The 105,894-nt window shown below is 37.6% G+C and overlaps 1 protein-coding gene across 7 annotated transcripts; it reads left to right on the top strand.

Moving 5' to 3' along the window:
* Positions 1–228: 228 nt before the first annotated feature.
* On the top strand, positions 229–78,002 carry dysf (dysferlin, limb girdle muscular dystrophy 2B (autosomal recessive)). 7 transcript variants are annotated; one of them, XM_084403631.1, is made up of 56 exons: positions 229–460; positions 10,326–10,381; positions 10,521–10,612; positions 12,177–12,282; positions 15,143–15,257; positions 15,428–15,645; positions 16,643–16,771; positions 16,859–16,921; positions 17,010–17,060; positions 17,291–17,321; positions 17,494–17,609; positions 17,720–17,846; positions 17,925–18,028; positions 18,864–18,932; positions 19,019–19,062; positions 19,397–19,479; positions 20,932–21,047; positions 22,421–22,534; positions 22,645–22,822; positions 23,780–23,904; positions 23,991–24,097; positions 24,183–24,378; positions 27,306–27,452; positions 27,561–27,692; positions 28,755–28,921; positions 29,035–29,149; positions 29,296–29,401; positions 29,506–29,648; positions 31,535–31,708; positions 33,492–33,579; positions 33,669–33,746; positions 38,872–39,053; positions 40,594–40,734; positions 41,227–41,256; positions 41,761–41,796; positions 41,919–41,960; positions 44,780–44,881; positions 45,043–45,204; positions 45,896–46,061; positions 46,440–46,513; positions 53,898–53,954; positions 63,056–63,154; positions 65,207–65,335; positions 66,930–67,085; positions 67,689–67,780; positions 68,110–68,280; positions 69,202–69,344; positions 70,855–70,994; positions 71,196–71,284; positions 71,373–71,468; positions 71,753–71,894; positions 73,326–73,425; positions 74,258–74,430; positions 75,332–75,441; positions 75,593–75,740; positions 76,417–78,002. In XM_084403631.1, the coding sequence occupies exons 1-56, from the start codon at positions 373–375 to the stop codon at positions 76,468–76,470; spliced, it is 6,312 nt and encodes a 2,103-aa protein (XP_084259757.1). In that variant the 5' UTR covers positions 229–372; the 3' UTR covers positions 76,471–78,002. The 7 variants fall into 7 exon arrangements, with proteins under 7 accessions (XP_084259757.1, XP_084259762.1, XP_084259756.1 ...); XM_084403630.1 differs by lacking the exon at positions 229–460 and adding an exon at positions 2,636–3,066; XM_084403636.1 differs by lacking the exon at positions 53,898–53,954 and having other exon boundaries at positions 230–460; positions 76,417–77,927.
* Positions 78,003–105,894: the final 27,892 nt, after the last annotated feature.

The raw sequence follows: 105,894 nt of genomic DNA, 5'->3' as shown, positions 1-105,894 counted from the left end.
AAAAGCATCCTGTGCCTTTAAGAGGAGCTGCAGTCTGTGATTGAAAGGACAGAGTGTGTATGAGTCAGACTCGGGGGCATTAGAGCCAGTGTGTGTGAGTGTGTGCAAGCTGCCAGGAAGAGGGGCAGCAACTACAGTCCCATCAGACTGCTGTCCTATGCGCAGTTTGTAGCAGAGCTTTTCTTTCTTTCCTCTCTCTACTCTCTTCTTCTATTTTCATTTTCTAGTCGTGGAGTGAAATTGATTCTTTGGGGACTTATTTAGGATCCTGACACACCCCCAGTGGTCCATCTCTGTGCGGGACCACAGTAAACTGTACTGTGATTCACAAGTGTTACTAGTAGTGGAACCTGCAGTAACTACTGTCCACCCATGCTGCGTGTGTTTATCCTGTGCGCAGAGAATGTGCTGACGCATGATGAGGACATCAGCGATGCCTACTGCACCGTCACTTATGAAGGTAGGAGCCAGACCAGGGTAAATGAGGAAGGATTTTATATCAAATATGTTTGCTTAGACTGGCACTTTCTTTTCTGCACAATCACAATCATTCTCTTTCACTGCCTTGTTGTCAGTCTTCCTACTTTCGACATTCCATCAAGCAGGCTATTATTGGAAAAGCAGTTGCAGTCTCTCTCTCTCTCTCTCTCTCTCTCTCTCTCGTGTATGTTTATGGGTGTCCTGTTGCACTTGGAATATGTGTGTCTGAATGAGTGCTGCAGAGCTGCTCTGTGTTTCTAAGAGATGCTATGTCATCACAGTTTGGTTCAATGTGGGGCTCCTGTTTGTTTTATGTTCAAAGCTTTTAGGGGCCCATAATTCATAAGATGGGCCAGAGAGGCTCCTCTTGTGTCAGCCAGGTGTTCTGTTGGTTGGTTTCTTTGATTTCTTTCTCTTTTTTTGTAACTATATTGAGATGATAGCATTTAATATTAAGACACACACACACACACACACACACGCACGCACGCACGCACACACACACACACACACACACACACACACACACACACACACACACACACACACACACACACACACACACATATATATATATATATATATATATATACAGTATATATATATACACTACCCTATACACTATACTACTACTATATACACTACCATTTTTTTTTAAATAGAAATCAATACTTTTATTCAGCAAGCATGCATTAAAAGTGACAGTAAAGATGATAATAATAAAGATGATGTAATATGGTTTCCTTAAAAATATTTACCAGCGCAGTTGTTTTCAACATTGATAATTATAAGAAAGTTTCTTGAGCACCAAATGTTGTTTATCTACCCCCTCACAGACACGAGTAGGAGTTCATTTCCCTAAGGGGTTATACCCTCTGTGTTTCTTGGGGAATGCAGCTTGTTTGCTCAATAGAAGGCTTGTCGTTGTTGTAGTCATGAGGCAATCATATACCAGCAGGCACAATCAGAGATGGCTATGTTAAAGTGCTACTGTGAACCACCATATCAGATCAATACAATAGAGTATTAACTTTCATTACATCCATTCAGTGGCGTGTTTTAGAATAACTATAATGAGAGTGTGTTCGTTATACTGATTTGATCCGTGCTGTTTTGTTACTGCATCTTTTATGTGGTTTTGGAAGATCTGTCAATTCAAATACAGAAATCTAGATAATTATGACCCATGTAATTCATTCATATATCTATACACAGCCTAGTTAAGGCTGGTCTATGCCTGCTCAAAATTCAGTGTAAAGTTGCAATGTCAGACTAAATTATGCTTTCTCTGACCCATCTCAACATCTATTATGAAAGTAAACAGTTTTTGCTGTGTAAATGCATTTATGCCACCTCTGAGCAGCATTAAAAAGTCTGTGGAAAGATGCAAATGCCACTTCAGAATAAATGTAAATTTAGCATAACATCTCAATCCATTTTTTGTGGATGGTTTATAAGCTAAATGGTAAAGTGTGTAGGCTAGCATAACCAAAATGTTTTGCAAAAATAAGACCTCACTTTCGTGAACATTCCCTCCATCTGCGATTGGTCGGTCAAATGCAGAGTCACTCCAGACTCAAGCAATTGGCCGAGCCACTTTTGCTGTGTCTGGCTGGTTAAGAGGCTCTATATTTAGTGCCAAAGTGTTCTTCTTTTTCAGCTAAATCAACTTCTAGCTGTTTCTACATATTAAGGATAGTTGAAAGTATTTTAACATAAAAACAAAACGAGCAGTCATGGCAGTTCAGCCTGACTGAGTCATGGCAGTAGGTGGTGCTCCTCGACTGGAAATGTCAGCTAACCATTATCAAGCCTACACAGAGACCATAGAAACTCTTGAACTATAACAGACTGACATAATATAAGAACTCTCTATGATAAACTGATGTGCGCAAGTGCCTAAATGAGTGGATTTTAGTATATCGATGTAGGCTCTCAGGTAACATTAAATCAGCAAATACCTTTGCTTACACTAATTGTTACAAGATGTTGTTCACTGCATTTTATAAAGATTTTATATTCTTTAAGGTTTCTATATACAAGTAAAAGTAATATAGTAAGAGAGAAAATGTAGATATAGGAGAGAGAAGAACAAGCTGCAGGAAATGTTTAAATTTCCTCTCGAGTTATGGGCAGGGTCACTGCAGAGGAAAGTGTGGTCCAGAGTATGCTACGTTCCTACATGACAGTCTCTGTGTACACACTTAAGAAGTGCTTGTAAGGGAAGATTGTGAAACTCATTTATCAATTCAGACGCCTTATCAAAGACGCAGGCAGAAATAGATTTTCTCAGGATAGTGGTGGGCTTTTACAACCTCTGATACATTCCATTCTGGACATCACGCTCATCTTCAACTTTGGACCTAAAGATCACAGGACGCTTTTATCTTCAGAGAAACCTTTGCGGGGGTCCTGCCGGGATCTGTACCTCTTCTGTGGTCTGATGCTAGTTTGGCCTGTTTCTTGTTGGAGAGTTTGGGCATCAAGGCAGCATGTTGAGGTGTTTGCTACAGAGGGCGACCAACCTGAGAAATGTAGAAAAGGGGGAGAGGCATAGCGACCCACTTGCTAGTATCACATTCAGAGGTAAGAATTGACACCAAAAATATGATTGACAGGCTTTTTGAGTGCATGAAAAAGTAAGATCTTCAGATTTCGGTCTTTGAGACTCTTTTGGGTTGATGGATGCTAATTGTGGATGCTTATGTACAATTATCAGGAATTGTAACTTCAAACTGGAAAAGAAACATGAGAGCAGAACTTTGTTCCCCCTTTACTAAAAATATTACACAAAGAATGATTCAATAATTTCATGTTAGAGTTAGAAGGACCATTTTGACAGGTCATTCTGACATTTGTTGAGAGGTAGAGATAGCAGATCTCTGACAAATATATGACAAATGATAACTTTACTCTAGATAGATCAATAGATCATTACAGTCAATAGCAGAGTGATGCTATTATATCACTGGAAAATGCTAGATATTCTTAAAGATTTCTGGATAGATCTGAGCTCTGTTAATGATTTTATAAGTTATTTTGTTGAATGAATGAATGAATGTGACAGGCACTGGTTTTAGACTACCTTGCAAACTGAGTGGCAGTTCCTCTCATTGTTCCATGCTTCCTGTTCCAGCACAGGGATGTACAGAAACATGCGTTTGTGAGTGTGTGGGATTGATGAGCTTGAAGTGTTTTTGTAGTCCGAGTTGCCATAGCAACAAAATCATTTCTTCACTTTCTTTCTTATATTGTTATCCCATTTGATTCTCAATTATTACAAAAAACAAAATCGTATGAGTATAATTAAGTTAATAAATATTAAGTTAATAAAGTTTTGGTTTTGTTTTGAGTATGACTTCATTTATTTATTTTCTGATATGCTTTTGCAGGATGCTCAGAGAAACAATGCAGTTCCTGCCTGTGTTATTTAGCAGATCATTGGTGATCATTATCTTCGGAAACAGTTTTCGTCAATATCAAGGAAAACAGATTTTCTGACTTTCATTTGGATATACTTGTGAGAGATATATCCTTTTGGTTTTTACAAAGAGAGCTGTATAGTTGCAGCACTAATTTGGTTATATCTGGCTATATATTCATTCGTTACAGTGTTATTTTAGCATTATTTATATATTATTATAGTGTTCATTCATATTTTAAGTTATTTTTTATTACATATTTTATATTTTTTTTATATTCGTTTAAAAAATATATATATTTCTGTTTAGCCTTATATTTATTTCAGTGTTGGAAATTTCTAAAACTTACTATTATTTCAGTTAATTTGTTTGTCATTTAAGTTTTTCATCTAATATTTATATTTTTTTATTTTATGTAAACCTTATTTCAATTACCAAAAACTATTTTAATACTTTTGAACAAGTAAAAAAAAAAAAATTGTCATTAATTACTCAGCCTCAGTTTTCGATGAAATCTGAGAGCTTTCTGTTCCTCCATTGACAGCCTATGCAGTTACGCATGTGTCATGGTGCTCTCGTGAACACGTTGCAGATAAATATTTTGTGAATAAAGTAGTAAATTGTTGAAAAATTGCGCAAACAAAGCATTCACGTCGCTTCATATAACTGAGGTTAAACTACTGCAGTCACATCGATTTCTTTAATGATGTCTTTACTACCTTTCTGGGGCTTGAAAGTGGTAGTTGCTGTCAACTGAGGGACAGAAAACTCTCAGATTTCATTAAAAAGATCTTCATTTTTAACCTTTCACTTGACTTAAATGAAATTCCACTTATATGGAAATCAGCTTTTGTTCTTCCCCTGTTTAAAGGCGGAGATCCCACACACCCAAATAATTACCGGCCCATTTCCAAGCTGTCAGTCTTGGCCAAAGTCCTCGAAACATTTGTCAGCAATCAATTAAAAGAATTTCTATCTGTTAATAATACCCTGTCTGATTTTCAATCTGGTTTTAGAAAACAACATAGCTACGGCAGCCTTAAAGGTACTAAATGATTTTATTGAATCTGTTGAAAACAAGAAACACTGTGCAGCCTTATTCATCGATCTATCAAAAGCATTTGATACGGTTAGTCATATTTTACTGATACAACGATTATCTAGTATTGGATTATCTAAACATACGATTGGTTGGTTTAATAACTATCTTTCAAACAGAACTCAATGTGTACAGGCAGAAGGTTTTATCTCTGGTTCACTCAATGTCACTAAAGGTGTGCCACAGGGGTCAGTCCTAGGACCACTCCTATTTACTCTATATATAAATAATATTGATCATAATGTTCATAATGTAAAGTTTCATTATTACGCTGATGATACAGTTATATATAGTTCAGCATCCACACCCAATCTGGCTCTCTCTCAGTTACAGCTTGCATTTGATATTGTTCAGCGTAACTTAATTGAATTAAAACCAGTTTTAAATGTGGATAAAACAAAATTAATGTTGTTCTCTAAATCCAAATCAATCCCTCTGCCTATTACTACGTCCCAAGGATCAAAAATTGAGTTTGTGTCTCAGTATAGGTATCTGGGGATTTTAATTGATGACGCTCTCTCCTTTGGCCCTCATGTCCAGCAACTGGTGAAAAGATTGAAAGTGAAATTGTGTTTCTACTTTAGAATTAAATCCTGTCTTTCCTTTGAGGCAAAAAAGAGGCTTGTTGCAGCGACTTTTATGTCTGTACTGGACTATGGTGATGTTATATATATGCATGCATCTTCACAGTGTTTACATGCTTTAGACACTGTTTATCATGGTGCACTGAGGTTTATAACAAATCTTAAAACTCTCACTCATCATTGTGTGTTGTATGCTCGGGTTGGCTGGTCTGCGCTGTCCATCCGAAGACAAAAACCCTGGCATGTTTTAATTTATAAATCTATCCTGGGTTTACTTCCTTCATATCTTTGTACATACATCTGTAAAAAGTATCCTTCTAGCTATAGCCTCCGGTCACAGGAATTATTTTTACTGTCTGTTCCAGTGGTACGAACTGAATTTGGGAAAAAGGCATTTAAATTTGCTGCTCCCTCTGCCTGGAATTGTTTGCAAAGTACATTGAAACTGAGGAAACTGGTCCCGTTGGACACTTTTAAAATAGTTTTAAATGATTTGGAGAATGAAACATCGGGCTGTAGATGTTTTAGCTAGTTATGTGTTTGATATTGAAATTTTATTGGATTTGCTTGTGTGTGTATGCGTGTATGTATTGTTGGATGTTATTTGTTAAACTTAAACGTGCTGTGTCTGTCAGTCTTGGCCAGGACGCTCTTGTAAAAGAGATTCTTAATCTCAATGTGCTTCTTTCCTGGTAAAATAAAGGTTATAATAATTTGTGTTCGGAAGATAAAAATGTCTTATGGATTTGGAATGACATGACATGGGGGTAAGCAATTATTGGCAGAATTAAAAAGATGTTTTGTGAACTAACCCTTTAACACTGATTTGTTTGCTCATTCATTCTCTTGTTACTTTATTAATTTTTTGTTCATTACATTTAAACTGTGTTAGAAAGATTCATTAAACCCCCTTTTCCGTGCACTTTATGCCATAGCTTGAGAACTTCCTCTCTGTATCATTACTGAGGGTCATCTCTTTTTCCACCTCTTTTTCATGCGATGCAAAGGCTTCCCCTCATTCTGTCAGAAACAGATACTGAGTCACTCTATCCACTCTATAAACAATGACACCAAACAATTGCAGGAAAATAAGGTGTTCTGGCCTTTATTCTGAGTTGAACAATTAGTAGGTCACTACTTTAGTGCTTGTGGTTGTAACACATTTCGCGGCCACACCTTTTTATTATTTGTTTTTCCATTTACTTTGTTCTAATAATTGTATAGATATGCATCTTTAGGTTTTAGTTTCAGACTGCTGCCAATTTACTAACTGGTCTGATTGCATTGTAATCAGAACAATCTTGTGTTTTCTTAATTATTTGTTTGTGTATACAGTGTGTCTTCCGGTCTATGTGAATGTTAGGGAGAGGGGATGAAAGACATAAAAGTAGCTGCAGTAAGTGTTTTTATCCTCAGGCACGGTATCAAATACCATCACCATTTATAGACATCACAGAAGCAAATCATCCTCTCGGTCCAACTGCCAGAGTCCTTAGTTTGAGCTCTGAGTAAGCAACAATATATGCAGACTGCGCAAGAGAGAGAGAGAGAGAGAGAGAGATACAGAATGAGACTTTGTACAGAGAAATGTAGACTATTGGCAGTGCTGAAAAGGTATCAGTATCTTCTGCATCTAGAGATGAGATCTAGATTGTGTTTAATAAAAACTAGTGTTGTCACAATACCAACAATTCAGTCAGTACCAATACCACTAAAATTTTACTGTTCTCTGTACCAATTTGGGTACCGTAACGCTATTGTAACTATTTTATTTCTTACTATTTGAAAATTTAAAATATTAAATAAATGAAAATGTTTGATTATAAATGCTATTCATAAGTAAATAATAAATTAAAACATTAGCATGTAGCCTTTAAATATCGTTTAAATAAGTAAAAATTGCTTTAAAAAGATCAAATAAAAAAAGAAGTAATAAAAAGAAAAACAAAAGAAAAACAAATTCCATGTAACAGAGCAAGTGGCAGGTCTTGATCTATTCTGACTTTTTTTTGGGCACACTATGTAACTTTTTTGTTCAAAATTAACCAAATTTAAATGTGAATACATCATCAATCCTTCTTCCAAAATGTGTTTTTGTCTTACCATGATAAGTGTTTATATTTTAGACCTAACGGGATGGTTTCTCATATCCGTATATAGAGAAAAGTTGCTCTGGCTACTTCGATGCTTGGTGTAGGAGTGGTGTTGGTTAGCACACTAAATCTCGAACCTCTAGGGAATCACCCATTAAAAAAAAAAAAAAACGTGAATAATAAAACAAGAATCAACATTAGCTTGGCTTTTTGGAGATGGTGAGAACAGGGATTTGAAATGTTGTAAAAGTGACATGGAGATGGCGATTTTGTAACTCAGCAGTTGAATAAGGTATTTTATTGAACAGATAAATTGCCATATGTTGCTCTCTAACAGAGTTAATTGTAAAGTATTACTGTGAAGGGTCATTTCATTATGGATTGTTGTAGCGCTGTGCTAGGAATTACCGTGTCTGTTAATGTGTATCAGTAACATCTTCAGCTAGTCAGCTTGAGATCCTTTCCATCTAAGCTGGTTATATCTCTTAAACCTAGTGAATGCTTTATGAGCAGTAGGATAATCGTATTCATCTGCACAGTCACGCAGACCCGAAGCAAAACCAAAATAATGTTCTTCCGCAAAATACACGCAGTTTTGTTTTTTAACCGCTACATAGTGTTCCTTAAAAAACACCTATGATTGGCCATTGCGTTCATACGCTCAACAAACATGTCTGTAATTGGCAACAATGCAGCGTTGTAAATAGAAACCTTTTTCACGCTGGCCACAGAGTGCTCACACTCTAGCAGGCGGAATTTGCATATAAAATTATAGTCTATACATAAAAATATTTTAAATATTGTATTTTGATGAGTCATAATTATAATTTGACAAGTCAGAATAATTATTAGAGATATCTACAAGTTACTCTAGTAAGAAATTCAATGTGAGAAATCTCTAAATACGTTTTGACTAGGTATTTTAAATTGACGCATCATACATTTTGAAAAGAGAAGAGAAAAAAGCAATGGAATTATAGACCAAAACTTGAAATATAGTACTGTAGTGGCAATTTTTCATTAAACAATCATCAACTGCGTAAGAGACACTCTGAAATTCAAAATGATCATTAAAAAAGTATTTTATTCTTGCAAGAAGGCCCAGTTGCCACACAGAAGTCATTAGTACAGTCTGTGAAACAAGTGCGACGAAGGGAGGGAGGGCAGAGGAGCCTTTATAGTACTTTCAAGGTCTTCTGCTCACAGGCCCTTATCTAAACAAGGGAAGGTTTATCTGCTAGTGACCTAATCCTGCTGAGTTTATTCCTACAAACTCAGAAGTCCCAAATGGGACTACCTCTGATCCCAAGGGGTCAGAGGTTCCCTTTTCAGCTGTCTCCCCCTTTGTCTCACAGTGTTCACATTAATCATAAAATTGAAAAATCAGGAGCACACCTAGAGTGTGAAAATTAAAATTCCCATTACAGTACAAATAAACGCGTGACTGACAAGTATGCATCATAATCAAGGCAGACCCAGTCAAAAAAGTGACGGCTGGATTGTACAAGTTAGTAAAAGTTTAACTGGTATTAACACTGATGACACTGATTAGTGCATTACTTTGTATATGGATTAGGCCTTCTGTGTCGATTCAGGTTTACTCCTACCTTGTTAAGGTAGGTCACAATAGGCGGGTACCAGATTGACTCAGTATTAACAGTACTGCAATTTTTTTAAGTGAAGTATTGACTTGGTACCGAAGAACCAATTCTTTTGACAACATGAACACTAACTGAATAAATGGATTTAGACTGGGCCTGAAACTCCAGCATCTCAGTCTTGTTATTTTTAACTCATACTTCTCAAAGGTATGGTTTCCTGGCTATTTCTCAGATTGTATCCACCCATTGACTAGTATCGGATGTGTTTTTGAAATACACACCAAATAAAGCCCAAGACTTTGAGGGTCAGATGGTTAAGAACATTCCAACCAGTTTCCATCACATTCTGGTCGAGGATGTCATAGCATGCCAGTGTTTGCTTTTTTCCTGAATCTTTTGTTGTCCTCTTCTGGCTCTTGGTCTATTTCAGGAAGGCAAAGAGGGTTTTCCCACAATGCAACAGAGTGTATATCTACCAAAGAACCTTGTTTTTATTTGATTCACATCTCTTGACATCTACCATCAAAACAGGAAGATAAACAGAGCTCTTTCCTAAAACACTTTATAGCGTGACTGACCAGTGGTGATTTGAATGGATACAATGGATATGCCATACTATTGGTAGCCTACTTGTTTGTGCATGTGACTTCTGTAGCTCTAATGTAGCAAGAGGTCTCAAAACACACGGGCAATGTGTGTCTGCTCATTAGATCAACTATTAATTGTCCTTCACCGATTCAGGCTCAATGTCAAGCCTAATCTGTGTTCCTCTGGAAATCTTTCATCTGTATTTGTCAGGTGGAAGTTAGTACCCATTGTCCATCTTCCTCTCACTGAAACATTGTCATCACGGATTTATTGGAGGCCGGCCACTGCAAAAAAATAACGTCAGATAGACTGTCCTCATATGCCCTATCTGAAAAGATGTTTCCCTAATCAAATAGTTTTTCAAATCTTTATTTTGAAACTTTTAAACGGTAGTGTATATCTCATGAAAAACTCACAGACACACCAACTGTACTTTTCCTTTTTTCATGTTCTTGTAGGAACAAAAAAGAAGACCAAAATCATCAAAAATAATGTCAGTCCTGTCTGGAACGAGGTTGGTTAATTGATTCTTACATCTAATTGACTCTTACATCTAATTGACTAATATCAATGAACCACTAATACTTGTTACCATAATGCTTTCCAAGTCGTCATTCTGTTCCTTTTTCATCATTCCCTTTTCTTTCTTCCAGGGCTTTGAGTGGGACTTGAAGGGAGTTCCTTTAGATTCTGCAGCAGAGCTTCATGTTGTTGTCAAGGACCATGAGAAAATGGGCAGGAATAGGTAAGGTCTTTCTTTCTCTCTCTCTCTTGTTCTATCTTTTTACTCCCTGTTCATGAGAATGTAAGAGTGTCTCAGAATAATCTGCAAAAGCCACTTCTCTGCCAACATAAAACAATTGCTTAACAATTCAGTTGGGAGAGCTGTAGAATTTATGGAATGCGCCATTGTTTAAAGGACTAGTGGTATAAGTGTGGAATGTGGTAAACAGCCACGCAATATGCTGTGCGTTCCCATTTCATCATCGTGACCAGAAGTGGTTCACAACTGGGTTTTTTCTGCATCTAATACCCATGACATTAGGCTGATATAGGACTTACTAAATCTGATTTTAGGCCACTTTGTACAGCTATAAAGTACAGCTTAAAGTGGCTAAGGTTTTTAAAATCATAGGCATTATCTACAGTATATTAACACATTAGTATCTATATTACATTATACAGTCTTTGATCTACTACAGAATCCCACTCTGACACTTAAATGAAGTTTCTAAGCAATATAACTTATTCTGACCAAGGCTGCAAAAATACAGCAATAACAGTCATTTTGTGAAATATTATTACAATTTAAAATAACGGTTTTCTATTTTAATTTTTTTATTTCATATGCCTGATGAAGGTCATGGAACTGAAATATTGTTAATAAAGCTATTTTGATACATGTGCAAGTACTAAAAATGTGCAGGACATTTTGATTTTTGATTTATTTTAAAATGTAGTTTCATCCTGTGAATGCAACGCAAAATTGGTCACACATTTCAGAAATCTTTTTAATGTACTGATTATGTGCTCAAGAAATATTTTCAGTGTTGAAAACAGTTGTGCTGCTTAATATTTTTTTGTGGAAACCGTGCAACATTTTTCTTCAGGATCCTTGGATGAATAGAAAGTTAAAAAGAACTACATTTATTTGAAATGGATTTTTTTTATAACATTACTGTCACTTTTGATTAATTTAAAGCATATTTTTACATCATTAGACCTGAAATTCAGTTTAGTCTTTTAAGTCTCAATGTTAACAAATGTTAGACCTAGGAAAATGTATTAACTGTTCATAGGCTTTGTCTCAAAATGTCATGTGAATATGATATACTACACACTCAGTAAATGCTTACTCACAAATACATAATAGAGATAAAAATGGGGTCAGTGAATACTATATTAGCATAACAGAATTTTGGGTGAAATATTGTCACTTTAATGATGGAATAAAGTAATAGGAGAGGAGGAAAAGAAAAGGAAGGAAAAGCCAATTGGATTGAAAGGAATGCCCACAGGAAGTGAGTCAGGGCGGTTTGTCATGTCTTCTCTTTCCTTTTAAACCTTATCTGAGCCTCAGAAAGCCACAGAAGAACAGCAATTTTTAGAAAAGTTGTCCAGACAATGAAAAAACTGTCATTCAGGGACAGATGACTTGTCATGTGTCACAATTGTTTTAGCTTTAGTAACTGTGCATGTGTGTGTGTGTGTGTGTTTTTTTTTTTTCTTGGCATCAGATAGTTAATCCTCATCTTTAAATGTCATTTAGCATGTCATTTGTTAAAATAACCCTTTGTGTATCTTCACAGGTTTCTGGGGGAGTGTCGAGTAGCTCTTCGAGATGTGCTCAACGCTCCAAACCTAGCTGCTACTTTCACTGTGTCCCTGGTAGACACCAAAAGGAACAGCACTGGGGTGCGTTTCTCTGTTTGTCTTCACATTTCATTTTATATTGTCTATTACATTTACATTTACACTGAATGATGGAACTACATGAAGCCTGGACCTTCATTGTTGGTAGCAACATCCCATCTTCATGTCTACCACAGTCTGTACCTCACTTGTATCTCAAATTCATGCCAACCCTGTCCCACAAATAATTTAAGAAAGACATTTTGAAGAAATACTACAAGGGTATTTCTTACACAACAGAGTGCCACTTCCTGGAATTGTGTGGTTATTTATGCATGTAGTTTGACGTTGGGTGATAGAGAACGAAGGAGAGGGAAAGGTGGAGTTGGTTTTCTTAGCTGCTTTGCATCCGTGTGCTCTTGAAATAGCTGAAACCGGAAATAATTACAGGAAAGTACATTATAAGGTATCACCCTGACGCCAGCCTTATCTTAAAAACAACTCCATCATGTAGCTTTTCTTTCCCACCCCTCCCAAAACATCTACATCTTCATTTAGAACTTTGATAAGTAATTTTTCAACTTGACATTTAGCAATGATACACAAATACAAAATGCTACAAAATAATGAACAATGCCCATGCCCATCTCGGTACTTCAGCCGTGCTGAAGCGGTCTCAACAATCCGAGTGGCATTACAGTGGCTGCGGATGCCATATGCCCCAGGAGTCTTTGAAACCGTTTCAGTGGAAAAGCTGTTCTGCCCCTGAATGAGTTCAGGCAGCTCAGCACTGTCTGGGCGCACTCCTTTGTGAGATGGCTGTCATGTTAACCGAATCCAACTCCATGCCGAGAAAAGAGATACTCTGCATAGGGGACCCGAAGTTGACCCGAAGCCCCAAACTGCTGAGGTGCTTGAGCACCAGATTCCTGTTCTCGCACAACAGATCTTGAGAGTGTGCTAGAATGTGCCAGTTGTTGAGATAGTTGAGAATACGGATGCCCACTTCCCTTAATGGGGCAAGGGCACCCTCCACCGAAGGGGAGGACCTTGTACTGGTATGCCCGACCCTTGAAAGCAAACCGTAGGAACGGTCTGTGTCAAGGCAAAATCAAAGCATTGAAGTACTTTTAGGTCAGTCGCAGCAAACCAATATTGGGGGTGAACGGGAGCTTATGAAAGGCCCAGTTCAAGACTCACAGATCCAAGATTGGCCGTAACCCACAACTTTCTTGGGTACGATGAAGTACGGGCTGTAAAAACTCGGACTTCATCTCGGCTGGAGGCACCTGCTCTATTGCATCCTTTGCCAGCAGGACCGCAATCTCCGCACGCGGGACAGGGGGGTCTTTGTTTGCCAATGAGGTAAACAGGATGCTGCTGAACCTGGGGGGCGCCAGGCGAACTGAATTGCATAGCCAAGTCTGATCATCTGAATATGCAAATGAGATGGGCTGGGCAGCGCTAGCCAGGCCCCCAAACTCCGTGCCAGTGGCATCAGTGGAACTACAGACGCACAGGCGGAGGGGCAGCGAGGTTGAGCGTAGAGGCCCAACCCGGGGCCAAACCAATCGTCCAACCGCAACATTCAGGGCAGGGTGGAGGGTTCCACTCAAGCCCGACGCTCGCAGCGGCCCGGGAAAGCATGGCAACTCTGGGTCCGACTCAACCTGCACCATTCTCCTAGAAAGGGGTAGCACTGCTGACTCTTCATCCCAGGAGGACTTAAGTTCACCCTCTGATGCAGCGATTGACATCTCATCCTCCGCAGGAGCTCCAAATGAGAAGCCATGAGATGGACCCATAGACTTATCGGGAAGCTCGACGGTTGCGATGTGTGTGGCCTGTGGGGACTGGCCCAGCTGGAGAGTTTCCACTACAATTCTCAGATCAAGTGGCTGTCTGTGGTGCCGAGAAACCAGAAAAAGGAATAATGGAGGGGACTTTTTCAAGGTACAAAAGGGTATCGATCTTAACATGAACCATCAATAAACGCTGGCTCAGCGTGTTGACGGCCCAGGCTTGTGAGGCAGCGATCGTGACTGTCAGGCGGGGCCAGAAAAGCCGCATCCAGAAACACACGGGTGGAATACCATCTTGAAAAAGATGCAATGTCACCCGTGTTTTGCTCTTTTTATTTTGTTTTTATTTTATATGTTTTTCGCTGAATCTATCTGTGCATTTTGTGGGGTGAAACACTTGGTTCTCCAACAGAAGAACGTCTCTCTTTAGTGATGGCGAATGGCAGAGCCCGTCGAAACAACCGCTCGACTCCGAAGCAAAAAGCTAAATGAATGAGTTGATGGCCAGCTTATATACCCGTATGTCCGGGGAAGTGGCTTGGCTTGCAAATCTCACTTGCCAATCTTCATTGGATCGTTTTCTTACTACCCGAACGTGATTGGGTGCCCAAGTGAGACCCTATACGTCAGAATCAACATAACTTTGAACGTAACTGACTGAAAGGGAACACCATTTAATAACCAATAAAAATGTCTTAAAGACACTGAAAAAAAAAGAAATCTTACTGATCCCAAACTTTTGTATGGTAGTGCAGATTAGAGCCTGTAGTATTACATCTATCATCTATTAGTATACTCAGGTTATTGTATATTGCAGATGTAGTTTGTGTGTTTGTTTTCTGTAGGTTTATGAATAATAAATATAATTCTGGACCAATACACCTCAAAATTATTACGATTCTTGATTACAGATAAATGTATTAAGGAATAACTGACGGCAGCCTGTGATATAATGAGAAAATATCAGAGTTCTAACTATGAGTTTTATTACAGCAAATATTTATTTTTGGAAACAGATGTTTGTTGCACATTTGTTATTGCATCATTGCAGATCTTGCACTCTTTTCTTCAGTCTTTCTGAGAAGTGTCAAAACATCTTCAATCTGTGTTCCCTCTGCCAGGCCACAGTAACCCTGCAGGTTTCCTACATCCCTCCTCCAGGAATGGTGCCCGTCTTCCAGCCTCCTCCACACCCAGAGGCCCAGCACACTCCAGTGGAGCTGGACACAGTTACAGGTCAGTCTACTAACATACAGTAGGTCCCATTCATACACACATGCACTGTTAGAGGATGCAAAAGTTCCATTGCCTAGATTTGATTTCACTAATATTTGTTTGTAAGGGCTGCATCATTATGACATATTTGTGCACTGTGATTCTTTTGACTTGTGTATATGACTGTGTAGTTTTCTCATTGGACACTCTGGGCGAGGATGACACTGAGAGCATGTTGATGATGGAGGTGGTGGAGGAGCCTGAACCTACACCAGGGCCACAGGGGCAGGACATCGGGGCCCCTACAGCACCACCCAAGAAGGCACCACCGAACTTTAACCACGGCCTTAAGAAAAAGAAACGCCAGGGAAACAAATCCTCTCTCTCTGACAAACCCCAGGACCTCCAGGTGTGTATATAAGTATGAATCTTTGTTTGGGTGTGCATCTCTGTATGCCTCTATGAATCCATAATTTGTTTTGTCATGTGTGGCTAGTCTCTACAGGCGTCTGAAAATATGCCACCTTCATAATCTTCAAATATATTTCTTTGGTATATATTTTTTTGCATATGCTAACAACAAAAATGACTTTTTGTCTATAAATTGTAAAAATCCGATTAATAGTGTTTTCTTATTGCTCAGTGCAGAATGGACTCCCTAATTAAAGTATGTATCTGTATCACATGACAATCACTGTCTACTCTTGCAATTGTCATTTTCTCATCGTGCTTCTGCTTTGAAAATAGGGCCACCTTGTGGTAATATAAAGTACTGTGCAATAAGTCAAAAAATTATTTTGGCTGTGAACTTGTTTATTTGCTCAAGGCAAGACAATCTATTCATAAACGTTGGAAAACGACGTTAAAGAGTTTAATTTAGATTTAGAAAATTTTGACTGGACAATTAAAAAAAAAAGTTAAAATATTCAAGTACATCCAAGTCAGTAGTTCTCAACTAAAATGAAAGATTTGTGGAGAAAATGCTAAATAAAAACAATAAAATCCAACTAACAAAACAATTTATAGTAAAATTAATTTGCCATTGGTTGAGGCCTGCTGAATTAGGCATATTCCAACATGGACATTTTATTATTAATACTAAGTATAATTATAAGCAGTAACAACAATAGTAACTATAATATGGATGATTATTATTAAATTATAATAAAATTCTCATTTTAAGGATGTTTTGTTTACTTTTGTATCATGAACAGACATATAAATTTTGATACTGTATTGTCACCATTTGATGTAAACTTACAAAACCAGTCGAGAACCACCAATTTAAGCATTTAGCAAAGGTTTGATCCAAAGATATGTTTAAAAGTGCTTTAATTTCCATATATATTTGAGTTGTTTTGATTTCAAAAGTCCAGAAACATTTATTTATTGAATGTTAATTTTAGGTACGGGTGCGCATTATTGAGGGAAGGCAGCTCCCTGGTGTCAACATTAAACCAGTTGTCAAGGTCTCAGTTGGAGGACAGACGAAGAGAACACGCATCAAGAAGGGCAATAATCCATTTTTTGACGAGGTAACTATTTTTTCCTGGGAATATTTTTTTTTTTATAATTCAGTAAATGCTCAGATGTAATGATATGCATATATTGTTTCCTTTCAGACTTTCTTTCTAAACTTCTATGAGAAACCTTCAGATCTTTTTGATGAACCTATATTTTTATCTGTAAGTTATATTATTATCATTATTAATGTTGTTGTTGTTGTTTCATTGAACAAAAACCAGCAGTTATCTTGTCTATGTCCGTTCAAAGGTATTTGACTCCAAGTCACTACGGAAAGACTATGTTATTGGAGAATTCAAGGTAGATTTGCTCTTATTTCTTATTTTTCTTCCCTCTGTCCTTCTCTTGTTAATCACTGTCTTCATTTGGTGGTTTCTTCTCATTTCCAGTGAGTTCCAGGATATCTTTATTTAGATTTTCTTTACTGGTCACAGGCATGTTTTTTCTTAGATCTATCATTTCCAGCACACATGTGTCTGTTATTTCAGGCTTTGCTAATAATAGTGCTGGTTTTGTGTTTTCTCTTTCAGCTGGATGTTGGCATGGTGTATAATGAACACCGTAAGTACCACATAGTCATAATGTGATGTTAATTGCTCCTGTCCAAAGCACCGTTTTGATTGTGTCTAAGAACAAACAAACCTCTGGACATGTTAGTTTTTTTAGACTCAATTAAGGCAAAATGCCCCCCGATGTTTTATATTTAACCGTTTTTTTCTATTCCACTGAACAGGACATGCTATTCTCAGGAAATGGTTGTTGCTGTCAGACCCTGATGATCTTTCTGCAGGGGCCAGAGGTTATTTGAAGGTCAGCATGTGTGTGCTGGCTGCAGGTGATGAACCTCCGGTAAGTGAGAGAGAGAGATCGAGCATGATTCAGCAGTAGCATGTTAACAAATTGAACCTTATTGTAAAGTTTTCACTCATTCTTTTGAAAACATCAATTCTGTGTGTTAGATGGATAAGAAAGAGGGTCTGGAAGAAAAAGAGGATATAGAGGGGAACCTGTTGAGACCAGCTGGTCTTACCCTGAGGGGAGCCTCGTTTACTGTCAGAGTTTACAGGGCAGATGATCTGCCTCAGAGTGAGTATCAAACACGGCTGTGTGTAGGTGTGTGCCTTTTCTGTTTGCTTCTGTTAATCTGCTCTCCTCCTTTGGCAGTGGATGATGCTCTTATAGACGATGTCAAACACTTCCTTGGTTTTGAAACCAATCGTAAAAACCTGGTGGACCCATTGGTGGAGGTCAACTTTGCAGGAAAAACGGTACTTCTGTCTTTGTAACTAGTTGAATCATGGGGTATTAAGCCTATAAAACCCACCGTATCATATTTGATATTCAAATTTCTAAATTATCAACATGATCAAATGTTGAAATACCTGTTGTTCAGAATCTACTACGTGCCTTCTGTCATCTTACTTTTAAGCAAGTAAAAGGCCTTTTAGTATAATTCAAAAAATGTCCCCATTCAGGTTGAGATACACAAGTCTTTGTGCTTCTTTTTATGAAGTAAACGTAGGAATCATTTTTTTATTGTTAGTAATATTTCAAGATCAACAGTGGTTTACTTGATGATGCATAGATCTTTTTTTTTATTTAGAAAAATGTGAGTATCAAATATGATAGATCAGGCTTTTGAGGAATGTTTATTTGTACATCTTTCATTGTCATTGTATTACATTGCACTGCATTATATGTTTGGCTCCCCACAAAACAAAACATGAGCTTTGATCATAAAACTAAGCATTTAAATATCATCTTACTATGATATATTATTGGCAGATATAGAGTGAGACCTATATTTAAGTGCATTTAATGTAAAAAGTCTGCTATACTGTAATAAAGATCTCATTGATTTAAATTATTGGATAAATATTGCATATTTTTGCTCAGTTTGGGCCTCTGAATAAAACGTATGTTTTTTTTCCCTCTTCCTCTTCGAGTATGAGCTCCATATTCTCCTATATCATACTATATGAGCCATAAAAGCCTAATGTATCAGATATGATATTATTTTTTGGACTATTATTTTATATGTCATGCTTTATAGGATTAATAATTTGCTCAAGAGGTACCGATATTATATTTTTCTATTTCTAGATGAGTAGTAAGATTCTGGAGAAAAACGCCAACCCTCAGTGGAACCAGAGCCTCACTTTGCCCATCAGGGTAAATGACATACCGGTACACTCACCTGACAGAACAACCTAACAAGTCATTCAATAGATGTATTAACAGTCTGTTTTTCACTCCAGTTTCCATCCATGTGTGAAAAGATGAGGATACGCATTTTAGATTGGTGAGTTAAATTTTTCTTTCATGTGTTTAAAACTTACTTGTAGGGTAATCGCTACAGAATCTGTTTAAAGCAAAACTCAAAACTGACCTTTTAGAGAAGGCTTATACTATGAGTCTATTTGAGCTTGTTTTTTCTGTATGTAAATGTCTTTGTATGTTATTTTATTGTTTCAAATGGTGTTGTCTTTAAAAAAAAATTACAGCACAATGGTCAGCGACAGTTGATTTATTGTGCTATATAAATAAATAAACTAACCACCATATGTTAATATGGATTGCTTTATTTATGATGAAAATGTGTTATCTTACATACCTTCCCATTCTCATTCTCTCAGGGATCGCGCTAGCCACAATGACGTTATTGGCACTACACACTTATGTATGTCCAGAATCTCAGCCCCTGGAGGAGATATTGAGGGTAGGCAGTGTTTTGTTGTCTACAAATTGCTTCTCAAAATACAGTTTGATTGAAGGCTTTTGTTAAGTGCAATGGCAAATCTAGAGGGTCATTGTCTTGCTTTGCAACTTTTGTACTCTCTATGTCAGTGGTTGTCAACCTTTTTGACTCCAAAGGCCCCTGTTGTCCTCAATAAGATTCAAAGACACCCCAGTCCCCTCCCTGGTTGAGAACCACTACTATATACTAACCGTTTATATAGTGTATTGGTGTGTATTAAGTGTATTAATTCTGCACAACTAACAACGTCAAATATACCTACTGCAAAATGGTACATCTTGTCAATTGTCAATTACCATTGCAAGAGCTTAACAGTCAGTCCTTCCCAAAACTCACATTGGTTGAGCCAGAACTTGACATGTTGAGTTACTTAACATGTTTGCCACACTCTTTGGGAAGTCAAACAGCATCAAGAAATGTATTTGTAGTGTCTGTCTACTCTATTTATCTAGTAGTTGTAAGTAACGTATCATCTAAAGAAAATATTCTTCACCTTAAGTGCATTTGTCAATGTTGAGAGACATTTTGAGTAATGTGTTGGTTCCAGTGTTGAAGTGAGGAAAAACACTACTTGTTGTTTGCTAGCTGATTTGTTGTCTTGATTTTGTATCACTTCGTATTGTCATCATGTAAGTAATGAATTGGCATTGATTTGAAACTCGTGAATGAAATTAACACTGCATTTTGGGGAGTGTTGTGCAAAATTAGCTTGTATGTTTTACTCTGAATTAGAGACAAGGAAGACTAAAACTACTATATATTTTTTTAGCTACTTTTTTAAACTTTGGCATCTATGCTATTGCCAAGGAGGTATGACAGATCAAAATTGTATTATTGTTGCATTTGAGGGAAAAAAACAAGTGATTGTAGTATATTTTAGTGTAACTGAAATTGGTTTCAGTATGTTAGCAGTTAGCAGTTAGTTGTGATATATTGTGTGTTGCATAGAGTGAGTTTGGTGTGCAAATTTAACTCTACGTCTGGTGCAGACATGATTAATAAAGGCCCGTTTGCATGGCATCGGCTGCACTGCCTGCAATATTCACTTCATCAATCCTTATTTTGTCTCAACTTTTATTTCTCTCTGCACTCAGATGAGTTCCTTCTCAGGACCTTCCACAGCACCAGTATGTGTGTCTCTCTGATCTCAAAAATCTGTGCTACCCTTCCTATAGATCACACCAATGGCTATGTCAGATTTTGCCTTTTGTTGGGCTATAGTGCTTATAGTTTATAAATTGCCTATAGCTTTATTCAGCTAGTCTTTAGATAAGGTGTTTTCTATGACTAAATGGCAAATGTATTTGCCATTGAATGCGTCAACACGTTTGCAATTTGCTATTTATTTTTTACTGCTCCTAAAGCTAGAGGTAACTGCTGTGTGTCTAATTCTTGCTCTTTTATATCAACAAGTTGATGACAATATAGGCTTTCTTCCGACCTTTGGCCCCTGCTTTGTCAACATGTATGGGAGCCCTAGAGAGTTCACAGCCTTCTCGGACCCACATGAGGCACTAAACCTGGGAAAGGTGAGATTTACTATATATATATATATATATAAATTATACTTTTACAGAGTTTCTTAAACTTGTTTGTAAAATATTGTCTTTATATTTTTAAAAATCAAAATTGTTTCACTACATTGATTTTGATTTTTACACTGGCAGTTTAGTTTGGAACGGGGCACGGTTCTAATGAAAAATTGGTAATGCGAAAGCTGTCATGTGGACTCAGGTTTTACCGAACCCGAGACTACCTGAAGGAAGTGCTCAGGTGTGCCCTTATTCAGGAAGTAAAGTAAACTGCGCATGTGTTTTAGCCGATAACGATGTATTTAGTTAAATAAACCACATGTAAGGGATGATAGTGTTGATGATTTACCTTGGATATGAGCGCGAGTGAGTCTGCAGTGTATTGGCGCATAGCGAGTGCAGTCAGGGAGGCAAATGAACGGCAATCCACTGTCTCCTCAAAAGAATCTGTTTGCAAGCAGCAGAAAGCCTCCTTATGTGATGCACATATAGTAAACACAAGTTTGTACTCAGCTGTGCATAATAGCACCAAATTAATAAAAAACAAAACAATATATTGACCTGTGTAGTGTTTTATATCATGCGCTGTGCATGTTTGTGATTAGCCTACGTTAGATGCACGCAAATACATCAGGGTGTGACAAATAAACTCACAGCAAAGTTCTTTTTCGTTTTTTGCTTAGAACTAAAAATATAGGAAATACCCTTTGTAGCGATATACTTTTAAAGAACATCGAGACGTCATCCACACTGCTGAGAGCGACATTTAGATTAATATGTAAATATGTGCACGCTTAATTCCCCTCAATAACAAAATAAACACGCAACAAAAATGACAGCGGTGAGAAAACAGCAGTTAAGAAAGCATCTGATCATAGCGATGTGGATATGTTTGCACAAGCTCTGCAATTCACAGGCATCATATCGACAGATGAGGTAATTAAAATTACAGTTATGATAGTTTGATTATAAAGTACTTTTGAGACAATAGATGATATAGATCTGACCATGTGAGACTATAGTTTGAATGAATCACTTTTCTTTGCATGACACATTGAGATTACAGTACAGAATGGCTCATTCTGCATTATCCTAAACATTGTATAAGCATGCATTTCATGTGCCATTAAACAGAAGAGAGGCTTTTGGGACCATGCATGAACATCAGATACTTTAGATTTTCCCGGCAAAACGTCCCGAGTCTTTCATAAAAAACCTAGGAAGTCGGGGAAGGTGTTCTTTTGTGTTTTGTTACAAGCTATTCACACCAAAAAAAGTGATTAATACATGTGAATTCTTACATATACCCCCTTTAATATTACTAACTTTAATAATACGTTAAGATCCTATGTGTGTGTTTTTTGACATAGGGAGAGGGTGTGGCCTATCGGGGACGTGTGTTGCTAGAACTCATTACGAAGCTGTCTGATCAGGTGGAGCAAAAGATTGAAGACATACACCCTGATGACCTGCTGGTGGTAGAGGTGAGAACACAGTTATTCCTCCTGGGTTTAGCATCAGACATGAGATCATTTGACACAGGAATGCATCATTTAATATCAGTGAAAGACCACAGTTGTGTTGTGTCACACAGAAATTTATGCGGAAGAGGAAGTTCTCCCTCTTTGCTGCATTCTACTCAGCCACTCTTCTTCAGGATGTGGATGACGCGATTCAGTTCGAAGTCAGTATTGGTAACTACGGCAACAAGTTCGACAACACCTGTCTGCCTCTGCCCTCCACCACTCAGTTCAGCAGGGCTGTGTTTGATGGTGAGAAACCACCTAATGATTTAGACTTGAACTGTTTAGATCAACCATACATTTTGGAACGCCCCAGCACATAAAATGTCCATACTGCTATTTCACTTTGAAGTGGATTCTTGTGGCATTTGTTATTCCTTTAACAGAAACACCAGAAAAAAATGTCTGTGTTAAATTTAAATATTATGTGTGTGTGTGTGTGTGTGTGTGTGTACAGTATATGTGCCATTTCTTCGAAAGAAATTAAGTTTTATTCAGCAAGGGTGCATTATCAATTTAATGAACCCTTGCTGAATAAAATTCATAGTCAATTCAAATTTCAAAACCAATTCAAATTTCTTTTGAAGAGAAAGTGACAGTAAAGACATTTACTACATTTGTAACATTACAAAAGATTTTCTTTTGAACTTTCTAATCATCAAAGAAACCTGTAAAAAAATGTATCACGGTGTGCACAAAAATATTAAGCAGCACAACTGTTTTTTGATAATAATAAGAAATTATTCCTGAGCACCAAATCAGTATTTTAGAATGATTTCTGAAGGATCATGTGATGCTGAAAATTCAGCTTTGCCATCACAGAAATAAAATACATTATAAAATATATTCAAATAGAAACCAGTTATTTTAAGTTTCTGTATTTTTACAAATAAAAGCAGCCTTGATGAGCAAAAGAGACTTCTTTGTAAAACATTAAAACATTTTACTGAGTCTAAACCTTTGAAAGATAGTGCATATCTATACTAGTAAAAGGAAAAATGCAGAGCCCTGTGTGATTTTGTGGGGGAAAAAAAGAGTTTTAAGTATTTTAAAAAACAAAGTAGTAGGATTGAAGCTTTATGTTACATGAACTGCCCAATAACATTTCATTTTATATTAATATTTGGAAGGATCTTATTACCTATAAGCCAATGAGTGATGCTCAAGTATCTAACATCGCTTCCACTGTTTTACATTGTTATTTAGGCTGCCATTACTACTACCTGCCATGGGGAAATGTGAAACCTGTGGTGGTCTTGTCTTCAGAGTGGGAAGATATCGGCCCTCGCATAGAGGCCCTGAACATGCTGCTCAGCATAGTTGACCGACTGGTGAGTAGCGTTTCTACGGTCAACACAATCATAAGCCAATATATCAAAGCACAATCAGTCATTTCCTAATACGTTTATCCTAATAGGAATCAAACCTAGAGCAGGTACAGCTGGAGCTCAAAGCAAGAAGGGATGAACAGGAAGTGGAAGAGAGGGTTGTCCAGCTGCTTGATGATGTCATAGCCGACTGCAGGTGCAGATGTGTTCAAGTGTTTTGTAAAGCTGTACCGCGCTCACTATGACCAACTAAAGTGTTCTTGTGTGTGTATGTGCTGTAGTGAGGAGCTCCCCGAGGTGGACAAATGGCCCTGTGTGACTCCGCTGGATAAAGCTCTGAGGAATCTGCGCAAGATTAACATGCAGCAGATCGTGCAGACGGCACTGGCGCTCAAACACGGACCAGAGACCGAGCTGAGTGCGGTGCTGGAGCAGGCTGAGGACTGGACCATGAGACTACGTCACCTCGCTGAGGAGGTGAAACAGCTGTAGCTTGCATGTCAAACTGATATATTTTGGTGGTTTTATGCTACCTGCACCTGATTCAAATAGTGATATCAGCCTAATATTCCTGCTGCAGTCTGTGACATTAACGTTAATCAAAGAACAAAAGAAAAAGAGATTCATTCACTGCTCTTGACTGATTAACTTTTGTAGCTTTAATAGGGATTAATCAATATTTAATTTATTTATATAGTGAAGACTGTGCAGTGTTATGTTACATTTGATTGTATTATTTAATTTCTGTAGTATTTGTAACCTGAATACTTACTGTTAGACCTACCTGGAATTTTTTTTTTTCATTTGCTTAATCTGTGCTGTTGTATTTATTTGTGTTGTCGCTTGTAATTTGTTTATTTGTTCTTATTTTATTACTGACTGTTTACTTGTCTTTAAACATGTTTTAACTTTATATTAGTTAGGCTAAAGCCAATTGTAATCGAGATAATCGAGATTGTAATCGAGAATTCATTGTGAAATTTTACTGATATGTAAAAGATTGGTGCAGTGCCAGACTTCTGGGGGCCCTAAGCAAAACTTTGTAGGGGTTGCCCCTGTCAGTGCATTCATAAAACCACAAAATGACCCCCAACCTCTTAAGGCCGAAATTACGTCCACGTAACATTAAGTCCACGTTATGTCAATCACGCTTGCACACTGCCTCCGAAACTTTAGTCCGTCATAAAAAAATTCGGATCAGGTTCGGTTTCTGTGTTTTCCGCATCCACGGCAAGCATTTTGAATGGTGTTTTCACAATTCAGAGCCACCGAATCACGAATATTCACAAATACGAAAAAACGCATGCGAAACTTTCGGACTCAGTGTGCAAGGACCTTTAATCTTTTCTTTCAGAGCAGTTTCACTGTCAACCAACAACAGTGAGTTGAAACAGTCATTAATAGCATAAAAAATTACATTAAATTAAAAATAATAGGACAAATACAATAGAAAAAAAAAGATACAAATGAAATAAACAATTTAGCCTATAGTCTACAGAAATTGAATGAAGTTATACAATTTCAATATTAAACTCTTAATAGTCTTCACCATATGAATTAAATATGACACATTGAATGTAGTACATTAAATGACACAGACAGCAGCAGGTTTATTAGGCTGCTGTCACTTTAAGACCAAATGCCAGACATCCCAACCTGCAAAAAGTCCCCCCCCCCCCCCCCCCAAAAAAAAGGAAGGAAGGAGGACAAGCATATGACATATATTTTATATATATATATATATATATATATATATATATATAATTTCTATAGGCCCATGAAATTACTTGTTAATTATGTTAAAATATGTAGATTACTTTTAATATTTATATAAGCTGCTTGTACTATTTATGTAAACTGTTTTTATTTATATTCCATTTCAGCTTTAAACAGGTCTAAGGAGTTTGTTGTTTTCATATAGCCTTGGCAAATAGCCGGCCTGAATAATATGCACATGAAATGAAACTTGTTGAACTCACCTCAACATGTCTTTTACAATCATTTAACCCGCCATGGGCAATGCTGAAGTCACTGTACAGCGTGCAAGACTATCATTATGTTTTACTCTTATAAGACAGGGCTACACTTTCGTGTAGTCTAGCGTAAAATGTATCTTATACTTTCGTTTTTTGTGGCACTCTCCCTCTACCATGGCGCTCCTGTTTCTAGATACACTGAACTGATTAATTCGGTTCGGGAGAAGAGATAAAAGCCCGCCCACACTGACAATTGATTGGTTTATTTACCGAAACAGGCCAATCAGGATGCTCTCTAGCTTACATGCGCTTCATGAGGCACACACGCACACTAGCACACACACGCAAGGTCTCTCGCTCCCTCTCCCTCTCTGCCGTGCGCGTGCTGGAACACAGTCTCTGTCTCGCATGCGCGCTCTTGCTCACTCGCTCTAGATTCCGGGAGATTTTAACTAATTTGCGGGCATCAGGGAGCCGCTATCAATATGCGGGAGACTCCCGGAACTTCCGGGAGACTTGGGATGTCTGAAATGCACAGATATAATATACTGACAAGCATTCAGTTACTTTCCCAACTGTCTATGTTCACTTATAGGCTACATACACATAACCGACTGTGTTTAAGTGAAAACTCTCCAAGACGGGCATTTTGACATTTTATATGTATATTTGTCCTTTTAATTGCAAAGTAGCCTATGCTTGTCCGTGTTTTGCTCCATCTCGGAGCGCACGCACAGAAAGCCGCCTGGGGAACAGTGTTTCTTTTGCAGCTCAATACGCTTTTAACTCCTTTTTTCTTTAGTATCGAGCACATCCGGCAGGAGACTGTGTATTATGACAGTCATGTTACATGATTTGACTGATTTGGATGCTACGTGGGAAGGGTGACAGCGCACCACTTTAAAGCAAAGGAACGGGATGCGGCATCATGTTTTCATAATCGCTGGAAGCCAAAATCAAAACCGAAACTAAAATGCTAGTCATTAAATCATCTGTGAGAGCAAGGGGGACCCCTGGTGGTTCGGGGGCTCTGCACAACTTACACACTTTGTGTATAGGAAGGAACGGCACTGGGTTGGTGTTTTAACAACTTAATTTATTAAAATACATGGTTACATGGGTCAAAAATAAGGAAAACTATAACTTTTATGTGGTGGGGTGTTGAGCCCTGCTATATTAAAAGGACAGCTAAATGTGCCATTTATTTTAATGGGTTTATGTGAAGATTGTTTTAGGATAAATTAAAAGTTGTTATATTTTTTAAAGCCTATTAAATGTCTTCTTTTAATTATATTGTAACTTTGAATGGCTATAATTACTCATTTCACCCCTAGAAATTAAGAAAAAAACTTGATTAATTAATACAAATGTGCGATTAATTAGATTTTTTTTTTTAATCAATTGACAGCAGTACTTTCTTTCTTTCAGCCCCAGAACAGTTTTCCAGATATAATAATCTGGATGCTTCAGGGAGACAGACGAGTGGCCTACCACAGAATCCCCACCCATCAAGTTCTCTTTTCCCAGGGTTACTGTGGCAAGCATTGTGGACAACTTCAGACGGTTTTCATGAAGGTAAACACACTATTTGGAAGCACATACTAATGCTACAGTGTAAATGATGAATGGAACCGTAGGGGTAGTGATAAATCTCTGATTCTCTGTGTGTAATGTTGTGCTCAGTGTCCGCAGGAAGACGTGGGATGTAGTAAGATCCCAGCTCAGCTCAGGGTCAAGCTGTGGTTTGGACTCGCTGCTGATGTCAAGTCCTTTAACCAGTTTGCAGAGGGCAAACTATCTGTGTTTGCAGAAACGGTGAGTGGGCAGTTACCCAACATGCATTTTTTGGGTGTTTCTTCACCAATGGGCCTTTGGTGTTAACTTTTAGTTAACACTTTTCACTCGATCACTAATTTATTAATTTCTCTATTAACAATCTCCAGCAGTGTATATACAACTTATTGATTAGGAAATCAATTTCACTCAATAAACATTACAATAGTTTATTTCACTCTTTGTTTAGATTATTATAGTTTTAAACATGTCGCAATTCATATTTTATGAAATATTTTAATACGTTTTTCCAAGTGAGAAAAAAGTTTAAATCTATTGAATCTCCTGTGACAAAAAAGTAAATAAAGAAACACTGGACAGTAACACTACATTTCAAAAGTCAGTAAGATATTTTTTAGGGTAAATTAGTACTTATATTCAGCAAAGATTAATTAAATTAATCAAAAATATATATAAAAAATATACTGTTCTTAATAAATGCTGTTCTTTTGAACTTTCTATTCATCAAATTATCCTGAAAAAATGCATCATGGTTTCCACAAAAAAAATTATTACACAGTGCAACTGTTCTCAAATTTGATAACAAATGAGAAATGTTTCTTGAGCAGCAAATCAGCATATTAGAATGATTTCTCAATGATCATGTGACACTGAAGACTGGAGTAATGATGCTGAAAACTCATCATTGGAATAAATTACATTTTAAAATATATTAAATGTTAATAATATTTCACAATATTTAGCATTGATAAGCATAAGAGACAACTTTCAAAAACAAAATTACATATTAAAATAGAAAAGTTCTTTTAAATATTAATAATATTTCACAATATTTAGCCTTGATAAGCATAAGGGACTTCTATTAAAAACAAAAAATCTTACCAACTCCAAACTTTTGAATGGTAGTAAAATAAAACAAAGAATCACAGAAGCTCATCCTTTGTTTTTATTACAGTATATTAGTTACATTTGTTATAGCTTATTTGGTTGAATTTCTTAAATAGCTTCTTTTTGAGTTGATTGTGTCTTTAGCATTGTGTGTTTGAGCTTCTGAGCTACTAATGGAGTTATTTTGATCCACAGTATGAGAACCAGACTAAATTGGCCCTGGTGGGGAACTGGGGTACGACGGGTCTGACATACCCCAAGTTCAGCGACGTGACTGGCAGAATCAAACTGCCAAAGGAGAGCTTCAAACCCTCTCCAGGATGGAGCTGGGCAGGAGAATGGTATGTCAGCCCAGATAAAACGTGAGTACCATCTTATCATAAATTTACTCAGACATTTTTTTAAGTATTAGTGATATCAACATCATTGAACACCCATGTGAAATGGCATTACATGGATGTGTCTTGATCCCCAGAATGCTGTACGACGCTGATGCAGGTCATATAAGCTTTTTGGAGGAGGTGTTTGAAAATCAGATGCGTTTGCCAGGAGGACAGTGGATCGGCATGCCAGAGGGGTACACAGACGTGGTCAGTGTGTAGTTGTATTGTGATAAAACTGATGAAACTTAAGTTCTTTTTAAGTACAGTGAAGTAATTAGTTTTATTCATGAGGCATTAAAATCAGTTGGCCAGGAACTGACCTTTTTGTTCTTTATGTGTCCACTGGGGGGCAGAATGGAGAAAAGGCTGTGCCTAAAGATGAGATCGAGTGTCCCCCGGGCTGGGTGTGGGGGGATAGTGAGTGGAGCGAGGATCTGAAGCGTGCAGTGGATGATCAAGGTATGGCAATCTTATGCCACTGACTTCTGCTCTTCATTATTTTGTATATTGAGATGATTTTCAAAAGCAATGCATCTCTACAATAAATGTGCTTTTACCTGTAGGGTGGGAATATGGAATAACCCTCCCCCCGGACCGCCGGCCAAAGTCCTGGGTTCCATCCGAGAAGATGTACCACACCAACCGCCGGAGACGTTGGATCCGACTCCGCCGTAGAGATATGCAGAAAACGGAGGCGCTTAGAAAAGTACATCATCAGTCATTAGCAAAGTGTTCCCACTCGGTTTGTTTTCAGTCAAAGAAATAACGAAGTTTCACATTGAGAGCAGCTTGTAAACAAAAGTGGAATCTTGGCCCCAAGCTTCATTTTATTCCCTTTGAATTCTGGGGGGATTCTGGTAAAGCTCAGGATGGCGTGACATAAAGAGCTCTGTGTAGTCTCAGGAGGTCTTCCCCTGTCCCTGAACGCATCTGGTGAGAGGCAGATGGAGCTCGAGAGGACACCTAATTAATCATGCCATCTGAGAATAATCTGAAATCAATCCCACACCTCGAATCCACTTGGCAGGAAAACCCAGGTCCAACTTTAAAGTCCCGCCGCAAATACGTTTAATGTTCATCATCTGTGTGAGGGTGTGTGTGCGACATGAGAGAGAGCGATAAAGCGTTTTTGTTTCAATCTGTGAAAGTCCTTATCCACACAGGCAAACAAGTTTGGGTAAAACACACTTTGCTAATAAAGATCTAAAATTAAATTCTGGAGATCACTGTTTCTGATAACAATAAATGATGTTGTTAGACTGAAGAACTTCAACATGTTTGCTTTTTCGAGTTACAGAGAATGGCAATGGGCCTCATTCATGAAACACGAACAGAACGAATTTGTCTATAAATCATCTGCAAATCCATTATGTAAATTGTCACATTCAATTCAATTGGACAGTTTACATAAGAATGGATTTATGAACGATTTACACACAAATTTGTTCTGCTTGTGTTCCCTGAATGAGGCTCATTGTGTTTCCGTTTGGTTCTGCGCAAGAAACAAATAGGTCTACTAAAACTTGGTAAAGAACTTCAAGGAAAATGTGTTTGAGAGAGAGGTTTGGGTTCAAAAGGTGGTTTTTACTGTTTTAAAAAAATATATATTATATATATGAACTAAATAACAGATACAAATCTTTTAATTCACTACTGTTAAAAAGTTAGGGATCAGTAAGATTTTTTTTTAAATAATTATGAAAGTCTCTGCTCTTATGCTAAGGCTACATTTATTTTATATACAAAAATACAGTAAAACAGTTATTGTAATAATATTTCACAATATTGCAGAAATCTTAAGAAATTATTCTAATATGCTGATTTGGTGCTCAAGAAGCATTTCCGATTGCTGTACTGATTGTTAACTGTGATGATACTTTTTTTCATTATTCTTTGAGTAGAAAGTTTAAAAGAACATCATTTATTTAAAATGGAAATCTTTTGTAACATTACAGATGTCTTTACTGTCACTTTTGATCAATATAATACGTACTTGCTTAGAAGTATTAATTTCTTTAAAAGAAAATCGCACTTACCCCAAACTTCTGAATGATAGTGTATTATTTATGCAATTACATTTTTATGAAACCAAATGCCATCTGCAAACAAATAAATAATTTTTTTTTAAACTTAGCAAATTTGCAATTTTATACTTATAAAATGTTACATTCTAGTTTTGCTTGAAAAGTGTGCTTTTTAGATAGATAGATTATTAGTATTATATATTATTATATATTTATATAATATATAGCATTATATATTTTTGAAGTGTCCAAATACTTTTTTGGGTTACTATGAGTAAAATCAGTTGTCCTCATGGTGGCACTCTTTAAGCACAGAATTAGAAACATTTCTCTTGTGGTACCTCCTGTCTTTCTACTCTATTAGATAACTTTAATTCCTCACTAATCCTTTCCTCACTAATCTGAAAAAAAAACTCATGTCTGCTATTTGTCTTTTTTAATGTTTATTGCACTGTGCACCACTGGATAGGATCATACAGAACATGCGTGATATGAGAAAAATGCTTTAATTCTATCAAGTTAAATGATGTAAATGAGTCTTTTTCTGTGTGTGCTCACTCTTCTACAGCAACGTCCGGACGAGTCGGAGCGTGAGGGCTGGGAGTATGCTTCTTTATTTGGCTGGAAGTTTCACCTCAAGCAGAGGAAGACGGACGCCTTCCGGCGCCGGCGCTGGAGATATCGTATGGAACCATTAGAAAAGACAGGGCCGGCGGCCATCTTTGCCTTGGAGTGTTCGCTGGTAATGAGGGTTGACTATTTGAGTGATGTGGAGTTGGAATTGGGGGTGAGATTTAGAAAGAGAGACCGTAATGGAAGGAAAGGAAAGTGGTCGGACTGAATCAAACGAAGGCGAGATGCAATTTAGACAAGGCAAAGGCGAGAATGGGTGTGGAGGGCTTTGAGTTTGGACGAACCGGAGGTGCTGAGAGAGACTGGGCAAGCAAAGTGGAATCAGTCTGGTAAAATAAGGGCATCATGGGATATAATTTACAGGGAGACAGAGATGGAGCAGTGAGTGTGAAGGACGGTGTATGCATAAAGCCTAGTTAGTATGCTTATTCTTTTACTCATAGTCTGGTCCACTGGGTCCATTGTTACGGGTCTATTCCAGGCAGCTTTGGAACAAGAAGTCATGTGGGCTTGGCTGAGTTGAGAATTGAGAGTTGATGAGGGTCTGGAACGGGTCCATTGTGCAAGTAGTGCCTTACAGAGGTGAACTGGATGATTCCCTTGCTCTGCCTTCTGGGGCACCTGAAAATTCAGATCCATAGACATCAAATGCTTAATTTAGTCATTTTCAATTATTTCCATATGATATAGAGTGTTTAACCTCGTTTTTAAATCCTGCTCTTACTGTATCTCCACTGCTAGAGCATACGCTGTTAATTTACATGGATTGTCCGAATGAACCGATTCATTGGAATAACTTGCCAAAGCTTCATATGAGACAAAGTCTTTTAGAATGAATCTGACTTTTTACCTCTACATATGAGAGATATTACTATTTACAGTGAACCAATTAACTAAAATCAATCATACCACAATATAAATGAGATGAGAGCAGTTTAAGACTAACCAATTCATTACAATTAATCCACTGCTAAATATGAGAAAGAGTCAATTAAAATGAACTGATTCATTAGAATGAATCAAACTTACATTTGAGAGAGAGAGAGAGAGAGAGAGAGAGAGAGATGTTTAGGATGAACTGATTCACTAGAATTACTCTGACTGTCCACCACTACAGATAAGAGAGATATTTGTTTAGAATGAACTGATTCAATTTTCTCTGCTACGTATGAGAGATAGAGAGTTATTTAAGATTAACCTATTGTCCAATTCACTAGAATGAATTACCCTTTTTGCCACCTCTACATATGCAAGAGAGTTAGGATGATTTGATTAACTACAACGAATCAAACTTTTCACCGCCGCATATGAGAGACCGAAAATCAGGTTTGATTATCAGCTTGCTTGGCACTAAAAGCTGCATGTGCAAACAATGCGACATTAAAAATAGCGTTTCAGTGTTTGGGTTTGCGCTACACCGCTACTCGTTGGGATTGGATTCCAAATTCTGGTCTTCTTTTAGAGGGCACTTTGGAGGGTGTGTTTCTTTTTCTTTTTTACTCCAAAACCATACAAGTGTATTGGGTTATGTAAATATTGTGAGCCACAAATGACATAGCATTTTCATTTTGGTTAAGAGACATCATCAGGCATTTTATTCAGAGAAGATCAGGATTTTTGTATGTGTCAAAATGATATTCGAGTGTCTTTGGGTGGTGATGTAATCTTTTCATGCCAGTGGTTTGTGGTGCATATACAGTTGCCCTTTCCACAACTGACAGCAGTTATCATTAACACATACTCTGTTTACCCTTTTTGGTTGGAATATTATGATATTTGATCCAACATGAATGCCTTGTCTTGTCTGAACGCCAAAATGTGTGAGTCTACTGTTTAGGTTGAAGGAACATAATCTTTCTCACAGTGTGTGTGTGTGTGTGTGTTTTCAACAGAGCAGTGTTACTGATGAAAAGAATGACGATAAGTCAGTTACAACAACCTTTGGTGTCAACCGCCCAACCATCTCTTGCTTCTTTGATAGTAAGTTGAACATGCCAGTTTTCTCACTTCATTTAAAATAATGACAGATGACTGAAACTACACTGCCATGCTGCGTCTTGATTCTTCAGATGGGACCCTGTATCATTTGCGATGTTACTTGTATCAGGCCAGAGATCTGCTGGCAATGGATAAAGACAGTTTCTCAGGTGAGCATATAACTATTACAAACGTATCAAGGTTTGTGTAAATCAGGATTGTGCACAATTCAAAATAGATTTTTTTAATGTTATTTAAAATAACTTTTTTCTTTTTTAATATATTTTAAAATGTTATTTATCCCTGTGATGGCAAAGCTGAATTTTCAGCATCATTACTCCAGTCTTCAGTGTCACATGATCCTTCAAAAATCATTCTAATATGCTGATAATGCAGTTCCAAGGTCAAAACCTAAGAAATCAACAAAAGCTTTGTAGATTACTCAATCTTGTTGGGTAAAAAAAAGAAAAAAAAAAGGCCATATTCTGACAGTAACATACTGTTTTTCATTAAAACAGTGATGTACTGTAGACAACAATGCATTCTGGGCAATAAAAGTACCAAGAAATATATGCAGTCATTCATTTTGTAAAGCAGCTTTGTCAGAATCTACATGCATTGCACTGTGACCTTTCAGATCCCGAACTTGTGGTTATTTGTATGGATTCTGAGTAATATATTCTTCTGAATCCACTAATAGTATGACATTCAGACACACAGCAGGCATCGGCGAAATCAGCCTTTTAAGACATTTACTACTATGCCGCATGGCATGAAGAGCGCTTTGCCAGCTCCAATGACATTTTGTTAACATACAATAAGATACATATTTCCAGGTCATGTGGTGAGACAAATTGAGGTCAATGGGTAGTCCTAATGTGAAGCATATTGAGAGCAATAGCTTACCATGGCAGAATTCTGATTTTATGATTTTCTGTTAAAAAAGGGCCAGTATTGCCTATAATAATAGGAGCACTTTATAAATAAGAAATTCATAAAAGTGAAGTCTTTTGAGAGTAAATGGTAGAGGAACCGTAACTGAGTTTACGTCAGAGGGGGTGAAATATTATGCCTGGCACAGGCTGGGCCGAGGAAGTTTGGGTCAAGTATAGCCCAGAGAGAAGCGAAATGAAGTAGATTTACAATGGTGTCCATGAGAGAAGACGCTGGCAGCGAAGATGTAAAAAATGTCATTTGTATAGAAAAGAGGTGGTACTACATAAAGTAAAACAAATCAAGTCGGAGCCATGGTCTGCTGCTTAGTGCATGAGCTCTAATGCTGTTGCTCTTATGGATGAAGCAAGTTTGAATCTGGCTTGAAACATATCCCATTACCCCCTTCTTTCTCTCCCAATCATATCCTGTCTTCTCTAAACTTTAAAAAGTGAAAAGCCCTGAAAACAATGAGACATTATATGCTGAATTTGTTGCTCTGCTCTGCCGTTTTTCTTTTTGATTTACTAGCGCTGGTTCCTTATTTGCCAAGCTATTTTTTTCATAAGAAATAATCTTCCATTATTTGTGTCCTTGGAAATGATCAAAACAAGTGGACACAAAGCATGTGCACTGAATGCATTTTTTTTATTGAAGATGCACATGTGACGTTTTGCCGGGTCAAAGGGACTTAGAACTTCTGCTGGTCTAACCACATTTCAAAAGTTATGTAAACTGTCTAAACGCACACATCAGGTGAAACATTCTCTGGTTTTGCAGTTGTAGAAGTGCTTCCGTCTCCTTTATAATCATATCTGTACGCTGTATTTATTAGCTATTGGTTATAGATTTTTTTTGTAGTGGTTTTCCCTAACTCTTTAGAAGAAGAAGTTACTCAAAAAATCCACAAAGTTTTTTTCAGCAATGTTTTATTGTTATAGTTGTGTAGTGAATATTGTGGAATTGTTTGTCATTCCGAAAGCTCTACGCCTGTGTGTTTGCTCATTGGTTATTATTTTAATAAGTGTAATTTGAAAGAGTTATGTAAATGTATTTTAGCCACCAATATGTGTAGTGTTCTCTGCTCTGTCTAAGCCATTCCACAGAATTCCCCTCATAAATGAGCAGATTCCGTGTGGGCCTTGTTATTACCTTATATTAATATTACCTATTAATAAACATGAAGTGAGTTTTCATTCAGAATGTGACACTGATTGTTGATGTTGCCAAAAAAAAAAAAAACAGTCCCTGAAAAAGTCAAATATAAAAGAGCTTTCTTGGCAACACCGGAGCAGTATTTCACCCCCTTTAAACCATAGCGAGTGCTGCCATGGTCTAAAGCTCTAAGTTGTGGTAGTGAAATTTCTAACCCAGAGTGCTCCACATCATTAAAATGCAGGCAAAATACGTCTGCTGGTTATCACCCATTAGAGATGTCTGGTATAAATATCCTATGCATGGAAAAACCATAGTCTAAAAATGCGAACAAAGCCGACAAGGATGAAAAGAAAAGAGACTTTAAGGTGGAGAAAGATCTGAAGTATATTGTTTTTTTGTTTTATCGAAATCCTGGAAATGTAGCTACCCAGGCTATGCCTTTAAGGTTCATTCTGAACCCGCAAGCACAGATGAAAAAACATTGAGGATCCTTTTAAAAATACAGGCCTGGTATAAATCAGGCCAGTCTGGCGCTCTGATTACAAATCTACAAATAGTTTTGAGTCAGTCTCCTGATGCACAAAACCCAGCCTAGATCTTTTACAGAGTTCTGAGGTATGAGTAAAATGAATAAATCAAGCTCGAGGCAGAAATCACTTGTCCTTGGTGCGCTTGAGAAGGAGTTTGGAAAAGGGAAATGATCGATGGACCACAATATTTATAAAGGAGGGGAAAATGTAGAGCTGCATCAGTGCTATGGCTACTGGAGGGGGATTAGACGAAATCACAGGTTTTTTCCAGACGCTATATGGTTGTAGGCCCCTCTTTGCTAAAGATGTCTGTCTATCTATCGAACTATCGATCTATCGAACTATCTGTCTATCTGTCTATCTGTCTATGTCTGTCTATGTCTGTCTGGTTATCTGTCTGTCTGTCTGTCTCCTGATCTTTCAAACTATTGTTTACTGTACATTTTTTGACTTTTTATTTGATTTTATTTATAACAGTTTTATACATACACAAAACATATAAAATTAAAGGCTCACATAATATATACAAAGAGTATTTTAAACACTGTATAGTATTGATATATGGGAAATAAGTCATTGCCAAAATCCTTTCCCTATTTTCTTTGAGCATGTCATTGTTCCCAAGGGTCATGCATCATGTTTGAGTCCTACACGTGGGCAGCCGTCGACATGTCCAGTCCCACAATGCCCTTGGGGGAGACAGTTTATTTACATTTCACTGTAAGCAGGCAGATTAGACACTGCCTGTGTTTATTTCCCATTGGCTCCTGGGTAACAGTGCACGCTCCCCAAAGCTCGTTTATCCCTTTGTTTATTTGAGCCACTGTGTTTGTGGGAAGTGGGAAGTTGTGTGTGCATGTGTGTAACTGGGCTAGTTTATTAAGAGCTGGGAAAAGTGTCTATTTCTCCCTCCCTAGTGAAACTATCCCACTGAGGCTGCTTTACGTCGACTGAAATAATAAACTTTGACTGTCCTTCCAATTTCTGGCATTCCTAAGTAGTTGATGTCACTTGCATTATTTTTCTCCACACACACACACACACACACACACACACACACACACACACACACACACACACACACACACACACACACACACACACACACACACACACACACACACACACACACACACACACACACAAATGTTTGGAGTAATAGTTTACTAAAATAAAATAAAAATATGCCAATATTTTCTCACCCTCATGTCATTAAAATCTCATATGCTGTTATTTAAAGGTTGTATCAGTGATTTCAGGCCCCCCCCCCAAAAAGATCACATTCATCTAATCTTTCCTAACGATCCGCTAGCTGCCCGCCCCATAAGCATGCCGTCAAAAAAACTCGTCTCTGTAGGCAGCCTAGGCTCTGAGATCTGCACACAAAAACAATTGGTTTCACCAACCACTCAAAACCAAAACAAATAGTGTTCCAACCAATCACAGACAGGGGGAAGGTGTTGTGAGGTTTTGAGCCAGCTTCTTCTTCAGCTCCGACTTCGCGTGCAGCCGTGCTTGAGCACAAAACCTCACAACACCCTCCCCCTGTCGGTGATTGGTTGGAACACTATTTGTTTTGGTTCTGAGTGGTTGGTGAAACCAATTGTTTTTGTGTGCAGATCTCAGAGCCTAGGCTGCCTACAGAGACGCGTTTTTTTGACGGCCTGCTTATGGGGTGGGCAGCTAGCGGATCATTAGGAAAGATTAGATGAATGTGATGAAAAAAATTTGGGCCTGAAATCACTGATACAACCTTTAATGCAGAGAAATCTGGAAGAATGTACACCGTTTTCAGTGGCCGTTCATAGTGACCACAGTACTGTTGTCATGCTCCAGAAAGGACAAAAAAGTAATCAACACTACTCGTGTGCTTAGTTACTAGTGTTCTTTAAATCACATTCAAATTCCTGTTTTGACAAAGCTCACAAATTTGAAATTTGTCACTACTATGACTACATGTCAAACATGCCTATTTGACAAGAAAATTGTAATTTGAAACCTAACTTCATGGAGATTTGGAATGACAATGACATAATTCTTTATTTTTGGGTGAACTATCTGTTTAAAACACTCACTTAAATAAATAAACACTAACACATGCACATGCTTATGCTAAATCACTCACTTTTTTCCCCCCTTTCTCTGTCTCACAACCACACATCATCTTTCAGACATTACATAGACCAAAAATGGTCTCACCCTCCCTGCACCAACTCAGGGTATCTCTGGTTCTTTTCACGTCCATAATTGATGTTATATTCTTGGCAACGTCACCCTCATTACAGAACCAAATAAAAACAGAAATACTTGTGTTTATTATGTTTACTGATGCATTGAAAGTCTTGTTCTGAGGAGAACGTACCGAATCACTGCCTCAGTCTTGATGGCAAACAGACTTCAATGAGTTGATGGCTGCACATCTTTCCCAACTCTTGATGCAGTTCTTTCCATTGCGTTTATTCATCTACGTGGCAATAACCTCCATCTGACCCGCCGAAGCCTTTCTGGCTTCAGTTGACAGTTTAGATCTCGTTTTTGACAGTATACAAGTGCACATTACCCATGCTATTCCCACTCGATGTGAACTTGCAACTCATGCCATACTTCATCACTCATCCTGACATGAAAATTCGATGCAATTCAGTGACCTTTGATCTTTTGACTCTTTGATTAGATCCCTATGCCATTGTGTCCTTCCTGCATCAGAGCCAGAAGACTGTGACTGTTCGGAACACACTCAATCCCACCTGGGACCAGACCCTCATCTTCTACGAAGTGGAAATATTTGGAGACCATCAAGTGACTGAGAAGAGCCCTCCGCACATTGTGGTGGAGCTGTACGATCAAGACACTTATGTGAGTTTTCGTTGTGCTGGTATGTGTTATTTTATAAGCAGGTGTGTTTCATGTTAAATTTACAACTTATTCAGGTTGAGAACCGCCAATTTTGTCAGGTAGAGATTATCTGACCAAAGGTTTTTTTTTTTATATATAGCAAGTCATTTCACTCAAAGTCATATTCATAACGCCAAGCAAGTACAGCTCTTATCGACTTGAATATGGAAAGACGGAATCCATTTAACCATTTAAGCATTAGTAAACAGTTAATTCATCATTTATAAAGCATTAATAGACATTAATAAGAAGTTTATAAATACAGCTATAATGCTTTATTCTTGTTTTAAAAGCATATCTATAATGTGTTTAATAAACTAAATAACTGGTTTATAAATGATACATTGATCATTAATAAAGTATGAAAATACAATTATTAAACACATTATAGATATGCTTCTAAATCAAGAATAAATAATTTATAGCTATATTTTTAAACTGCTTATTAATGTCTATTAATGCTTTACAAATTATGAATTAACTGTTTACTAATGATTAACTAATGATTAATAGCGTGCATTTATCGTAAAGTGTTACCAAAATGGGTTTTTGTTAATTGAAATACAGCTCAAATCAAATAAAAAATCAAATATCAAATCTTGGCAACTTGGTCTTGGCAACTAACACACTGTAAAAAAATTCTAACCCTCCCAAATCAAAAATTTCAAGTGACCGATAACATCTAAATTTTTCAATTGGCCCAAGTGAAATTCTGTAAATTATAAAATTAAATTGACAGATTTTCACTTGGGCCAATTGAAATTTACAGAATTTCACTTGGGCCAATTAAAAAATTTAGATGTTATCGGTCACTTGAAATTTTTGATTTGGGAGGGTTAGAAATTTTTTACAGTGCAGAAATAAAAGAATTAATGAAATTAAAATACATTAGAGCTAAATATAAATACTAAACTTATATTAAATATAAGTTTAAATTAAATAATATTAAAATTAAAATGACACCTACCAAAAAAAAAGAATATCTTAAAATAATAATAAATACTATAATTGTATATAAATATTACTAAAATAACAGTCAACTTAAGCTGAAAGGCTGGTTTTTGAATTTGAGTTTTTCCTATTTTGAATTTTGTATTCTTATTTAAACATACATGTCTTAACTGTAGGCAAGACAACAGAATTTATATTTGAGCAATTTCTCCAATATGTACACGTAGACCACAGTATCTCTGTGTAAAGCAACCAACCACAGTTCCTTTTGTTTTATATGCTGTTTAGGAACAGGTTAATGAAACCACAGTAATAGACTAACACTGAAAACATTCATTCAAATTATGTAATGTTACAGGATTATATCACAGATAGGTAGACAGTTATGGATATCAAGTTTGCTTGCTACCAGATGTTTCAAACCTAGCTGAAACCTGGCAAACTTTGACAAAACCAGTGTTTAGCTTTTCCTCAGGAACAGTCCATTTTTTCCTCCTGTTAACCTGGTCTTGAAACAGAAAGTGCTTGACAAGTTATTTGACCTCTGCAGGGTGCTGATGAGTTTATGGGCCGATGTGTTTGCCAACCTTCAATGGTATCTTCCCCTCGCCTCGCCTGGTATCCCATCCAGAAAGCTGGGAAGGCTGCTGGAGAACTGCTTGCTGCTTTCGAACTGATCCGTAGAGATAAAGTAAGATTATTATCCATTCATAGTCATTACCATCAATTGTGATACTGTAATTGGCATCATTGGCCTTCATTTTACAATTTTCAGTGCTCCTTGTGAAGGATACAGTCATGATACCATGATATGAGGCCATGAAGGTCAAATATATAAGGCCATAAAGAGCCATCATAATTAAGATGACCTCAATGATGATTCTGTGGGATTCTTTGCGTCCTCTAGACACATCTAGCACAGCTGTTGTCTGCAGCATCTCTGTTGAAAGAGATGCTTTTGTTATGAGTTTAACCCACAAGTGTTTACATGGCACATATCACAGCTTCTCCAGCACCACAGAGGAAGTTCAGTGGCTCCTTCACCCACGCAGTTGCATTTGTATGCATAGCGTCTGACAACATGTGATTTAAAATTCAAAACCGCTCTCAGTTTTTATAGTGCATCTGTGTACACATAGATGTGTGTTGAAATAATGTATTCATTTATTTTCTTCCTCCACAGCCTGCAGTCCATCACATCCCAGGTCAAGAGGTTAGTCATATTTCTTTATCCCTTAAATCCCTTATTTTTGTCATCGTCTCTAAAAAAAAAACATGCACAGACACACAAACACATACTTTCTGTTCTCCTTTAAGCCACCGCTACTCCCTGTTCTCTCAGTCAGGCCCGACTGAGTAATTGGATAGAGCTGCTGTAAATGACATAAACATCACTGTATCTGAACCGGTTTCACTAGCCCTGTCTGTTTGGAGACTGGCACCGCTCTGCAGCTCTCAGTTCAGGCGAACGGCCCTGTCTGGGCAATGCAGACAGCCAGGAGACTGATTGGAGATGCCAGTGGAGTTTAAGAGTGCCAGAGGCCCCACCCCGTCCAGACCGGACCAGCTGGCATCTGTTAGAGTGGGATAATCACAGGGAAATTGAATTAAAGTGAACTTTTAGAGAACAGTCAAGCCACCCACCTACGCACACACACAAACAAATGCCCACACAGTTACACTTTATTTATTTGATTTTTCTTTTCTTTTTCCCTAGGGTGATATTTTACCACCCTCACATATCATGGATGAGGTAAGTGTTGGTAAAGGATTCAGTGAATAGACAATGAATCTTGTTTGCAGTTGTCCCAGAGCATCTCTCTCCTGTTCTCTTGTTCATTTTTCCCCTCTCTGTTTATTTTGGGCATCTTCAAGCTTGTGCTTCCAGGGTTCCTCTCTGACAGTCAACAGCAATGGGTACAATTCAGCATGCACACACATACGCAAACACATTTTACTGTATTAAGCAGGAACTTTTGACTCAAAAACTCAACAAAAAACACAGGGCATGTGGTTCCACCATATTAAACCAAAAGGATTATAAAAGTCCTTCAGATCTCTATAGCAGCCAAGCGTCTCTTCAAATGTTAAAACATAACTCAGTATGGAAGATAGCTGGAACCAGTAGTTAGCTCCAAATTGGCATTCCCACTGGTTTTCATTAGGCTAGATATGGGGTGTTGAGATCTACATTGTTTGGTTTTTTTATTCCTGGTGGGTAGATTCCTCCAGAACTCTATGTACTATGTATGCACCTCCTTGATTTTTATGAGGCCTGCCAAGGACAAGATCTTGTGGGAGGTGACTTGGAAATTTAGAACCCTTTCTGATCTGTCTATATTCCCAGCTCTCCTAACTACTGGATTCTACTTCATCTGCACAAAGATTTGTATTGTTCTCCAGTGGCATTTCAAAAAGAAACAAAGTGATGGGCTAATGGTGGAACTAACGTGCTGCTATTAGACTGCATAATAGCTGCTCTTCATTAGATACAAACACACTAGGGACTTAAACACACTGGACCAGTACACGTGCTTTGTGTCGCCAATAGTAAATGAAAACATTGGCAATGCATGGGAAATATGGTGCTGAAAACAAGGGTTCATGGTCTTGCACTTTTCCCTTTCCTTTACCTCTGTACTCCACTTTACTGTCCTTTTTTTGCTGGAAATAACTGCATGATATTATTCAGATATAGGAATGCAATTATCTTAAATGACTGATATTAAAATTCTATAATATTTTGTCTAAACAAATTAAAAATCAAACACTAAAAACTAAAATCAATTGTTTTAAATGCTATGAGTGAATTTAGGCATCACAGCTTTATAATGTACAGTATGAAAAATGGATATTCATTATGTAAGTAAATATTACATATAACATTGTTAATAAATTATTAGTGTTTTTAAATATTAACTTTAAGTGAGTTAGTAAGTGTTAGATGACAGAAATATATGAATAAAAATAGGATAAATAAGCATGCAAAATTAACCTTCCAATACCAGTAAATAAATAAAAAGTGATATTGGCCAGTAAGCAATGTGTAATGCAACATTAAAAAAAAATCTGCATTCCTGTATCTCAAACAGTAAAGCATGGCACTAGCAGCTCCCAGGGAATGCGTGGACTAATAAATTGTACCTTGAATGCAATGAAAGTCAAAAAAAAAAAAAAAAAAAAAAAGAGTCTGCCAAATGAATAAATGAATAAATGTAAGTGCAATATATACAGTGCTGGTCAGAATTATTTGCCCCCTTGGTAAATATGATCAAAGATGGCTGTAAAAAATAAATCTGCATTGTTTATCCTTTTGATATTTTACTTTTTTATCATATTTATCATATTTACCAAGGGGGCAAATAATTCTGACCAGCACTGTATATATGCATTCCTATTAAGATCTTATAAGTTCTGTTTAAACTTTGAATACAGTGGCCTTTCCAAAACGTTATGTTTGTATCTAGAGGCTTGAGCATGTTGAGCGCTGAGTTTGTATAAATGTCAGGAAAGGTTCTCATTTATCAAGTAGATTAACAATGCTTTCTTAAAGGTGTTCCTATTTAAAGTCTCAATGAAATTAAAATTAATAATTCTCTTTTTTTTTATGGAATATTGCAGCATTTATTATAAATGATTTATCCGTGCACATCATTGTTTTTGTTTTTTGTCCTCATAATCTTTAATCAAATTAACTTTATCTCCCGCTTGCAACAACGTCACTTCTCTCATGACATGTTTACTGGTGTGTGGGCGGGACAACCTGTCACTCACATGAGATCACAGCAATAGCAAACCACATTGATCCAACGATCCAAACAATTCCTGACAGACAAAATCAAGTTCTGCACTACTTTTTTTTTTTTTTTTTAAGTTCTGCACTACAAAGTTTCGCTCAGATATACGTCACGGAAGGGAAGAAAAGACTATCGCAACTTTTGTTTCATGCCGACTTTAATGCCGCTCTTTTAAACCCAACGTAATTAAGTTTTTAACCATGGAGAAGTTTTCAGCCATGGAGAATTTAAAACATTGCAATTCTTCATGGCTGAAAGATATCTCCATCCGTCCCTTTGCACAGAGCACCATTGTATTCAACAGTAGTGCCATTCATCAAACAATTGCACTGGCTCAATGCAGTCCTGGCTATCATGTGCTTGTGTGCACTGTGGTGTGATTGCTAACTTTGATTGGCATGTGAAGTTATGATGTTTGAATGCTATTAGTAACCAATTTCTTGTTTGTTTTCACACCCATTTTCAAATTTGGTGCGTCATGCAAATGTACTTGTAGAGAAGAATGGAAACATAGTGTTTGTGAAGTTGATCCCTCTAAATGTACTCTTTGTCCCCTTCAATTACATGAAGTTAAAACTGTTAATGCATGTTTGCAATAAAATAAGAACTTGTATAGTAAATACATATTTCGAAATATCCATATCCATAACATATTTCGTTATTTTAGTATTAATTATTTTATGTTTTAATTTAAGTTATGTGCTTTTGTAATTGTTATTAGTATTGTTTTAATATTACTGTTCAGGTTTAATTTATTTTTATTTCATTGTCATTTTTAGTTTTCTTTTTAATTATTATTATTTTAGAGTGTACAACAATTCAAAATTTTGTCTAATATTTGTATTTTATTTCAACTTAAGTTAAATTTTAGGTTTAGTTAATGATAATAGCTCAGAACCTTATTGACTTTTCCTATTATGCTTTGCCCTTTATTGTTAGTCAGAGGACTCTGATTTGCCCTATCCACCACCACTGAGGGAACCTAATGTCTACATGGTGCCACAGGGGATAAAACCTGTCCTTCAGCGCACTGCTATTGAGGTGAGCCCAAAACCTAATCTCAGTTATCAATTTACACAGTTTAAAAACACTTCTAGCACAGTATAGACTTGACTTCAACCTTCCAAAATGCTATTTCCCTTTTATGATTACTTTAGGCCTTTGCACCTGACGTGACAACCTTTTAACCTTTAAACTCTTAGATACTGGCGTGGGGTTTGCGTAACCTGAAGAGTTTCCAGCTGGCCACAGTGACATCTCCCAGTCTTCAGGTGGAATGCGGAGCAAGTGTGGTTCAGTCGTGCGTCATTCGAAATTCTAAGAAGAACCCTAACTTTGAAGTCAACACCCTCTTCATTGATGTCGTAAGTTCTGGATTTTGATTTGTCAGTTATTTTCTACGTAATTTTGTTGCACTAAAGCAGGTGCAGTTGGATAAAATTCAACTTTAATGTGCTTTCATCAAGGACGAATACAAAAATACTCTATTGTACTCTATCAATCTATTCAAAGGTTAATAGTAAATACAGTTGACCTTTGTCTGAGCCCTCTTCAGAGATTTCTTGTAGATTCTTCATGTAAAAAAAACAGTTAGGATATCAATTTTTTTTGTTACAGCATACTGCTAACCAGTTGTGACAGACTTATATACAATGTGGTCATGGTGTCCTTCACATGGTGGATGTTTCATGAGTGATGACTGGCACAGTAACAATGTCTTAATTCTAAAACGTAAGATAGTTTGGATTCCGTTCCAATATTCATCTAAGACTGGGAGGCATCGCATGGAAAGAATGCTGAATGACTGGGAAAGTTATTTGCACTGTCAGTCGTGGTCAGTCCTGTGCCATACCATGTCATGTTTGACTCAGTTTAGGGTGTGAAATACTTTCACAGAGGACGAGAGGAGAGAGAGAGAGAGGAAGGTTCTTTGGAATAACAACTGAAATGGAGAAATAAACAAGTCATTATGTTACAAGTTAAAAGTTTGGAAGTCTTGCATCTCTTTACAGTATGTTCACAACTCTGCCCTTCATAATCTCTCCTACACTCTAGCGACTGCCCAAGGAAGAGCTCTACATGCCCCCATTGGTCATCAAGGTTATAGACAACCGACAGTTCGGCAGGAAGCCTGTGGTGGGCCAGTGCACAGTCCACTCACTGAATGACTTTCGCTGTCTGTCAGAGAGCCTGGAGAGAGACCCTACAGAAGAGGAATTTGGTGAGACGGAGGAAATAAGAAAATGACTTAAAAACCTTTGAAGCATATTGTTCCTAAGTACACATCAAAATATACTGTATTAGAATTATTGTAAACACAACAGATACATTTAAAGGTACGTGTTTTCTGTCAAGGGAATCAATCAATCGATCATATTGGATAAAAGTAGATCTATTTTGAGCTTTTGTTTAGGACTGGATGTGAGAATTGGTTCTTATTCAGAACCAATAAAAAAAATTAAAAAAAATTATGCAAGAATCAAATGATTTTCTTGATTTTTGGTTTCATTAACAGTTTTGAGTGTGCATTCTTCTGATGATGTAGATGAAACATTATACTTTATGCGTACAGTATTTTATGCTATATTTTCATTAACAGAGGAGATTGCTCATACCCCTAGAGATGAAGTTCTGGTTGATATCGATGACAAGGAGCCTCTCATTCCTGGACAGGTATGATCTGTCTTTTTATCTGCAACTTAAAATGTCCTTCTTTTTCTTTAGCTGACTGAGTAGGTGACATGTAGTGCTGTATCCAGATCTCTTTGGAAAAATGGCTTTATACCAGTCATTCTTAATCAGGGGACCTCAGCAAAAATCTAAGGGAGCCTCAAAATGTCATTTAAATGAATAAAATCTAATATCTCCCTGGACATTTTATACATTTGATGAATATACATTTTCCTAGTTTTGCCAAGCTCTGAAATAGTTTATCAGGTACACGTAAAAAATCTTTATCCTTATTCCAGAAAATCAGGAACAACTGGAAAAGTCATGGGGCCTTTGAATATTGTTGTGGACAATGCAGTCAAAAAGTTGAGAACCATTTCTTTATAGCTATGAATACACATTCTTTTTTTTTTCTTGTCTGTTATGATGTTAATCCTCTTGGCTGTTAGTCAGTAGCTCATTGGTCACATAGCTTGGGTTTCTCCAGGTTTCCTTTAGAGCCTTGTTAGAGTATGAGGCATGCTGTCATGGCAAGTTTAAGCACTTCTGAGTATACACACCACTTTATAAGGTCTTCTAGGGGTCGTTTTCTCCATGCCTTTAATGGTGGAATTAAAGTGTGATTCTAGTTGTGAAACATGACAATCACATCCTGTCCATTATAAAGTCTGGGTTACGGCATTGCCCCAGAGGGACACAATGTCTGTGGCACTAAGAAAGTGAGGCTTTTGTAGACTGCCTCTTGGCTGCCTCTTGAAGGACTGAGAGACAAGATTGCAATGGGCATCATAGAATTGCCTTTAATTCAATTAGGTATTAGTAGAAATGCTGTTTCTAAATCTAGTTTGAAATATGTTACTTGAATGTACTTTTAGATTGTGATTTCAATATGAGATGTAAAATATTGGCCGAACTAGCCTTGTAATGTTGCTATGGTGCCATGTTAGTCAACTTACGGCATAATTGGGGGTGTGTTAGTGATGAAATCATGAATTCAGTAACATGATGGAATACTGTTTGGCACTAGTGTGTACGATGAAGGTTTACACCATCTTGAGACAATGACACGCTTCGCTTTCTGAGAAAAGAGAGGCCAACTTTAATGACGCCTCCTCGAGCTGTCATCAATTCCCTCTCATAACTACGACCTAAAAATACTCCCAAAAAATAAATAAAAACAACATAAAAAATTATCAAGGGGGATTAGGAAAATTGAAGAACTGTTTCCATGTCTCAGCTTTAACCTCTCAGCCTTTATTTGTTCAGTCACTGGAAGAAAAATGAGACTAGAATATCAGATTCGGGCCCGCGTGGCCCACTTGGTTTCCTTGGAAATGTATCGTACTCACAAACAGCAGTTTATTTAGGTTTTTGACCTTCCAGCCCGGCTGGCAGTGCTTCCCTGTGGATGTGAGACGTTCTGTTGTATGCAGAGTGGAAAGAGGAATACTTCACGCTTGCCCTTTTGAGCTCAGTTTTATAAGCCCACACCCAGCTCTAGTTAAGAGTCATTAATGGGGATTTGTATTCTTCTGCACTTGCTACCTTTTCCGTTGATCTAATCTGAGAGCAAGATTCAATTTCTTTTTATTCCACTGTATGCGACAAAGTAATGTTTTTACCTGCAATGTCTTGCCTTAATTTCATCTGTTTGTAACCCAATGATGAACCTGAAATGTTATGTAACGTGCACTGTCCTGGACGTCAGTCCAAACTCTCAAGGCGATTCAGATGGCATCATTGGGCACACCATTTGTGGTTTTAATGAAATCAGTTGAATACTCAAGAAATAACCACATGTTTGACTTTGAAAATGTATCGCTGAATACTCAGTAAACATCCCCTCCAGTTCTGGTCCTGATTTCAGATGTCTCTTGACCACTTCACTATGGGCTTGATTTATAAATGTGGATTTGTATGAGGACTGCCATCAAATGGCTTATTTTTGCTAACATAAATAAAAGAGGGACCACAACCGCAGTCATCTGTGGTAGAATCCCCAATAACCCTATTTTTTGTCTATCAGAAATGTTTGATGGAATATAGGAAGTGAAGGAACTGTGGGAAAATGGGTATGTTAACTGTTAATTTTTGTAAAGAAGGGCTATTGTTTCACGGGTTTGCATGCTCATCACATTTTGTTTTTGCTTGAGGGTATAGTTGTTGTTCTTTTGCACATGTAGAACATGCATTTGATTAGCAATTTGGCAACTCATCTTCTTTTTACGTATTCTGTTTTATACTACAATATGTAGCATTCATAGACTCAGGTTCCTCCAGGGTGGTTTTGACATACAGTAGCACGGTCTTTCGTACCGGCCAGCTGCACTGGTTCAGAATAAAGTTTCAGGGGTCTATCGCACTAGAAGGAAAAGCAATTTGATCCCTGAGCCACAATCCCGCATGACTTCTAGCATTCCAGTGGGAGCCTGTGGCTGCTGTGATCCACTCAGGAAAACCAGGAAAAGCCAAAGAGGAAAATATGATCGCCTCTATGCGGCTACTGTTTGGAACCTGATTGCAGTAACTCTGCTCTCACTCTGTGAGATCTGAAAAGAAGATACTAAATATCTCCAATCAATATCCTGTGCACAGTAACTTTTGACTGTTTAAAAATAGAACACAAAAACATAGCAAAAACATGACAAATCCTGCATGTTCAAGCTTGCACTCTAAAAAATACTGGGTTGTTTCAACCCATGTTTGGGTCAAATATGGAGAAACCCAACTGTTGGGTTTAAAAAAATATATATATAAACCAATGGTTGGGTTTGTCCATATTTGACTCAAACATGGGTTGAAACAACCCAGCATTTTTTTTAGAAGTGCGGTTAAAAATACCTTATCTTTTATCTTGTCTTGTATGAGAATGATTCCAGTAACCATGTTTTACACAATTAACCAAAAAAATCTAACTCCAAAGTTTCCAAGAGTGCAGAATGCACAAAAATCGTCACGATTTTTTTAAATAATTTTTTTATCGTATTTAAGTGAGGAAAAAAAAAACACACAACCATTCAAAAGTTTGGGGTAAAAACATTTTGTTGTTGTTTTTGTCTCTTATGTTCACCAAGGCTACATTTATTTGTTTAAATATTGTGAAATACAATTACAATTTTAAAATAACTTTTAAATTTTAATATATTTTAAAATGTTTCATTACTGTAATGACAGCCTTCAGTGTCACATGATCCTTCAGAAATCATTCTAATGCTGAATTATGCTGATTTGGCGCACAAGAAAATGTTCTTATTATCAGTGTTGAAAACAGCTTTTCAATGTTTTGTGGAGACCATGATGTTCAAGAATGTTCAAAAGAACAGCATTTATTTAAAATAGAAATCTTTTGTAAAAGTATAAATGTTTTTACTTTTACTTGTGATTGATTCATTGTATTCTTGCTGACTAAAAGTATAATTTTTTTTTTTTTTTTTATTACTGTTCCAAAACTTTTGAATGGTTTAGTTGTTTTTGTACATTTATTTTGTATGTGCTGATTCAGGTGCCTGAATCGCAACTGTGATGTTGTCAGGGCTATGTTCAGTGTTCTTGTCTTTTCAATCATGTGCTTGTTTCCTTTCAGTTTAGTATTGTTAATTCCCTTGTTAGTTGCCTTAGTTACTAATGAGTTTCACCTGTGTCTAGTTTAGATGCCTTTGTTTGTCCCCGTATATATAGCCCTGTTATCTTTAGAAAGTATGTGAATTATGCTGCTGCCGCCGCCGCTGCCGCTGCTCTCCTGTGTGATTCTCTGTGTGGATTAAATAGTACCTGCATCAAGTGTTTGGGATTGGACCATACACAACGTGACAATTGTATAGTCCCACTAAATTATGCTAGATCTTGATAGTCAGTTGCATCCCCCACAGCCTTTAGCACTCATAACTGGCCTCCATGATCGAGAATTGCGACATGCAAATTGCATTCTACAGACAGCGTGTGCCAGTGGACTGAAATATATTTGGATTTTTTTCTTTATTCCCCCTTAAGCATTATAACTTAATATATTCACCTCTAATGCCTTGTATTTTGTGTTTGGTGGTGTACAGAGTGGTACATCAAGCTGGTCTGAACTCCCCTGTGCATTAAATGAAACTCGAACCCCATCATCTCCCCAAAGACTTTACTTTGGCTTGGCCCAGACCCCGATACTATTCCCTAGCGGTCTCATAAAAAATGCTCCCTGGATCAGGTTCGTCACTTAAAGCAGGTTTTTGATGAGGCCAAACACAACCTCATAGGGGAAAGTAACACCAATCCGGTGGCTTTGTGGATTTGCCACGGTTTTGAGTGGGTTAAACGATATACTTCAGAAACAGGGCGCTAAAAGCAAGTGCCCATGTAGAGGAGCTTTGAAGAGGTTTCTGAGGTTAAACTTGAGGGAGAACTACTGAAAAAGGTTTGATTTTGATCCTACGTCTTGGTGGCTTCGCCCAAAGCCCTTTAGACAGCAAGAGAGTCAAACAGCCCTACTAATGTGTGTACTTCAAAATGTTCTGTAATGCAACTCCTCTAGTTGGAGGACAACAGCAAACAAAGCGGCCTGGTCCTAATTAGCTGTTCTACTGAGTAGCTGCATGGAGTCCTCTCTCTTGTTGTATTTATTATGCCCTGGCACTACACAGCAAAAGGCGCTGCGAGGGTTCAGTCCTCCCTCTGATGTGGTAAGTCCTCGTCTTGGGCAACTGCATCCCCCCGCTCCTGGCTGCTCACCACCGGCGCCACAATAACTGCCACCCCCTACCCCCACACCTCCCCTGCTAGGGGTCGACTCTGGGGGAACGAGAGCACTCGATGACAGGCCTTTGCGACCAGGTCCCTGTTTATGAGCAGCCAGTCTGATGGCCTGTTCAGCTACATTTTTGTGACTTTCTTGTAAGAGTCTATTTGAAAATGTTTGCATAGACAGAAGAACTGTCCTTATGTCTTGCACTTATTAGAACAGTTAGCCAGTTTATTTGATGATGTTTAACATCACATCCAGCATTCTTGATTGTATTTAGATTGCGGTGTAAAAGAGTAAGCTTGATTTCACATAATTTCTGCAGGATGTGGTTGCTGCATGGGAAGACACAGCTCTGGCACGGCTCTGCTGTTTGTAACACCAGCCTACCATAGCGTTGTAATCACCCATACCACGTGCATCAGAATACAGAGGAATCAGGAATGCTTCGGCATGATTAGCATGTGACAGATGCGGTGAGGTAATGCGATCTCCCAGGCTCATCACGATGAGATGTGTAAAATTGCTCTGCATAAAATGCTTTTAGCTAAAGCTGCTGTTTCTCGCAAGACATTTTTGGGTTGGATTACTTCTCATGATATATACATGTAAAAATAAATAATGTACTGTATGTAATGCTTATCACCAATTCACACAAGATATAGACCAATGTTATTGTAGTATTATTTGCATCCTAATAAGTTTTATTAATATTTTGAATTGGCTTTTATTTTAATTCAAATTTAGTTTTGTTATGTTTTTTTGTCATTATTTATTAGTTGTTTGTTTATTTATTTAATTTTTATTTCAGTTTTAGTTTTTATTTATTTCCAGTTGGTAATTTTAGTGCTTCAACTTAAACTAAACAAAATTTATAAATGTGGCCTGAAATAAGTTTAAGTAAAAATTTTCCCCCAGATTTATTTCATTAATAGGTTTTAATAGTTTTATTTTAAAATAAATCATTACCCTAATAGAGATAGGTGTGTCACCTATTTATTAACATTAATATTATTAATATTTCTTAACTAACATCTAACTATCACAAAATATATTTAGATGTGCTACTTAAAATTTAAACGTGCATATTTGGTATTATATAAATTGATTTTGGGTAAAATACAATAGTGCTTTTGACCTTTTTATTTTATTAAGAACCAGCTTTATTAGCCAATTATAAGGAAACTGACTTGGTTGGTTCTTCCATTGTGCTTTTGTAAAATAAAGAAAACAAACAGAATGCTGCTTTCTGCCTTCCCGGTTTCCTGAATTTTGTGGAGAGTGTCACAAAAAGGAATTGAAACTCAACATATAGGCTACTAGCAAGCTAATTATTTTATTTTTTTTTAGCAAGATTGTAGTGTGGATCGCCTGTGACTGACTGTATTCGTCTTCTGACTGTATGTACTGAACCAAGAAATCCGTACTGTGATCATTCAGGACAAATACATGTACCGTTACACCCCAATTTTGACCCCAGACTTTAACAAACAATTACAATTACTATAAAGCTTTTTATTCTCCATGTAACAGCAGAACTGCTGTTGTTATGTTTTGCATGATATATTATCCTTTTGAGGGGAGCATTTGTTGACATGGATGTAATAAGATTTGCACTTAAATTATATTAAATGTTTGTCCTGTGCATGTTATTTAGTACAACACATTTCATAATGTGCACAGGGACAAACGTCTTTAAAATGATACTGCTACGCTAGGTTATTGTTACTCCTTGGAGAGCTCTCTCCTCAGAATTTAATTATTTTATTCCATTGTTCAATCCGCAAAATGCACTTTCACCCGTGTTGTTTTATGGCTGGCGTGGTCCTTTCGTTGCAACACGTTCCTATTGAAAACAATAGTTCTATTTAGCATCGGGAGGCACAGCGCTGCGGAACATAAATGCGTGTTGTGTTGTGTCTGCAGCTAATTAGCGTTAACGCTTACATTGCAGCATGAACTCATCCTACTGTTGAGTCCCTCATCTGTTAGAGCTATTATTGGGGGAAAAAAACCCACTTTTGAGTCCCATCCAGGAAAAACAACAATCCTGGGGTGTCATTCTTCATCGGGGAATCACATTTCATGGTCCTGACCTTGGTAATGATTTATCTATCAGCTAGAAACACAGTCCTGTCTGAGTGCACAAACCGCAGGTTAGAGTCAGAGCATTCAGTATGGTTGCCATCTGTACCTCATTGACGCTCTCTGTTGCATCTTAGTCTGGGAGTTCCAGACCTGGCGATCCAATCCACTGTCTGCTCTGTAATATATGCTGTCATCTTACTTCATCCATATATGCTGCTGATCTAATGTGTTGCTCTGTTTTCATGTCATTTCTCATTATGCTATAAAAAAAAAATCTGGCCAGGATTGAACTGTTGGCTGGTAGAGTGTGGTATAACATGTGTAGTTCAGTTAGATGTGTCTTAATAAGGATATTTAATATTGTACATTCCAATTACAACCTCAAACATTTATCATTTAAATCTGAAACACTGTTTTGCTTTAGACTTTGAATAGTGAAATTGAAAGATTTGGCTTTCTGAGAAACTATGAATGCTTCTCTTACTATGACTGCAATTTTTTGGAAGCGTGTTGATTAGCGAATGAAGGGTGTTTACTAACATTAACCAACTAACCAATGCTTCTGGTTTATAACAGGCAGACGGCACCAGCTCTGCCATTATTAACATCTCGCCTTCTCAGTCCAGCCTCCATGTACGTATGTATGACATCATCACCAATTTTCACATCTCTTTCCATCTCTCTGCAACCTTCATTTCATTGTGACTAGGTCATTAAGTGTATAATGCTATGGTTTGAGTCCAGGGTTTCTTTCCCTCACTACGTGTGAAAATAATATTGTATTTTATTTGTCTCTTTATGTGTTTGTGGCTCATGGCATGTCACCTTTATTCAGTCAGAATAGCTGTGACAAAGTCAACAAGCGGAATACACATGCGATGTGGCTTGTGTTCTGTGTTGCATGCCCTTGGTGTATGACGATGCAAGGACAAGTGACATCACCCAGGCCAAGGTCTGACATGTTCATAAAGATTTATACTAAACAATATGACAAAATATATGTCAAGATGAATTCTCTCAAAACAAGTCTTAATATCAATAAGCCATTGTGCTTCTCGTTTAATTTTTATCTTACATTAAGGATGTTTAGAGATTTTTTTTAAGATGATATTTAAATACTTCACCTCAAAATTCTGTCATTTACTCGCTTTATTTGTATGTCAATTTTAGGATTAGTAATTGTAGTACTTTAGTAGTTTATTTCAATTAGTGGCTAAGGCAGCATTTCTAAGGTTTGTTTAAGGTTACGTTTCCACAAATTATTTTTAATAGTTTTAGTTAGGGTGACCACCTGTCCCGCTTTGCGTTGTACCGCACAGCATTTTCACCCCTTGTCCCGCACGTCGCATATTGAGAAAATGTCCTGCATTTTCATTGGTCTATTGGTTTTTAATACTCATATTAAGAAAACGTGCATGCGTAGTGCGTAGCATCCTAGTAGGTTGTGACAGCTGTCAATCAAAATGTGGACCGGTGATTCGTTCCATGTGTTTCCTGTCAGAAAACAAATGGATAATTCGGTCAATTAAAATGAGCTTAATTGTTAAATAACTAAATAATTCATAATTAATTAAATTAAACTATTTAATTTAACAGAATTTATCAACTTGTTGCCTGCTGTGGTTGTTTTAATTTACATCCTTTCTAAAAATATGAAAGTTTTTGGTTTAATATATTCTTAATATATAAGACTGTCAATGATCTAATTTCATGTTGTTTTATATTTTATTTGTTCATTGTTTATTTTGTTGGATTTTAATTGGACTTGGTCAGAACTGTTTATAAAATAGTTATCTGCATGGTGCCTGCTGCCTTTGGGCTCAGTGATGTTGAATTTAAATGACATGTCAAATAAAGACATGTTTATATTACATTGTTCTTTAGTCCCTTCCAGAAAACACCATTAGCCTACATCACAAAGAATTTTTAGTGTTGGTAAAATGTCCCACATTGTACCACACAAACTTATAATCGTCCCACATTTGGTTTGTTTGATGGTGGTCACCCCAGTTTTAGTTAACAATAACAACACTGATTCCACAGAAAAAAAAGGTTTAGGATGACATTTTTATTTTACTGTGACTTTCTCTGTAAGAATTTTGTACTTTATTTTGTAGAGCTATACAGTACAGTACTACAATTGCAATTTTAAGCAATTGTATTTGCATAATATGTGTACTGCAGACACTGTAATGTAAATGTACACCCTGTACATATGTGGACACCCTCTATTAATGAATGGATTTGGCTGTTAAGTGCGAAAAATCAAGCATTCAGCTGTCTGAGGCCCTTTTCTTCTCTAGCATGATAATGCCCCTCTGCACAAAGTGAGGTCCATATGGTTTACTGAGTTTGTCGAGAAAGAACCTGACTGGCCTATACAGAGTCCAGACCTGAACCCCACTTGTTTTGGGATGAATTGGAACTCCAACTTATTCAGTCCCCATTGTTCAGGGCCTGACCTCCCTGAGGCTCTTGTGTCTGAATGTGTGCAAATTCCTGCAGCCATGTTCCACATCATTCCCACAGCATGTTCCAAGCCTTCTCAAATGATTGAAAGCTATTATAGCTGCAAAGGGAAGACAAACTTCCTGTCAATACCCATAGTTTTGAAATTAAATGCTCAGACAAGCTCATATGGGTGTGGTGTCAGGGAGTCCACATACTTCTGACCATAACGTGTATTTCAAAATGATATTTACACCAGTCTAATTAGGTTAACGGATGCCTCTAATCATGAAGATCTGCATGATGTTGGGCTTTGTGAGTGGTTACTCTAGGTTTCTAACTCAAGGAAGGATTTTATACATGCGACTGACTGCAGGAACTTTTGGTGACAGACCCATTTATTTTATGGTATATTGTTATTTATTTTATTTTATTTTATTTCTGAGGCAAATCTAATTTGCTCTCATATTTGTCTTTGACTCTGTAAAGTTCTCTTTGTTACGCTTCAGATTGGTCGCAGAACACGAATCCTGTTTTGTGTTAAGATCAAGGAGACTTATTGAATTCAAACTATTCTTTTTTCCTGCACTTTCTCCAACAAAGAAAAGTCAGGATCATGAATGAGGGACATAGAAATGAGAAGCAAGCATATAGGAGAAAGGTGTGTTCTGTCATCTTAGGCCTATCTACTCTTGGAAGTCATGCAGGTCTTAGTGTGGTCCAATTTGTTTCTAGTCAAATGATCTCCACAGCTTTGGGGCTTTGGTTCTAGTCCTTATGACTACATTACACCAGGCTAAGACTAAGCAGAATCCTTTGATACCACTTCTTGTTTATATCACACTCTAAATGTAGTACTATTTGCCTCCTCTTGCCAAGACATAGAGGTTTCTTTTTTTTTTTTGCAAACAAAGATATTTATTTTATTAGAAAACATTAAAACCAGATGATCAAAAATCCAAATTTTCTCTCTCACCAGAGCCAAAGTAAATAGGGCTGTTAAAAGATTCCCAGTGCATTTCCCCTCATTGCCAAATGTCAAGAACAGAAAGAAAAAGAATGAGTGAAAGGAAGAGAAAGAGAGAGGGACGAAAAATGTGTATTCAATCAGTTTTCAACTAATGAAATTTTGAAGATGCAGACTATGAGCTTGTCCTGTCCTGTTGGTGAGGAGAGAGCCGTTCATCACACTTTTTCCTAATTGTTATTACGATGAGATTTGTTTCGCTATTTTGAGGTCTTGTAATTCAGGGATTTTCAAACTGGGGTCTGGGATCCACAAAAGGGTACCAGAGGCTCTGGAAAATATTTAACATAAAACATTTACTTTTACATTTAATCATTTAGCAGACACTTTTTTCCAAAGCGACTTACAAATGAGGAGAGCAATAAAAGCAATCAAACCAACAATAAGGCAATAGGGCAAGTGTTGTGACTATTCCCAGTTTTTTTTTTGTTTTTATAGATATAGAATCGCAAGTGTTATTAATGAGTGAAGTGTTGGCGAGATGCGTCTTTGAGATAGGCAGGTCATTCCACCAGCATGGAACAGTCAAGGTGTCTTTGGAGAGGCTCAAAATCAAGAGATAGATATTACAACATGTGTTTTTAGGGCTGTCAAAGTTGACATAACTTAAAGTATTTATTAAATAATGTTTAATAAAAAAAATAATAAAAAATAATACTGCTTTGGAGCGATGTTTTTGTGAGAAACGGATAGAAAAAGAGATACACTCTCAGCTTAATACAAAGTAAATATTTTCCAGATTCTATTCTATTCTATTCTATTCTATTCTATTCTATTCTATTCTATTCTATTCTATTCTATTCTATTCTATTCTATTCTATTCTATTCTATTCTATTCTATTCTTTGTGAGAACTGTCATGCACATAAGTCTGTCCCGTGATGATGCAGTGTTTGCTAAAGTCTTTGCCAAGCCTTCAGACACTGCAGAGGACAAATAGTATTTCAACAGTTTTGCCAGTTTTTCGGTCTTAGCAGTTGACATCCAAAACGCATCAGTAGTTTTGAGAGGAGAAAAAGAAACATGCCGAACTGTGGTTACTCATAAAATGGAATATCGGTTGGTGGCTTCATTTTCTTCAGACCATGCAAATATGCTGGAGGTTATTTGAAAGACTTGACTCTGCTAAAAAATGTGCAGACAGTGAAGGAGTACAGCACACTTCTTAGTGAACAAGAGTAACCAAAATAAATTCAGTTATAAATGTATACTTGCATTGAAAAGTCCCTTTAGGTCTATCCAACTTCCTGGTTGAGAAGGCCAGCATTGGTGTAATATTGATGTGATATTGTTGGATGCTAAATACAATTATGTTTTCACATATTTATTATTCACATTTACATATATGCATATACAGTATACTCTTATCCAAAGCAACTTACAGAAGAGGGACATGCAATATATTCATAGTTTATTAGAAAGTAAGACTAGGAAACAAGCTAGACCAGGGGCCAGTTGCATAAACATAGCCATTATGTTAAGACTGTGTCTTAAGAACTAGTATGATCAACTAGAAGTTAGTTAGGGGTAATCAGTCTTACTGTTCGGTGTCAAATTAGACCAATCTACGTTTTTATGTTACTGACTTTAAAAAGTTATTAACAGTTTTAAAGAATAAAATTGGATGACTAACTTGTAAGACTATAGTCTTATAAGTTAGTCATCTAATTTTTTTTCAAGACGGGTCAAATTTTTTAAAAGTCAGTTACATAAAAAAGTTAAATGGTCTAATTTAAATCTGAAAAGTAAGACTGATTAGCCCTAACTTATTGCTAGTTGGTCAGACTCGTTCTTAAGACCAGTCTTAACTTAGTGGCTATGTTTATGCAACTGGCAGAGATGAAAGGCAAAGAATAGGAATCGTACGTGTGTGTAAGTGCCTTATGGTTATTAGTGAGAGTGACAACTGCATTTTGGAACAGAACTTTCACCCTTTTTCAGGATTTTTGAATGTCTTTTTTCATGTGGTAACTCAGCCTTATGGCACGCGGAGGGTTAATCACTGAACCACCTTCGGTCTGTGTCAGCGCCAGTTACGTCATTTATGTCACCTTACTTTACTCGACGGAAGTAGTAGGTCATCCAGGTACTTTTTGCCTACTGTTTTATTAATATGGACATAACTCTCTTTTCACACACTGTTTTTTGCCTTCTGTAGGAAAGTAAACACAAGTAAATACTAGTAAATACGGCAGTCATCCTCAAACAATGACTGTGTGAATGTAGCCTAAACAGACTAGTGAAGTTTTGCTAGTAAACAGCATGGCTATATACTCCACCAGGCAGAACAGGACAGAAGTGTACTGTACTTTTCAGAATGTATACTGTATAGTATGTATGCTATATGAATATATAGCCTCTACTGCACTCCATCACAGCATTCATGAAAAACAGACTGAATTGTAAAGTTGTAGAATAAACTTTACCTGCTTTAGAATCTACAGGTTTCCACCAACTCCATGTCGCAAATTCCTGAAGCCATGTTGGATACTGTTTATATTTCTGAATGAGCCGTCAATCAAAACACATGGAATGTCTGTACTGTGTATTTAAACGTCTGTTCAGTGCTCAATTATTACCAACTTTATTTGGTTATTTTTCAGCACTAGTGCACACAAGCATTTTTAGACCCAAAGCTAACACTAGCAGTGCCCTACGTTAACCTTTACCTCAGGAATTGAGAATGTTTGCAACCATTTTAACAGGTTTTGCATGAATTAATTTTTGGAGGAGCAGTGAAGTTCCCTGTTTTCCCTCTGCCTTTCCGACCACCCTGTTTCAGGTACCAATCCACCCTGGGACATAGCAACCAATATAAATACTCTCATTTTCATCAATTTTGAAGCTCCTAATGTCTGAAATCATATCATACACTTAACATTATCTTTTCATCTGTATAACATCTCTTTCGACAGTGCGTTTCCATTTTTTGCGAGCATGCACGCACATATACACCCAGGTTTATATGGAGCAGTACTTATTTTAATAATACCCCTAAGCCCTAAAACCTTTGGGTAGAGTATAGAATAACTAAACACATACATCTGGTGCACTCGAAGTGTCTGGGTGACCAGACGCACATGCACGCACACTCATTACACATCATTTCAGAGGCAAAATGGAACATTATTTCCTTGGTCACATGCGATCCGATTAACACAAACTTGCGCACAAACACCTAGGACGCACACACAGTAACTCGGATGGAAACATGGCTGTCACGGCATCCGTAGGCTCCGCTTTAATAGCTCTGTCAGACAAAGAGAGGAGACATGTGGCAGTACTATGAAAAGCACTATTCAGGGCCGTTAGACTGCCGCACAGCCAGGCCAACTCAGCTTAAGTGATTCTGAAGGCAGCTTCACAATACACTGCAGATACTTACCGCACACCCAGTCCCATTGACCCCGTGTGCCGCCTCTGGGTAGACGCAGGAACCAGGAGACACTCCCCCCAAAAACGTCCCCTTAATGTTACCTTCACCTTCCTGCTCATCGCTCTGATGCTCTAATCTCTCATTCTCTCTGTGGATTACCAGTGTTGTTGAGTCATTCATTTCTCTCCTTTGTTATGTTGACTGAAATTATTGCATAAATTTGCGTTCTTTTCAGAATCAGACCAAAATCAGACCAAAATTTCTAACTCTAACTTCTAGAGTTTTCAGGTTACAGCCCTTCAGCCTTTGACTACTGTGTCTTTTGTAAATGATTGTACTTACTATTTTTTTTAAATTTGACTAATTTTTCCAAACACGGCGTAGTCCTTTAACCTGTTCTGACTTCAGGTTACGCACATGTGGTGCACACGTCTCTTCTGTAAACAAAAAAAAATCTAAAAAAAATTCTGTTGTTTTATAATTTTACGGATTCTCACATTTTCTGAGCAATTCTGGAGCTTTGTTTTGTGACACTTCTCATCTTACTATCTCCCCGGAAATATTACTGGCTTGTTTTTTATACGATTGTTTATTTGCAAGTACTATAGCTTTATTAGCATCTTCTAAGTTATTAAGAGTAAAATACACTACCATTTAAGAGTGTGGGGTCAGCAAGGACACATTAAGTTGATCAAAAGTGACAGTAAAGGCTTAAAGGCATTTCTGTCATAATGAGTGTTTGGCATGGCAATTAATATGACAATATTGATATGTTTAGTCTTGGCGGAATAGATCTGCTTCGCTGCTGCTGCTGTTGGTTATTGCTGCTGTTGCTGCAGAGAAAGTATGGGAGTTGCTACTGCCGATACATACATGTATACACAACATGCTGCTGTGAGCAAGTAAGACATGCTGCTGCTGTACAATATAGCGTAGATGAATTGCCCTTAGCAGATCTATACAAGTGGAGCTGGGGAAGGTGGAGGGTTTCTGTAAGCGCGCCATTGCTGACCACAAATTTAAAGGTTGAGCAGCAAGCTCATTGGCTATTGATACACCAGGAACCAATCAGCGGTGCCCTATAGAGTGATTGCAAGCAGATTGAGTTAAGGACTAATAAACCTGCGCCATCTAGAGTTTCATAACAGAACTTTGTATTTATAATGTTACTAAATGTTTCTATTTCAAATAAAGTTTTTTTTTTTTTTGTTCATCATCAACATGAATAAATAAATAAATAAAAGAAAACTATCATGATTTCCACAAAAATATTGTGTAGCACAACTGTTTTCAACATTGATGATAATAATAAGAAATGTTTCTTGAGCACCAAATATGCATATTAGAAGGATTCCTGAAGAATCATGTGAAGACTGGAGTAATGATGCTGAAAATTCAGCTTTGCCATCACAGGAATTAATTAATTTTAAAATATATTGAAATTTAAAATAGTTATTTTAGATTCAGAATATATATTTTTTAATTTTAGATTTAGAAATATTATTGTTTTGATCTGTTTTTGATATAATAAATGCAGCCTTGGTGAGCAAAAGAGACTTCTTTCAAAAACATAAAAAAACAATACTGACTCCAAACTTTTGAACAGAGAGTTTTTTATTTCTTCTCATTTATTTTTATTTTAGAAGACTATGAATGATTAAAAACAAACTGTATTAATGAAAGATTTCATTCAGAGTTTGTCACACATAATCATGTAGCCTATATGACACACTCTGACACGAGTACACGCACATTCCTTGGCACGGCAGTGGCATGTGGGTTAATTAAACAACACTGTCGGCCCCCCCTGCCTGGCCACCAAAATGCACGCCACTCCGCCACACTCCCCAACCACTAAGACGAGGAAAAAACCCAGCATATCCCGGCATTGCTCCATCACTACTGTTTTTCCTCTCTCATCATAAAAGTTAAAAGAACGATGGAAGCGAAACTCGAAGTCTCTCCTCAGGGTGAGTCGAAACTGGCCTTTTAGAAGAGAGAGAAGTGTGTGTGTGGGTGCAGCCAATGGAGGGATCTCTTCTCTTCCAAACACACTGTGTTTTATGCCACGGTGGGTCAGTCTGTCTTTCATCCATCTGTCAAGCACACACACACACATGTATTTGCACAAGCTTCACATCATAATCTGACTACACTTTTGTGTCTTGTTTTGAGGCAGTGTCAATTGTGGAGGGTGTTGTCCTCATTAACCACACTCATTTGTCTTTTGGTTGGATGGGAATGTGGTGCTGGCTGAGGTGGGAACTGCCTGGTTGTACCTTTCTGAAAAATGTCCCACACTTTCCATGTGGAATGAGTGAGCGTTGGCGAGACTTGCAGTATCAGTGGCGATTAGCACATCAAATTGCAGCAGAACATCAGCGCTCCCGATTCATACCCGTGAAAGTACCAGAAAAATGACAATATGAACGCTTTCTTTCTAGTTTCATTTGATATGCTTACAATTACCATGATTACAGCAGATGAATGATTTATCAGTCACTTATGGAAAAGATTAAGTTATGGAAAGGTTTGTTTCCACTGGTCGTTTGGTCTGTGGATGGTGTCACTGTCACTCATGCATGTTTCTGCTTAAAATGTTTTGACATTTGAGGGTATTTTCTCTTGACTCTTTTTCTTTCTTCACTTTTTCTAACCTTGTCTTATTGTTTGTGTTGAATTTGTCGGACATGCTTTAGATGGGGCAGTGGGTAAGTTAAGGCCTTCATTGCTTTCAGACTAGACGTTCCTATTTATGAAATTACTGATTTAATTAAGCAAGGGTCTATTGAATGAGGGATGTGGGGTCAGATATGTATAGACCCTCCTTGCTTGTAATGCTTCAATCTTCCTGGTCTCTTATTTTCTTCCTCTGTGTCTACAGCAGGATGAATTTATGGACTGGTGGAGCAAGTTTTATGCCTCCACAGGTGAGAGGAACAAGTGTGGAAGTTATATGGAGAAGGGCTTCGATACACTGCAGGTAAGGCATCACAGTAATGTTGTCCCTCATGTTGTTCTAAATGCGTATGACTGACTTTATTTTTTTTCTGAGAAGATTTTTTTTTTCATACAATGAAAGTCAATGGGACCCAAAACAACATTAGACCCCCCAAAAAACACTAAAAGGCTTTTCACACTGCACTTAACCCTGGGGTATAGGTGTTCTAAACTCTGCTTTTAACCCAGGGCATAGAACGTTTCACACTTGTAATTAAGAAGTGGGGTTAGCACTGCTTTTGACCTGGGGTTTACGAAACTCCGGAGCCGGGTGAGCACCACTTTTGCAGTGGTAACCCACTCTGTGGTGCCAAACTTGTTCAGTGTGAAGCAATGCTATGTTAGAATGTCACAGTTAGAAACTGTGATTGCATGCCAAATTGCATGTCTCATATTTACATGCGTTGGATAATTTTAGTCACAGAAACACTGTGTTGTTTCAATATTTGAGGGGAAACATGTTTTATTCTTAATTCTGTAGTCCAAAAAGTCTAATTCGGGAACTGCCTGGTTGTACCTTTTTGTAAAATGTCCCACACTTTCCATGTGGAATGAGTGAGCGTTGGCGAGATTTGCAGTATCAGTGGCGATTAGCACATCTGTGTGTTTAAATGTGTTTCTGTGACTATATATATATATATATATATACATACATATATACATATATACATATAACTTTCAATATGGGAGGAACTATCCTCTTGAAGAACCAGTTCATGATTTCCTAGAACTAGAGTATAAAAAGTTCTTTGTGGAACTTGATGGAATAATTCACCCAAAAATGAACATTTTGTCATTGTTTATTCATGCTCATGTCTTCCCACTGGCACGTCTAACATGATCCCAGCGGTATGAAATCTGTACATGGAGATCAACAGCAAAAGTTCATCTTAACTATAGTGACATTATCAGTGCCCAAGCAAAACCAACATAAGGATGCCAGAATCCGAGGTCGCAGAAACATCAGCTCCACACACAGCCGAACTTCAAAGCCCTGCGGTCTCCCTAGGGAGTGCATATGCCTACTTTCAAATGCTCACTCACCCCGACTCCAGTCCACTCCAGCCCACTTCCCACAAGCTTATCCATTTATAATAGAGCCAGTGGCTGCCAGATTCCCAACTTTTCCGATGAATTCATGTCGGGGTTGCCGCAGGGGGATAACCAAGTGCAGACAAGGGCTCCGTTACTGACGTCATCGAGCCGTTTTCCCCCCAGCCCACACCTCCCTATCATCCCTCGATCTCTGGCCGGTTTGTCAGCGATCTCCCCTGTCACCACATTCTCTCTCTACTTGCCTTAGCCACTCTTTCCAACCTTTCCAATCTATAACGTGTCCGTTAGTCATCTGGCAGGGGCCTCGGGTCTCAGGGCTACCTGCGAGGAACGGGCCCAGTTGTTGGCTGCCACCGTGTGAGAGTGTCCCACGCACCGGGAGGAGCGGCAGACAAAAACACTTTCCCTAAAACTGCTGAGATGAGCTGTTATTTTGGGCTTATGGTGCCTGAGGGACAGATTGAAGGCAGGGAAAGAGCAAAAGAGACTGGGAGAGGGTTTCATGTGTTGTGTGTCGTGTCACACGTTCAGGGACCGGGCCTGAGTGAGTCAACTAGAAAAACAGATCGACTCGCTTACGAGGATTCCTTCATACTTTTGTCACTAAGTTGTCTCCTGGGTGGCCGTTTGGTTGGAGAGTTGTGCGCCGCTAGTTAAAAGTTGTGTAATGTCACGGCAAAGCATATTTTCCTTGGGCACAAATCGTTTTTTGCGCATTTTATTGGAGTTTTTAAACATTCTCATAATCAGGAATTTCCAGATCTTTTTGCATTAATGGTGCATTTGAGGTAGTTTGACTTGTGCCTGAAATGTTAAACCCACAATTAAAAATCCCAGAGTCCAAGATTCTTAAAGAAAACTGCTTTGGCAAGACAAACAATGGATGTCTTGTATATAGCATGTGTCCTTTCAGCCCTTTGAGTTGATTGAAGATCTGCATGCAAATCACAAAAATACACATTCTCCTGTGCTTTCTCAGGTGTATGACAGAGAACTGGAGAAAACGGAAGGCTTTGAGAAGTTTGCTGATTTCTGTCAAACGTTTAAACTTTACCGTGGAAGAACCCAGAATGAGAGTGAAGACCCTTCTGTTGTTGGAGAGTTCAAGGTAGGGTCATTATAACATCTCAGTTATAACTATCAGCTGTCTGATATCACATGTGCTCTCATTCAGTCTGAAGGGAAAACATTCAGGCGTCGCCAGATGAAGCAAGGGATGGGTGTTGATGCTTATTAGCTGAGCTAATAAAAATCATTGAATCAGGCCTTCTATTTAACAGATCACATACTTGCATCTGGCAAGTTCAGTTTGTTCTTTGTCAAATTTAACTTTGAATAATTTGTTCATTTAGAGCGTTCTGCAACAGAGAGTCTCGTGCCATTCTTTTGGTGAACTATGAACTCCCAAAATGTGTCTCCTTGCCTTCTTTACAGACACTGCTTCTTAAATACAGAGGTTCTTCAATAGGAGAAATTCAAGAAAATTCGAGAAAATTCAAATTCAAAATTCAAATTCTTTGTAGGACCTATAGGTAACCCTAACCTTAACCCTCTTATAAATAATCATGTTATGTTGTACAGGGTTCTTGGGGTGGCTATATGGTTTTATTGGAGATTAAAATTTTCTTGAAGATACATTCTGGGTTCCTCAGGTCATTGTACTGGTTTATGTGTTCTTTAAAACACCAGTACATTGATAGTTTCTAAATAATCTAAACTAAATAATATATATATATATATATATATATATATATATATATATATATATATATATATATATAAAATTTGTGAAACTTAAAAAAAAATTATATTTTTTTTATTTAACATTTGTACAAAATATAATTCACACAAAAATGTAACATTTGTCAACATGTCATGTCTTCTGTGGAAAATTTTGGTCATGTTTTATATAATTTCAGACTAGTGTTGTTTTAGTAATATTTATATGCTATTATAGTAAGTAAAGTTTATTTATATATATTTATTGTTATTTGCTTTTATTTTTATATTTTAAGTTTTTTCATGTAATATTTATATTTTATTTAAGCTCCATTTCAATTAATGAAAAGTTTTAGTTAACAATATAACACATATTACACCCTTTTCCCCATACATCAAAAATAGATATCACTTATACTGGCAAAAAAAAAAGTTTATATACTATACAAAAAAAGTCTTCTGAAGATAGCTTGCAATATTTTTGTGTCAAAACCAAACAAGTAAAAGTCATTGTTCATTTATAATCATCCTTTTGGCTGTTACTCTCAAATCTCATTTGAAGGTTTTTTTTTTTTCCCAATCCTGTTGAAATCTGTGTTGCGATATGACATGCGAGCCAACAAAACGAATGACTATAATATTGGATAGAAACGTTTGGTTTTGTAAATGATTTTTTTATTTTTATTAAATGATTTTCATTTTTTGGTGCACCTTTAAAAATACTCTCCTATGGCATCTGGCATATGGCTTTAAAACCCATTTTGATTCTAATGGGAACCTCTAATTTGAAGAGTGTAGATGCTTTTTCATGGTTTATTTGGATTACAACTGGTTTAGTTCTAGTAGGATTTGAGGGAACTAAATTTGAGGGATTAAATTGTAATTTGAGGTCTGTCTGGAGGCCCCAGACTGCAGGTCTCCAGAAAAAAGTAAAACTAAATTGCACCATGAGTTACACTGACTCCTGTCCCGTCCTCCTTCAGGGTTCATTTAAGATCTATCCATTGCCTGACGATCCCTCAATGTCTGTACCCCCACGTCGGTTCTCCAAGCTCCCCCCGAACGGAATAGAGGAGTGCCTGGTACGCGTCTACATCATCCAGGCCTATGGCTTACAGCCCAAAGATGCCAATGGCAAGGTAGGTACATGAAAATACATGAAAAAGGAAAGGAACATGCTAACTAGCCGTTTGCTTTTCAGTGTCCTTATATACGGATCAGGGTTGGGAGAGTTTGTTACAACAGCCCTTGTATTTTCAGTAGATGCATTCACAAATCTTTGTAGTTTTTTTGTCAGCCAGACGAGCCCTTTGTGAAGCCTCTGCAGTGCCAGAGTCATAAGAGAGCCGAGAAATTGCTTTATGAAAACATGGAGCCACCCTTTTACCCACAACCATAAACTCTCAATCGCTGCCCGAGACCTGGCCAACACGCCACCACCGCTGGCCCTGCGTCAGATGGGCTTTCCCTTCATTAGTTGCGAATATGCTAAGATGACGTCCTTTCATCACCTACTCAGGCCAGGAGTTATGATATGGAACATTTCACACATGTACTCGCTGCCTATGAAACACGCACTGATCACAGAGATTTGATGCTTTTTTCCACCGCGAGAGCAAAGAGCCCCTGTTTTAAGTACAAAAAGAGGGAGTGCTGTTTTGGATATTGTTGCTTATAGTATATATGTGTGAGTATGTGGCTATGTTAACACATACTAACAAGCACTTCTTGTTTTTTCTTAGTGTGACCCCTATGTTAAGATCACACTTGGCAAGAAATCAGTCGATGACCACGACAATTACATACCCTGTACTTTGGACCCCGTCTTTGGAAAGTGAGTGTCTCTCTTTTTTCTCTCTCTTTCTTTCTGTGTCTTTGAACAGATTCTCACACACACACACACACACACATAGAAACACGTCATGGCAAGGATTGATTATACCAGCAGGGGTCGCCACACTCATAATAATGATGACCCCCCTAATTTAAAAAGTCTTGATGTCGGATACGTGCAAGAAGGAAAGTGATCTGATGGATAAATGATACAGAGACAGAATACGAAGCATGTGGATGATTACCTTGGAGAACTTTTAAGCAAAATAAAATTTCTGACAAAAGGAATTATTCAAAGATTGAAATGTGTGTATTTTGCTTCTCATTTAGGATGTTTGAGCTGTCGTGTTCTCTGCCTCTTGAGAAGGACCTAAAGATCATGCTGTATGATTACGACATGGTCACTAAAGATGAGAAAATCGGAGAGACCGTCATTGATTTGGAGAATCGCTTCTTGTCGCGCCATGGCGCTCGCTGCGGGCTGCCACAGTCCTACTGTCTGTAAGAAATGCCTCTGTCTCTCATCCTATGTCCTTTCACCTCACAGTTATTAGTAGTCATTATGAAAACTGTAAAGAACAGGTAGTTAATGTTTAAGCCATGTTGGAGCCATGACCTAGCCTTTGACCTTTGAATCCCATCGGATTCAGTCATATTCTGATCCTGACTTCCATCTTCTCTGACTCTGCTTAAACCAGTCTAAGATGGTTAGCTGGTTTTCTAGCCTGGCCAAGCTGTTAAGACTAGTCTGTTATGCTGGACAACCAGCTAAACAAGTTGAAGCCAGTTTCCCCAAGCTGTCTACCTGTGAAGACCAGCAAACCACCTTTTTATTATTATAATTTTTTTGTTTTTAAATTGAGTTGAATCCTGTATCATGTTGTGATCCTGCTTGGGCAATCTGGTTTTTGACTTGCTCAGGTTACACAGTCTCATATTCTTTTCCCCCAAATTACATAACGTTTTATTTATATATAATCTTAATTAAATTATTTATATTAATTATAAGAATTGCATATTTTGTTTTAGGCTACTTTATTTATTATTTTATGTACTTATATATTTTTTATTATTTTAATTTATTATTGAATTTATTTATTTTAAATATGTAATGCATATTTTCCCTTTTGCAGAGCCATGCTGTCTCATATAGCTTATTTAATGGAGTGTTCGGCAAAAACATACGAGCCTAAACAGCTTGGCCTGGCTAGGAGATCAGCTAACCACCTTAGTTTTTTTTCGTTTTTTTTTTTTTTTTACCAGAGTAATCATCTCCTAAATGTAATAAAAGAACACACAAAAAAACAATTCAAGTTTTGAGTAACTGTTGGCTGTCACAACAACTGTGATAAACATTCTGCTCAGAAACACACTTGGTTTTTCATCATAAATGAACTCTTTATGTTTCTGTCCTGACTCTAGGTCGGGAGTTAACCAGTGGCGAGATCAGCTAAAACCATCCCAGTTACTTCATCGTTTGTGCGAGAGGCGAAACTACAAACTGCCCGTCTACAAGCAGGATAGAGTCTATTTCAGAGGACAGGAGTACACCATCGCAGACCTTGGTCAGTGTCCTAAACACACACTCCAAGTAGACCTAGTTCCCTACCAGTGAATTTAATGTTCATGATATTTGATCGTTAATTCTGCGATTGTCATTCCCAAAAAGCGGCTTCTCAGAGAATTGTGCGCAGCAATGCACATGAACGCGTACGTACGAATAAACACGGGCATCACGACCTATCAAACCCACCGGCTGGACGGCGAAAAAAGAAAGTGGAAGTCTTTTCTTTGGAGCTGCTGAAAGCATTAGTCACGAGTAAGAGCTAATCAAAGCAGCAGCCTGACTCCATCACATCTTCCGTCATTAAAAAAAGTGAGCCGAGCACGAGATCGGCTGCGGTTCTGTGAAAACACTGACAGAAAAAGAATAACGATATATGTCTCGGCTTGTGCCATACATCATATCTTTGTGTGTGGGATCACAGAGCTGTCGGGGAGGCCGCCTGGCTGTTCTTGCTCGGGCGCTTTGAGCGGAAAGAATGAGTTGTTCCTCTGTGTGAAGAAAAACAAGTGCGATATTGTAAAGACGAAGGACTTGTGTAAACATACAGCACCTCTGACATAGTCATTCATTCACAGCAAATATATCACTCCTTGCCACAGCAACCTGACGTCCCCTCCTGTTTTAAAGTGTGCCCCTGGGATGACAATGCTAGCTAATGCTAGTTCACCATTAGGTGTGTATTATGTTGATCAGATCCTCCCAACACTTCTGGTTTGACCTCTAAGCCCTTAAAGTCCCATGGCTGTCTTTCTACCTCTCAGATGTAACACAAGGCCTTCAGAAAGCCAAGCTCTCCAGCCATTTTCCCTTCCATGATGCTTTGGGATGAGGCCGGCTTCAGATTTATGGGGAACTAGCATATAAGCATGTTCAGCCAAGGTCAACACTGTGGCGGGCTTCTCAGCCTCCTGCTCCCGTGTCTTGCCGCGGAGGAATACTACATATTTTTGTTTGGCCCACGTAACTGCGGCAACCCGCGCGTCAAAGCAATTATCAGGTGGCCGTTTCGGGCATCCAACTTCATGGCAGAAATGATCTTCCTCCACTTCAGTCTTTTTCCTCTTTTCTCCACACTCCGACCATGTTTCCCTCAGGGACATGACACAGGGTTTCAAACCATAAACTCAACAGTGGACGTTTATTTTTTTTCTTCTCTCCCTCTCTCTTTTTGCTTTTTGAAAGGGGAAACTCTCTTCTTAGATCAACAGCAATGAAATCAACGCATCATCTGAGAAAAGGGGAAAGATAAACATTTCCGACTATTTAAGTGGAATGCTTCATGAATGTTGGCTCTTTTCTGCTCTCGGTTATGACTTCATAAAACCCAATGCCCAAATGTTCTTCATATCAAATCAGAGGTTAAATAGTGGTTCCATTTCATGGTTTTAATGGAAAATAACATTATGATGAATCTTCCTTATAACTTAAACAATTTTAAGCTAAAAAAAAGGACCTCAATGTGAATATAATCTACAATGGCCTTATGGTTGACTACATTTGGCCCTCAGATGAAGGGAAACCTCTAAACCCTAACCTGGGACCAGTGTTGGAGCGTCTAGCCCTGTTGGTGTTGAGAAGGCAGGGTCTGGTGCCTGAACATGTAGAGACTCGACCCCTTTACAGCCCCCTGCAGCCAGATATAGAACAGGTAACAGTCTCATATTCTTATTACAAAAAAAAAAATATATATATATAAAATAATATATTAAAACATATTATTTATATTTATGATTTTATATATTTTTTTTATATTGATGTATTTATTATTTTATTTTTATTTTTATTTTTCATGTTTTTTACGAGTTGCCCTGTCAGTCTTCAAGGAGTTGTTTTATTTTCCAACACACAGGGGCGGTTACAGATGTGGGTGGACCTGTTCCCTAAATCTTTAGGTCCACCAGGACCTCCATTTAACATCACACCACGCAAAGCTAAAAAGTAAACGCATAGCTTTTGTTTAATATCTATCATTTTGTCTCGAAACACATCCAGAAGCATAACATGTCAATGTTTTCTGCTCCCATAGGTTCTTCCTGCGCTGTATTATATGGAACACAAGAGATGTTATCTTGGATGATGTCAGTGTTACTGGGGAGAAGATGAGTGACATTTATGTGAAAGGGTACATCTTGGTGTCATAAATGGGTTGTTGGGTTTGTGTATATGAGCTCTGGTTAGATTAAGTTGTTATTGTTTCCCATGTCATGGGCCTGTTGCTTGTCTGTTGCCACTGTGACCAATAGTAACAACGGCATGCAAAAATTATCGATCAGTAGCTACAAACACACAGTTGCAAGGCAACCATAGACCCTAGCTGTAGGTCAATTACAGCTAAGCTGCATTGTATTCTAATGTGTTGGAAATGATGTGTCGGGTAATTGCGAATTGTTCTTTTTTCAATCCTAGCTGGATGCACGGCCACGAAGAGAACAAGCAGAAAACAGACGTGCACTATCGATCTCTGGGAGGTGAAGGCAACTTTAATTGGCGGTTCCTCTACCCCTTCCACTATTTACCTGCAGAACAGCTCTGCACCATTGATAAGAAGGTGAGGTGTGATCTAGGCTTAGTGGAAACAAAGAACAAGTGAGAAAGAAATGAAAGGGAAACTCAAACCCTGTCAGCATTTATATCCCAAAATCTTCTGCCTTGATTGAATCTGAATAGGTGATCCGCAGGTCACCCTGCGTGATTTGCAGAGGTTTTGTCTAACGCCCACATTTGGAAGGATATCACTGCAGTTGGCAGGTGTTTAATGCAATGTTTCAATCCCAGATATGTTGCTGGCTGCATCTGGCACGCTTCCACTTACCAAACGTGGTACATGAACATCTTGTAACAGCAAGACAGTCCAGACTTCAGCCAAGCCAGCTCAGGGAAAACAGCTGTGATGGACAAGGCACTTAAAGTGAGGTTTTGGCAGGCAAGAGATCAGTTATAGTAAGATTGAAGATAGCGGTTCCACCCATTAAACTGAGGGTGGCCCGCAACAGCTGTCAAACGATAGATCCGCTTTGGCTGAGCTTTGTTGGAAGCAACACACAATAGAACCGATACATGGTGAAACGGATTCTCTTGCATGAAACACGGCTCTCAGTGATAATTGGAAGTGATTCCTTATTTGCAGTGTTTGTTTTGATGGAGTTGTATGCGGTTGTCAGGCAGGATGTGCAAACCGACGGGGCCTATTTACCGATGAACGGCAGCAGTTCAGCTCTGTGAAGCGGGAGTTCATTATCCTCCATGTGTTTGTCCACACATCCATCACGGGTACAGTACAGTAGGAATGCTGTCACGCAGATGGAATCCTGTCTGGCGGTGGGGTGCAGAATCAGGGCTGTAGCGGGAGTCGCTAACACCGTTTTCTGACTGGGACGTTTCTGTCGCTCTCGGTGGCTCTCACTCTCTCTCTGTCTCTCACCCTCTCTCTAATTCTGCTTCGCATATTCACGCCATCATTTCCTCGCTCTGTCTTTATCAGTCTTGGTCTGTCAGTTTATTTCTGCTTCTCTGTTTCTCCTAGAGGTGGTGTAGCTCATTTCTAGGGCTGGTAACTAAAAGGTTGTTGGGTCTTATCTTATCTTATAAAGTCAGAATTAAGAGATATAAACTTTTTAGTTCATATCTCGCAATTTCACCGGTGAGTGAAAAAGTTAATTTCAAACCCTGTATATATATATAATCAGGATAATAATTTATATATTAACATGAAAACAATTATTGGCTCAACGTTATCAGCCAAAATGTTAATATTGGTCTCTAGTCCAGGTTGCTTAAAGGAACATTTCAGGTTCAATACAAGTTAGGCTTCTAGACAGCATTTGCTACATAATGTCGATTACAACAGAAAAGAATTTACGCTTGTCATGGTATCAGTAATACACAATGAAATTAACGGTTACACTTACACCAGTAAAATGATAAATTAGCAAGTAGTTCTGATTGTACTGTGAATCTCACCATGTTTCTTTTTCTGCAGGAGCATTTTTGGAGTCTGGATAAAGTTGAAACAAAACTTCCTCCTAAACTTACTATCCAGATCTGGGACAATGACAAGTTCTCCTTTGACGATTTCCTTGGTAAGAGCAAAACCTTATAGTTGTCCCTTGTGCCAGATCACTCCTCAACTCCCTCCCTCAGCTTTGCCACCGTCAGCAAATTCAGTGGCGTTAACCTTGTACAGCACCACAAAGCTGTTATTCAAGCGTATTTTTCAGCCTTGACATGACAGATGAAAAACTTTTTGTGGGACTGGACCACACTGATAGGACCCTGTGTGTGGTTTATTGTCATTAACCTATACGTCTGTGTATATGGACATGAGTGCATAGGGAGATGGTTACCAAAACCTGAACCTCCTTAACCTGTGAGAGGTTACCCACCACATTACTGTGAAGCGTGACCGTCAGCATAAATGCACTTAACAACCTTAACGCAAATACATCATTCAGACCACACAAGTCCTCTATAACATCTTTGCTGCTAGTGTTATTATTATCAGCTGAACCTAATTTCCAACATGTCAGCACAACTAGAAGAGAAATAAGTTATGACCTGACTCTTTAGAAACCTCTATAAAATACACTGATCTATGTACATTTGTAAAATAATTAGCATCTAACCACAATGTGAAAACCTCAAAGAAAATTACAGTCAGACTGCCAGCAGCAAAGTCTGAAGGACAAACACTTTTTCTGACTGATATTATTTGAAATGATTGGGAAAAAAGATTCAAATGCCTCTGTTCTTTTACATAGATAACATACATTTTCATATTTTCCTCTTGTGTTAAATTCACAGACATTCTCTTTTCTTATATTTATTGTGCAGTCTTAGGTGAAGTCAACTGCTGTAGTGTATCATTGAACTTTAGGATTGTGATGCTTAATTTCTTCTCTCCCTCTTTCTAAGGCTCTTTGGAGATGGACCTGAACCATATGCTGAGTCCAGCAAAGTCTCCGGAGAAGTGTGGCCTTGAGATGCTCTCTCAGTCCCAGGACAGACTGGTGTCTTTGTTTGAGCAGAAGACAATGAAAGGCTGGTGGCCTTGCGTGTGTGACAGAGAAAACGAGAAGATACTTGCTGTAAGAGTTACACATAAACCAGGGTTATTATTGTGTTGAGAAATTTTATATGTCATATACCAAAATGAAAATGACTGGTATCATATCAATTCAACCCTCTCATATCTATTTATGCAGTTGTTGTATTTGTGACACAATACAACATACACTACACCTGGAAGAATAATTAAATCAGACTGTAATGCACTGATTAAAAGTATAAATACTAAAGTAATTTTCTTGTAAATACAATAGAGGTTAAAGGTGATATCCGGAAGGGATATTTGTTTTTAATGAACCTACAAGTTCAATTAATCCATCAAAATATTAAGAAAATATTTTCTATATATAAGAATGAAACCCTAAACTTGGTTAAGGTATCTGTGTGACAAAAGTATTTAGCAAAAAAAGACAAAGTACAGGTTTTATTTTACTAAGCAAAAAAAAAACTAAGCTCACAGGAAAAGCATACACTGACTACAACGCTCAATTTCATGTGTTCATCATTTTGTATGATAGCCTGAGCAAAGATAATGTCCATACAATTTGGAATGTTTCAGTGCGTTATCATAAATAAAACAATTGACTCCAAACATAACTATGCCGTATGCTTACAAAACCTTTAACTCATTTTTAATAACATTTGAATAAAGGGTAAAGATGGCAATTTTCCTAGGACAGACATCACTTATGGACACTATTATATGTTTTTTATTTATAGCGTAATACACATTTATAGTTTGCTTAGCTTAGTCGATTTTTATTTTGGTTAAATATTTTGATATACTATTATTACATATTAAATATTAAATACTTTAAATATTATATATTAAATATTTTAAAATATTAGTATGCATTTTCCAACTACCAGTTCTCTCTCTCTCTCTCTCTCTCTCTCTCTCTCTCTCTGTCTGTCATTCAGGGAAAGTTGGAAATGTCACTGGAAATCGTCTCGGAGCAGGAGCAGGATGAGAGGCCTGCCGGACACGGTAGAGATGAGCCCAACATGAATCCTCATCTAGAAGAGCCACAGTAAGTCAAGTACATCCATCACACTCATTCCTCTTAAATAACAAGAAGAAGAAAAAACAGCTTTCAGTATTAACAGCCTTTTTATTGGTCCTAGATAGAATTATAGAATTGAATATAAGGTTGCTAATATAGTGTCTGTTTCTTTCTCCAGGCGTCCTGAGACCTCATTCTTTTGGTTCTCGTCCCCATATAAGACGTTTAGGTTCATTGTGTGGAGGAGGTTTAAGTGGCTTATTCTGGGCTTCTTTATACTCTTTTTCATTATTCTCTTCCTTGGAGTCTTTCTCTACGCCTTCCCTGTAAGTATCTGAGCGGTAGTAATTGTGTCAATGAAAGAAGAGGATTAAAGTGAAAATGGGGGTTTCTGTGATCATGAAATGTTTGATCAGAGATGTGTGTCTCTGATTGTAGTTCAGGAGTGTGGCATGTGTTATTGTAGTGAGTCATGCATACTGAAGACATTTCATATAGTTCTGTGTAACTTTAAATGAATTAATTTAATTAATTTAAATTGTTTAAATTAATTCATTTATTCAACAAGGTGCATTACATTGATCAAATGTGACAGTAAATTAATTTATAATGTAACAAAAGATTTCTATTTCAAATAAACACTGCTCTTTTGACCTGTGTAAAATGTAATGCAGTTTGCACAAAAGAATTAAGCAGCACAACTGTTTCGAAATTGATAATGAAATGCTATGTACTTGAGCACCATATTAGAATGATCATTGCAACACTGAAGACTGGAGTCATTTCACTGAATGTTTGATCAAATAAATGCAGCCTTGGTGAGCACAAGATACTTCTTTCAAAACATAAACGTAAAAAAAAAAACTCTGAAACTTTCAAATTGTACTGTATATTATATTAAGAGATTTCATTTAATTCTGTATAACATTAAAGAAATGCATAAATGTAAATATACCCATGTTAGAATTTAGTATTTTTCAATATTATTATAATTTTTTACAGAACTATGCTGCTATGAAGATGGTTGGACCCTTCAGTGGAAAGGGAACACCGTGAGACTGTTGTGGGAAAGAGGACATAGACCCTCATGTTCAAAACCACCTCACCAAAAATCCATCAAACTCCACAACTCCTCCATCCTACTGGAGAGATCTGCCTTTCTCCTGCACATGTGCAAGCTGAAGACGGGCTGAGATTATTTGAAGTCTTGTGTGTGTGTGTGTGTGTGTGTGTGTGTGTGTGTGCCTTCATGTGTTCGTTAGCCTGTTCTAGTCCTATATGCATGAAAGTTGCATAACGTCTGTGTGTGTTTGTACATGTATTACACATCAAGCTCTCTGACCCGGTCCTGAACTCTCTCAGTATTCTCTTTAACTCCCACTTACACTTTCATCTCCCTGCCTGTTTAATCCTTTTTCATGTCTCCTGTAAAACAGGGTTCTTTCTTCACAGCCAGATGCTTCTTTCTTCTTCCTTCACGCAGAGAGAGGGAGACAGAGCCGCGTCGCACCACCTCCCATCCATTCGATCCTCTCCTTTCCTTCCTTTAGGTTCAACCCTGATTTGTACAGTTAGGCTGTAAGGTCCAAGACAGGCTGGTTATTAGCTGAGCCCCCGCTGTCAGCAAGCCCACCTCTCTGATTACTATCAAACTCTGTTATTTTGTTTTAGCGAAATCCCTACTAAATGGATTTGAGGTCAACTGTGGGTTCGCATCATGTGTGTGAATGTATGTACGTGTGTGGAATGTGGGCTGCGAACGAGAAGAAGAAGAAAAAGACTTGTTTATTTGTGTAAATGTTACACTCGCGCCCCGGTGCCTTTGTGCCTTTTTGCATAGTATGAAAATGAACAGGCGCATCTGGAAGAAGTTGCCAGACTTCTAAACATGCCTGTGAACAAGCTGTTACATGACAAAATACACAAATTGTTTGTTTTCTCTCCATGACCAGGTCATGAGCTCCTCTTCTACTTAGTTTAGTGAAGTCACAGATAGTTAGTGAAACTGGAATCTCAAAACTCTATCCGACATAATCTGTTACGATTTCCAGAAATGCTTACATTTTATTCCTAAAAAAAAAAGGATTTGATGTTTCCATAAATGTCACCGATTTGACAGTAAAGAGAATGCATTCCTGTCTGTCACAGAAATTACAAAAAGAGTGATTACAATTTATTGTATTTTCTGCACATCTGTGCATGGATGTAAAATATCACTGATTTATGAAAGTAAAATGAATCAGATGAACCAAAAACCCTTGCATTTAAGCAAAAACACTCTTGCCAAATACTGTACAGTATATAGCTGAATAACTGGATTTATGCAAACACAAATCCTCTCTGGTAATGCTGAGCATCTATGAAAAGTTGTCATTCATATACAAGTTTCACGACAAGTCTCTTAATTTGACAATCAAGATGGATATTTCTGTTATTGAACTTAAGAATGATATTTTGCCGTTTTACTGTAATGATGCATGTCGTCTAATTGCCTTAAAGCTTCTGCTATCATGAATTCACTGTGTTAAATCGACTGTATTTGTATCTCCTCATGAGCACTCTATGGTCAAATATATACCTATATATATATTCTATTCTGTATATTTTGATCTTTTCTGATTGAGCCATTTTGAGTCCAATGTAACTGAAGTCTATTCTAAAGAACCGTGTTGCTTTGAATTGGTCCCCACTCCCCACCAGATTCTCGGACCACCTTATGTGCAGATTTAACCTTTTAAAGCCAAACCACAACAGACTGGTCAGGGTGTTTGACTTGAGAGCAAATTAGAAGCAGTCCAGTGCCTAGCCAGGGATTCATGGAGCCAACGGCAACTTACTCTTGCATTTCTACCAGCTGTTCTGTAAAGTGAGTGATTAAAAAAATTAAGCAGCACATTTTTTGATACAATAATACAGTGTTCCGAGTTCGCTTTTCTTGTAGGGTGCTCTTACATGTGTTTTGTTAACTCATAACAGTGCAGGGAGGAAATGATAAATGTTATAACATTGTAAATCTGGTGAGTACACTGGTTTGAAGGGGTACTGTGTCGCTCTCATACTCTTTCACTCATTGTAACCAGGTTAGACCATATAGAGAAAGGGCCATATTATAGTATCCAGTGCAAGTTTTAACAGAGTGGTGGATTTGACACCACATCCTCACTGTAGCTCTGCGTAATGCTCCATCTGAATGGGAACAGAGAGACAAGTTCATGTGTATATGTGTGAAAATATTTGTATCTACATTAATATATAATATATTTACACAACCATTCAAAAGTTTGTAGTCATTATGATGTTTTTAACGAAATTAATACATTAATCAGCAAGGGCAGTAAATACTAAATTTGTTTAAAAAAAAGTTCAAAAGAACACAATTTATTTTCATCATAGATTCCTGAAATAAAATCACCATTTCCACAAAAATAATAAGCTGTATACAACTGGTTTCAACATTGATAATATTAATAAATGTTTCTTGAGCACCAAACCAACATATTCAAATGATTTCTGAAGGGTCATGTTACACTGAAGACTGGAGTAATGGCTGCAAAGAAATTCAGCAAATTCTATACTGTATAGGACAAATTCCAATCGGAAGTGAGCATCCCCCATGAATCACGAGGATTCGCCACCCTGGGTCACATGACCATAAACGATAAAAATACTTGAAGTAAGCATCACATGTATCCTTCACTAACTGACTTGAGGAAGGGCCCTTTGTGAAGGGATTCAGTTCTTCACTCTCGTTTGGAACACATCTCCTTTTCCCGAAGTGCCCTTCAAGGACGCAACATTGCTGTTGGTAATTTTTCTCTCCATGACCAGGTTATGAGCTCCTCTTCTACTTAGTTTAGTGAAGTCACAGACAGTTAGTGAAACTGGAATCTCAAAACTGTGTTCCACAGGGGGCATCTGTTGTCAACTTTGTGCATAAATTACATTTAAGACTCTCGTTTGGAACGCCCCTACAAATGACTATTATCTAGTTATGGCATGAAACTCTAGATGGTGCAGGCTGATAGGTCCTTAAAGGCAGGGTAGGTAGAAATGGTCTAAAAATTTTATTTTTCAAATTTGTTTAAACATTATGTACATATCAATACATAATTAAAATGTAAGTACTCTGAAAAAGAAAGTATCAAAATCGAGTGTCTGTAGACCTCTCACGACTGTTTTAAAGACATCTCATTATTTCCATTCACTCCACCCCCTCATTTCTGTGCTTCTTCCAAAGCCACGCCCCCAAAACACATGAACGCGCGACTCCGACCGCTGAGCTAGAGGACGCATTATTTACCTGAGACAAGCGGAGGGGAAGGGGCATTTTTTTGCCTGGTTTGCCTTCACTAACTGCAAATGCCGGTACTGTAAATTTAGATTGCTCTTTCTCTGCCATTGTTTTGGTATTCCTAGGTTCAGTGCCTTCTTCTTCTTCTTCGATAGATTTTATTGGCAGCTTGCAAACATAGTGCATTACCGCCATCTACTGGACGGAGGTGTGATCAGGTTCCGTGCCTCTCGCACTCCTCAAATCAAACGGTCGCGCGCAAGTGGGCAGGTGCTGTGTGGCAAAAGGGTGGTTGCCATGGTTGCGAGAGAGTGACAGTCGCCTAAGCCAATCCTTTGATTCGTCCCGAATCGAAATAATGAGCTGTGTTTAATACAGATTAAACGGTCTAGAGTCACTTGATTTTTATACTCTTTTTTTCAGAGTTCTTACATTTTAATTATGTATTGATATATATAGAAAGTTTTAACAAATTTGGATCTTTAATTTTTAATAAATCCTACCTACCCTGCCTTTAAGTCATTTGGTAGCGAGCAAATCATCATCTTCACAGCGCAGCTGATAAGTTGTTGTTGCATCAGCGGCCAATGAGCTGCGGCTCAACATTCAAACAAATACCAGTAGTGTTGCTGTTAGCAGACTGCAGCACGCTTTCAGAAACCCTCCACTTCCCCAGCTCCACCTGTATAGATCTACCCTGGAAATCCAGAGTTCTCGCGAGAGCACAAGTTGAATTTGCTCAGCGAGTTACTCTGGCGTCGAGTAATGATACTCATTAAATATGCCCTTTTATCCGAGCTGCACCAATCACATCGGGTTATCTGATATAGGGGGGCCAGAGGCGAGCTAAAGATGATGACAGTGCTGTGACATCGAAGTCTTTAGTAAACATTGCAAGATGGCTATGGATGAACACCAGTTGTTTGAAACGGCTTTGGCCGCTACAATGAACGAGTTAGACTTGGCTTTTTATCTAAAAGAGGAACAGAAGACGGCGCTCGAATCGTTCCTTTGCAAGAAGGGCGTTTTTGCTGTTTTGTTGACCGGATACAGTAAGAGTTTAATCTACCAGTCAGCTCCGCTGGTAGCTAAGCGATAACTTGTTGTGATTAGTCGTAGTGTTATTTAATTGCGTGCAGTGAGATTTTCAAATGGATGCTTGGTGCCGCCCCTCGAGCTGGCCGATTTTCATTAGTCGATGCCAGACCATTAATCTTTCAGATTTAGGTCTGGATTTCCAGACTTGTATAGATCTGCTACAAGGGTTATTCATGTATGTTACATGTGCAACAGCAGCAGCATGTCTTACATGCTCACAGCAACGTCTGTGAATGTGTTAGCAGTAGCAAGTCTCGGTACTTGCTCTGCAGCAGCAGCGTAACAGATCTATTCTGCCAAGACCAAATACATAAACACTGCTATATCCATTGCCATTACCATGCTAGTCCCTAAGAGAGTTGTCATGACAGAACTAAAAGTAATCAGAAAATCGTGTCAGTGCACATTATTGGCATACTATATTCAAAGTATTAATTCGGCAAACATATCATTTTTCCATGTCAGTTTCTCCCTTTATACATGTTTATTTGTTGCATTTAATGTAGGAATTTAGGATTAAATCCAGCTCGAGGAGAGGTTTATTAATGTAACAGTTGATATTCAGTTGTTTAAAAACATGCTCATTGACACTTTATACATAAGAACAAGAGAACGATTGTTTCTATAGGAGAAAAAAAAGCAATATTCCTCATGGACAAAATCAACTCAATATTGCTCAGGCATTGAATTGTGCACCATCTCTCTGTAAAGGAAGTGACATCATAGTTATGTCAATTTTACAAGACAATTAACTCTTCTCTTAAACGGCAAAAAGAAGTGAAATACATTCTCTGTTCACTGACCTGTTTGTGAACTTGTGAAGTCTGCAAAAAGTTGACTGTAACTTTGTTTCAACAGTCTTCTAGTTTTCCTTAATTGCCGCTGCGTTTCTCCCGCTTTCTACACTTCGCCCTGTGTAGATAACAGGCACGTGAATGTCAGGCTTGGTTTGGGTGTGTTATTTCAGCCTTGGTGAACTTCCTGTGCTCCCTGACCGCTGTCCACATTCTGCATGGGTGGGAGGCAGGAGCCAGACCCTTGTCACCACTTTTGGTCTCTCCTTTGTTTTGGGGAAATATCAGATGTCACCAGCTGAGAGGTTCCTATAAATTAGGCTCCTGATGCAGCTAGGAAATATGGAAATATTGCTTAAATTGACGCTGATATCTATAATACTTAAAGGGTTAGTTCACCCAGAAATGAAAATTATGTCAGTAATTACTCATCCTCATGTTGGTCCAAGCCCGTAAGACTTTCATTCATCTTCGGAACACAAATTAAGATATTTTTGATGAAATCTGAGAGCTGGCTCACTCCTTCATAGGCTGCTAGGTAATTGATATCTGCCATCCCAGAAAAGTTAGTAAAGACATCGTTAAAATAGTCCAAGTGACTACAATGGCTCAACCTTAAGTTTATCAAGCGACGAGAATAGTGAGCCTACGTTCTGACGTACAACCCAGAAGCGCTACGCTGTTACACTACGTGAACTCACTCAGAGGCCCACACAGAAGAAAATGAATAGTTGCATAAAGTCGTTATTTTTGTTTTGTTTTTGCGCACAAAAAGTATTCTCGTCGCTTGATAAACTTAAGGTTGAGCCACCGTAGTCACTTTAACGATGTCTTTACTAACTTTTCTGGGATGGCAGATATCGATTACCTAGCAGCCTATGAAGGAGTGAGCCAGCTCTCAGATTTCATCAAAAATATCTTAATTTGTGTTCCGAAGATGAACGAAAGTCTTGCGGGGTTGGAACAACATGAGGGTGAGTAATTACTGACAGAATTTTCATTTTTGGGTGAACTAACCCTTTAATAATAGCCTAGTTTAGAATAGGCCTTAGAGTACAGTCCTTTTCAAATGTGCTTTGTAATGAAGTTTACTATGTTTGAGGCAAAGGCTTGACTTGTTCTCCACATGGAAAAGGATTATTGGGCTTAACAGAACTTATTTTTTAATGTTTCTTGAGTGAGAACATGGAAAAATCCAGACAATCAACATCAAAAAGCCTTTCCTATAAAACCACATCTGCATTGACTGCTCTGATCTTGCCAAGATCGCCCCCAGCCACTATCTCACGTCCATAGACCAAATCCACGTAGACAGAATTAATGGATTAATAACCCCAGAACTATGGGAACATCATGGGTGTTGTAAGAAATGGATGATGTTGGACGTGGGTCCTCGATAATTAGTCATCTTTGGATTTGCATTTGTTGCATGTTTATTCTCTGCCTTTATGGCAGCTAACTGCATAATAGTCTCGCTAAGTGGCCTCTTAAAGCGTTTTTTTTGCAAGCATATACATATGTATTATCTCATTTTACACTTAATTATCAACTGAATAAACAAGGTGGAATTTTGAACTGCGAAGTGGAAAAAGCTATATAATTTTACAAGCTGAGCAATCACTAGATTTTTGATGTGTTGAGTCACCTTTGTTTCTCTTGCCCTTGTTTTGACAATGCCTGAGCATTAGCATGTTTGCTTTCTCTGAATAGCGAAATAATGCACTTAAAAAAAATCAAGAAATCTTTTCTAGACATAACTCGATCATCAAACATAATCTCATCAGTAATCATATACATAAAGTGTGGTTCTACATTTTTGTGAATACTCAACAATAGCCTACATTATTAATGTATTGACAGCACCTTTAAACCTTAGAGACATAAAAACCTTAGAAAAGGTTTGTAGGTTCCAAGAATATTACATTTATGAAATTAATAGGTTGTTTTTATCATTTTTAATCAAGATTAATTATCGAACGTATTTGACCCATTTTCATACATTCACAAAATTCCTGCTTAAAAATTAAATTAAATTGTAACTGTACATTTATGCATGTCCTGATTTTGCCATTCCTGGGTCAATATATTTTGTCAGACGGACAAAACATAAGATTTTATACCTAAAATCAGAGGGAAATCATAGGTGAATAACACTGATGTAGAAGCACCTAACCCTGGTTGTAGGGTAGACTGGGTACAGTTGAGACACTTTTTGCGTTTTGATTTTTCACACAAAAATAGATACTGAAAAGAAGTGAATTTCCACATGACATGCCACATGACATTTCATTAGCTTATCGACTAAGATATTATCAATCAATAATACCCAGAAGTAGTTTATATTTTCCACAATTAGCTCATGAAAATAAGGTGCTTTTTGTCTCAACCTTGTCTCAACTGTACCCATATGTGGTACAGTTGAGACAGTGCATGGTACAGTTGAGACACCCATTTCTAATGATGTAAAGGTAACTAACCATTCATTATAAATATGAAAAATAAAGACAAATAAAGAAAATAACAATTGGGCAACATTTACGTTTATTCAACCATTTATATTCATTCATTTTATTTAAATTAGCACTGGTTAAAATTTATAAAGCAGGAACAAGATATTAAACAATATTTATTAATAATACACAGTTTAAATATCACAAATATCAAATTTTATTTTCATTTGCGTCCTATGTTGGCTAATTACGACGTTTAACCTGTTATCATAACACTGCACAACTAAGCAGTGTGTTTCCTAATAGAACTCTATCGGGGGTACAGTTTGTACACGTGTGTCTCAACTATCCCCCGCTGGCCACCTCGCATATTTCTCTAGATTTTGCAATTACCTTGCATGACACAATACCATGAAATATGCCAGTTTTTAGGGCACAGAATAACGTTTGTGGTGATACCAGTTACGTTTAACAGTCATATAGGGATAGTAAGCTATTCATTGTGGAGAGTGCATGGTGAAGTGAACGTCCTACTTTAGAAAAAAAAACTTTTCCCGATATCTTCGGATCGGAGATGCGTCCATTGTTCAAATTTCCCACGATCAAAGAGGACACTAATACGCATGTGCACAGCAAAAATCACAACTTGTGCTTGCTGCGAACGCAAGTTATTTAAGGTGTCTCAACTGTACCTATGTCTCAACTGTACCCAGTCTACCCTAAGCCTAAACTTGACATAAACTGTCAATTTGTCCCTCAAATCTGATTGGTCTAATTGAAAGACATTGATCCAGGAGCATGTTGCTCTTGGTGAAATCAGGTTGTGCGTACAGGCTCATAAATTCAAAGAAAAGAGTAATAATATATTAACTATAGACCTTATGTGCCAGAGAAACGAGGGCGCCGCCATCTTTAGAATATTGTCTTTTAACTTCCGTTTTTGCGGTCGCTCTGTAGGCTATATTTCTATGGCGCTGCTGTCCAGGAGTAATTAGCTTTTGAAGTGGATTTACTTAATGTAAAGTTAACGAAAGTTATCATGAGGACTGTAATGTTTAAAGCAGATGACTTAACAAATGTCAGTCGACCGGGAAGATTTTAAAACAAGCCGTTCATTAATAAACACGCAAAATCGCGGAGAAAATACAGACCGGAAGTCAACGAGCGCAGCGCTGAAAAGGGGCGGGGCTACATAAGATCTATATACAAATACCATTGTAATCCAAATTGACCCTTCGCAAGGAGTTTGATTGACAGGCGATCTGACCAATCATAATCCACCATCCGCCATTTTTGTCCAACAAAGCAGTCAGGAGAGTTGGAGAATTTGAAGTGTACTGATGTCTTTCCGTGGTTAAAACAACATTCCTTCTTATGTTCATTCATGTTTATTAGATGCTATAAATTAACTAGAAGGAAGAGATGATCGGTTCACGAGCAGCTCTAACTGAGACCTTACAGCGATCTGTCAGACACATTAAAGAGCCACAAAATGGTATTTATTGTTTAAATTTATTTAGAAAATGAACAAAGTTGAGACTTTGTTTCATATCAAAAGTAACCTGCTCTGTCCTGTCTGTCAACACGTTGTCAGTGTCCTCTCTCCTCCACGATGTATTTTTCACTGCGTGAAAGCAGCGTAGCTTGTCGGATATAGCAATAGCAACAGTAACTAAAGGGGGCGGGTCTTTGCGAACGGTCAATTATTCAACCCCAATCGCAAATCAGGTTTATTGGCAAAATGTACAGACTTTCAGCGGTTTGCAATGAACAAATCAAACAAAGGAAATAAAAATAGCTCAACACAACAAATGTTCAAGTGGTTTCCCCAAATTCAACTGAAAATGCAACTTTTAATGACTTCTGCAGTCTCAAAATTATTCAACCCCCTGAATAGAAAACCTTACAACAGCACAAATCTGCATGTTAGAAATATGGCTAAGTCAAAAGACTGTCCAAAAAGTTAAGAGAAGATATCACCGCCCTTCACAAACAAGGAACATGATACAAAAAGATAGTAAAGGCACTAAATGTTCCTAGAGACACCGTTTCAAATTAAAGGAGCAGTGGTTACACTACCTGGACGGGGCAGAAAAATGAAGCTATCAATGGCTGCAACCAGATTTCTGTGAAGGCAGGTTCAGAAAAACCTTTGAGTGACTGCAGCAAGACTTGGTGGCAACAAGCACAGACAGGCGCGTACTAAACCATGCCAGACTTCCAAGATGTACACCACTACTGACCCAAAAGCACAAGAAAAGTTGGCTCCAATTTGCTCAATCATATAAATAAGCCACAGAAGTTTTGGGATTCTGTTCTGCGGAGTGATGAAACTGGAACTTTTCGGCCCTATGGATCAACGGTATGTCTGAAGGAAGAAGAATGAAGCGTTTGTTGAAAAGAACACTCTGCCTACAGTTAAGCATGGTGGGGCTCGGTGATGCTCTGGGGCTGCTTTGCATCCTCTGCCACTGGAAACCTGTAGCGTGTGGAAAGCAATATGGATTCATTGAAGTATCAGGAAATCCTAGGAGAAAACGTCATGCCGTCAGTGAGGAAGCTGAAGCTTGGCCGTCATTGGACCTTCCAACAGGACAATGATCTCAAGCATACCTCAAATTCCACCAAGGCTTGGTTACAGAAGAAGTTCTGGAAGATTCTACCGTGACCATCAGTCACCTGGCTTGAACCCCATAGACAATATCTGGTGGGATTTGAAGAAGGCGGTTGCAGCACGCAAAACCAAGAATATTACTGAACTGGAGGCCATTGCTCATAAGGAATGGGCCAAGATTCCTCAGAAACGCTGCTGTTGTCTGGTTATACATCTCTGCAGCAGGTCATAGCAGCAAAAGGGTGTTCTACTAAGTACTAAAGAATTTGCCATGAAGGGGCTGAACAATTTTGAGACTGCAGAAGTCATTAAAAGTTGCATTTTCAGTTGAATTTGGGGAAACCACTTGAAACATTTGTTGTGTTGAGCTATTTCAATTACTTTTGTTTGATTTGTTCATTGCAAACAGCTGAACGTCTGTACATTTTGCCAATAAACCTGATTTTGCAATGGGGGTTGAATAATTTGGATTACAACTGTATATAGGTATTTAGATTTGAGATTTTTCTTTCTATACATATGTAGATGCTTTTTACTTTGTAAATATGTTTTAGATGCTGTCAGTATGTCCATATTGTACATTTCAGCATATCCATACATGCAAATGTGCTTTAACAATATAAATACCTACTTCATTCTGTATTCTAAGTTCTTCCCATTACAACAGGCCAGGTGGCCTTACTGTGCCCTCTCACCCTTTACACTCATGGGAACCACAAAGGAGGTGGTTTTATGGAGCAGTATGCATAATTGTTTGCCCCGTTCCATGCATTCTGCAAGCAGCAGGGTGGTACACACATGTGATGCCCTACTGAGACGGGTCTGGCTCACAGCCTATCCTTGAGTTTGGATCATGACAATAAAAGCTCCTGCTACAGGTCTGCCTAGTTCTCATCCACAAAACCTCCAAACAGGCTATTAGCTCGACCTACCACAGTGTCTGACAGTAAGCGGCAGAGAACAGGATGAGAAAAAAGAAAGGGAGTAGAGGAGAAAACTGCTGGGAAAATCACATATACAGTCACCGAAACGCAATCTGCGGAACGCAAGGGATGCTGATTATTAAGACATTAAATTAACCGTTTGTGGTTCCAAGTTTATGAAGGCGGAAGAGGCCGAGGGTGTTGAACGACAACAAGAAAGATGAGCTCAGATGAGTCCTTACAGGACCTTCAGTGATGGAAGACAAGTGTGTGGCTTGCGGCCACTCGGTTGTTACTGGCTGTATTTCAGATGTAAAGGCATCAGTCTCACATTATGATGCCTGGGAACCAAACTCCACACAGACAGCCTCTTTCCTCTCATTGCAGCAGGAGGAAGCATTAAAGGTCAGCTAACAGGAAGTGAAAAATTACCTTTTCTTTGAAGCTGTAATGTGGGAGTTTAAGCTCTTAGCTTTAAGCATGTAGCCCTTTGGGTCGTCTTCTCCAGCTAGAACAATGTGTTCCTTTGTTGTGGGAAATTGCATTGTTGTCCCCAGTGGTATTTGGTTTTACCACTTAATTTTACCCATGCTTAGATGTGCCCACAATTCTTTTGTTTCCAGCAAAACAGGGTGCTAAATAACATGTAGCATCAGTAGTGTATAATGTTCCCATTTCCAATTACAGCTAAAAGCCCTCTATTACACTCACATTGATTTTCATTTTAATTAGGGAAACATCTGAGCAGCTGACCAAATCTTCATAAACAGCACATTCTGGTGGTTTCCGATCAGCTGGGAGGGAGAAAGTATGTCATTTCCATGTTGTATTTCTACCGACAAATCATAAAAATGGCCTCTAGTGTCGTCTACTAGTTTTAATCTACTACTTATACAAAACTCATTATGAATGACATTCAGTTCTGTTTACAATTTTTCAGGACAGAACAACTTAGGCTATGTTCACACTGCAGGCAAAAGCCAAATCTGATATTGGCCACATTTAAAAGATAATGTGACCAGCCAAAAAATAAAAAAATAAAAAAAATCTGATCTGAGCAATAAATCAGAATTGAGCTTTTAAGGGATAGTTTACCCAAAAATTCTGTCATAATTTACTCACCCTCAAGTTGTTCCAAACCTGTATGAGTTTCTTCTGTTGAACACAAAGGAAGATAGTTTGAAGAATGTTGGTAACCAGACAGCTGACTGCAGCCATTGACTTCCATAGTTTTTTTTTTAGTTTTTTTATGGAAGTCAATGGCTACCATCAACTGGTTACCAACATTCTTCAAACTATCTTCCTTTGTGTTCAACAGAAGAAAGAAACTCATACAGGTTTGGAACAACTTGAGGGTGATTAAATGATGACCAAATTTTCATTTTTGGGTGAACTATCCCTTTAAGGCTTGCAGTGTGAACATAGCCTTACTAAAGTATCTTGACAGAGTTTAGTGGCGGCACAATACTGAATCTGTGCAACCAGAGTAATTTGACTCCCAAACAAAATACTGTTTTGAGCCAGATCTTTTAAGTTAATCTGAAACATACAGCGCAACCAGTGTAGTCTGATTGAAAGAATGACTCGAAGAAGTAGGTTCTTGTTAGTGAATCAAACACGGGCGGCCTTTCTATATTTTGACTACTACATAGTAAAGGCAGTACAATTATTTGACTACAAATCATTATTTGACTACAATTATGCCGTCTATGGAAAAAGTCCTTTTGCAAAATGTTTTTAAATGACATTATTATTGAAATGATATCATCCTTATGGCAATATGAAATTCAAGTTCAAGTTCACTTTATTTGTATAGCACATTTACTATACTAAGTGCTTTACAGAACAACCAGATTAAAATATAGTAAGGGTGAGGGTGAGTTGTTCTGTCCTGAGTTTTTTTTTGTTGTTGTTTTTAAAAACCACAAAAAAGCCTTTAATTTTAGCCAATAGACGAAGTTGGTAGAAACTGAAACGGATTACGGATGAGATCTGTTTGTCAAATTTTAAAGGCTGGTCAACAAGAACACCTATGCATCCAAAGGAAATTGTATTTTTCCCCCAAATATTTTAATAATGTTTAAAAAAAAAAAAAAAGATATATTGCTTAGAAGCTCTACAATTGTTCATAACAATTAAGGGGCCACAATTATTAATAAGAGGAATTAGAACCAGAATCCGAAACATTACATTTTTGACTAATCCCGTTCGTAATGATGACTTGTCTACGCGTTGGTACCTGTTTTGTTTAATCCCACCGGTCACAATTGTGACCGCATATTTTTTCTTATTTCTGGAAGCTCTAAAAGTGTTGTTATTGGCTTTGGGCAAGAAATTCAACTTTTAAAAGAAAAAATAGATTGTCTTGATTAAAATGTATTATTGTCATGTGACCAGTGTGAAAGGTCACATGATCAGATCAGTTTATTTCCTGCTTGCACATCTAGAAGAAGATGTCTTCCTCACACTACTACAAAAAGTAGTATATAAAACACCTTAATTAACAGATAGAACTATCAAATTTTGTACATATATTCTTTAAAGGGTCTACTACTGATATATTTTGAGAATTATACTCCTGCATATATTATTTTGCTGGTAAGAGATATAAATTTGTTAACGGTCACAAGTATAACACAGTGTTTCAGTTGAAAACACAGGTTTTGGCTGTTAATCCTAGTTATCAATTGTTTATTTTTTACACAGTTTAAAACTATCAGATGTGTTGGACCTCCTAGACGACCCCACGGGTGCTGTGTGCAGTAAACAGAGGCAATTAAAACTGACTGTGATAGTGATGGCTCAGATAGGGAGTACCAGGGTGAAATGGTCTATTTGGTAGGTAGATTACTGAATGGCGATGCAGAGGTGAAACATCTGGAGGATGAGCCAGATGTTCATGAGAACCAATTGGTGTGCCCCAAACATGACCACAAACAACCCTTTCTACAACGTACGGCCCATCTTCAGTGCACTGAATGAGTGCACACACATCTCCCTGAAACTGGCCTAGGACAGGGCCCAAGTGTAGTCCTTGGTCTACTCTAGCCCATAGCAGAAGTTCCTCCAGGGTGTAACTTCTGTCCATGACAACCTTTTCATCTCACTAAGCCTCCTTCATGAAATGACAAAGCGAGGTTATGAATGTCTTGGAATGTGTTGTGTAAATAGGCCTAATTGAAAAATTTGAATGAATTCTGACTATGGTGTTTCCCACCGGTCACTATTGTGACCGAGTATAAAACCTAATATTTCACTAACTTAACCAACATAAAATCAATGAGGGCATAAAGTTTGTGTGTAAGGGGGGTCTAAGGAGTAAAATGCATGTATTCAAATAGCAAGAAAATTTTTGAAATTAAACGTTAATATACCATTGGCTTTCTACATGACCTAAAGTTTGATCACCATGATGTTTCCAAATCTACCACACTTTGTTCTGAGAAGCTTTCCTAAACCAAAGACAAAAGACTAGCCTATGGCATAAGTGGTGTTTAACTAGCAATTTTTGCAATCAGTTCTGGACAGGACATTTTCATCATTCCATTTTACTGATGCAAAACAAGGAAAATGATACAGTGTGGCGAAGGAACTATTTTTTCAAGTAATAACGTGGTTAACATCTTTATTACCATTCAGAGAAATACTGGAATCTGCTGGAATGCTGTCCGGTCTGAAAGTGTGGCTTGGAAAAGTTTGTGAGCCATGTTAATTTCACTTTTTATTTTTCTAATCAATTTATTACAGACTTTTTATTCTAGTATGCTGCCTCCAAAAAGAGATGACCTATGAACTTTATGAATCATAGCATCGCAAAACACTTTAATAGATCAAATGACTGGCAACTCATTACTTTGTGATATAATATCCTGTTGCTGTTTGATGTTCTTTTTTTGTTTCACATTTGTTTCCAGTTCTGCAGAATGCAGTTCCCTCCAAATTTCCTCAACCTTTCAGTCACCTCTATAAAACCGAAGGGGAATGGTATCAGTAAGAAAATGTCAAAAACAATATTTCTGGTTTTTATAGTGGTGATTATTATGTTTCATAAAATAAATTAATTTATTGATTTGTGTGTTGCATCTGCCAACCAGTGAACCCCTCATTTTAGAGGGGTAAAATCCTTTGGTATTCTTCCCTGTTCAGAATCATTAGGGCCTGGTATGTGGAGCTTGTAAAGTTAAAATTTTCTGACTTTCAAAGAAGACTTTCAAGACATGGTATGATCAAAAACAAGGTATTGATTCCATAATGGGAGCAGAATCTGTCACTTCTTTCGAAACAGTTAGTGTTTGACCTGTAAAGAATTCCTTTGAATCCTGAGCAAAGGAATTCGCCTTGAGCCAGTGCTTCCATAATGAAAAAGACTAACACCTTACGTGTCAGAGGTTATTAAATCATAACCAGGAGTACGTTTTTTTCTTCCTGGCTTCAAACATCAAAAGTATGAGTTGTATGAGCATTGAGCTCAAAAGGAGAGTGTCTGCCAATCGTAGCTCAATGCTCTATGTAGAACAAAAAAAATCTATAAAATCATAATGACCTCTGCTGGCCTCGCACATTTCCTCGATTCTACCAATCAAACTGTCTTTAGAATCAAATTAAATTCCATTAAAACCATAATGGGTTTACACTTGTTTGCAGTCATGTTTAGAAGTGAGAGACAGCCCTCACCGTAATTATCATGTCCGTACTTGCACAATACTGTGCTGTCCAAATGATTTTACTTGTATTTCTTGCTCCATGTTGCATCAGATGTTTATCTCTTTATTTACTTTTTGTGCAAACATTTCAGCATCTTGTTAGTAACGATTCACATTGCACTTTAACAGCCAAGCACTTTAGATTAACTTCGGGTTGTAGCTTTATCCAATAGACCCTACACATTTTATAAAATGCTAAACCAGATGGAATATGTGTAGTGCTGGTCCCCCAAAACAGCACCAGAGCTCCATTGTGTTTCTGCGTGGTTTTATTGCACAACCATCATACATTAATACTGTTTTACAGTGAGTGTTTCCAAATTATAATTATTGAATGAAAGCAATGTGTGAGCTGCGCCATACAGACTTAGGCCTTATAAAGCACCCTGTAATTGCTCTTGTCAATTACACTCATAAAAAAGGCTTAGTAGCCATATTTTGCGTGCCAACTGTACCTTACAGACATGAGCGTATTTTGTAGCAGAAGCCATTTCATTAATCCTAGCCACATGAGCACATAATAAAACTAAAATGTTTTTTGTCTGTCAAAACAGGTAAAGCATAGCAATTTTGGCATCAATTACAAAGCTGTGTGTTCATTAGAAGAACAAAGAATTGGAAAGGGAATCACAGCAAATTGAACAATTCCGATTCGTCTTTATGATTCCGGTTATACTGGTATGTTCCACTGTGAACCTTTAGGGAAGAAAAAAGGCAATTCAGTTGTCAAATGCTGGGATCATTTCAATAGCCTGATAAATGTAATACAACATAGAACAAACATTTTTGAACCTTTATTTTAATAAAACCAGTGACAAAACCCATGATTTGCATCTTTAACTACACACTTAGTTCATGACAAAATTAGTAAATTACAGTTCAGTTTGATTAATCTGCTTCAACTGATTCATAAGCACACTTTGAATAGATTCTGTAGAAAAATGTAAAAGCTACTGGTAGGTTTCTGCCAGGATGAACATTTCCCTGAACCCTAATGCAATGCATAATTCAAAATGTGGGCAAAACACCTGTGAAAAACAAAATACGGAAATTTCCTTCATATGAACACTGAGCATTGTCCTCTATGGATTGCATTTGCAGCATTTGTGATTCACTTCATAATCATAATTCACCGGTCATACTGTATATTTTTGATTCACTACAAAGTATCAGCTCTTACAAGACTTTTACTTGGATAACTGGCATTACTCGTCACGCTGTATGTTTTTGACTCACTAAAAAGTCATTAACTCTGGAATCAGACACCACTGACCACACTATACATTTTTTATTTAGTAAAAGTGACTGGATCATTAGCTCGGGAATCGGATTTCAGTGGACACACCATGTTTTCCTTCACTAAAAAGAAAGGGAAGACATATTCACTCTGGAATCTGACTTATCTGGCTGCGTTGTATGTTTCACGCTGAATATTAATGTCAAAAACACTTTCAGAGTTTCACTTTCCGTTCGCACTATAGCACGGATGGAGCATGAAGAATGCGCGCAGGAGAACAATTAACGGACCGAACGTCATTAAGTTCGGTTCTGTTTTTTTTTTTTTAAATGGAACCGCGGTTTTGAACAAGTACTGGTTTCTCGGTTTCCAATCCTACTCGCAACTCTCCCGGGAGTGATGTTACGCACACAAACCACAGTTCAACGCTGTCTTGTCCCCCTCAATCTAAAACAAAGCCCATCATCCTCCAGCAACGCTGACCCCACCAACTCGAACAGCGTTCTAGTCTTAACATTCTGTTTTCAAGAATCTGTGTGGTTACAATGACGCCATAGGCTTTTGAAATGGAAAAATTTGCAAGAATTCTTTATGACAACAGCTTCTCTTTTACCGCATGTTAAAACATGAGGGATGGGAAAGAGAGGGTGAGATGAACCTTTAGTGCCAAACATAAAATGACTGACAAGCTTTTCACAAAGAATTGAATCCAGAAATCCAGTCCTGGTCCCAGTGGGGTTTGAAAACATCTCCCAAGAGCACTAGAAAAATCGACTTGCTGTCTCGCTCGGCCTTTCTAAAGCTGTGATTCTGGCACCAGTTGGTTGCAAAGCAGGCCTAATGGCCACTCGCCTCCTCTGATTTTCCATAAGTCGTTCCCAAAAGGCCACAAAACATTTCATTGCATGCTCGGCTAAAAACGTTAGAAGTCGAGGTACTGTGCAGAACAGGGTCCTTTACAGTCTGGCAGAGACCCAATAATCAACCCAGAGAAGCAATCAACATGGGTGCCAGGGTCAAGGTTCACAGTTGTGTTCATAGTCCCAGCAACTGCCCTCTCACAGGGTGGTACTCCTGGATTTCTGGAACGATTCACAAATAGCAATTTCTTAATAAGGTAGGCATTTATTAGAGTTCAGTGCTAAGCCACATTTTAGTTAATCTGTTACAGCTCTGTAAATGCTAGTTTTACTTTGGGTGTGGACTTTTTACAGTCGAGTCATAATATTCACATTATATGCTAGACATATAAAGATTAGCATGGTCATTACAAAGAATGAAAAAGGAAATATTTTTAGTTTTTACTGTATGTTTGATTTGGACCATGGCATGCTCACATTTTCAATTGTTTTGTGTTTTAGACTATAAATTACACAAATAATGAGAGTACTTTTTGACATTGGTATTTGTATTATTTATGAACTATGCAGCATGTAAAGGGATAGATCAACCAAAAAGGAAAATTTGGTTAATATTTCTGTCAGTAATCTCACCTTCATGTCGTTCCAAACATGTATGACTTTCTTTCTTCTGTAAATCACAAAGGAGATTTAGTTAAGCATATCTCGATCACTCTTTTGAATATAATGAAAGTGAATAAGAACTGGAGCTGTCAAGCAACAAAAATGAGAAAAAAGCACAATCATAAAAGTAGTCGATATGATTCATGCAATACCTGATTTGTGAACAAATTGTTATTTTGAGCCAGGTCTTTGCAACGAATCAGATGCAAATGATTCATTCACAAATCAGACCTATTTGGTCTTCAAATTCAACTCAGTGATTTGACTCAATCCGTTCGCAGCAGTTAACAGTTGATTATCAGTGAATAATGACTTTTTGGTCTGTTAATGATACAAAGCTATCAAATGTGTGACATAAGTATTTTATGTATAGCTCACAGCTTGTATATAGCTCAGAAGACTTGAAATATAGTGTGGACCACTTTAGTGATTCTTTTATTGCGTGTTTGCGTTCTTTCTTGTAACTTGAAAGCTCTGGGCTCCATTCATTTAATTGCATGTACCACCGAATCACAGAACAAAAGAAATTCACACATTTTTGGAACAAGAGGACTTTTCATGTTCAGTAGAACTGTTGCTTTAATTCAAAAAGTTTTCCATATCCATGATCATCAGTGATCGCATGATGAACGAGTGTCCACATTTTGCAGAGAAATATATATAATATATAAGAATGTACCACCACGAAAAGTGAGTGACAAGACAGACATCACTGTTAGTTTTTGGAAATGTCACAAGTTCAGGGCAACAGAACATTTGGCTAAGAAAATCATTATTTCAGACCATATTTCTCTTCACTTTAGTCTTACAGTATGTCTGGAACATGCCCTGGTCTTTTCAGCTATTTCACTATGGACCATTAGCACGATGAATGGAAAGCCAGCATAAACAAAACCAATCTTCCAAAAAAACCAATCCCCGTTCAATCAGGCCTGTTGAAACGCTCTCATGTTTGGCCAGGGCGCACTGAGTGGAAGAAGCAGAACTCCAGGGACTTTGCAGTAGCTGTTTGAATCAATTCTGAATGAATATTAACTTCAATTTTTGAGGCATTAGAAGATATGCAGTAATTGTTTCCTAATGTGTATGCATATTAGTAAAAGTAAATAGAGAAAGGCGTGAATTAATGGCACGTTTTTATGCGGATATGCGTTACTTCAACTCTTCTAGAATTGCCTCTTTGCATTAACCTCAGTTTCATCCCTCCTGTCATTCTCTTCCTGTCTTAAGTTAAAAAAAAGAAAAAAAAGAAATTGGTTCTTTGCAGGACCTCCCAGTCAATACTTTAGCTCCTGAGAAATTATGAAATATTAGAATGGCTGTAAATTTCTGGAACTAAACCTTAAGCTTGTCTGAACTCCAGCTTAATAATAAATAAAACATTCATATTTCAGGACACAGAGAGGTTTTCACATAAATGTCATCAGCGTACTAAAACTATTTCAGTTCTAACCTCAAATCAAATATGTGTGGCAGTAGGAAACATCTCCTTGTTTGATCTTTGAGATGTAGAGTATCTGATTTCTCATTGTAGTTTAAGAACAAAAAGTAAAATACTGGGAACATTTGCAAAAAAAAAAAAAAAAAAAAAAAAAAAAGTTAAAATAAGATTAAATTCATACAATGGCTATTAAAAATAATCATTTATTTGATAGAAACCAGCGCAGTTAGAAAAATACTTGAATTCATGTTCTCAGTAGCTGGAAATTCAAAGCACCCTGGTTGGAGGCCCTGCTATTAGCTTACGACCAAAACAAACAGCGGAGGGGAAAAATCACCTTTGTAAAAATGTAAAGCGGAGACTGCCAAGTCGAACGTTTTTGCTGTTATCACAATAAATCACATGTGAAACTTGGACAAGAGAGCGCACATAAGCGCTGCCTTTGTTTTCTATTCCACTTAGAAAGGTCGTGTCTCAAGAGGAATATTAATGCTGAGATATTACTCAGGGTGTGTGTGTGTCTGAGCGTGTGTTAGTAATGTGCGTCTAAACGATGGAGACGAGTTTATGTGCTAAAACGCAACAACTGATTAGTCCTCTGATGCCAGTGTGTCTATGTGGTTATTTGTACTGCACACTTACATATATACATGTAATATGTAGGGCGTGTGTGTGTGTGTGTGTGTGTGTGTGTGTGTGGAAAGGGAAAGTTACTCTGGCCAAAAGCAGGTGATCTATTGGTCATGTAGTGACTGATGATACCCTGAGGATGTCTGGGTAATAAAGTGTTGCTTTCCTAAATGTGTCCTGGGCCTCTGCTTGCATGTATTTTTAAGGTCAAAACAAGTGCAGAACATTCATTATATTCACCATTTTTAATTTTAATATGGCAAGCCATCAAGTCAAGCTTTGTATTTACAACTTCACAATAACCAATAGGGAGCCTTATTTTGTTTAAACACGAAGTGTCTGAAATGATATGATCGATTGCGCTTTGGTATTTCAATAAGGCTGTGCTGATGCAAGACCTATAAATCAAAGAAACAACAGAACTGCAACAGAAAACACAGTCCTTTGCCTCCTTTTAAATAGAAAAAAAAAATGCTGTAGGCCTAAAATACACATGGATAAATATATTTATAATACAATTATATAATCAGGTATATGTGTCAATAATCTCTATAATTCTTCAATAAAAACATTATTTACTGCTAAATATGACAGAATTTATGCATGAATTGAAGGTAAAAAATTTGTGGAAAATCAGCTAGTGCATCTCCAGCTTTATGTATCATGTTAAATCTTCGTTCTTGCCAATTTCTCCTCTTTTCATTCATCTCCACACACTCCAATGTTCTCCAGAAATAAAACCAAGAGGTGAAGAAAACCTGACCCGCCATTTTTACAGGCTACTTTGCTTCAGAATGGAGCCCAAAACGTGTCATTCTAACGCTATATAACTGGATGTCTGTTTTCATTCCTCTCCCTCAATCTCTAATTTCTTTTCCTCACAATTTGGCCTTTTTTTTCTTTTTTTTTTACATTTTGTGGGGAAGTGAAGGCAATGTGGGTGTAGGAGTCCCTGTTAGCCACCCACATTCAGCAGAACAAGACTTTCTTTATTCAAGCAGCAGACTGTGTTCCTGTACTGAGGAACAATTAGAAAAAAATTAAGGTTAGACCAGCAAAAAAAAATTCAAACAATTTTTTTGACAAATATGCCACTTTTTTTTCTTCCATTTTAAGGCAATGTTTATTAAATGTTTTGTTTTAATGCCCTTTCTTATTCTAAAGACACCAACTTTAGTTTACAATCATTAATTGATTGAGAAACATAGAAAAAAGGTCATAATATTCAGACGCATATTTCGTTAATTAAAGCTATTCTGTGTATGCACAATACTTCAGAGTCTGATCACCTTATTTTATTACAGAACTGAAAGAATACAATACAAACAACAAATCACATTAAAGAGTATAGAATTAGACAGCTTAAAATATTAATTACAACTAACGTCTATTTTGGTGGGATAAAATTAAAGGTTTGAGGGAAAAATGTATTAAACAATAATGTTTGCATTTTTTATACACTTACTTTACAATGCAATCATCAATAATTAGATCAAATTGAAGTTGTTTAAATAAAGTAATATATCCAGCCCATACACGATGATTAAAAAATAACTGGCTTGATTCATAAGAGTCATATCCTCCGTGTTTGAGTGCAATGATTGGATAGCATTAGCCTATGCTGTAAACAAAAATGGGCGGTAATGCAAAAATAAACAAAATAACATTAACATTTCACGTACGTCTCTCAGATAATGTTACAAAATAAAATAAAAGATGATGACATACATATAGGGTCTCATATGAGTCTAAATAAACAGTTTTAAATATTGACGTTTATTGTAAAGTTTTCTTACTAAATTAGTTTAATTTTCTTCTCAAAACTGGCGTCTGTCCATTGACAATAATGCTGGCGGAAATTCGTTTACGCTACTGATCCGAGCCGGATGTGACGACACGCGGACTAAAGGATAAAGGTCTATAGATTTTATTCACAGCAGAGACATCTTTGAATTTTTATACACATACAATTTTTATACTCATCAAGGTGAATATCTATTTTAAACAAGAGTCACAGACTCTTGGCTGTGAGAGGGATAGACATACATCTCTCAAGTGGATTGTACTGTTACTTAATGTGTTTTTATTATTATTATTGTTCTGCTGACAAAATACAGCAAACATATATTTCCAAGAAATTTCAGTAGACAAAAAATTCCAGACAACATAACCTATGGAAAATTATAAGTCATCTAGGAGCTTTATACATAGCTAGATGGACATGTTTGACCATTGACTTTTGCAGTGTCTCGTTGCTCTCGGGCATGCTGCATTGTAAAAACACAATGATCAAGTTAAAACAAGTTCAACTTTATAAAGTCGTGTCTCTGGACCTTCCGGGGTTTTTTCCCACTGACATGTGTCTTGGACTTTTAAATGCAAAAACATAATGTTAATGGTCCCTTAAAGTCGTCATGAAACGGAAGTTTCAATAGTCTTTTTTTTTTCTATTGTGATGTATATACGAGTGAAATGGCTTCTCAAACAAGAAAAAATGTAGGACTGGACTATATTAGGACTATATTATTGTGGTTTGCTATTGCTGTGATGTCATGTGAGTGACAGGTTGTCCTGCCCTCACACCGAAAAACATCATCAGAGAAGAGATGTCATTCCAAGGGGAAGGGCAAGTTACAGATTATGAGGGCACATGAATTAAAAGATAATAATGTGCACAGATACATTATTTATAATAAATACTGCAATATTCCATAAAAACTTAAACTTGTCAATTTTGATTTCAAAGTGACCGTGCATGTCTTTATGTGCAAACCTTGAGTGTAAAACAAAACAGAACATTATAAATGTTTCCCTGCTCACATATCTACATATTTGCATACCTACATATCTATCTGTTACTATGTTCAGTCATATCTTGGTGATGGACATATCTTGGACTCTTGGTGTTTCTATAACCATCTCATGCCATTTCCATGAGACTGTCCATGAATTTTTTTGTAGGTTGCCAGGTCTTTCCCCACATAGCTTGGGACTCACACTCAGACCATGCAGAACATGCAAACAGAGAGGACTCCTGGCTCAGCCAGGACTCGGGGACCTTCTTGCTATGAGGTGACAGTGCTATCCACTGAGCCACTGTGCCACGACCCACATATAGCCTCACATACTGTATAAACTGCATTCAAAATCACATATTTGCCTACTATATATTAGGGGGAAAACAGTATGTGACAAAAGTAGTATGTCCTAAGTCACAGTACTCAAAAGAGTAGGCAAAAAGTACCCAGATGACCTTCCGTTGAGGTTCTGAAGTATGCATACAATGGACACTTTACTACCCCATGAGGCCACTGACGCTGGAAGGTCACATGATAATGACAACATGGCGAATGTAGTACGTCTGGATTACATTTATACTACACACATTCATACTAAATAGAATGTACTTTTTTTTTTTTTTGCAGTTATGAAGTAATTACTTATTCAGAATAAGTACTTACTCAAGAGAGAATATGATTTCAGACGCAGCCATAGTCTTTCACATGATACATTAGTGATGCATTTTCCACACTAGAGAGCAGCACAGAGGTAAACCTTCTAAGAGCTACTTTGTACCTTAAAGTTTAAGTGTCATCATACACATTTTTATCCCTGTAGGCTTGCACCAGTTGCAGCCTTTCTTCAAACCAAGACTTCTGTGAATTCTTATAAAAGCTGGTCACAGTGCTCCAAACAGACGTGTGCAATTTACCTCCTCCCCAGACAAGGTCTACATTACACTCAGTTCCACGTCTTTTTTATGTCTTTCTCTATAGGCCATGCCATTCCTGGTGAAGTTAGTGGGCCCAGGACAGTATACACACCCATGAAGTCATGCTATTTCCAAACTACCTCTTACTGATGGATGTTTTATTTCCAGGTCTGTAATTCTTTTCATTCACAGAAAGGGAAAAGTCGATCTTTCCTTTAGGAAACTTGAAGATAACTAATGAATTATTTTCCTATATTCCTATAGGAATATATTTCATATTTCCTATATTTTACCTTCATCAGCTATAGCACCATAGAAACATGATAACATTGCTTGGTGACTTTGGAAATAAATCTTCAATCAGTGCGGTTTGAAGGCCAAGTATCTAATTAAAACAACTAAAATAGCATTTAATAAAAAATTATGGAAATATATTTGCAAACCTTGAAAAGACCTTTAAATGACACACTTCACACAACAGTTATTTAGAGTATATGTTTTTCAGTTTTCTTTTGCAAAATACTGTTGTAGAATATTTTCTGGTGTTTTCAGGTAATCAGGCATCTGTTTAGCAGACTGAGGACTTTTACACTGCTCTGATCAGATGCCATCTTCAAGGTGAGTAATGGTCATGTCTGTACAGAAGCTCACCTTGCCTCTGACCTGAATGCCTCCTCATGATACTATTATTCACAGATAAAACAAAACAGTGATGTTCCAGTATGGAGATGCAGGAACGATATCTGTCATTTAGCAATATTTACAACTATATTAGCCACTGTGCTTGGCTTAAAAAAAGAGGGGATATTTAACATACTGTTTAAGAAGTGATCTGTATTTGGCTGAACTATAATATTAGCAGGTCACTGTTCCATATGGTAACCAGACATGGACTGTTGTGGCTGCTGCGGCACAAGCCCATAAAGAAGCAGAAGAAGCGAGAGAGGAGAGTGGATTTGAATTGAGGATGATAATTGCAAAGAGGAAAAACATAAGAGCTGGAGCAGGTTATGACCACGCATCAGCCAGTTCCATTACTAGAGAAGAGTCTTTTTAAAACACTGGCCTGTGTGTGTGTGTAAGTGAATGCACTCAGTTCAAAAGTTATTAGCTGTCATTCTCACAGACAAATTAGAATGGAAAATTCTACCATCGCTGCAAGTGGTTTGACCGCATCTCTCTGTCTGTGCGAGGCTTGAACTTTAAAATCTTTTTTTCTTCAACCCCCCCCCCCCCCCCCCCCAATCCTTAATCCCTTTTTTTTTTTTACTTTTAAGTTTTCATTCATCTCAGTTTCTCTCTCCCATTTTTAATTATGATGCACAGTCAGGACACTTAAAAAAGTTGATTTGTAACTTTAAAAATATGGCAACCTATAACAGTCAATCTGTTAACTATAAACTAACAACTAAAAACTTTTGTTCATCTAACTAAACTAAATATTGTTTAGCGTTTTGCAATGTAAGGAGCTAGAAATCTCATTCTCTCATCATTATGTTTGATGGGCATTATTTACCTCATAAAACTGGAGGAAAATATATTACCCTGTTATACAAATATGAAGCAGCAGCAGTATAAATTAAGACTGTTAAAAATGTTAAGCAATGCTTTTTAATACATCATTATTTCAAGCTGCAATGCCTGCTGGGAACTTGCTAAACATTGTTCAACGTGAAATTGTTTGTTCAGATGAACACAAAATAATAAACTGACACCTCTTGCTAAGTTTTTTACATTGCATTATATTATTGTCTTGATTTTTCACAGTTGTTTTACCCATATTTTGAATTATGCATTGCATTGTGTTGTGTTTTAGGGTTGAAGGAAATGTCGGGTACGGAAAATAAGGTAGGCTACTGATTATTTTCTGCCAGGACATTATACAGTTTCTACTGATTTTTTTTCTTACAGTAGTGTATTTCGGGCCCCGCATAGACATGACAAGGACAGAGTTTGAAGCTCTGATGAAGAAATCCGGCTCGACCAACACAATAACAAAAAAAAGTTTTATTTTATCATAATTATGCACTCAAGCAATACATATATGTATAAGGTCGTCATCTCTCTCACAGTAACACTGATGACTTTATGTGAAAAATTATGAGGCTGTTGACCTTCAGCTCACATTTATTATTGTCTCCATCTGTGCTGACATACAGAGTTTGAAGTCTTTATTTATGACTAATCTGATATCCTTAACAGATTTCATGCCAAGATTTTGTACTGTATGTCTTCAATGGCTTCCATTTATTTCAGTCAATTGTCCTCTAGTTTACAGGTTGAAACCACACCCATAATGTATAAAGTAAAATCAGCCATTAAAACTCCTCAGCCTACCACAGGTCCATCATTCTGCTATAAAATGTTTGATAAATTACAGTCTCCCATCAGGTTTGAACCACAAAGGCTGTCCCTGTAAGGGTGATTTATGGCTTTTCCCTTTCTTTCACGTTCTCCGTTCTTTCTCCACCAATGACAGAATCCCTCTCTTGGATGGTCACTCTTCCAGACCACACTGTTGTATGGATTCAAATTCCTCCTGAGGGCCCTGTAAAAGCCTTACCCGTGTCAGATGTGGCTTTGTTTGATTTCTTGCTTCTTTAAATGTTCCGAGACGTTGTGCATCCCAGTGGTTGAACCCATTTGGTCTGGTGATTTGGACTTTGTCCCCATCCTTTACCCTGTGGGCTAAATGTGTCCTCCCCTTCAACTCCAGTTGTTTTTGGAAAAACGAAATAGTCAAGAATGAAAAATGCACATAAGATGGACACGACTGCAGACTTTAGTTCACCAGGTAAGAAGTGTGTGTAAATGGAGGGCATTAGTAAATTCAAGGATGTATAAAAAGATTATGTAAATAAAACCATTTAACTGTACTGTACCTGTCTGAAACATTTGATGTTCTATGAGCCAAATGCATCGCTTGACAGAGAAGAAGAGTGTTAGGAGCTCTGATGAAGTGATTATGGTTGTCTGAGAGAAAGTAGTGCTACATTCTACAAAGGGTTACAAATGCAGTATGTCATTGGTTGGTTAAAGGTCATCTGTTATAATCTCAGAGTTAGTTGTCAGTGGCCTATTTGTAAAATTAAGATTGCACCTGCAGCGAGTCTCCGCAACGTATTGAAGCGCGTAAAAAAGAAAACACTGTATTGGTTACCAACATTCTTCAAAATATCTTCTTTTGTGTTCAACAAATAAAAAATAAACTCATACAGGTTTGGAACAACTTGAGGGTGAGTAAATGATGACAGAATTAGATTTTTGGGTAAACTATCCCTTTAAGGAATCGATTGAGTGAACGATTCAATCAATTATTGATTCATAAAATACAAACGTTCACCTGCCACCATACTGATTTAACATTGTGCCCTGCAGAAAGTGTCATAACAGAGCTAATTCTTTTCGATTAACAGATTTAAATGATTTCACTGATGAATCAAAATTCACATCTCTAATCTTCAGTCATTATTATTTGAATAGCCTATATTGTACATTGTCCGCCTGCGAACAACTTGACCAGCCCTCAAACGTCATTTTACTGACGATTGCTTTTCAAATCTCGGAGTTCAACGTGGGATTTGCAAAATGCTTGATCTTGAAAGATGGGTCAGTACCCAGTCTATTTGGACCAGCATGCTCCTCAGAATCACAACCTGTAAGTATAAATAATTATTGATGTATATATTTTCTACCGGGTGTTCAAAATACGTAGTTTTATATTGTGTACGTCTTACTGAAATACTTCTGCTAATCAGCTGTGGGCCACTATTACCTAAACTGTGTCTATTAATGCAGATTGTCTGTCGTTCGTATTACTTTAAGTAAAGATTAAGGATGGAGCAAGATTTGTTTTACAAACGTTTATGTTACGTCAGTCATTCACGTTAGTGCTGGGCTAATGTATGCGCTGTTATTGACAGTTCCCGCATGTACACCACAATAAATTAGACACATCGGTTTGCTGATGAACATACATGTGTTAATGCGGATGGTGAGGAATTACAGTTGCAACATCTCATGTAGCCTACCTCAAAATGAGTAGCGTATTACTGAGAAAGTCCTGCTCAAGTTGTCCATGCGATGGAGGTTCAGGTTGAATAAATAGGGTTCTTCCAATGTTTCATCATTGAACTCGCACTCGGATTGATATGGTAAAGTCGACGTCATCGTTACTGTCTTTACGATGTGTACAATCGCTGAACTTTAGGAGCCCTCCGGATGGAGCTGAAGTACAGTTATGGTAGCTTTAGCTTCCAAAACACGCGCTGTAGACCAATCACAAAAGACTGGGTTATCTGACCAATCAGAGCAGAGTACGGCTCTGGGCTCGTGGAAAGGAGGGATTTAGAGAGACTTGTTTTGTCCAAAAACCCACACTTGTGGTTTTTGCACTTGAACACTTGTCTACTTGCATGACATATACTAGGCCCAAGTGTTCAAATAGGCGTAAAGACTGCAAGTGTGTGTAGAAATTTTACTCGATGGGACACACTTATAGTCTTGCAAAAAATGCAAGTGTTTACAGAGATTTTATTTATTATATTTTCAATACTTTGCATTTTAAAATAAACTTCTACATGTCTGCAGTAGTCGCTATGTAACTAACAGAAGACACAAAATTAAAATTGTGGTGCTTCTAATTAAGTGATAAAAACAGTTGCAAATGTTGTAGCCTACAAAATAGGTCTACACATACCCATCTTTAACACTTTACGTTTTTACTACCAAATTATATGCATCCAATTAATTTAACCTCACAGTGGAATGTTTTCCTAGACATCTCGCGATTTCAGTGCACATGAGTTCCCGAACATAATGCATGATGGGATACGCTTAGCCTCGAATACCGCTCTGAAACGGTATTTGAGATAGGCCCTGTCCTAAATGGAACACTTTCGGTCATGTGGACTTACAATGGCTGCCGTGTGTGCATGTCCGTTAAGTCTGTGAGACCGTAGGGTGTCCCATTTGTCATTTTAGGTCTCAGAAGGGTGCTCGCGAGCGGTCTATTTGCGCCCTCTATGCGCCCTCGATTTGTACCCTCGATTTGCGCCCTCGATT

Source organism: Rutilus rutilus (assembly GCF_951802725.1).
Source record: "Rutilus rutilus genome assembly, chromosome: 3".
Classification (NCBI taxonomy): domain Eukaryota; kingdom Metazoa; phylum Chordata; class Actinopteri; order Cypriniformes; family Leuciscidae; genus Rutilus; species Rutilus rutilus.
The sequence above is the reverse complement of the archived record's forward strand: the minus strand, read 5'-3'. Positions and strand labels throughout refer to the sequence as shown.

Excerpts from the sequence above, each read along its gene's own strand:
- dysf (XM_084403630.1), top strand. The coding sequence starts at position 2,973 with ATGTTGAGGTGTTTGCTACAGAGGGCGACCAACCTGAGAAATGTAGAA. Across the intron at positions 31,709-33,491 it reads TTGCCTTGGAGTGTTCGCTG|AGCAGTGTTACTGATGAAAA; the intron begins GTAATGAGGGTT and ends TGTTTTCAACAG. Across the intron at positions 44,882-45,042 it reads TTCAGCGCACTGCTATTGAG|ATACTGGCGTGGGGTTTGCG; the intron begins GTGAGCCCAAAA and ends TTAAACTCTTAG.